The 144,179-nt window shown below is 41.9% G+C and overlaps 4 protein-coding genes across 8 annotated transcripts in view; 2 read left to right on the forward strand and 2 right to left on the reverse strand.

Annotated features, from left to right (window-relative positions):
• Positions 1-438: 438 nt before the first annotated feature.
• LOC124141662 lies at positions 439-33,342 on the forward strand. Of its 2 annotated transcripts, none has more exons than XM_046509706.2 (21): positions 439-631; positions 1,375-1,517; positions 3,048-3,157; positions 4,120-4,257; positions 6,016-6,117; positions 7,240-7,292; positions 8,654-8,712; positions 9,174-9,270; positions 9,520-9,608; positions 11,806-12,004; positions 17,860-17,987; positions 18,869-19,055; positions 20,336-20,451; positions 21,348-21,598; positions 21,978-22,813; positions 23,528-23,638; positions 26,761-26,878; positions 28,078-28,182; positions 29,245-29,445; positions 31,316-31,462; positions 32,801-33,342. In XM_046509706.2, the coding sequence occupies exons 1-21, from the start codon at positions 562-564 to the stop codon at positions 33,021-33,023; spliced, it is 3,483 nt and encodes a 1,160-aa protein (XP_046365662.2). In that variant the 5' UTR covers positions 439-561; the 3' UTR covers positions 33,024-33,342. The 2 variants fall into 2 exon arrangements, with proteins under 2 accessions (XP_046365662.2, XP_046365663.2); XM_046509707.2 differs by having other exon boundaries at positions 17,938-17,987.
• A 249-nt stretch (positions 33,343-33,591) lies between these two features.
• LOC124141661 (eukaryotic translation initiation factor 4E transporter-like) lies at positions 33,592-66,429 on the reverse strand. 3 transcript variants are annotated; one of them, XM_046509705.2, is made up of 23 exons: positions 66,238-66,429; positions 61,771-61,882; positions 55,422-55,495; positions 53,755-53,909; positions 52,831-52,984; positions 51,999-52,185; positions 51,667-51,694; positions 50,605-50,805; positions 50,186-50,331; positions 49,529-49,679; positions 47,864-48,085; positions 46,178-46,920; positions 45,539-45,643; positions 44,255-44,627; positions 43,875-43,981; positions 43,224-43,375; positions 42,069-42,144; positions 41,281-41,380; positions 40,516-40,679; positions 39,584-39,758; positions 38,666-39,073; positions 37,435-37,686; positions 33,592-37,104 (listed from the first exon to the last, which is right to left on the reverse strand). In XM_046509705.2, the coding sequence occupies exons 2-23, from the start codon at positions 61,879-61,881 to the stop codon at positions 36,872-36,874; spliced, it is 4,317 nt and encodes a 1,438-aa protein (XP_046365661.2). In that variant the 5' UTR covers position 61,882; positions 66,238-66,429; the 3' UTR covers positions 33,592-36,871. The 3 variants fall into 3 exon arrangements, with proteins under 3 accessions (XP_046365661.2, XP_048257022.1, XP_048257021.1); XM_048401065.1 differs by having other exon boundaries at positions 38,666-39,067; positions 45,524-45,643; XM_048401064.1 differs by having other exon boundaries at positions 45,524-45,643.
• A 147-nt stretch (positions 66,430-66,576) lies between these two features.
• Positions 66,577-90,218, forward strand: LOC124141663 (GTP-binding protein 128up). 2 transcript variants are annotated; one of them, XM_046509708.2, is made up of 10 exons: positions 66,577-66,793; positions 69,082-69,247; positions 69,363-69,493; positions 75,834-75,903; positions 78,436-78,605; positions 79,857-80,042; positions 80,924-81,036; positions 83,091-83,213; positions 86,577-86,672; positions 89,197-90,218. In XM_046509708.2, the coding sequence occupies exons 1-10, from the start codon at positions 66,752-66,754 to the stop codon at positions 89,201-89,203; spliced, it is 1,104 nt and encodes a 367-aa protein (XP_046365664.1). In that variant the 5' UTR covers positions 66,577-66,751; the 3' UTR covers positions 89,204-90,218. The 2 variants fall into 2 exon arrangements, with proteins under 2 accessions (XP_046365664.1, XP_046365665.1); XM_046509709.2 differs by lacking the exon at positions 89,197-90,218 and having other exon boundaries at positions 86,577-86,676.
• A 12,969-nt stretch (positions 90,219-103,187) lies between these two features.
• Positions 103,188-144,179, reverse strand: part of LOC124141660 (retinol dehydrogenase 12-like) — a 53,858-nt gene continuing 12,866 nt past the window's right edge. Inside the window, exons 2-4 of the mRNA XM_046509702.2 lie at positions 113,240-113,482; positions 107,602-107,910; positions 103,188-107,017 (exon numbers count right to left, since the gene is read on the reverse strand). Of these exons, the coding sequence (XP_046365658.2) occupies positions 106,515-107,017; positions 107,602-107,910; positions 113,240-113,482 (1,055 nt within the window). The 3' untranslated portion in view covers positions 103,188-106,514. The remainder of the gene's footprint in view (positions 107,018-107,601; positions 107,911-113,239; positions 113,483-144,179) is intronic.

The following is a 144,179-nucleotide window of genomic DNA, read 5'->3' on the forward strand; positions in this document are numbered from 1 at the left end:
TAACAAATACAAGTAACGAGTTCAAGCTCGATTCCCCCCATGGGTACTATGTGTGAAGCCTATTTGTGGTGTCCTCCGCCGTGATATTGCTGGAATATTGACCAAAGCGGCGTAATAGCATATTCACTTACTACAGACAGCTAGGCCATAGTTTCAAACGAGGTGTAAAAGAAATACTATAAATGATGAATGGACGAAGACTGACTGTAATAATATAGGATGAGTCCGGTAACTTGTAGCCGAACGATTTTTTTTCGATTGTCGTTTGTGTGATTCCACAAGGGTTTTTGTGTTGTTAGAACATATTTATTTCACGGAACGTTTCAACCACACACTAAACTCCTCTTTTTCGATATGGTGATCTAATTACAAAGGAATTGTGGTTGATAACTGTAAATTTACGACAACCATAAAATGAATACGCTCAACCAATCGCGTAGTGTTTTACATCGTCTCTTAGGAACACGTAAACAATGGCGGAAAGTTTAAGAATTTCTTCTGTGCGTTCGGATACATGAACTGATTTCGTGATCAGTATATGAAATATGCAAGAATTTCAATATGGAATCACTAACAAAATTGATTTATGTCATAGCCGCCATTTTATTTGCTGACATGTGCTCGTGTCAAGGTGTGTTTGCTGCTTCAGATTGAAACGTGCATTATTGTGTACGAGATTTACAAACATGCACCTGCACGTCTCCCAAATGTTTTTGTGCAATAGACTTTTTCTTATTACATGAAAGTAATATTAATCGTAAATGTTTATAAAGTCACATTCATAAGTGCATGTTCTGATAATTGATACTGACAGACATACACCGTACATTTATCTCAAAATCATGTCTAGACCTGCTTAATTCCAGATGCTAGATGTTTACAAAATCACACAAATGTTGTGGGGTTTTTTTTGGTAACAGTTAGATGTCAATTATAACTTGATACGTTATATGTTACAAAATAGACATATTAGGCCCAATCTATCTGTTTTATGTTTATACTCTTTTCATAATATGTTAAACCATCCCAACTAAAACCATTAAACCTTAGCAGTAAAAAATTGAAATTGTCAAAAATATTGTTACAGCACAAGCTTGTAACCAGTAATCACATGCCATTCAAACATAAACAGTTATTCCTAAGTCATGATATTCTAAGTAGCATGTATCCACAAGAGGATATTTAAGTACATGATATATATTTATGAGCATGTGCTGAACTCACTGTATGTGTAGAGAGTTGTTATAGGCATTTTGTAGGTAAAACCATGACAATTTTTTTGTAATACAACTGGTAGCGTAATATATTTGGAATTTGAAACTGAAAGATTGACCTCTCATCACTGTTGTTGAACCATTGATATTTTGTTTTCAGAAATTGGCACAGTTTATATAGGAGACCCTACAAATACAACAGCATATGCTTTCAATCTAAATAGAGGTCGACAAAATCTGTCAATCATCATCCAAATAACTGATCTGGCCGACCCTGCGACAGATGTAGCTCTGAGAGATACGGTAGGTTTTTCATCTCTTGATCAAATCTTGCATATGTGATTGTTTTTAACTATGTGAATATGAAGCAATTGGGGGCACAGAGGGCCCCGTCTTCTTAAAGTACCGCGGGGGGACAGGTGGCCTAGTCGTTTAAGGTGCTGCAATTCGCTGTGCAGAGTTGCATCCCTTGGGCATGCCAGAAACCTATGATTGTGGGTTCAAATCCCGGTGCCAGCACCATACCTGTCCTGGTGAGTTTCATCGAAGTGGTAAATGACTAAGACCTGCATCACTTCAGGCTTTCCTCCCACATTCAGCTGATACGCCAAGATATAACTGGAATACTGTTAGAACTATAATAAAAGCGGTGTTAAACCCAGCTCACTCACTCAGAATAAGTCTTCAGCAACCCATGCTTGTCGTAAGAGGCAACTATGCTTGTCGTAAGAGGCAACTAACGGGATCGGGCTGTTAGGCTCCCTGACTTGATGTTTGTCTTCGTATCCCAAACCGCCGTTATATAGCTGGAATATTGCTGAGTGCGGCGTTAAACAACAAAGAAACAAAAGCTATCATCTTGTTGCTGAATCTCAGATTTCTGAATTTGACAGCAGCATACCCGTGGTCCTGGGTTTCAGGAGTCAGGGATTTATCTAGGAAGGAACACTAAGTGCCCGTGAAGGCAAAGTGGAAAAAATCAATAGTTTGTACAAAATTTGGATATTTTAAGTTCTTATTTTCCTTTATTTTATTAATTTAACTTTGAATTTTAACATTGCATTCAATGCAATAAATTGAAACTAAGCATTAAAGCCTCTTCTTCATGAATGGTCCTGTTATCAGTGACATCAAGTCACATCTACAGAGACGTAACATTGGTTACAACTATGTCAGAATCAACTGGGAAATGTTTAATTCCAATTTGGGAAATTTGACTCACATTTGCCGCACACTTGGGTCCGAATATCGGCTGGTGAGCAGGACTAGATATATCCCTGAAAGTGATAAGTGCATACAACGTGCATGACTTTAAGCTTGTTCAGCTGGTATGTCTTGATAAAACTGAATACGGTTCAGAATGAAGTTAAACTGAACTCTTCAAGAGTAGAGAGTATGGGTGCGTTGCAAAGCGCCAATCGCATGCAAGCAATGTACAGCGATTCGCCTTGCAACAGTGCGCTAACTTTCAACCGCTTGCAAGCGAAACAATCGCTGGCTGAGATCACTTCGTTCTCAAACCAAAATGGCGGCAGACTTTAACAGCCGGACAAGAAATACTAGACTGGATCAACGAGGAAATGAACACAGGCAGCACCACATCATCCTCAGTCCGCACCACATCTTCAAAGTAGTCATAAACTTCATCAGCTCGTCATCGAGCCTCTTCTATTACGTTCTTCATTACGTCATGGCAACCAAGTGGTATTTGCGCCACCATTTTGGTAGAGTGTGCAAGCGCTTCGAACTGTTGCAGACCCTGGGATGAGCTATTAATTTGCTTTCTCTAAGCGATTCGTGGCTTGCAACGTGCCCCACATATTCTGATTGTAGGTTGACATCAGCTGTGAAGCAAGTGATAACAGGCAAGGCTATACGGCTGTTACCTTCGCCTCCCTCACCTTCTCACCAGGAGGCCCTTCTGCCAGTGCCATCTCCTTTGCGTAAGTATCATGTGACCACTGTTTGGTTTGTCACACTTAATTACTAATTTATTTTATTTCTTTGTCAAAATAAGGAAATAATTCATATGTTGTTCTAATTTAATGAAAAGTTACAGAAATTAAACAAATTCCTGTTGATCTTGGCTGCAGTGGTTCATTTATCTTAGCAACAAAAGCTGTCACAAAGGTTTTAGGGGGTCGTAACTCACTATGCAGAGTTACCTCCCTTACCTGTGCCAGAATCCACTTGTCATGGGTTTGAATCCCACATTTTAGACAAGTGTGATCCTTTGCCTGTCAGCCCCATACCTGTACTCAAAGGTTTTAGCAAGGTGGTACACGTCTGAAAGAGGCAATGTTGAGTGCTGACAATGTTCAATTTGCTCTACAGAGTTGTGTCTCTTGGGCATGCTAGAAATCTAGGATCCTGGCTTTGAATCCGAGTTCGCCCGATTATGTTTTTAATTTTTTCAGTACCATACCTGTGCTCGTGGGTTTTACCAAAGCGGTAAACATCTGAAAGTGATAAATGTATAAGACATGCACCACTTCAGGCTTTCCTCCCACGTTAAGGAATATGTCGTGATATTACTGGAATACTGTTCAAAGTGGCATTAAACCCAATGTTCTCACTCATGTGAAAAAACATTCAACCAGTTAAAAATCAACAATAGATGCATATTAAAAGGTTGTTTATAAATTCAACTGCAAAACCTATGTCTAACAATTCAAATATAAAACCTGTCAGTACCTCTCTTATGGTTACTGTGAAATAGCAATATACTTAAGAAAATATGGTACCTACAATACTACAGGCAAAAGTGGCAGTGGGTTTACAAGCATGAGAATGCCTACTGTCCCAAAACACTGTTTGTGCCGATTTTTTCTTACGTTTGTTTACTTCAGTATGTCATGGTTGTTCCTTGACAATGTTCAAATCATGTTTGAATCTGATCTTGCAGTTTGACACGAGCAGGGCGGAGTGTGGATATCCGATGTTATGGTACCTCGAGAGGCCTGGCCTGCCCCGCCAACACAACGACCGGCGCCACGCCCCCCCAGCCCCAGTTCTGTCCCTCCACCTCACGCAGCACCCCTGTGTAGGTACACACTGACAGGACAGAATCTCACCTCAGTGTCTATAGATACCAAATATATCAACACAAATGGATATAGAGTAACTCACCCGAGTGTCTTTTCATATCAAATATAAGGCTAAAAAAATAATAGTCTTGGTTCTCAGGCTCCGCCAGCATCATCATAAGTCTGCTGCACGTTTCACTTTTATTTCCATTTTCCTAAAAAATTAAAAATCCTAATACTTAAAAACAATGTGATCCAACATAGCATGCTATTACTGACTAGTTTGAACAAGCAACAAAAAAAAAGCACCGCCTGCACTATGTTTTCAAAAGTCATTGCTTGAGAACCAATTCTTTTATTTGTCTCAGCCTAACAACACAAGTTGATAAGAGTTTAAAACCCTGAGGCTCAAGTGATATAGATCTCCTGTGCCAGCCAGAGTGAGATGATAAATACAGACTGACACTTGAGAGGGCAGAAGCTCATAGCCCAGACATCTTGTGTGTTACTGCAGTCCGCAATACTCTAGCCATATCACTGTCTCAGTCGCTGGCAAACAAGTTGATGCCTACAAGCCAAATAAGTGTCTTTGTATTCTATAACTTTGTAGATATTAGTCTACATGTATAACTAGGATTTGCTGTTCTAACACCAGAGCTCCAGATAAGCTTTTGGTGTTGTGGGTATTTTACCCATGCATTTTAAAATTATTGGGTATCAGTAATTCTATCTGCATATTCAAAATTCTGTTACCCACTAGTTTTTACACATGTGGGTATTTAAGTTAAATATTTAAAAACACTATTCATCTAGTCCCTGCAAACTGGTGTCGTGTGGGTTCGAGAGCTTTATAGGACTCAAAAATACCACGATACTTCCACAAGAAAGTGTGATGGCAAATGATCATGATGTAACCGTCATCATGGAGTTTGGCAAGGTTGACGGAATGCCCGTTTATAATTTCAAAATAAGTTGCTGATTTGCTAATCGAATACGCAGGGTTACTTCACAATATTTTGATGATACGCACAAGTTTTATTTTTGTAGCGTATCTGTAATGTTCGTTGCGTATTTGATACGCTTGGATTATATTTTGCTGTGTATTTCTGCATTTCTGCTGCGTATTTCACGCAGATACGCAGCTTATCTGGAGATCTGTAACACGACAGAAATCTTTTGTTCTGGACTTATGGCTGCTGTCTAATGACTCCAGAGGGACTGGGCTAGTGGAAGAAAATGAAAAGAAAATCTTTTGGATGAGATTTCAACTGATAAATTGTCTGTTGTGAGATATGTGCAAAAATAGTGCATGATTGGAACATTTTTGTGATATATTTGAACTGCAATGGCTTGTGTTGGTGTTTTGACAATGGAAAAAGAACCAGGTTTTTCAGACAGAAACAAAGCTTTTGACCAAGTTATTCCTCTTCTTCGAAGAGAAATTTGCTAAGCTGATGAATGGGTTCATATTAAAACGTTTTGAATGTTCAAGCAGGGTGGTAATTACGACTGGCATGAGACGAGAAACATAAGATACAGACAGCTTGACATATCTAACAACTGCTAAACAATGGGGATTATTCCGGAGGACCCACTCTCAGCTTGGACCTGCGGTTCATGGTTTGTTATTTTGTCCTGGGCCCACTTGCACAAAGCGATCTTAGAGCTAAGACGATCGAAACTTCCATACTTTAACATGACTTACAATAGTCTTAGCGCTAAGATCGCTTTGTGCAAATGGGCCCAGAAGTTACATGTGTTTCTTTGTTTGACAGATCACTAAAAGTCCAACCGGCGCCAATTGTGAGCTTCTGCGACTCTCAGATTTCTGTCCCTAATGACAACGCATTGGTATCTAGCTTCGGTCTTGCCCTCAGGTACGAGCTTGTTAAGACAAGCAACATTCAGATACTATTTGAATTCAACAAACTTAATACTGCATGCATATAAACACGGGCAAATAATAATGAATTAGCTCGAACCAACAAGTAGTCCAAACATGACATATTTGAAATATTTGTGCAGTTGATTATGTTAAGGATAACGCACGGGTATCTGAACATTCAAATAATTGACGAGTCAGCATTATATGTAATGAATGTCCAGTTATGTGTGCGTTATCTGACATAAAATACAGCATCAAAGTAACAAGATACTGAGTAATCAGATTTTGAAAACATCCTGAACGTTAAGATAAATCAATAAATAAATGAAAAACATAAAAAACACTTATTTTGCATGGACAATCATAATACAGGAGAATCTTTAACTTTGTGCTTTGATATCCTTGTTGTATTTGAACTAGCCCATACATTAGTAATCCACATTGACTTTGTGTGATTTGGTGTTGTAGACAGTACAATCATTATGCTCCAGCTCTGAATTAATACGGGGCGGTCGGGTAGCCTAGTGGTTAAAGCGTTCGCTCGTCACGCCGAAGACCCAGGTTCGAATCCTGACATGGGTACAATGTGTGAAGCCCATTTCTTGTGTCCCCCGCCGTGATATTGCTGGAATATTGCTAAAAGCGGCGTAAAACCAAACTCACTCACTCACTCTGAATTAATGCAGGAGCTTAAAATTGCACTGCAGAAAAAAATGACAATCTGTTACAGAAGATCTACAGTTGAAACAAGGTGACAATGTGGTTGGAAATCAAGAAGCACTGTCACTATTTTTCCCATTATTAATTTGGAACCTAAATACTTATTGTAAGTCAAATCTGTATTGTCAGTTGAACAATATTTAATGGTATACCAGTATTGTTGGATAGGGTAGCCAGTACTTTTGCCAAAGGTACTGTCATTTGGATGACGGCGAGGAGACTTAAGTTTTTCTTCAAAATTTAATCGTTGGATAATTAAAAAAACAACAACAAAAAAACACTGGGTCAAGTTCAGCTTTTGAAGAAAGATTTGCTCTATGACAGAAGGATAGTCCAGTGAAACCATCCAGGCATCGGTCACATTGTCTGTATGTCTGATTCCCCCTGATTTCAGTGAGGTGGTGGTGAACGCCCCGGTGGACATCAGCTGTCGGATCACTGGGTATGGTAAGTAGATAACAACATTACCAAGTTGGGAATTGGTTCAAATAGCAGGACTGACCTTTGGTATAAAAAGATGTCAGGTGAGGTGAAATGGGGTTGTCTGCGCCTTTCAGTGTGTGTCTGACTGTGTCAGTGTCTGTCTGTCTCTGTCTATCTGTGTCAGTGTCTGTCTGCCTCCTTCTATCTGTGTCAGTCTGTGTCAGTGTCTGTCTGCCTCTGTCTATCTGTGTCAGTGTCTGTCTGCCTCTGTCTATCTGTGTCAGTGTCTGTCTGCCTCCTTCTATCTGTGTCAGTCTGTGTCTATCTGTGTCAGTGTCTGTCTGCCTGTGTCAGTGTCTGTCTATCTCTGTCAGTCTGTGTCTGTCTATCTCTGTCAGTCTGTGTTTATCTGTGTCTGTCTATCTGTGTCAGTGTCTGTCTGCCTGTGTCAGTGTCTGCCTATCTCTGTCAGTCTGTGTCTGTCTATCTCTGTCTGTCTGTGTCTATCTGTGTCACTCTGTGTCAGTGTCTGTCTGCCTCTGTCTGTCTGTGTCTATCTGTGTCGGTGTCTGTCTGCCTGTGTCAGTGTCTGTCTGCCTCTGTCTGTCTGTGTCTATCTGTGTCAGTGTCTGTCTATCTGTGTCTGCCTCTGTCTGTCTCTGTCTATCTGTGTCAGTGTCTGTCTATCTGTGTCAGTCTGTGTCTTGTGTCTGTTGCTTGTACTAGTCAGGACTAATTCCAGGTAGATAGTGCTAGCTCACTGAGATACCATGCTGCAGTTTAACATGGATACCCCACTCAGACACAGTACACTGACTCCGAGCTGCCCAGGCCTTGTTTTAGCCCCTTGCTGAGTGCTAGGCAGTGTAACAACAAGTACTTTAACATCGTTTGGTATGACGCAGGGCACTGAACAACCGACCTTCCACTCTCCATGCAGAAGCTGTATCCACTTCACCATGAAGACGGTCCATGCAGATGCTCTATCCCCCAGACCACGCAGGGCTATATGTTATCCATTAAAGGAAATATTAATGTCTTGTTCAAGCAAGTCTAGCTGTACAAACTCTGAGGACCAGGACCCACTTGCACAAAACAACCTTAGCGCTAAGATGATCTTAACTCCCATACTTTAAGACATCTTCCTGAGGCAAGAGAGTTAACTGACTATAAAAGTCCAGTTTCCACCCTTGTCGAACTAGGCCTCGGAAAAATGCATTCAAGTCAAGCACATCTTACCTGTGTTACTACTACTCTGTGTGTTACTACTTCTATATATTTCATTTTAAGTCGGTGATGTTTGAGATTTTTTCTTAGAAAGTATTGTATCCATCGGTCACCATTTTGTTGTGTCACTTGCTTCAATTCTTTTTCACTGATTGCAGGTGGCCTGAATATGACATTTACAGCATTTCTCGCCGTTGTTGGTGTCAGCACAGTAACTGTAAGTAGCTCTGTTTTGTTTATTCTCGGGGGCCCAGGTGGCCCAGTCGTCTAAGGCGCCGCGATTCGCTGTGCAGAGTTGTGTTCCTTCGGCACGCCAGAAACCCATGATTGTGGGTTTGAATCCTGGTTCGCCCCGATTATGTTTCTAGGTTTGTCAGCACCATACCCGTGCTCGTGGGTTTCACCGAAGTGGTAAACGTCTGAGACCAGCATCACTTGGGGCTTTCCTCCCACATTAAGCTGACACGCCGCGATATAACTAGAATACTGTTAAAAGCGGTGTTAAACCCAACTCACTCACTCATTGTATATTCTCACTGATATCAAACTACTTGTATTTGCCATTGTGTGTTGTATTCCAACAAACCGCGATAAACTGAAATACTGTTGAAAAAGGTGTAAAGGCCAACTCACTTGCCACAAGAAGCTGTTTGGATGGAGAGACATGTTTCTTTGTAGATTCAGTACCAGATCACATCACCAGGAACTTCTTCCAACGTCTCCTGCTCGGCCAACTCACGGGGAGACAACCAGTATCTCACTGCCACATCCCAAGGTGAGACGGAGCAGGGGCAGGGGTGGGGGGGGAGAGGGATGATTTGTCAGACAATTAAAATTGTATGTAAAATTGAAAACATCACTATAGGGCTGAGATACTGCCGATGTGACCTTGTTAAATTTTAACTCACTCACTTAAAATATTCAACGAGTGTTATTTTGATTTTCATGTAATTTATGGCAATATTTTGATAAGAAAAATTTGAAGTTCGTGTCCTGTGTTTACACTTTCCTGACCTGTTTGCAGATGACACTTCAACAGTGATGTTCGTTCAGAGTGTCGGGAGTGTCACACTCCTCCCAGTCATCACTCCGGCTTACTCCAATTCATTCAAGGTGACTGATATTGACTACTACTTGTATTTGCCTCTCATGTTTCTTGGCAACATAGGGCTTGTGGGTTAGAACAGGTCCCCAGTACCCGATGCTTCTCTCCCCGAGAGGTGTCTGGGCCAAAACATGTCCCAACTACCCCATACTTGTCTCCCTGAGAGGTGTTTTGGGCAGACAGGTCCCCAGTACCCCATACTTGTCTCCCGGAGAGGTTTCTGGGGCAGACAGGTCCCCTGTACCCCATACTTGTCTCCCTGAGAGGTGTTTGGGGCAGACAGGTCCCCTGTACCCCATACTTGTCTCCCAGAGATGTTTCTGGGGCAGATAGGTCCCCTGTACCCCATGCTTGTCTCCCTGAGAGGTGTTTGGGGCAGAGAGGTGTTTGGGGCAGACAGGTCCCCAGTACCCCATGCTTGTCTCCCTGAGAGGTGTTGGGGGCAGAGAGGTGTTTGGGGCAGACAGGTCCCCAGTACCCCATGCTTGTCTCCCTGAGAGGTGTTGGGGGCAGAGAGGTGTTTGGGGCAGACAGGTCCCCAGTACCCCATACTTGTCTCCCAGAGAGGTTTCTGGGGCAGACAGGTCCCCTGTACCCCATACTTGTCTCCCAGAGAGGTTTCTGGGGCAGACAGGTCCCCTGTACCCCATACTTGTCTCCCTGAGAGGTGTCTGGGCCAAAACAGGTCCCCGAGAGGTTCTGGGGCAGAAAAGGTCTCCAGTACCCCAGTACTTCTCTGGTATGTATTGTGTCTTTACCTGTAGGGTATGCTGACACCTGTAGGGTATCCTGACACCTGTATTGTCTTTACCTGTAGGGTATGCTGACACCTGTATTGTCTTTACCTGTAAGGTATGCTGACACTTGTATTGTCTTTACCTGTAGGGTATGCTGACACCTGTAGGGTATCCTGACACCTGTATTGTCTTTACCTGTAGGGTATGCTGACACCTGTATTGTCTTTACCTGTAGGGTATCCTGACACTTGTATTGTCTTTACCTGTAGGGTATGCTGACACCTGTATTGTCTTTACCTGTAGGGTATCCTGACACTTGTATTGTCTTTACCTGTAGGGTATGCTGACACCTGTATTGTCTTTACCTGTAGGGTATGCTGACACCTGTATTGTCTTTACCTGTAGGGTATGCTGACACCTGTAGAGTATGCTGACACTTGTATTGTCTTTACCTGTAGGGTATGCTGACACCTGTAGGGCATGCTGACACTTGTATGTCTTTACCTGTAGGGTATGCTGACACCTGTATTGTCTTTACCTGTAGGGTATGCTGACACCTGTAGAGTATGCTGACACTTGTATTGTCTTTACCTGTAGGGTATGCTGACACCTGTAGGGCATGCTGACACTTGTATTTCTTTACCTGTAGAGTATGCTGACACCTGTATTGTCTTTACCTGTAGGGTATGCTGACACCTGTATTGTCTTTACCTGTAGGGTATGCTGACACCTGTAGAGTATGCTGACACTTGTATTGTCTTTACCTGTAGGGTATGCTGACACCTGTAGGGCATGCTGACACTTGTATTTCTTTACCTGTAGGGTATGCTGACACTTGTATTGTCTTTACCTGTAGGGTATGCTGACACTTGTATTGTCTTTACCTGTAGGGTATCCTGACACCTGTATTGTCTTTACCTGTAGGGTATCCTGACACCTGTATTGTCTTTACCTGTAGGGTATGCTGACACTTGTATTGTCTTTACCAGTAGGGTATCCTGACACCTGTATTGTCTTTACCTGTAGGGTATGCTGACACTTGTATTGTCTTTACCTGTAGGTTATCCTGACACCTGTATTGTCTTTACCTGTAGGGTATGCTGACACCTGTATTGTCTTTACCTGTAGGGTATGCTGACACTTGTATTGTCTTTACCTGTAGGCTATGCTGACACCTGTATTGTCTTTACCTGTAGGGTATGCTGACACCTGTATTGTCTTTACCTGTAGGGTATGCTGACACCTGTATTGTCTTTACCTGTAGGGTATGCTGACACCTGTATTGTCTTTACCTGTAGGGTATGCTGACACTTGTATTGTCTTTACCTGTAGGGTATGCTGACACCTGTATTGTCTTTACCTGTAGGGTATGCTGACACTTGTATTGTCTTTACCTGTAGGGTATGCTGACACCTGTATTGTTTTTACCTGTAGGGTATGCTGACACCTGTATTGTCTTTACCTGTAGGGTATGCTGACACTAGATGCGGGTGTATCAGCTGACAATGGCATCAGTTTTGAGTGTCAGGCTGTTGTAGCAGACAGCATGGCTCAAGCCCTTCAGCTGATCCAAACACCATTGTGCAACTTTACAACAGCCAACGCCACGACAACGCCCGCAACTACAACATCAACAACGCCTACAGCGCCACCAACAAGTCCTCCAAGTCAGTGTCGTTTCCAGATCTGTAGAAAGAAGTAGTGTGCCTTAATGCTAACATGCATCTTTTGTCACATAGGTAATACGGACTGTCAACAAAAGAATTACAAAAAAAGCCGTGTCACCAGACCAGCAACAAGGGTAGAGGATGTGTTTTCGTGTCTGAGAACAGCCCTAGCTCTAATATGTTTGAAAAATACCGGTGTATTATGTTTTACAAAATCTTCATCTTATGGAAAAGTTTACGTAAGCAAAGATGTATGCCATATTATCCTGAGTATAGTGCGCGCTTTTTTCCAAAAAAATCACATCTGTATAGAAGGGGGTGTGTATTATACATGCCATAATGAGTTTTGATGTTTTTTTCCCCCCAACGCAAAGACATTACCGTGAGCACGTAACACCTGAAATACCATGTCAACAAATCCGTACTGAAGTACGCAAATTAATCATGTAATTACACTGTCTGGCTACAAAAAGTGTTCTTTGTATATCTGGACTTATGTTTGTGACTTATTTTATTAATTTTATTCAAAATTCCTTTTAATATTGTCTTAATTAATTCCGGCGAAATTGTGTGTGAAGGCATCGGAAGGGAACTCACCGCTAGTAACAGCAACCACGGCCAGATTACCGCTATTGACGCCTTGAAACCAACTTTAGTTGACAGAGAATGGATACATATATCATAAATGCCATACTTTGTCAAGTTAAAAGTCATATTTGTTATAGTTTGACGATTCTATGTCAACATGTAGTTCTCGCCATCACTTGCGCGGGAGCCTCGACGGAGACTGGACAAATTTTTCATGTGAAAAAAATAACCGGCAATCGCAATCAGCTGCACCGAGTGCTACGCTTAGGGTTATTATCATTTGAAATATATTTAATTAAATCTGCAAATAAAATAACATGGTATTGGAATATATTATTCCTGATAGTAATATAGTTTTAGATACAATTTTTCCCGATCCTTTTAGTTATATTATTGAGTAAGTGTTAACCGAATGACCGGTAGATTCCAAGAAAACGTGTGTACAGCTGATTGCTGTTTCCAGCTGAGTTTACGAGAAAATACACAAATTAATCTTAATCCCTGGATGTAAAACAATGCCTAGCAGAACACAAGATACAATTTAAACGGTAGATCAACATGTCTGGTGATTTTGTATCTCAAATTTCATATTTGTACTGATCAAGATTCTTATCACCTGTTCGTGTATCGGATTTCACTGAAGGGTTACAGTGGAATGGTTTTTGGCGCCTAATATTCGGAATTCTTTCCCCCAAAATACTGAATCCGCTACAGGTTACACACAACCAAATGTTTTCCCATAGACTTCTATAGTAACGTTATGATTTTTTTTTAAATAACTAAGCATTCAACAGCTATTACCTGTACGTGTGTGCACAGTTTGGCCTTAGAGCAGCAATAAAAAAAATATAAATGACTAGCTTAGCCAGCTCCTTTTCCGAGTACCGGAAGCTAAACACACCACCCCCAGTTTCGCACCAAATGTCACCTACTTGAAAATAGCTGTGGTCACATTCAGCATAAGTCATCATGTTGAAAAAGACAGTACGAAATATAGAAAAACATGGTCAGTTTTAATAACTGGATGGATGTACATTTGAAAGACATAAAAATCTTACAGAATATCCTCCAATCACAGCCTGCAGATATCCCTCGATCTGCAATGAAGGCTCCCTACAAAAACCGCACTGTCCAAACTGGTTCTGATTTGGTGTAGTAGAACCTAGAGGGAGTGCGCATTATAATTGGGTGCGCACTATACTCAAGAAAATACGGTATATTTGTCCTTGACATAAGTAACAATTCTAATAGAAATTATGAAATTCATAAAGAGCAACTGATTCCTGTGAACGAAAAAGAAAAACCATTACAGGAAACTATGTTCATCATGAACATGCTTATAACGAACTGACGGATATAACAAACTTATGGTCACTGTGGTTATAACAAACTACAATTAGTGGCCCCTTTGTGTTGGTTTACGGTATATAATGACAATAGCGACATCCAACAAAATGGTGGATGACTACAAAGTTCAGGTTCATTATAATTGTGGGTTCGAATCCAAGTTCGCCCTGATTATGTTTCTAGGTTTGTCAGCACCATACCTGTGCTCGTGGGTTTCACCGAAGTGGTAAACGTCTGAGACCTGCATCACTTCGTGCTTTCCTCTGACATCAAGCTGACATGCCGCGATATGACTGGAATACTGTTAAAAGTGGCGTTAAACTCAACTCACTCACTCAGGTACATTATGTATTGAGAGATGAAAGAACTCATGCAATATGTTGTGGTGTATCGCGATACATGGATTATTTTTGCAATACGTTGCTGTAGTTGGGCCAATACACATCCTTCATGTTTGGGGCAATAACTGATCCCTGTCAATACTGATCACTATAACTTTGACGTCTTATTGTTTTCCAATCTCACCCAACCGGACACACAAATTGGTAAGTTGTTTGATAGGCATTTCTTAGACGTTTACAGATGACAATGGTATAAGGATCACTTAGAGGATGGTAGACATTTGTTCACTATCAATTTATGAACTTTGCAAAACGTATGTAATAGCTATTGGCGATTTCATCTGGGTATTATATATTATAGCTGTGAATTACATATATTGTTACATGTAAAGATTGTGGAGTTTATGAAGAACAATAAACTTTGAACATTCAGTTGAAAACTTATTATCGGAAGTAGTAACATGCATAACATTTTTTTAATAATAACAACATTGGTGTATAATAATAACTTTATTGATAATTTATAACAATAATGGCTCTAGTCGTGGCAACTTCCAAACTTTCGGGAAGTTGTTATCTATCGGACCGTCATTCAGGCGATGTTTCTGACAGATCACGATCTGAAAAATACCATCATGAAAGTGTATCCCGTGGATAAGCCGCCCCCTTTCTACAGAATGTTTTTTCTGGTCCTCAAAATTCGGCTTATACGCGGTCATATACGGTATATGACGGCAGTCTGAAAACAATCGAGTCTGGACCAGACAGTCCAGTTATTGCATCATGAGCATCGATCTACACAATTGGGATATGATGACATGCAGCCAAGTCAGCGGGCCTGAGCACCCGATCCCATTAGTCGCCTTTTACAACAAGCATGGGTTGCTGAAGACCTATTGTAACCCGGATCTTCACGGGTTTGTGATAAGCCGACCCCTTTCTACAGAATCTTTTTCCTGGTCCTCAAAATTCGGCTTATACGCGGTCATATATGGTATACCTAAACACCATTAAACTAAAGAAGTTATCGGTAAATTGTGTCTACTTTGTCAAATGGGTAATATGATGGTAAGATGGAAGTCAGCCTCGTCGAGTGTAGTGTGGCATGCCGACTCTTAATGGTCGACCCGTGAAGATCCGGGGTAGAATAGGTCTTCAGCAACCCATGCTTGCCCTAACAGGTGACTGTGCTTGTCCTAAGAGGCGACTAACGGGAATCGGGTGGTCAGACTCGCTGGCTTGCTTGATGTATGTCATCGTATCACAATCACGTGGATTGATGCTCATGATGTCAATCATTTAATTGTCTGGTCCAGATTCGATTATGAACAGACTGCGTCAGATAGCTGGAATATTGCTGAGTGTAATGTTAAATAACAAACAAGCAAACAAACTTAATGGTCCATCTTGTAGAAATCTCAAAGTGTTTGGTTTAGAAACTATTGTTATCTTAAAGGTCTGTCTTATTAATGTTTCACCTCTTTCTCATAATTCAAATCATTTTAAGACATGAGATATGTTGAGACTCTCAGCAATAGAAACTAACATTTTTGGTCCACTAGTCCTTATAATGATAATATACAGCAAAACCCTTAAAAATAGCAAATGTCTACTAGTCCTTATGATACCTCAACTATTGGGCTGTTTGGCAAGGACTATAGGACTAGTGCCAATTTCTAATCCTACCTCTGTTTAGTATTTCGTTGTGTGTTGGTGTTGAGTTTAGTTTTCACCATTTCAGTTGAATATTTGCATTCATAAATAATACAGCATGTTGTACTCAATTTAAGTCACATTTAGATATCTACCTGTTGGATGTAGTGACAGACATTGTAGGGCTGATGGTAACTGTATTACTGAAGTATTGTGTTGTGTACCATCTGGGCTGAAACGATTCACTGATGAGCATTGCTGCATTAAACCAACCAAACAATTATACTTCATTCTGTCAATAATTCTTTTAATTATTTGCACAAACATTAAGTCAATTATCTTAAAATAACATTCAATATTAGAAATGGTGTTGCAAATAAATTTGCTTTTGTTACTTTGAAAATGTGCCAAATTTTACTCTGTCAAGTTTAGTTAGAGAACTATCTTATACAACTTTACCAGAAAGTGTATTTGACATATAATAAAAAACGATATCGCAAGACTTCAGTGTATCGGTTCAGGCCTGACTAGTGAGTGTTGTAGACGTCAAATAGTTAGTTCCCTGGTGCACACTCAGTCGATTCTGTTGAGTGGACGAGGTCCCAGGTACCCTTTGAATGTTGGAGTGAGTGACTGACATGGATATTGGGTGTTCACAATGTATTACGCAAGTTTATAGCTAAAATGGATAGAATTATCATTAAACCGCCCGCATGTTATCAGAAATGAGCGGGCCACTGTAACTTGATAATGCCTTCATATTACTTGACGACGGGCCATTATCACGCCCGTTGTTAGGTGATGTCATAGGATAGGGATAGGTGACGTCAGGTTCAACTGTGACGTCATCTGGTTTGTTCTATGACGTTTCCATATTTGTAAAGTGGGTCAGTGAAATTCATGTTGATATCAGTAATTGTTTCAAAACGGGTATTGTTGTTTATTTATATTTGATGAATTCTATCCATTTTAGCTCTTATAACAGTAACACTATTTATCAGGGCATTATCATTTGCAGAAGCCCTCAATCTTTTCAACTGCCTCCTTCGTCAGGCAGTTAATGGAAGACCTCAGGCTTCTGCAAATGATAATGCCCTGTAAAATAGTGTTACCCTTATAGTAACCTGGTAGACACCCCATCTAGCCCCTGTTTGAGTGGAGTATTTGGCCTCAATCAGACAATGACACAATAACTCCTGAGGCTCAAAGTTGAAATATTTAATTTGAAACGCAACCATTCTCACTTTTTAAAATATTCTTTTATGCACCCACAGAGATTTATATACATGGCGTACACTTTTACAGATTTTCTGGGACTTGCTTGATAGGGTGTGCTTGTACCCCAATGGCATAGAGAACTGCTCACAATATCAATCACTGGATTGTCTGATTCAGACTCCATTATTTACAGAAGTCCATCATATATTGGTATATTGATGAGTGCGGCACGGCGTTAGACAACAAACAAACTATAACACTGGTACTTGCTCATTATTTGTGGGGGGCACGGGTCGCCCACTCGTCTAAGGTGGCGCGATTTGCTGTGCAGAGTTGCGTCCCTTGGGCACGCCAGAGACCTATGTTTGTGGGTTCAAATCCCAGTTCGTTCCGATTATGTTTCTAGATTTGTCAGCACCATACCCGTGCTCGTGGGTTTCACTGAAGTGGTAAACATCCGAGACCTGCATCACTTCGGGCTTTCCTCCCACATTAATCTGACATGCCGTGATATAACTGGAATACTGTTAAAAGCGGCGGTAAACCCAACTCACTCACTTATTATTTGTGTTCGTCCAGCACTTGCTTGTTAATGTGTAATCACGAGAAGCATCTCTCAATGTTTAGACCTCCAGTGCTGTGATGAGTATCTTCATGTGTTAGAGATAGTTCTAGAGTTAGTCCTATCATCTAGTGATATATTTACAGCGACTGACAACTCCACCACCGACCCGAATGCAACTACAACCACACCATTTATACCAACTACTACACCCATCCCTGTAGACCTGTCATCGCCATGGAAACCGGATGAGGCTTCATTTACTTTCACAAGTGTAAGTAAATGTGGTTAACAAACAGTGTGCTACCAATGTCATTTTCATAGTGATGAAACCTAGAAATCATGTATTTTTAATGCCACTTTCATGGGTTTTCGCTGCAGTCTTTCCAGAAATTATGTTGGTAAAAAACCTTGAATTTTAATGAAATTGTTAAAATTATTTCATGGCACAATAATTAGGTACTTTTTAGTGAGGTTTAATGGAACTCCATGGCTGGTTACATAGTGTGACCTTGCCAATTATGTGTTGTCATGCTTCAACGGAGAGGTGGGGCGGTCGGGTAGCTCACTCACTCACTCACTCACTCACTCACTCAACGGAGAGGTGAATTGAAATGGGCTTTAACGTCGTGTTCCAAATTATTGCACTTATATAGTGACGTGTATGCACGCACATGGGTGCGTGCATGTGGCTGCTTGTACTAGTCCGGACTAATGCCGATTTTATCGTGCAAGCCCACTGAGATACCATGCCCCAGTTTAACATGAATACCCCACTCAGACACAGTATACTGACTCCGAGTTGACCATGCCTTGTTTTAACCCCTAACACTGAGCACCAGGCAGGGTAACAACAAGTACCATCTGTTAGCGTCTTTTGGTATGATGCGGCCAGGGATCAAACCTACAAATTCTCAGTCTCCAGACAGATGCTGTATCCACTAGACTATGGAAGCGGTTCTCATTCTTCAACGACTTCATGGCTGTCAAAGCTTAGGATAGTCAATAGATGTTTTTTGTAGGTGCAGATTATTTACAAACTGGATTATTTGTGGCATAAAGCTATATTCACTCACTTGCTTATGTACAGAGGAGATTTATCCTGGCAGACATTTTCAACATGTAGAAGTCTCATATTGTTCAATTCAATTCCAGAAAGACCAGATCTACAAGACAGTGATTGTCCAACGTGAGAGAGCGGTCATCGCCCCGGTCACCGAGCTTGTTGTGCTGACCTGCTGTGTGCGGGTCAGCACTCTCAAGTACACAGGGATGGCCGCGGCCATGCTGACCGCAAACGACCTCACCCCCGACTTCTGCTCCAACTGCACCGGGGGACCGAGTAAGCACAAACTCCATCATCATCGTCATCATCGTCATCATCCTTGTCTTTGTGGTGCAGTGATAGCTTGTTTGCACATTGCAATTTCTGCATATAAAATGCATCATGATCTAAGGAGTGCAGTTTGTTCCATATGCATCCTGGGATCTAATGTCCACGGGTTCGAATCCCAATATAAGTATGTGCTCTCATGTCCTGTAATAACATACTATTATTTCTTGGTCTTAATCTGTTCCCTAACATGGTAAGAATGAGGCATTTAGCCTGGTGTCCCGTGTTTCTGTTGCCCTAATGGCTGCCTTTGCTGAAGTCTTGTTCCAAAATGTTGCTATTTCAAGTCAAGTAATGTACACAAGTCACATATGAGGCATCTTCCCGAGGCAAGAGAGTCAACTGACTATAAAAGTCCTGTCTCCACCCTTGCCAAACTAGGCTGGTATTATGGAGTTACATTTTGGCTGGACTAACGAGTCTATGAATAGTCCGATCAAAATCGCGTAATGAACTAAACATCCGATTCTTAAACTGCTGTGCAGATTTCGGTTGATTTGCAAAGCATGTGTACCGTCAATGTTGTGTCAACTGATATTTTCCAAATCTTGTCATGTTTTTAATCAAGGTGCTCACGTGATTTGATGCACTTCACGATGTAAGACCCGTTTTAACACAATATAGATCTTGATTATTGATCAGATCGTCTTAACTGGGCGCCACCATTTTGTTTGAAGCAAATGCAACTGATATGAGAGGTGGAATCTGATTTGTCCATAGGAGAGGCATTAAAGGGACATAACTCGTAATAGCCACTGGTGGCGCTACGATCGAATTCCAGGCAGGAATTCCAGCCTAGTTCAGCAAGGGTGGAAACGGGACTTTTAAAGTCGGTTAACGTTGCCTAGGGAAGATGCAAATCGGACAAAGTTAAGCAAGGTTGGCTGCGGAGAGTTGGTGGATGACTGTGTTCGCCAGCTTGACAGCAGAGAGTATCTCTGGCTTCTGTCCTGTACACTGAACCACATTTTACATGTCTCTGTTCAGCCAGCAGTGAATGGGTACCCGGTAGGATGAGATGGTAATGTGACTTTGAACCTTCTAGTGCCTCGAAACCTCTTGTATACTCCCCAGGGAGCTGAGAATGAAATATGCAGACTGATCCAATGATCAGAGTAATTATTCTGTAGCTCCATGAGCATTCAATTGTCACATTACAAATGGAGTTTTATTATCAATGTTGATGGGTGGGAGAGTGATAGTAGATCAATAATGACTGGTGTTTCCAGCATCGGGTGACCTGGGCTCGGAGAGGGTGTTACAGAACCCCGGCTTCGTGGAGGTGGCGCCGTGTCCCTGTGACCTGTCCTACTCCGTCTGTGACATCAACTGCTGCTGCGATGCTGTAAGTCCGCTGTCCACCATCCTCTATTTTCTCCGTGGGGATTCCGGGTAAGGCCCCAGCAACCTTGTCACACGATGCAACTAAACAAATGGGGTGGTCAGGTTGACTCGGTGTCCGCGTACCCTGATGAAGTGGGTTGAGGCTCATAATATCAAATTTTTAAACTCATCCTATCTCACACTATGCATTTCTGCATTCTTCTTTTGTTCCTAGCTGGAAACATGAACAAAGTTTCCGGCTTTTAAAAAACAAATCACCCGAACACATCGCAGCATCACCAGGCCATTGTGTTAACTGACTTTACAGACTGAAATAAAGAAATTGAAGATAATATTTTTAATATTAAAGTTAAAGCGTTACTAACCATCACAATTATTAGTGTTTTTCCCATTAATTTGTTAACAGATTCAGACAAATTTTATTTATTTTTGTATTTGTTCCGTGTATGTTATTATAGAAGTAATTATATATGGCGCCTAAGATTGGTCTCCCAGAAGAATGTCTATTTTATTGGTCCATTAATTAGGGGTGAAAGTGAAACAAAACATTGGTGCACCGCTGCATTTTGGGTTTTCATGTGACGGTACAATACGTGATACGTTTTTTTCTGTATCGATATGGGATGATACACTTGCTGAAATATATTGCTCACTACTTGTTTAATGATTCCTAATGTTTTTGTTAATCAGATATCGCAAAATGTGTTGTAATTAATGTTTTAAGTTCACTACTTTCCTTTTGAGCCTGCTCTAAAATATTTATTGTCAAGAAGTTTCCATGCGATGTGACGTAAATATGCATGTCGCGCTTTGTATTGTGACCTATGTATCTTGATATGTATCGTATGACCCTGCTGTATTGTTTCCCCCTACCATTAATGTCGTTTTGCCCTACAGGACTGCACAGCTGACAAGAGAAAGACTTTCAGCTACTGTCTGCCTGGTCCGTACGGTGGCCAGGGCTCTACGACACCATTCCGCAGCTGTTACTCCAACCATACCTTCAAGGAGGACTGGTTCCCACTGCTGTGTGTGGAGTTTGAGACTAATGCCCTACTGGGGCTGTTCCATGGCAACACTGGCGCCGTGAAGACCGACACAGCCTTTAACAGCCGGCTGTCAGCGCAGGCCATCAGATACTCCTACAGGTACAGCGATAGAATCTGGCACTAGTCCTGTAGGGATTGGAGGGTATGCTACATTAATACATCAGATTTTACAACACTTTAAAAGAGGGGATCAACAGTGAAGACTATCGAAGCCAAGTACAAAGTATTTACAATATGGTTATCGACGTTGACAGGTGGTACGAAACCAATGATGACTAGTTTACATGTAGGATACTCTCATAACAAACATGTTTGGCTTGGGGAAATTAACTTTGTTGTTGTCTGAACCCCGGATAACTTAATGAGTCTCCATGAAATCGACACAACGAGGTTTGAGTGTATGTAGCTTGTTGCTTGATATTAAATTGGATCTGGCGGTTGGGCAGGGTCACTAACATCAACACCATCTTTGTGGCAGGGAGACAGAACGGCGCTTCAGCGACCCCAACTCTGGCCTGGTGGGATACAAGGAGGGAGCCAGCATCCGGACCCGCAGGGATGACGTCCCCTCCTCCCCTAGGGGGGTGTTGACTCTGCCGGCGAGGTCCATGGGTGGAGCGTGTCTCAACGTCGTGCCTGTCCGCTTCCAGCAGGACAGATCATCCAACTGCGTGCATGACAACGTCCGCAACATGTGCGGACCCGACTCCATGCTCAGTGCCAGGATATACGCTGAGATGACCTCCACGTCTCATCCCCCGTGTCCCGAGGCGTACCGGATTCTTGAGAACTACGGTGGATCTAGTACTAATATCCCAATAGCCAATACGTACGTCAATTATTACTGTGCCAGTACTGACGCGAGTTACGTGAAATCGTCAGTACGATACAGTGATGCGGTACAGCCAACAGTGTCATGGACCTTTCGACGAGAACTGGACACAGAAAACTGTACCTTGCCGTGCGGGGACCCTGCTTGTTTACAATACAACGTGGATCAGGAGATCGTGACGTCACTTCCTCCACGTTGTGCATGGGATGATGGGTACAGTCGACCACCAGTACCGTCGCTCGGAACAACAGGTGCTTGTGACAATGTTGTGGTGGATGTTCGCTACATTTTCACCTGGACGGGTCAGCGTATTGTTAATCTGAATGCCACGGTGATTTTGGCACCGATTACGTTAGGCGTCAACCCGCCTAGTTTGACGCAGAGTTTTGATGTGAAGTTTGAACATCAGATGTCCTTCCAGAGTAATAGCACCGACAACTACGAAAACCAAACAGAGGCCTTTGACCGATCTGGAAAACCAGGTGATATTTTAGACAAAATATTGTTGGCAGATACTGATATCGTATGCTAATAGTTTAAACTGAAACGATACACTGAATTCACGATTGCATGAATGGTCAATTTGTAGCAGCTGAAAACAAAAGTAGAAATTCTACTGTCACTTCTCCTATATTGAAAACACCAATACTAATGACTTAATTGTGGAATTCATTTGAAATCTATTAGTAGGCAGTACAAGTTTAAAGACCATGTAGTGTGCAAATTTATATAAATTTGTAATATGAAACACGGATGACAATACAATATTGTGTATGGTACTGTTCAGTTGGATGTTGCTGTGCATCGGTTTTGTCTCATGTTCCTTGTCATTGGGGCGGTTGGGTAGCCTAGTGGTTAAAGCATTCGCTCGTCACTCCGAAGACCCGGGTTTGATTCCCGACATGGGTACAATGTGTGAAGCCCATTTCTGGTGTCCCCCTATGGGATATTGCTGGAATATTGCTAAAAGTGGCATAAAACCTTACTCACTCCTTGTCATCACCTAGCTTTACACTTAACCCATCCCACTCACTCACTCACTCACTCACTCACTCACTCACTCACTCACTCACTCACTCACTCACTCACTCACTCACCCACCCACCCACCCACCCACCCACCCACTCACTCACTCACTCACCCACTCACCAACCCACCCACTCACTCACTCACCCCAGATATCAATGTGTTTCCAGGCTATGACTATGGTAAACCGTTGGCCAGTGGGTGTCCAGTCAACGATGCCTCTTCCACCTTCTTGTACGTCGACCGGAACACCAGCCGCCAGATGTCCGTGTTTCAGACAGGTTGGTATAAATGTAGGGAAGGTTGGAGGACAGCCAGCACATTGCTCTTGCAAGTGTGCACATGTTAATGTGTGCAAGTGCCAGGCAGGGTAACAACAAGTACCATTTGTAACATCTTTTGTTATGACACTCAGCCCACTAGACCACTGAGGCGGTTTGTGTGCTTCAGACTTGATTTATGAAAATTACTTGTTGCATGTCAATTCCCAAATTGAAACAATGTGTTTAACCCAGAAATCTGTACATAAAAAAACTTAGTGTGAAACCAGCAACCAACCAACAAGTGGTATACAATAAAAAATCAACAAATGTATTATATAAAAAATTCACTAAGTTTACACATCAATGCAAATATACTGTACAGCAATTATTATGGCAGTACACAATAGAGTGGTTGTACAAAACTAAGTGGCAATGTATAACATGATGGCAGTGGACAGTATGGAATACTCGAATACAGTGGTGATAGTGGGCTAGGCAGGGAATCAAGGATGATGTTCGATCCTCACATGAAAGCTGGTTCCAAAGCGATGAAACATGTGAGAGATACGTAAACAAGCTCTTGTCACACTATATATACAGCCTAACAAGTTACTGCAAATTTCCATACTGTGCCCTCACCACATAGAACATTACAGAAATTTCGGTAACATACTATCACCGTCCTCATATACAGGACCAGAAGTTTACACACTACACTAGCATCTAAATATATTAACTTCCTGACGACTGATCACTGTCCAAGCACAATGCAATGAGCGTCTACCGAATCTCAACAGAAACAATGTAACACAGTTATAATCATTGTTCAACAGTAAAATACACTGCCATGTAACATATCGACTGCAGAGTTAAACATTCATTCACTCCCTTCCTGTGACATTTGTGACATGATGAACATAGTGCAACCTCTGCAACTCTCAAATTGTTGAACTTCTCATGGTGCATGTAGTACCGCTATTCTTCTATAATTCTTTCATTTGAAGTTTACACGATATACGGCTTTTCCATTGGACGAGAGGTCGGTCACATGACCGCGAAATTGACGTTCATAAGTGTATGAACAACACAATTTGACGTTAATACGTTTTTTACGAAATCGTGTTCTTGAAATGACGTAAACACTGACGGACTACTTCCACATTCCTGGGGAAACCCCTGGGAATTCCCTAGCATGAAAACATACATAAGCGTTCTTTCTGATCATTAAGAACCTTTATTCTTGGTCTCAGCGTTTCAGTATACATTGAGAAATGTCAGAGAGCGTGATTGCATGATTGTTCACGAATATATCCTCACTGCGGCCTATCCTAATGAACAAAGGAAGAAATGCACATCTAAACTATCATAATATCGACTCAATCCGTGACTAGGCTGACATTGACCGTCTCCAGCAATGTATGAATTTACCTTAGTGTCTGTTTGACGCATCTTTATTATCCCCCGCCGCGCGAAAGCGCGAAGCGGGGGATATAGTATTCACGACCGTCCGTACGTCCGTCCGTCCGTCCGTCCGTACGTCCCACCTGTTTGTTGCCACGATATCTCAAGAACTAAACACTGGATTGTCTTCATATTTGGAACTATGGTGTATATACAGACTCCGCAGACACCAGTCAGTTTTGGTGACCTTGACCCCATTTTCAAGGTCACAGCAGGCATATCTGCTTTTGGAGTTGGAAAACAGTGTTGCCGCGATATCTCAAGAACTAAACACTGGATTGTCTTCATATTTGGAACTATGGTGTATATACAGACTCCGCAGACACCAGTCGGTTTTGGTGACCTTGACCCCATTTTCAAGGTCACAGCAGGCATATCTGCTTTTGGAGTTGGAAAACGGTGTTGCCGCGATATCTCAAGAACTAAACACTGGATTGTCTTCATATTTGGAACTATGGTGTATATACAGACTCCGCAGACACCAGTCGGTTTTGGTGACCTTGATCCCATTTTCAAGGTCACAGCAGACAAATCTGCTTTTAGAGTTGGAAAACGGTGTTGCCGCGATATCTCAAGAACTAAACACTGGATTGTCTTCATATTTGGAACTATGGTGTATATACAGACTCCGCAGACACCAGTCGGTTTTGGTGACCTTGATCCCATTTTCAAGGTCACAGCAGGCAAATCTGCTTTTGGAGTTGGAAAACGGTGTTGCCGCGATATCTCAAGAACTAAACACTGGATTGTCTTCATATTTGGAACTATGGTGTATATACAGACACCGCAGACACCAGTCGGTTTTGGTGACCTTGACCCCATTGTCAAGGTCACAGCAGGCAAATCTGCTTTTGGAGTTAGAAAACGGTGTTGCTGCGATATCTCAAGAACTAATCGCTGGATTGTCTTCATATTTGGAACTATAGTGTATATACAGACACCGCATACACCTGTCAGATTTGGTGACCTTGACCCCATTTTCAAGGTCACAGCAGGCAAATCTGTTTTTGGAGTTGGAAAACTGTGTTGCCACAATATCTCAAGAACTAATCGCTGGATTGTCTTCATATTTGGTACTATGGTGTACAGGCGGGGGATATTTCGTCACTCTGTGACAAATACTTGTTCACCTTTCAATGATCGGCCAGTTGATCAATGATGACTAAAACATGTACCCGCCACAAGTTCATTAACAACTTCGGAAATCACTCCCGTCACGTTTATCGTGTCGGCCATTTTGATGTCTTGTACTTGATGTAAATGTATTACGACGCACTGTCATTGTGACTGACTTACTGAGGTAGTTCTTTACAGACCTTTCTCATGTAATGAGGATATGATTTGAACGCATGTGCTGCGTAAGATGTTTCTGAAGAGCAAGTTGTGCATCCATACGCTCATGTCACCTCTCCTTTTGAGGAACTATTTTACTCCGTGATATAGCTGGTTGTTGTATGGCTGTCAGTGTAAACATGAAGTCACACGTACTAAATAAAATTGTGTTTAGATCTTGGCCTACATCCTTTGAGGTAAGAAATTGTGTTAAAAATTATAAGAATTGACTTTCACTTAGTGTGAGTTCATTGGAGTATGAAGGTTCATACTCCAATGAACTCACACAAAGTGAATGTCAATGAAGAGAGTGTATTTAGATCATCAGTATTCACTTTGACCTGCAGGTGCCGATGGTCTGTGCTACTCTGCGACCCGACGAACTCTGACCTTTGGTGAGGACATACTGGCCAGCTGCAACCTGAGGCTCAACATCGACCGCATCAACAACTGCACAGACCTCGAGTAAGACCCGTGAAGATTCCGGGGTAGAATAGGTCTTCAGCAACCCATACTTGCCGTAAAAGGCGACTATGCTTGTCGTAAAAGGCGACTTACAGGATCGGGTGGTCAGGCTCGCTGACTTGGTTGATACATGCCATCGACCCCAATTGTGTGGGTCGATGCTCATGATGTCAATCACTGGATTGTCTGGTCCAGATTCAATTTTTTTACAGACCGCAGTCATATAGCTGGAATATTGCTGAGAATGGCCTTAAACAACAAAGAAAGAAAGAAAGAAAGTAATACTAACTTCCATGTCATAACCCACTGAAAGTTCTTCTGCAATCTGACCAATATAGCTTCTAGTATTTATTTTGTTAGTTGGACAGATCTGTTAATAACAACAACCAAATGGTTCATGTTAGATACTGTGATGAATTTTATATTTTCAACAACTCATATGTATTGAAAGGTAACAAATGTTATATTTGGGATAACACTTTCTTTGTAAAGTACAAATCCTAGTACTTTTTTGGGGTTGAGTCCCATCCAGAATTCGAACCCACACTGCCGGGGAGGGTCCTTATCGCCAGCACACAAAGTTAGCGATCTAACCCACTCAGCCACCAAGGCTTCAACAAAATGGAGTCCGACAACTGGTAGTCTAGCCTCGATGGCTGAGTGGGTTAGATCGCTAACTTTGTGTGCTGGCAATTAGGTGCCTGTTACATTTGACCACTTTCTAAATGGCACTGTGTGTGTTCATGTATTGAAGGCCCGTGAAGATCCAGGGTAGAATAGGTCTTAAGCAAACCATGCTTGCCGCAAATGGTGACTACGCTTGTCGTAAGAGGCAACTAAGGGGATCAGGTGGTCAGGCTTGCTGACTTGGTTGATGCATGTCATCGATCCTAATTGTGTGGATCAATGCTCATGATATCAATCACTGGATTGTCTGGTCCAGACTTGATTATTTACATATAGCTGGAATATTGCTGACTGCGGCATTAAACAACAAACCAACCAACCAGCCAACCAACCAACCAATCATGTATTGAAAGGATTTTAAAGCTAAACCATTACCATTCCTGGAAAATAGATAAGTGCTGAATTAAACAACGAACAAATCATTGGTGGCTTTTCAAAACAGCGGCTGAACCTGATTGATGTCTAGCTGTAGTTTTATGTCTTTTGTTGTCATCACTGTGTTTGTGTTGTAGACAGTTGGTCCTGAATCATCTGAGTGTGTTGATGCCCTCCGACTGGATTGGTCGTCAAGGTTACAACGACCCCTTTGATTCAACAATGTGGGTGGCGGTTCTCAGGTGGGTCCACGTTTAGTCAGCGTCAGAATTAGCGCCACACTCTGCAGTATGCCGGCTATATAGCAGCGGCCTGTAAATAGTCGGGTCTGTACCAGATGATCCAGTGATCGATATTGTGAGCAACAATTTCCGTCAGGAAACAATGACAGGCGACCGAGACTGACTACCTGATCCTTTACAAACAGCACAGGTCTGGACTCCCCTTGGGCAGCGTCTGAGGAAGTTGGGGGAAGTACTAGCATACTTACTTCAGTTATGGGGAGGGAACAACAATATCAGTGAATTGTGTCCCTTAGTCATGCCAGGATCCGCTTCTGGTCAGTGTTCAAATCCCAAATTTGACATAAGTTATTATCTTTGCCCTGTCAGCACTGCACACTTGCTCTTCTGTGACCTGTGTCGCTTCATCATTTCCTCGTGATGCCGACACGCCGTTTGATTACTGAATGTTGTTGTAAGCAGCGTCAAACCAAACTCACTGATCACTCATTTCGGTTTTGGAGCACAGACCAACCTTTATTTCATATTTGGTAATGTGTGATGCATTTAAGGCTAAAAAAAAAATGGTCTTGGTTCTCAGGCACCGCCCGCATCATTATCAAGTTTGCCGCACGTTTCGTTTTTATTTCCATTTAAAAAATATAAATTAAAAATCCTGTATTTAAATATTTTACTCATCAAGGAATACATTTATGTAAGGAGGTCCTTTCCCAGGTTGATTGTACACAATTGTTTATAAAATACACAACTGTTTATTGGTTACATATTAGTTTGGCCAACAAAAAAGAAAAAGAAAAAGACACCGCCCGCCCCCACTATATTTTCAAAAAACATTGCCTGAGAACCAATTCTTTTATGTTATTAAGCCTTAGCTAAAATCGAATTGTTCTGTCAAAATTCTGATAAAGGATTATCATTTTTGAAACAAAACTACAAAATGTTTGAAGTATCCTAATATTTTAGCCATTGTTGGTTGATGTATAAACCTAAAAGTTGAAGCAGTGTTGCCTTACTGTTGTGATCTGAAGCCACATGATCAACTGTCTTGACCTCATCTCCTAGAGACATTCCCATCCTGAATGAGACTACCGCTGACAACAACACGACACCTGGCAACACCACCGAGGATGTGTACATGCCGATAGACAACGTGAGGGGGGTCTGCGCCAACATCACCAGCGGAGTGAATCTGGTGGTCATGTATGGGGAGACAGGACAGGTGAATGGCTACCCAATCAGGGAGGTGGTTGGAGCTCGAGTCAGGTAAAAGACTATCTTCTGTCATGTATGGGGAGACGGGACAGGTGAATGGCTACCCAATCAGGGAGGTGTTCGGAGCTGCAGTCATGTAACCATGTAAAACACTGTCTTCTGACACTGTCCTGAGTGCCTTTCTACAGAACAACCTTAGCGCTTAACTGTTAAGGTGTTGAAGTTACGATCGCCCTAGCGCTATGATTGCTTTGTACAAGAGCACCCTGGAAGGATAGTCATGGGAAGTGACCAGTGAGTTAAAGGGAGTGGCCAGTGAGTTAAGGGGAGTGACCAGTGAGTCAAGGGAGTGACCAGTGAGTTAAAGGGAGTGACCAGTGAGTCAAGGGGAGTGACCAGTGAGTTAAAGGGAGTGGCCAGTGAGTTAAGGGGAGTGACCATTGAGGAAAGGGGGTTGGGCAGTGAGTTAAGGGAAGTGGCCAGTGAGTTAAGGGGAGTGACCAGTGAGTCAAGGGAGTGACCTGTGAGTTAAAGGGAGTGACCAGTGAGTCAAGGGGAGTGACCAGTGAGTCAAGGGGAGTGACGAGTGAGTCAAGGGGAGTGGGCAGTGAGTTAAGGGAAGTGACCAGTGAGTCAAGGGGAGTGACCAGTGAGTTAAAGGGAGTGGCCAGTGAGTCAAGGGGAGTGGGCGGTGAGTCAAGTGGAGTGACCAGTGAGTTAAGGGAAGTGACCAGTGAGTAAAAAGGGAGTGACCAGTGAGTTAAAGGGAGTGGCCAGTGAGTCAAGGGGAGTGGGCGGTGAGTCAAGTGGAGTGACCAGTGAGTTAAGGGAAGTGACCAGTGAGTTAAGGGGAGTGACCATTGAGGAAAGGGGGTTGGGCAGTGAGTTAAGGGGAGTGACCAGTGAGTTAAGGGGAGTGGCCAGTGAGTTAAGGGGGGTGACCAGTGAGTTAAGGGGGGTGACCAGTGAGTTAAGGGGAGTGGGAAGTGAGTCAAGGGGAGTGGGCAGTGAGTTAAGGGGAGTGGGAAGTGAGTCAAGGGGAGTGACCAGTGAGTCAAGGAGAGTGGGAAGTGAGTCAAGGGGAGTGGGCAGTGAGTCAAGGGGAGTGACCAGTGAGTCAAGGGGAGTGAGTGACCAGTGAGTCAAGGGGAGTGACCAGTGAGTCAAGGGGAGTGAGTGACCAGTGAGTCAAACACTCAAAACACTCAAGACATTCCCATTGTGTAACAAGTCAAAGTGGACAACTTACTGCAGGAGGTTTTCAAATTCTTTTTGAAACATCCCCTCATTAAAACTTGATACATAATCTTCCACTCGTTGATGATCATAAGGACTGGAGGCAGTTTGAACCCATCTTCCCGAGGCAAGAGAGTTAGGTAACTGTAACAGTCCAGTTACCACCCTGGCCGAACTAGGTTGGAATTTCTGGGTTGGATCATAGTGCCACCAGTGGTTATTACAAGTTATGTCCCTTCTATGTCCCTCCTATTGACCAATCAGATTCCACCTCTCACATCACTTGATTTGCTTTGAACAAAATGGCGGCGCCCAGTGAAGATGATCTGATCAATCATCAAGACCTTTTTTTGTAATAAAATGGGTCCTTCCTCACTAAGTGCATCAATTCATGTGAGCAAATTGATTAAAATAACACAAAAAAGACTTTGAATATATAAGTTGACACTAATTTGACGGTACACATGCTTTGTAAATCCTGCAATCGACCGAAATCTGCACAGCAGTTTACGAATTGGATGTTAAACTTTGTTACGAGATTTTGATTGGACTATGTATAGACTTGTTAGCCAAAATATAACTCCATAATTCTGTCCTAGCTGGGGAAAGGTGGAAACTGGACTGTTATAGTCAGTAAACTCCCTTGCCTGGGAGATGTTTGAGCCTGAAGCTGTGCGTGTTGCAGCTACACCAAGACAGACTGGAGGATGCAGTGCAGTGGAGCGGACTCGGGTCGCTGTGGGGTCAGCAGTCAGTACGTGCAGACATTCACCCTGACCAGCTCCGTCACCTTCATCAAGGTCCCAGCCTCCGTGCCGGAACCTAGAATCAAGTAGGTGGTGTTCACGATGTAACCCATGAGTATCAGGATTGCTAGATGACTGTATTCTGATTGTTGAATGACATCCATAACAGAGGCAGTGTTAGAAGGGAGTGTTTGAGGTATGCTATTGTGGTTATGGAGTCTAGGGATGGGGTGCTTGAAGTATGCTGCTGTGGTTATGGAGTCTAGGGATGGGGGTGCTTGAGGTATGCCACTGTGGTTAGGGAATCTAGGGATGCCGGTGCTTGAAGTATGCCTCTGTGGTTATGGAATCTAGGGATGTACTCAGTCTAAAGTTACAACAATTCATGGTTACGAGTATCGCAAAGACGCCTTGACGTTCATGCTTTAGTTCAAACACTGAGAGGTTTTTTTAACCCTGAAAGAACTAATGTTATTTTAACACTGTGTATTTGACCTGAGCTTATTGTCAATGCTCAAACTTTTATTTTGTTAGTATTAAAATACAAGATATTTTTGGTCCTTTTTTCACATTTAGTCAGACTGATGTGGTAAGTCCCAAACTGCAGATGTTAAAAGAAAAGAAACACATTCAGTTTTGGATAATATGAACACTTGTTTATAAAAAACTCTCCAGAATTTGTCAAAAGTGAGCAAATGGGGTATATTGTCATCGTTTTTTATGACAACCCAATATGGAGAAGTCATCAAACTCCGAGTTACATCCGCTAGTCATGCTTGTTGGTTTCACGGAACTGGTAAATGTCTAGGCTGTGCGTCATTCAGGCTGTACTCCACAAGGCAGCATTGGACCCACTCCAAGAGGAGTGTTGGAGTGAGTGAGTTGGGTTTAACACCACTTTTAACATTATTCCAGTTATATCGCGGCGTGTCAGTTTGATGTGGGAGGCAAGCCCGAAGTGATGCAGGTCTTTACCACGTTTACCACTTTAGTGATACCCACGAACACGGGTATGGTGCTGACAGATCTAGAAACATAATCGGGGCGAACCGGGATTCAAACCCTCATTCATAGGTTTCTGGCGTGCCCATGGGATGCAACTCTGCACAGCGAATCATGCACAGACGACTGGGCCACCCGTGCCCCCAGTGGAGTGTTGGAGATTATATATTAATGTCATATAAAGACCAGGATCAGATAATTTTAATGTCAAATGAAATTCATTGGTTTTACAATAGCTGCAAACAACAAAATTGCTGAAACTTTACAGCAACAGAAATATTGTGACATCCAACTGAGTGACTGATTCTGCAGGCTTGCTTTGATAACATAAATTGGGATGTTGTTGCTTGGCGGCTATTGGTAACGATAAAGATTTATACTCTTTTTACAAAATGTCTTACTTCGACTCTTTTTGTTTGCAGATTCTACACTTCCAAAGATCCATCCTGCACTACCGACACATGTGCCCGATACTACGAAGACTTTGAACAGACTGTGTGTAAATATGACACATGTTGGTCTCAGCTGCTGTACCCGATCACCAAGAGCTATGGAGCTGACCCACCCATGTACACACTCGCCTTCTCACTAGTGGCCATCTTTTTCATCATTGGCTACTTTATGATTACCCGCCCTTGGTTCTAATTTCGGGGGAGATTTTTATCACACATACAATTTTTTACCACCTCTGTCCATGTCTTTGGGGTTCCTTATCTCCACTGTGCCAGTTCAAAGCATTCTATTTCAAACTACTTCTCTAAATCATGGAAATTATTTTTGATTGCATAGAGGATATAAAGTAACTGGAGTTAGTTTTCAAGAGATTGTTATCGAGTTCCGTCCCTATTGTAGAGAAAATGTAAATTTGCATATAGTATGTATTGTATATTGTTTTGTACATGTATGATTTCATTGTACAGTCATTGCAGCCATATCATCTTTGTAATAAATTATTTTATATTTATTATTGTTCAGTGTTCTATTAACACAGTTTTCTCAAGCAACTGATGAACCTGCCCAAATCTTGAACACACTGGTTTTGTGTGTACACTTGCCGACAACATACACATATAATGTAAGTATGGAGTCAAACACTTGCTTTTGGACAAGATGAACCAAAATCTTAATCATCATTTTCCTCATTCAAAATTCCCAATGAATACTAAAATACGGACCTGGTTTTCCGGGTAACTATGAGAAGACAGAAAAGGAGTTATTATTTCATCATTTTTATTTATCTTTTTGTTTTTTTTGTCGAAGCCAAACTCTTTACAGAGTAAGGCTCCTCCAAACATTACATTCTCAATTTTTTTTCTCAAGGACAGTAACAATATCATGTACAGTGAGAAAAGAAACGACGGAGCAAGCACGTAAATAAACTCTTCACATTGGAGTAACAGTTGCTCATTTTAATATCCACAGATCCTAATACATGTCAAAATGTCCATGTTAGCTCAACTAACACAACGTGTGTGGAAATTGCATGTTAAAGAGAATATTTAAGTGCTTGTTTTAAATTCCTCGCCATAGTGCTCAGGCAGAGACTGGTAGAGAAACTGTAATGGAATCATTACAAGACAACAGAAAGAAAAGAAAATATAATTCTAGATAACCTTCAAGAAATCTACAGGAAATTTACAAATCACGAGGTAGGTGGGAACATGTACACCTTCAAATTTAACCCTCTGTTAGTACCTTGTATCCAAGCTTGCAGAAAGTTATATTTGAAAGGGCCACATATTTTGAAAAAGATTACCAGCCAAGCATGAGCACTGTGGAATTATCTTTGGGAACACTCAGTTCAAGTGACGGCTAGAACATTGACAACAATGGCCACACGCCTACAGTTGCAGCATCAGCTACTGCAGGCACGCCAACTTCTACGTATATAGGTGTCCCACAAAACAGGTAATACTGATGAAGACTTTTGGAAAACAGAAACCTGTCTCTGGCAGATTAAATAGCAGGAATCACAAACCATCTGTACATTTGTCCCAATTTGATCAGCTGGATGGGCGTTATGGATTTTGAAAAAGGAGTTGATGATATGCATGGACAGCTTGAAAATATACTCACATACTATGAAGTATGTGACTTGCCAACAGTTCAACAGCAGCAATACATTTCACCTTAGAGATCAATTTTCATGAAAAGGTGTGGAGTTGACTGTTAAAATGATCCCCTTCAAGTGAAAGAAATGACTTAACTTAAAAAATAACATCAATTCAATATTCACCGGGAAAGAGAAGTGTACATGAACCAAATATCTCTTAACTTCCAACAGTGTCAAGAATACAATTTTAAAATATAGTATTCAGAATCTAAGGATGAAAAAAGAACATCTTAATAGTAACACAATTCAATAAATATTCTATGTTTTAAGAAAGATGTCATAGAAAACAGTCTCCAAGTAACATTACCAATGTCTATGAAAGAGTGTCAGGCAATTCTGTTTTCCAAAAGCTAGTTGTTAAAGAAAGTAACAGTAAACAGATGGAGCAGATGCTACCAGTAACTACAACTGGACAACTGTAGGCGCAAAATGCTGTGGTATGGCCAGGAAATGAAGTAATAGTTTATTCTAACCCACATGGCACAACAACCTACTATAGGCGGTGCAGTTGTGGAACATTAATTGTAACAATGTCATGACAAAGAAATAACATTGAATGCTGCATTTACGGAAAAAAAGGTACGAGGAGCAAAAATTGTTCACAACATACGATATGATTTGAAGACGAAGAACATTTTATGAGAAGAAATGATTGATATGCCAAGAACAAAAGGACTCATTTTATGTAGCATTCATTGTTAATTTGATCCGGTCATGTGATCTCCAAACGAGGCGTGTCCATCCTCGACACCTCAGCACTACCAAGTCAGGTGGACATGCCGTAAGTAATCTTTGGAATACAGTTGCTCCTATTCAAGAGGAACACTCCATCAGGACCTGTTCTAGCAGTTGGCGAGAAGGAAGTATATACACGGACACAATAGATAAGATCAAGTTCTATTCACAAAGGTGTGTGATCACTTAACACAAGACTGGTGCAGGTTGAAGATAAACATGTAAACTTCTACGGTATGCCCAAAACTGTTCTCACAATACTTAAGCACATAATATACACCTGTTTCTTTGGCCAAGTCAGCTCATTTTTGCCGATGCAGAATCTACTTGCAGAAGGTCCAAGCACTGGGAGCACTGACCTCTCCTCTCCAGCCAAATAAATTTCTCTGAAAATAGGTACAACTGCTCTCAAGGAGCTTCCAAACAAATCCACCCTTACCATCATTTATACAAAAATATATGTCCACTCTCTCGTTCTCTCTCCATATCACTCAGTATACAGCAATCAGTCAGTCACTCACCACGGTCCTGTCTAGACTTGCTAATGAATGTCACCCACACACTACAACCAGCCAGCACTATGCCTAGGTAAGAGAAGCGTGTATTCACATGGCAGTGTTACAGATATGTACAGACTCAACAGCACTAGGGCAGAATGAAGCAGATTGAATTCTCATGTTTGCACAATATACAAGAAAAGAAGCTGTGTTTGTGTAAAACAAAGAGTTGGAATGAACTAACGGGCTACAATGACACGTAACAATAGCACACTGATGTAAATGATCTGACGATAAATACTAAACAGAAAAGGAAGTGAATATGTCAAAAACATTCGCATGACTGAAATTACCACAAAACTATAGGGCACCAAGTTTCAATACAAACAAAATATACCACGTAACCAGGGCACATAGATCACACAAACACCTACATCAAACACAACATGGTCAAGGACACAAAAAGGTTAAGGACTCTGAACATGAACGCTGACATGGTCGGCGCTACACAAAACAGATTTACATATGTATATATATTTACACAGAGAAATTCATACACATTCACAATAGACAATAAAGATGTTAAACATTGAAACTGGGAAAAAACATTCCATATACCCTTTCAAACCGCAATCCAGGACAAATCTCTCCTGGCACAAACATGCACACATACATTGGGTAGCAAAATTCTAACACTGAAACTTAAATTAACATGGAACAAAGAGCAATGAGAAAAATGAGAGTAACCAGATGAACATTTCACATATGATGACAATGATGTGACCAAAGTAACTTGTGGCAAAACTCATACTTTATTATCCATATATAACTATACCTCACATTCACAAAAACCTGCCTCTTGTCCTCACAGGAAACAAAACACCATCAGCACACCAGCAGAAAACTTGAACTGAAGAAACCAACTGAAAGTACATCGTATCTATTTACATGTGATGCTCATCACTAAACATAATAATAAATAAGACCATTTTCAATAACCGAAGAGTCATAGCACATTTTTTTTTTACAAATGACAAACCAAACGACAAAACAATTTACAGGTGCTTCCTTGAACAGCCACAGCTGGCTTGGACCAAGCCACACCCACATGGAAGATAACAAAGCAACGTCAACACAGGACTGGTGAGCTAAGTTCCCTCCAGGTCATCCAACGTCAGGACTTTCTGTCCTTGTGTTGGGAGAGGGGGCATGGTCGGCATGTGATTCTTCAGGACGTCCGAGCTGAACCACTTGAGGATGTTGGGGTCGGGCGGTGTGGATGTTATGGTTATTTTGTTGTTGCCATTGAGAGCCGCTTGACTGTTGATGAACTGGGCAGGACTAGTACATGACAGGTTAGGAGATAGCGGGCCGTTCACACCTGCAACATTTAAGTGAGGGCATTCAGCAATGTTGCTCCCATATTTCAGGCAGATAACAGCGTGACATATTTCACTGTACAGCTTACATGACGTGAACAGTTTAGTTTCACGCAAAATCAAATCAATCAGTTTCACCATGTTCTGCCATACTAGCCTTAACACAAGCTAACATGCAAAGTGAGTGAGTGAATATTGTTTCAGACGAACGACAACCATTAGGAACACAAAAATCCATGTCATTACATGTAACTGAAATCAAAAGTAATCTGTAATGAAAGCCGAGACAGTAAGATCACCATAATGTTTGCTTAACCAGAGCTTGAACTCACTCAGTTTCTGCCCCCCTCCAGGTAGGATCTGTGGGGAAAGGGCTCTGCCGAGGACAGTGTTGATGGCAGGGTTGCCAGTCACCCCCAGGCCCATGTTGGTTCCAGCGGTGCTGCGTGGGTTCATCATCTGGGGCACCATGCCGGGGTAGCGCACGCCCTGGAGGCGGGGGTCCACCATCCGCTGCTGGGCCTGCTGGATTGCTGCGAGCTGATTCAGCTGGTTGATCTGGCTAAGTGGGCCTAGGTTCAGGCCTAGTGGAGACAGATAAAGTGGAATCAACTTCACGGGAAAACTTGTTGGAATGAAATCATTAAATAAGTACCAATGTTCTGAAGTTCACCTGACGTCATACCAAAAGATGTAAAACATGGTACTGGTCACCTTAAACAGTGATCAACATTAAGGAGATCAATTGCAGCACGGTATCTCAAGGGGCTAGCACCATAAAACATTAGTCTGGACTACAACAAGCGCAACCACATATACGTCCATGCACGCCGCTATAAGTGTGATAATTTTAAACACGATGTTATACCTCATCCTTTTCTGTGATTAAATGTGACATAACTTTTCTGACAGCCCTATTTGTCTACATTAATATGGTCAACATGCACATTGACTTTTTTCGTTGATGCCTATCCATCATGACCTAGAGTGGATTTAGTATCATATTGTGGCTTGTATAGTCTTTCATATGGAACACTAAAGTCGAACCAACGAGAATGACTATACTTGTTTATGTCCTTATGTAACCCCTGGTCTGGTGTATTTTGGAAACGAAGTTTGGCTACATATACCCCACTTTTGGTTTATTGCCATTGGATACCTTCAATTCAGTGAAGAAAAATATAACACTGTTCAGTATTTTTCAACATCCCCAATCATCAAAAGGCACCAGTTAACCACAGAACAGATGTGTTTAGCAAGTATCATCCAGAAATATTCCAACAGTTTTGGACTTCCCTCGTTTTCAATATAAGTCAAACTTGTCATCATGGAAAAAACAAAAAAACAAACCCAAACCCCAAATAATCATAGGCACAAGTTCACCACTAGACTGATCTGTATAGCCAACAAGAAATATACAACAGTTTAGGAGTTCTGCTCCGGAAACGGAAAACAGACGGACATACTGATCGCTATATCAACCGTTTTTCAAAACAGGTTGTTAATAAGTATAATAACTCATACTCCCACAGATGTTAGATGTGGTTTCCACCTGTCACATACCTCTAGCAGCAGCCGCTGTACTTTGCTGCATCATCTGCTGCATGAGCAGCGCATTGGCTGCCCCGGCTGCATGTACGTTGGGTGGGGCCACGTTTGACTGTACTGGCATACGTCCTGTGATGGGGATACCGAAGGGAGCATTTGAGCCGACACCAACTGGGCGCCCAGCTAGCGGGGTGTTCACAACCTGGCGTGCTGCTGCAGCTGCTGCTGCTGATTGCTGTTGCTGTATTCGCTGTTGCTGCTCCAGCACCTTGGCCATGTCCAGAGCAGCCAGGTTCGAGGATCCGACAATCGCCCTCTGGCCACCGTCAGCGGGTCGAACAGGCGTGGATGCAGCCCCGGGGCCTCCAGTGAGGGGGCGGAACTGACTGGGTGTACTGGCAGGTGTCTGGGGTAAAACTGTTCCTAGGCAAGCAAGATTACGTTGAAGGCACCATTACACAACACTGGATATAGTCAAGACTGTCATAACTAAAGATCACTTTATTTCAAATATTTGTTAATCACATCGGCTGTAGTCACTTACCCCAATAGTTAAATGTAAATGACTTAAACAATTATTTCATCCAATTCTACTCTGTTACAAAACAATATAATAAAAAAAAACCCACAGTTTTTTAAAAACATTTACATGTAAAAACATAACAAATATAGTTAAGGCATTTAGACACATTCTGATCTATTTCCTGACTAATGTAAGATGAATATCTCATTGAGGCCATGAGTGATTGAATGAGTAGGGTTTTACGCTGCTTACAGCAATTTTACAGCAATACACCGAGAAAGGTCTTCACACATTGTCCCCATATGGGGAGGCGAACCCAAGTTTTCTAACTACAGGTTTCCACAGCCAAGTGTGTAACCTTCAACACCTTCCAGTGTGGGACAACTCCGACATTCCAGGTTGAGTCTCACCTTTGACAATGGGCCTTCCTGGTACTGGTGTAGAGCTGGCCACAGTCTGCACTTGTATGGGAACACCGCCCTGCATCATGCCCTGGCCCACCACGGGGCGCGATGACTTGTCACCCTGACCCAGGATGGGGGTTGACTTGTTGCCAGACTGACCACTGATGCCAGCCAACTTCAGCTACAAAGAGCGTATCACCAGAATTCAACAATAATTGTACATAATGTAAACATAAACAAAAGCATGTTTGTTTGTTTTGTGTGTTGTTTTACACAACACTCTGCAATGTTCCAGCTATATGACTGTGGCCTGTAAATTATTTTGAGTCTGGACCAGACAATCCAGTGAACAAAGATCCACATCGCCGGGGTACAAGGACACTCAGTCTGACCACATGATCCATTTGGACGTCTTTTACTAGAGTGAGTGAGTAAGGATTAACGCCATTTTTAGCAATATTCCAGCAATATCATGGCAGGGGCACACCTGAAACGGGCTTTACACACTTTACCCATGTGGAGAATCAAATCTGGGTCATTGGTGTAGTATGCCTCTTAAAATCCAACATAGAGGATCAATTACAACTCAGAAAACCCAAGAAGTATAATAGAGGTGATTGAGGCAAAACAAAGAAGAAGAGCTGTAGAGGGTTAAAGAAGAACAAATATTATTGTCATTGGATGTAGTATGAAAATGGAGTCTTTCTTTCCTTAACATTTAAATACTACAGCAATTTTAAGTTAGGCACAAAGAATGGCTTCTTACACCGAGCCCTGGGGTGGAATCAAACCCAGTTTTATTGTGCTAACACCACCACTCCCTAGGCTACCCTCTCGCCATCTACATCACAACCACTAGCTTTGGCATCAACTAGAACTAGTTTCAATGTTATGACTTTTGACACTCTAGACATTGTCCTGAATGATGAGATGGTTACCTTTTCTTCCAGACTGGTGATGGGCTGGTTGGGTTCAGCGTTAAAGTCGATGCCTGGCAGAGAAGCAATATCCTCTGCATCTTGTCTTGCGCGCTTCTCAGAGTGGTATTTGTCAGATGAGTGCGAGTCATTAGCGCCATCTGGTGGATTCCCATCAAGGTCATCTGGCAATAGGTGAAATAGGGTTTAATGTCACGTTCAAGATTATTGCACTTACATAGCGATGTGCATGTGTGCGTGTGCTGTTTTTATAGTGCTAGCCCATCGACATATATTGCCTCAGTTTAACATGAATACCCCACTCAGACACAGCATACTGACTCCGAGCCGACCAGTCCTAGTTTGAGCCCTTAATGCTGAGTGCCAGGCAGGGTAACAACAAGTACCATCTTTTAACATCTTTTGGTATAACACAGACGGGGATCAAACCCTCGACTTTCAGCTTTCTGAGCAGATGCTCTACCATAAGGGCGGTTGAGCAAAGCTTGAAGCGATGCAGGTCTTAGACATTTATCAAATTGTTGGTGACAAATCCAGAAACATAGTAAGGGTGAATCTGGCATTCAAACCCATTATCATAGGTTTTGGCAGCTTAACCGATGCAACTGAGATCTTGTGCCACTCTCAAAGGAAGGATGTATGAATTAGAGGTAATCATTTCCTGAACATTTGATCAGATATGTTAATCAATAAGAGACAGTGTTTCTCAGATGTACCCGATGGTAGTAATATCAATATTCGTGGAAAGCAGATTATAATGGTCACCATGGTCAATGTCTTTTGTGTTCTTTTCCTTCTCACTGGCTCGGTCAGAGTGCATCTTCCTGATGACAGATGTCGGGGTGAATGCTGCAGACATGGTGGACTGGAAATACAGCAGAATACTTACACACTGTCTGGCAACACATGTCAGCCTAGGGGCTAACTTATGATTGCCAAATATGGCAGATGAAAAGATTATTTTTTGTTTGTTTGTTGTTTAACGCTGCTCTCAGCAATATTCCAGCTATATGACGGCAGTTTGAAAATTATCAAGTCTGGATCAGACAATCAAGTGATTGACATATTGAGCATCGATCTATGCAATTGGGACCGATGACATGCATCATCAAGTCAGCAAGCCTGACCACCCGATCCTGTTAGTCGGCTCTAACGACAAGCAGTCACCTTTTACGGCAAGCATGGGTTGCTGAAGATCTATTCTACCCTGGATCTTCACGGGTCCAGTTGAAAAGAAGAAATGCATGAGTACATGGTAAGACTTCAGACAAGAGAATACTTACTTAATTCTACAATAACGACAGTTTGTAACACTCTTCCTTATAGTTACAAGGGTCTCGGTCTCGGGTCTATCAGACATGACCATACTAGCAACATAAATTGTAAACTGAGCGTAACTTAGTGTAACTGTACTAAAAGGGAATGCTGCCTTTAATAAATTGTAGCATTAAATGCTGTTGTGACCAATATGATATTCAAGTATGACATGAACAAAATAGTGTAACAAACAAATTTGCATTTTCAGACAAACCAGTAAGAAAGTTTTCACTTACTTTGCCCTGGTTCGCAGCTGTAGGTGTAGTTGGCATGGGAGAAGGATTGGCTCTGTTCTGGTTGGGAGAACGGGCTCTGAAACATTGCAGTCAGGCAATACATAGTGTGTTCTCTACAGAAACATTGCAATACATGGTGTGTTCTCTGCTGAAACATTGCAATACATGGTGTGTTCTCTGCTGAAACATTGCAATACATGGTGTGTTCTCTGCTGAAACATTGCAATACATGGTGTGTTCTCTACTGAAACATTGCAATACATGGTGTGTTCTCTGCTGAAACATTGCAATACATGGTGTGTTCTCTGCTGAAACATTGCAATACGTGGTGTGTTCTCCACTGAAACATTGCAATACATAGTGTGTTCTCTGCTGAAACATTGCAATACATGGTGTGTTCTCTACTGAAACATCGCAATACATGGTGTGTTCTCTACTGAAACATTGCAGTCAGGCAATACATGATGATGTGGTCTACAGTTTGCTTGTTCATTAACACAGAACTCGACATTATTTCACTTGTATGACAGCGGCCTGAAAGTAACCAAATCTGGACCAGACAATCCCGCAATTGATATCATATCCTAATTCAACTATTCTTCAGCTCATACCAGATAAGTGGTCTATGTACAATAACTAGATTTTGAGACAAAAACTAGTCCCTCTTGAATTTTAGGAGTCTGTGACTAACAGACTAGATGCTGTATCTATCCCTGAAATTCTAAGTGACGGTCAATGCCGTTGGAGTATGACAACAAACTATCAACCTTGTCTCTCTGATCGGGTGATCCTTAACTTTTTTTAGATGCATAATTTGTGTGTATCTTGGAAAGAAAACTGTCCCTATCAAAAGTGTAGTAGTGTATAAGTGCTACTGGTCTGATACCAGCTGATCTATCCACAGATAAACATTTGGTAGAGACTGGACAAAGATAATATTTTCAAGTCCAAACACAAATCCATTCTTCTTATTTTGAACTTGAAACCATATTTTATTACACTGTGTAAAATATTAAACAAGTCTTCAGTTTCATTTCATTTGATGCTTGGATTTTGAAAACATGGAAATGAAAAATCTGAGAAATATATGCTTGTACATCTTTCTACTTAGCAAGTGACTGATTCCTTGCCCTGCTGTTGTTCAACTGCACGTACCTCTCCTGCTGTTTCTTAAGGAATCGCTCTTTCTGATCCTCCAACTGTTTCTTGATGAGAGCCGACTGCATGATGGCCTGGGTGTGAGCTATCAGCTCCTGGGGGCTTGGTACACGAGCAACACTCTGGGGGCGAATGTTGGCAGAGGCCGTCTACAACACATTACACCACATCAGATGACTAGGAACACTGCACTTGTGTTCTTTATAGTCACGGAAATGCTATTGGAGCAATTTCGGAGTAGTAAAAAATTCAAAATGACATACATCTATATCGGGTTCATCTTTCACTAATATGTTTTCTTCTAGTATATTGTGTTCAAGCATAATGTGCACCCCTCTCATGGGGATGCAGTATTTTGGAGGAAACAAAAGACAGAGAATTATGTGCAGTCAAAAAGTACATTGTACTGCTTCAGTTGAACGAACAGGAGAAAAATGAAATTTGCGATTAAACATGACTAGGTGTGATGATTAACCATTTCAATTGCATTGTACAGACTTAAAATTACCATGTGTATTTGTCTTTTAAACAAAGCCAAAAAATAGCAATCCGATGAACACACATTTTCTCTCAGATCTACCAGTGATAATATAACTTAAAAGAATTATGATGCAATGATCGGAGAACACAGCTGTAACCTTGACTTACAGTTAGAGTATTGGCTGTGAGAGGATGACTAGCGAGAGATCGGGCGAGTTGTGCGGGGTGGATTGGCGAAGGAGCACTCAGGTGCATTGGTGGCTGTTGACTAAACACTGCAACAGAAAAATCCCTTGAAAGTTTTTCTTGCCGAGTTTTCACTTGAAGCATGAACAACTGAGAACCAACAAACAGTGACTTTGTTACATTTTAAAGTTCAGTGACACAACTTTTGATGGTCCTCAACCCCCCAAAATACTTGAATCTATACTTTACTAAGAAAGAGTTATCCCAAATATAACATTTGTTACATTTGACAACTTTCTACATAGCATTGTTTATTCAAACTAAGAGCAGGTCTGCAGACAATAAGAACTGGAGCAACTTACTGATGGGTGACGGAATCTTTGCTCCTGAAATCTGCTGTGGTGTTTGCACCTGTTTGGGCAGCAGGTTGGGGGGTAGGGACTGTGGGGCAGGCGAGACTACACGTGGGGTGGAGGGGTTAGTCATGAGGGTGGGGATAGTCGGGGAGGGGGAAGGTGGCTTGGTGATGATGGTGGGATTCTGTTGAATGAAGTTAAGTATAGGGTCTTGAGTAATAGCCCGTGGTGTCTGGGGTTGAGGGGGAGGGATCATGGGTTGGGGGGGTTGCTGGGGTTGAGTGTGGGTGGGGGGTGGCTGGGGTGGGGGCTGACGTTGCATTTGCTGGAGAGTTTGTTGTTGGATGTGTAGCTGTTGCTCTTTGTTCCTCATCAAAGCCTGAAAGAAAGAGGCATCAAACATCAATAAATATGAAAACAACACGCATCCTGATCAAAGTTACTTTACCATTTATGATATCATTTTGAAGTAGCTGATATGACTTATTATTGATGGTGTTTAGTGTATGGTGGGAACGTGATACTCGCTTGGATACAAAGTTTGCAAAAAAGAAACAAATTGAACTCTTGAAACAACATGAACATTACAGAGCATAAGACACTCAAGAATGGAATGTTTTGTTTTCAAATAACACAATTTAAACTTGTAATTCTAAAATCAAACACAGTGAACTCCCATTAGCTTTTGCTTATTCCACAGAATTTCACATTTTAATACATACTTATATGACATAAATAACCATCACTGGATCCTGTTAATCCGTAACTCTCAGCCTTTCAGACAATTGCGGCTGGGCCACATGCACACATACATTACTCTGCAGCCAGATTCGTTTAACTGGATCTATGTTCACTGGAAACATCACTGGCTGGAGTTTCAACATCAGCTATCTTCGACTCGTGGTAATGGGGATACACTGTATCAACTAAAGGCCACACTTTTGTTTTTCCTAAGTTTTACAGATTTTATTAACCACTGTTAACATGAACAAAAGACAGATCACATTCATGTTAACCAAAATTTTAAATGTCAACAGTTAATCTAAGCAACTCACACAATTACATTTGCAAATTATACATAGACATTTATTTGGAATTAGTAAGTACTCTCCAAACCTTTTTCTAAATCATATTTTATTTTCACTTGACTTAACCAGTAAAATGAAGTTTATTAACATATTTTTTCAATTTGCCCTATCATCTTTGAGCCTGTCTGTAAAACAAAGGAATAACCAAAGTGTGGGCTGGAAGAAAACTGAATAAACCATTACTAACCGCTGCTCTCCTCACCTGCAGGAAGTCATTATTGTTATTATGCAGCTGGAGATTGTGAAGCTGTTGTTGAAGTGGGGACATTGAACGTCCGTCAGGGGTCATCATCATTTGACCACCCATCTGTCATACATAGCCACATGATAACAGTGAACAAAGGTAGCCATTACCAACCTAGCATGAGTGCTGATCTCACAAGAACATGATCATGAAAAGGATATCTACTTGCATTTAATTTAATGAAAGATGTTTAAACAAAGGACTGCACTTTTAAACAAACTGCACTTTTCTTCAATGAGAAACCAGCAAAATACAGAACTGCTCTATGAAATCTGTACCAAAATTTCAGTATTATTTTCAGTAGATTTTCATCATATGGGAACATTATGGACTGCTGACATGGTTAAAGTCACAGACTAAATGGGATCGAGGCTTCAGTCAGCAGCATCTCAGTCACATCACTGCACACTGAGCCTGGAGCATAAAAACAGTTCCCAGAAGAAAACAATGTGAACTCATTACGTCGAACAGGTCTACTCTCAAGACTTGGTCATTTTGACTGTCTAGTTCTCATTCTAAATGCCTTTCTTTGACAGGCACAAGACACTGTGAACCCATACTGCTCTGTAGTTCCCACAGAGGCTAACTCAGACAGACCTGAACATGTTTGGGTGGTTCCTGTGGCGGTGGTGGTGGCGCCTGTTGCTGCTGCTGTTGCTGCTGCAGTAGATGCTGTCCAACTGCGGCTGCAGCTCCTGCCTGCATCATACTCAGGAGTTTGTTGAAAGCTGTCAAATCCCCGTCATCACCAGTCTTTGTCTCCTGTGGTGACTGATGCTGGTGTTGATGCTGGTGATGGTGATGGTCATGCTGAGGGTGTTGTTGAGGGGTATGCTGAGGGGTGTGTTGAGGGTGATGTTGCTGTACGTGTTGTGGGTGTTGTTGTATGTGTTGTGGGTGTTGCTGTACATGTTGTGGGTGTTGCTGTACTTGTTGTGGATGATGCTGTGGGTGTTGCTGTACCTGTTGTGGATGTTGCTGTGGGTGTTGCTGTACATGTTGCGGAGGGTGCTGCTGTGGGTGCTGCTGAGGGTGTTGCGGGTGATGTTGCTGTAGATGCTGCTGTGGATGTTGCTGATGTTGGTGGGGTTGCGGCGGCTGCTGCTGCTGATGTTGATGCTGTTGGTGGTTCTGGTGTTGTATTGGGCTCATGTGATGTGTGGGACTGCCTTGATGGAAGTCTGCCTCAAGTTCTGCCAATGTCTTCACTTTCCGCGAAGCTCCACCCATAACAGCTGGACTGGCAGTTCCACTGGAGGAGTTGGAATCACGGCCTCGGAACAACATAGCCTTCAGCTGAGCTTCAGCATCCTGGGTGCTGAAGTTACCACTGTTCACAGCTGAAATAAATAGTAAAGTATCCTTTCATAGTGCAGAGTGAGCATCTAAGCAAGACTGAAACAATGTTAAAGCATTTGGGATGGATGGTCACTAATGTGCTGAAAACAGCGTTATCACTATCCCTCGCCATGGGGCACATTACAATCTTGTTTGTTCATATAGTAGTGAATATAAACTATAAATAAGAAAGTCTTTATAGGCCTTAAGGAGAGATAGGCACTTTGGCTGATTAAATGGGAAATAAATACACACCAAGTATGAATAAGTACCACTGAGATAAACTAACTTCAGCACATGTACCAAGTAAAAATAACATGGATCAAGGGCCATAACTCTGTAAAGAAATAATTTACAGCACCAATTTTCGAACTCAGTCTCGACATGTATCTCTTAGATAAGAATGCAAACTTTCATTCAACTAACTTCAGTGGTTTCTGGTCATTTTTTTAGTTTAACTTGCTTCCATGGAAATAGGGAAAAATTAAATTTCGAAAAGTTCCTTAACAGCAAAAGGTACCACTTCAGCCCTTGGTTAATACATGTTCCAGAATAATAAGTTGAAAGCCACGGAGCAAAGGACATAACTCGGCACCAATTTTAGAACTCATTTGAGATGATGACCAGTAACATCATGAACATCAGTATGTAAAATTTCATTGCTCTGACTTAGTTTTTAAGAAATTTTGAGAAAAGGATAGCAGGATGGACAAACTCCGTTCCTATATCCCTTGCCCCACTTCGTGGCGGGGGACAATAATGACCGTCCGCTAATGTCGGTCATACTTCGGGATGACCCACCCTCAAAAGAACATGTCCAGTTTTTCAGGACCCTTCCCAAATATGTGTACTAGATTTTACTACCCTCCCCTAGCAACTGCTATGGTGACCCTCCCCTGACCCCCAGGTCCGTTGTAGCAACAAGGTAGTCAATGCAGGACTTACGAGTGTTAGATTTGTCCATGTGTCCACTGTTCATGAAGAGGGCATTGAGAAGAGGGTTATTGGGACTGTTCTTCCTCTGATTCATTGCTTCCAAGTGTGCTTGTTTCTCTTCCATGGTCATGGCATACTGCTGGTAGAAGTTGCCTGGCTTCCCGTCATATATATGGGCCGGGGCTGGTGGGGGCGAGGGGATCACGGGGCTCCGCGATCCGTCAATAATGTCTGCAAATACACACACATCAGTCTCACTCTCCAAACTTAGATCTCTCATCACATGCAATGATTTATCACCATTCATTAGGTAATTAGGTAGAAATTCGAATATTTGAATATTTCTAAAAATAGATAATTTATGGCCTAGTCATGCTAATAATAATGGGTACATTTTTGTCAACAAGAGTAAGGAGTAATAAAGTAAGACCTAATAAGTATGTATCAATAAGAAACATTTGTTTTGGTGAAAGGAAAAAGTGTGAATTGAGCACTTTTGGGCCTACCGGAAATATCAAATATTTACATATATTCTTGGAATTGTTCATATGATTCACAACTAACCTTTTGTCACAAATGTTATATTTTGGATAACATATTAAGCCATGTACACTCTTGTACTTTTGGGGGTTTAGACCCATCCCGAATTCGAACCCACACTGCCAGAGTGAGGAACCTAATTGCCAGCACACAAAGTCAGCGATCTAACCCATTCAAACACTGAGGCCAAATATAACATTTGTTACATCTGACCACTTTCTAAATGGCACTGTGTGTTCATAACCTTTCATCATCCTTACACTTGAAAGATTGGGAACTAATGAGTAACAAGCGTATAGTCGACGAAGTCATCTATATCCCCCGCCATTTTAACACGTTATGGTCCCAAACCAGGTAACTGACCCAACATTTCTCTTAGGCCATGTCAAAATAGCTGCAATGGAAATTCTAAAATAAACATTTATAAAACTCAAATGGCACCAGTTCAGTATGTGTCTGGTAAACACGCAAAGTTTTGTAAGAAATTATTTAACGTTTTTTTAGTTACGCTCCGGAAACTAACAGCACCCTTATAGAACCTAAGTCCAACTTGTTGCCATGGAAACGTAAAAAATAAAAATTTATAAAACTCCTAAATAGCAAAAGGCACCAGTTCAGTATGTGTCTGGTAAACATGCAAAGTTTTGTAAGAAAGTATTTAATGGTTTTTGAGTTACGCTCTGGAAACTAACAGCACCCTTTGCATCAGCAAAATCAATTTTGACATTTTGTCTTACCTCTACATACGGTGTTGTCTTAATTTAGAAAAATGGACGTGTTGAATGAAAAAGTCTAATTCCTCAGAACACATCTGATAATTTTCGATACGATTTCTTAGACATTTGCCAACTTTTCAAATTATGCAGACTCGTGCAAAAAGAGTAAGTGAATGAGTATGGTTTTATGCAGCTTTTAGCAATATTCCAGCAATATCATAGCAGGGGACACCAGAAATGGGCTTTACACATTGTACTCATGTCGGGAATCGAACCCAGGTCATCGGCGTGATGAGTGAACACTTTAAGCACTAGGCTACCCCACCACCCTGTGCAACAAGAGTCCTTATGAAACCTTGACCTTTGTCTAATCAGCACATGCATATGAATTTCGGCAACAGCAATAATGCAGTCTTACCATTCAAATAATTGAACTCCTCATTGATTGATGACCTGCGACTATTGTCCTTGCTGTGGCCATGCACAAGTTGCTGTTGCTGTTGCTGTTGGAACCACTGTTGGAATCGACTGCCTTGGACATTTACATCTGGCTCAACAGTCTGCTCATCCTGGAAAAGGCAACATTAAGCATGTGATTAACAGATATTTCTAGTAACCTGCGAAAAATCTGCAAGTACCTCCTACAGTGTGCTACATATTCCTCCATTTATCTTCACTCATTCATCTTCGTATGTTGTGAGTTATCAAGTGAGTTGGGTTTAACACCTCTTAACAGTATTCCAGTTATAACACGGTGTGTCAGCTTAATGTGGGAGGAAAGCCCGAAGTGATGCAGGTCTCAGACGTTTACCACTTCGGTGAAACCCACAAGCACAGGTAGGGTGCTGACAAACCTAGAAACATAATCGGCGCGAACCGGGATTCGAACCCACAATCATAGGTTTCTGGCATGCCCAAAGGGATGATACTCTGCACAGCAAATCGCGACGCCTTAGAACACTGGACTACCCGTGCCCCCTCATATGTTGTGAAATCAAATGGCCATTTTGAATGGATCATATATATTATAACAAATCATGACAAAATATTAACAAAACATGTTTAAGAAACTTACCATAAGAAGACTGCTGTTAACTTTAAAGAAGTCATTGAAGTCAAAGAGTGCCGAGTTTGATGGCGAGGGCCGAGTTTCATGGTTCACTTCAGGTGAACTAGACTCATTTGTTTCTAGGCTTCCATTACGATCACCCACACTGATACCTGAAAGAAATACAAGAATTATGTGTAAAGCGTACATATGGTATGGTGTGTTGGCAGCAAACGTTTAAGACTTCTGTCAAAACTGCAACAAACATACAAATACATAGGTGGCATACTGTTACAGCCTATACAGCGATACCTCGTTAATCCGAAAGGTTACATTACTAGTAATTTAGTCCTGATTAAAACCATTCTGGATTAACCAATCATTCGTGGAGTAATGTTGGTTTGCAAATATCCTGTTCCTGTAAGCATGGTAAGAGCGAGGCATACCTGTTTTGTCATTAGATTCAGCAGGTGCTTCATCTCCACACTCTTCCTCCTCAATGATTAATCCTTCTCCATGCCCTGTGTCTTCCTCGGGTTCCTTCTCAAAACCTCGTAGTTCAATGGTGTCATGTTGACTGGTGGGGCCAGCTGAGAACCATTCTGGTTCCTCTTCCTCCACATATCGCCCGCGTCTATTTCCTCGGTCTGATAAGAAGGTTAGTCCTTAGCATTAGTTTCAATCAATGTCTTTACTAAAAGATGGGTCTATAATAAAGTTACAGATAGTTATTTCGGGGCACAGATAGATTAAACAAGAAAACGTGTAAGCAAAATTTCAGCCAGATCACATTGTGACCACCTGATCCTCATGTACTTCCGTATGGGGTACTGGGGACATATTCTGAACAAGAATCCCAAGATGTTTCTATAGATAGTCTGCACTATTTAGGTCTGCAATTTCCAGTCAGGTCAGCCAACCATATACACAAATATTCACCTTGAATTGATCTACCCTAAAGCTCTACTCAAACTCAGTAGTGGCCACTTCATCCTTATTTAATCTTGAACAACAAGCATGGCATACTGAGGGTCTATTCTGTCCCTCGGCCCAACAGGTAACTGAGTAACAGATCAGCATCAACATCAACATGATCTGAACGTGAGTGAGTGAGTCAGTATTGTTTAGGGGACACTCAAAATCAAACAATAGTTATCACTGTGTCTCATGCTAAGAATACAACCTCAATTACATCATAGCCATAAATTCTGGTTTTGGATGAGCAATTGCATTTCCTGTGAAGGGTAGGGTTATCCTCACAACTACTAGATATGTTGGCAGTGAAGAGGACGTCTGTTGAAAAATCTAAACATTTCATAGTGTGATTGACAGCCCAAACAGGAATTAACGTCTATGATGTAATACAAATAGTGGTATTAGGGGCTTTCCAGGTGGGGAATAGAACCCAGGTCTTCAACATGACAAGTGAATGCCATAACCTTTAGGCTTCCCCATTACAAAGATCAGTATTTGAAGAGGACCAACTCCAAAGAAAATAAACTACTTACTGTCTCGTGAAAATCTGTTGTAGTTGGACTGAAAAAAATAGCAGTGTCTGTTGCATGAATGTGTCTTCTCTCAAAAACAGGTTAACTCAACACAGGAGGTATCTCAACTCATATAACACCTAGCTGTTTCAGAAGCCAAGAGAATGAAGCCAAATTCAATATCTAAGTTAATTTACATTGAAATAGATATAATTACCAGCAGGAGGGATAATTCACAATAAACATAGCAGTTATTTCCCTTACACAGAAATGACAAGCTGGTTGCCAGCTATGAAACAAATTGTGTTACAACAGAGGGCAAGAATTCACTCAAGACAATTCTTAATATTTACTCGGTTATTGTCATAGGAGCTGCTATGATAGCGGTCACTCCTCTCAAAGGTTCTGTCTGTGGGATTGCCAGATCCTCGTCGGTCATCTCTGTCGTAACGGTCTCTGACACCACGGTACTCCCTCTCACGTCCTTGGTCGCGGTCAATAGTGATCCGCCCACTCCCAATTCTTCTTTCTCTTCTGTCCCTGGAACAAAATTATATTCTACACCTGCACTAAACTTTTTAGCTTTTCAATGGAGCCTAAGTACACAGACACAAACTGTTCATATTCTGAATACAATTGAGACTATTCAATTAACACAACAGTCCAAGAACTATAAAACTAACAGCAAACAGCAACTAATGGGTCAATGATAAGAAGAGATGGGTCAATGTTAAGAAGAGATGAGTCAACATGATTCAGTAATTGCCTTTCCATTCAACTCTAGTTTTCGAAGGAAGCCATTACAGGGGCATGTCCAGATGGAAAATATCAGAATAAACCCACAATCCCAGTCAGGATCATGATTAAAAGAGTGAATTTTCCAAAACAAAACATTGATTTTAGTTACACAATGTTGTTGTTTTTTTGGTTTTGTTGTTTGTGTCAGCCCACATTCCAGCTATGTAAATGCAGCTTGTGAATAACAGTCAGGACCAGACAACCAGTGAATGATATTATGTGCAATGTACCATACTGTTTAGGTACGATGACATACAATGAATCAAGTGACCCACGCCTGACCACCAGTCCAATCAGTCGCCTCTTATAACATACTCCTACCCGGGAATCCCATGGGGAAGTTACTCCCTGAATGACTAATTTCTGTGACACATAGTCCACACACACCTGTCTCGGTCTGCTCCGTCCTTGAAGTCTGCAGGACAGCTCACTTGTCTCCCTAGGGAGGATGTCTGGGTCACATGGCATCCTGTACCAAAACTCCTCCGCTGAGGACTCAACACAATTCCATCTCGTTCCTCCTTCAGCCTCTCTCGAGGATCTAAACAAACAATAAAACAAAACAGAATTAACACTGTAGCCTGACACCACAGTTTCTTATAGCACATCCTCATAACTGGACATTAAAATATCGGAAGCTGCCTGGAGTTATCTCCCATGCCTCCACAATTCCAAGACCACAATATGTACATGTATCCTTTAATAGAGAAATCTGGAATCCACAGATTCAAGTGGTTTCTCCAACATAAAACAAGTAATGGTCCCTATATAATTTCTTATTAATATTGTATGACCCATAATTGCATCATGAATGGCCAGTGAGTTCTTGGGTCAAGAATCAACTGCAACAACATGAGCAGGAGGTCATTATCTGATTATAATGGTTTAACTATGGGTTGTTTGAAGCTACATTTATGTCTGCTACAATACACATGTGTCTTGTCTTCCAACTTGCGTGATGGAAAGTTGTACTTTCAGAATGTAAGGTAACAAATAAATAATACATGTATTACAAGAGATTGAGCTTGTTACTATATTGAATATGAAGCTATGACATAACACAATATATTGCATCTAATCAATAAATCAAAATCACGAAGTATCCTGTACACCCTCAGTTCAACTTAAAAAACACACAAGTTATTTTCCATGGAGCCTGTTGGAAGAAACATCAATGGGGGCGACTAACAAAGTTTTAATGTAAGAAGTCTAACTGAAACAAATTGAGATTGGTCACACAGATTGACATTGTTGTTAATCCATGAACCTGAACCTGTTCAAAGTTTAAGCAATTTTGACGGACTGACTGACCTGAGGTTCTCCTTCTCATAAGCTGTTCCCTGTCCAGATCAATTTGCTTCTTCCTGTCCCTAGGGTCAATAGTCAGGGGTGAATTCTCCCTCGACCCCGTGGAGTAACCACCAAAGGAGCGAGACCACTTTTCAGGGTCCCACAAGCCATCAGCACTGAACATAACAAAGAGTGACATGTTTAGATATTTGCAAATACCAAAGCAGTATTATCTTGAGAAAGCTGATAACTTTAAATATTTTCAAAATGTAAAGGTTTACATTTTATGCTTAGAAAATATGACACTTTATTTGACACAACTTCATTAATAGGGTAGCAATAGGGCTGTTAACTCTTTCAACACCAGTCAACCAAAAGTGTTTACTGCTGGGACACCGAGTTCCCAGAGACTCTTGTGTAATAGATGAAGCCAACATTTATCAAAGAAAGTAACTGCTTGTAAAATATATTTGCTACTACATGTTATACACCATTTGAAAGGTCTGATCCTATGGTTTATAAATATGAAATTTATGTTTTTCACATTATTTAAAATAATGCATTTACAACTTAATTAAGTTCGTTGTAAATAAAAAATGTAAGCTAACATGTTTTTAACATCCAGATTAAGGACCAAGGAAGCGAAAACTTGAAGATTTTCGGCAAATATAAGATTTCATAAAATCCACTTACCTATTTCTGTTTTATTTTCATTGTTTACGTAATTGGAAAATCATTTTAAAAAAGAATTATAGATAGTTCTGTCATCACCCATTTCCCTATAACAGCAGCTGTCCGCTCAGTAACATGAAGAAATACCCCCATTTTCGAGGCTTCATATGAATAACACGTTCGTCGAAGAATGGCATATGACAATCGCTGGAAAGCTTATTCCTTCATCTACACGCTCTTAACATCGCCTGTTTTTCCCCCGTAGTTATAACAAGCGATTTCATTGGATTAAAATTGGTTTCTAATGACGCATTCTTGGCGAAATCTGCTACAAGTTTCGTGATTGGTCAATTTTGAGCACGTGACCTAAGGCAGCCAATCAAATTACAGCTGTGATACCAAGCTTGTGTTTGATAAGTTTCAGAAGTTGGCGAAAGATTTTTGTTAAATCGTGTTATTCTAAACGTTTTAAGCAGGAAATCACGATATATATTAAAAATATGGAACTTCGTGAATGTATCGTCCTAGGTTATGAGCTGTGACAAAGATTTTTCATGCATATATTTTTGCATTAAACATCATGTCCGAGCCGAGAATTCAAGGTGACGAAAGCCGAGATGTCATTTGACTTACATTACACGCGATCGCACGAAAAGATGGAAATAATAACTTAGATGTAAGTTTGATTACTTTTAGATATAGTTTTGTTGATTTTATTTATTACTTTGTATAATATATTTAAAGATTTGTTTAAAACGTCTTTATTTTGCTCTTTGACATGTTGGATGTGGACCTGTTGTTGAAATGTGTGTCCGAGAATTTTATTTTCAATAACATCGCGGGAAATAGTGAATAATTTTTTAATTTATGGATAAAAAATGATAAATTGAAATGGAATACGTATTTCAGACAATGTGAAATGTGATAGAGTGTTGAAAGAGTTAATCTGGGTAACAGTCCTCGCTAAGTACAAACTTTGTGTGAAAGGAGTGGCCTAGAAAACTCATGAAACTTACTTGTCAAACGTCTTCAATAAGCACTTAGGTCTCAGTCTGGCTCCGAAAGTTTCGGCCAGTTCCATCAACTTCTCCTGTAACAAAAGTCAACCACAAATTATTCACATACAAGGAAACAGCAGTGTCACTATCCTCTGCCATGGGGAAAATTAGAATTTTGTTTGTTTACATAGTAGTGAACATAAACTATTTAAAGAGTGTCCTGTACAGGCTTAAGAAGAAAAAATCACATGGTCCGCTTTATGTCATCAGAAAAATGAATGAATGTGAAATTAATACACACATAAAGTCCCTCCTCTGGAAAAAATAACTGTCTTGATAAGAATCTCTTATTTAAGCTAACATCAGTACATGCACCAAGTAAATTAACATGGATCAAGGGCCGTAACTCTGTAAAGAAATAATTTACGGAACCAATTTTTTAACTTAGTCTTGACAATTATCTCTTACTCTTAGATAAGCAGGCAAACTTACACTCAAGTAACTTATTAGTCTGAGAAACCGTGTCCCAATTGAACAGACTATGCAGCAAGTAATATAACATGGATCAAGGGCATATTCCAGCCATATGACGGCCAGTCTGTAAATAACTGAGTCTGGGCCCTGACAATCCTGTGTTTAACATGTTTAATACTACGAGCAATGACAAAAGAGATGTATGTCTAAGAGGCAGGGTGAAATGGGGTTTAAGATTTTGCACTTATATTGCAATGTGCATGCATGGCTGTTTCGTACTAGTCGACTAATGCCAATTACATTGTACTAGTCTACTGACCATTCCCTGAGATGCCCTGCTGCAGATTTAACATGAACAAGAAAACAACTTTATCACTATCCCCTACCATGGGGAACATTAGAATTTTGTTTGTTCATTTAAGAACTGACTTTTACTTTGTGTGAGTTCATTGGAGTATGAACCTTCTTAGAGTATGGGCCAAACTGTATGTATGTTGGAGCTTGTGACAACATTCATACAATATTCGGCCCTCACTCTATGAAGGTTCACGCTCCCATGAACTCACACAAAGTTAAAGTCAATTCTTATAATTTAACATATCACCATTTTTTCCTCAAATGATGTAAGCCTAGATCTGTACACAATTATATTTATATATAAAGGAACAACTTTTGTCATTTCTTTACAACAAATGTATTTAGATAATAACCTGATGAGAAAGGTCTGCTAAGAACTACCTCAGTAAGTCAGTCACAATGACAGCACGTCGTAATACATTTACATTTCTTAGATAAGCTAAGTTCAGTAATTTCTAAAAAAAACTTTGCAGATGCTATGCACCAAGTAACATAACATGGATCAAGGGCCGTAACTGTAAAGAAATAATTTCCAGGACCAATTTCCAAACTCAGTCTTGACAAGTATCAGTTAGATAAGCATGTAATCTTTCATGTAACTTCAGTAGTTTCTGAGAAAACTTGTCCCGATTTCACGCAGTATGCTCTAAGTTGAAAAGCAGGGAGCAAGAGCCATAACTCTGTAAAAAATGAATTTACGACACCAATTTTATAACTCATTTGAGATGATGACCAGTAACATCAGTGTGTCAAATGTCTTTTCTCTGATTTGAAAAGCTTTTGAGAAAATTTGTCCACTTTGATTTTTAATACACAATAAAAAAAAAAGCTGATTTCATTCACATATTTTCAGTCGCCAATTTCCTCTTTATATGTTGTAATGGCATCAACATGCTGCCTTCATAGGCCTCATTATTAAACATTAATCAGTGGATGCATTGCTATTTTCAGTTTAATTGTTAACCTGTTTACAGCGATAGCAACTAACATTTTACTCCACTAGACCTTATAATAACACATAGCAAAACCCTTAAAAATAGCAAATTTCTACTAGTCCTTGTGATACCTTAACTATTGGGCAATTTTGCAAGGACCATAGGACTAACGCCAATTTCTACTTCTGTTTAGCCTGCAACCTCGGGGTATCGCGGTACTTGTCATGTACGCTGAACGGAACAAAATGCACTCACTAACCTTTATGATTATTCGTGTTCTCTATATCAGATGTCATTTATTCTATCTAACAATGCGCCGAGTAAAAGCCGGGCCTCGCGCTCTGTTTGACAAGGGAGAGAACTCCATCGTATCGCGGTACAGAGAAAAGTTGTTTATGGAGGTCCGAATTGGACAAAAAGAGGACATAATTCTACCAACCACTTGGTATGATCATGCCAGCCATCAGTGATTTGTCCAGACATGTGCAAAGACAGCACAAGTAAAATTCTAAATGTGTTATCAGCAATAGGTATTCAATGAATATTTACCGAAAAGTAAGAGAAAAATATTTTTATAAGTCAACATCATAATATCAGAAATGATATTTTAAGATTGTTTAAAAAAACTTGGATGACAATAATTTGTCACAAAATGGAAAAATGTTAAAAGTCAACAATAAATATATAAAAAGCACTCCTAGTATGCCCAAAGTATGTATTTATGTTTTGGTTACTAGTGAAGAACGTATTTCTAAGTTTGGCATTATGGCCCTTATGATCTCCCAATAGATTCTGGGCACAGAGCGGGAATAAATGTGCGGTCTACGTGACTTCCGTTACCTCATTAGTCGCCATGAATATGCAGATGATCTAGTTCAGGTCGATAGAGAAAGTTTACTTGGGGAACTGCGGGTTATATCGTTGGGCATTGATAGATGGGGGTAAGGCAATATTACAACAGATGCCAGAAATATGTATCAACGGATTAATAACTCCTTACTTACAGCAGACGGAACATTCCGAGGAAATTGAAATTGTTTACGAAGTGAGCACTTCCTGGTTACTGATTTGCATTAATAGACAGCCGCTAAGAGGCGTGTCCCGCGTGAACTATCGGAAATCACAAATGCCGCGATACGATGAATGCCGCGGTACCATGGGGTCAGAGTATACCTTATAAGTGAAGTCTGACTGTGACCGGGAAGTGCAATAAGTGCTATCAATGACTAAACAATGTTGGTTCAACAAAACAAATGAAAGCTTTGAGTTTTTTTATTCATCGATTACATTTTTCACTGTGACCTATCAAGCTAGAAAATTGACCTGTGAGTTGTGTCTTCATCAGGTCAAATCACCAATGACATGCAGCATGGACATAAAAACATCATGAATTTGGTCTTATTATGATACTGGACAATGACTCGAAGACAGAAAACGACTGCCAGTTCCCTTCATCAATCAACTCTCTACTTGACTCGAGTCAACACAAATCAGGCATTTAACAAGGCATTGTTAGAGGTTGATATTCATCCCCAGGTCTTCAGCAGATATCAGCAAAATTTCCCAATTCAGGTTATTGTAGGAAAGACCATTTTTTCAGTTTGGCCAAAAGGGACTTGTCTTTAACTGAGAAATGGAAATTAATAGAGAGGCAAAGGCTTCAACACGCGGGTTTTCATTTCTGCATTAAACGCAATGTTCAAGAACCTATTGATTTTAGAAAACAAAAAGCTTAAAAATCCCAGATTTGGACAACTTTCCCCCCTAATAACTTGCCATGGAACCTTAGTTTCAAAATCTATATACATCTCTGTAAATGGTAAATGACACATGTCTTTGAAGTTGAAGAAATCGCCATAACACCTAAAAAGCATTTTTTGCCGAACACTAGAAGGCAATGAGACTGAGAGTAAGTGATAGAAGACTGCATTATTAGTTATATGATGGCAGTAATCCACAACAAGGAGCTGGCAACACGTCAGGCGGATTACCACTGAGAGTTGGCCTACCAGGTGGTCACCACTAGAAGTACCATCACAAACCTCCTGTCCTGTCATCCTACTGATGTGATCATTTGAATTCACAGAAAACCAAAGTATTGCATAATACGACTGTGCTATGCACATGCATCTACAAGCTCCCACCCTGGGTTGCAATCGCAACTGAAGAGATGGTTATTTCATCATGTTCGTGTTAAACCTGAGAGGTGCGGTATGGTAGTTCAGTGGTTCAAGCGTTCACTCTTCACAGCAAAGGCCCGGTTAGATTCCCCACATGGGTACAATGTGTAAAGCCCATCTCTTGTGTCCCCTGCCATGATATTGCTAAATGCAGCATAAAACCATATTCACCCACTAACTTTGTCGGGTTTAAAACAAGATATATTCATCATTCACTTCTACTAACATTAATCCGACACTTATTAATCCGACACTAATGATGGGAACCAATTAAATCAGTGCTATTTAGACCCGTTAATCCGACAGTCTCACACTCCAACTCTAACACACATAATTTGCAATATCTCGTTAATCCGACGGAGTGATCAGCGTACTCCATGGTCATCTGCCCGCGAGTACACCCTCCGTGTTTTTATGCGGGATGAGTCGGCTGGTAACTGCATATTACAACGGCTGCAGAGATAAACTTGCCTAACAATAAACAATTAATACTTTAAATAAAGAAAACAGGATCAATCACATGCTTAGATTACCTCAATCTCATTAAAATCAGATACAAGTTCTTGCTATCACCGAGGACATCCCATTACAGGTCACGTCAGAACAACCTTTCGCAAACTATGACCGACCAAGTAAATAACTAACACGAAGTCAACGTTACCCACTAAGAAAGCAGCTTTCTTGAGCTTTGCGGTACCAGTTTCAAACTAGCGACTTCCATTCCAGACTATGCTTTTTAAAGTATTTTGAATAAGTCATACAGTTGTTTTCTGTTAAGCCTTAGAGGTTGCATGATTAGAAAACATATTCCGCTAACAATGTAACATAACAATATGAATATATTTTTTTTTCATTTTTTTTTTAACATGTTTGTATCGTTATCTATAGTGTACTTGTCAGATTTTCGATCAGGAACGTTGATACTACTAAATTTTGTTTATCTGACATACTTGTTGATCCGACATACTACTTAATCCAACATACTCGTTAATCCAACATAATCATATGCAACCAACCATGTCAGATTAACGGGACTTGACTGTTTATCTGAATTTGCATCTGTGCATAAGTGAGAATGAGTGAATTCGAAGATGTGGTCCCTTCATTCTGTCACTTAGAAGGGTTTGAAACCCCCTTTTGAACAGTATTTAGTATGGCTTGTCAGCTAAAGCATGTGTAATGTGTCAGCAAAGCCACAAGAGACAGGTCAGAGGTGTCTACCCCTTCGGCAAGAAACATGGGCATAAGGATTATCCTGGAGATTTTTACTTCTGAGATAAAAATCTCCCCTGGTCCAAAGCAAGGAGATTCTGGGGAGTGCGATGTGATTTTGTGCCTTGAATTATGATGCAGTTAATGTTACAAGATTATACAGATTAATGCTCACACATCCAATTTTCGTACACCTAATTATTCAATTGCACATATTAAAAAATGTGTATATTATTGGATAATGAGCATTTTCTAATGAAACAAAACACTAATTACATTAATACTTATGTATTTCTGTTCATTGTCGTCTTTAGTAGAATTATTCACGTGTACAATTATAGATTGTTGAGCAGAAGTGTTTACCACAACCAGCTGTTTATTTCATTGGCATGCAAGACACAAATCTGCTGTTATCAGACGCTCTCAACAATATGTGTTTAGATCGTATATGAATATGTTCAATGCGATAAGACATGAAAGAGTGACTGTTGTGAATGGTGTAACAGCTTGCTGATATTTTATGAAACACTGTCCTTTCATCAATTTCGCTGTCTATTTCCATCTGTAGTGTGTACCATATCAAAGGAAATATTGTTGACTTTCTAGTTGATTAGTATTGACAGTCCATCATATGTTCAGAATATTATATTATTCCAGGTTCTGTCTTTTGTTTAATTAGCAACAATTAACATGATTAAGTCATTTCATTTTTCTGCAGAATGCGGTGTTTGCCATGTGCAGCATCCAGAAAATTTTAATTAGTTTGCATCTTGAAACTTTACCTGTGCTTGTTTTTCCCCAGTTGATTATTAGAGTAATTTAAGTGACAAAAAATATGTTTTAAAAACATTGATGTTGTAGGTCACTGTTTTAAAGGAAATGAGATTTTCGTGCTACCAAAGTGTTTATGTTATGAGTGTTCTGCCGATCAGGGATGAAGAATGTTGCGCACTGCAATGATGCAAAGCTCCATTCAGCAATGTAGGAAACAGTTATGCAAAGTGAGAGATCGCTTGCAATGTTGCGAGTATGCAACTCGCTGTGGTGATTGACAACTTTTGTCGAATGAATCAACTATCGTTTAAGTTTTTATTGACATTTTGGGCACGGTAGATAATTTAATTCAAGCAATACAAGCAGTTAGAAGTAGAAATCTGCACCATTATTTATTGCACTGAAATAATGTTAAAAATTGTGAATTCTGCTTACCCGTGCATACTGAAATTGAGGCAAGGGTCCAGGGGTATCAGCCCTGACTGGTGCCTGCTCAATTCCATCATCCTCATCACCACTGCTAGACCGAGGCTTGCCTTTATCCATACTGAAAAAACACAAACAATTTCAAACATCCTTAACTGAAACATTATCAATACATGTGTCAAATAGATGAATCACAAATGTATTTCTACTGATACGATAAATAATATGTCTATTTTAATTCAGCATCAATTTGCAAAAACATCTGCTTGATAACTACTTGAAACAAAATGATAAATCTGACTGCATAATACTAATAGAGCAAGATTAAATAAACAGTCATGTGAGTCACAACTCGTCAGCCAGGACACATTGAACATGCAGAAAGTAACACAAAAACTGTACCAGTTAAGTATCGCGATACAAACTATATAATGATATCCCTAATTATCAAGATATTTAATTGTTTGTGAGTTCAAAAAACCAGATTCACAATATAGTATTGAGGTTTTGAAGTTTGCCTCTATAAGATGACAAAATGAGACATGATAATATTATATCACTTGCATTTATAGCAAAATAGATAAATTGCAAGTGATTTCAGGTCAATTTATTGGCAAACCTAGCAATTGTTTTTGCATCTGCTTTCAGATAATCTATTTTGACAAATTCCAGCTTTTCAATGCCAGCGTTTCCAAGCTAAGGTAACATTTGAGATTTTTTTCTCTAAAGGCTTAAATCTTGAACACCAAATAACTTAATTTCAAACGGAATTAGAATGCAGTCTTCCAGCATATGAAAACGTCTTTAAAATGCTTGCCCAAATATTGGCATCATAGTACTAATAGTGGTGCACATTTGTCCCTAGTTATGGGAATCAACCTCTAAATTTGTGATAATATTTTTAGTACTAGTGAATGTTGAAGAGATTGCAGAAATTCACGATCATGTTTTACATATATGCATTTTCATGAGGTTGAGTTTGCTTTGCACTCTGTTTACGTCAGCTTTCATAAATTATAAGAGTTATTTAAAATCATAAAAATTGTTGATTTTACCGGTTTCATTTTTACATTTAGTTTGCAAGTGACCCTACCCACTTGTATTTGGTCTTCACAAGTACTTTCAGTTGATCAGGCAATCAAATATGTTACAATTTTACAGATTCATAAATTAATGAAACAGATTTTGATTTCTGTATATATACAGCCAGTACCAAATGCTTTCTGAAGTGGATATGTGAACTATCTTGATCATTATTCATGCACATACACAAAGTTATTAGATAATATCTAAATATGGACTGTGAAGTGCTTCTGAACTTGTGCAGTAACAACATAAATATAAATATATAGGACATCTCCCTGACCCACATGTGACCTCACGATCTTTACATCGACACCTTGAACCCTATGCTCTTAAAATCAGCAAAAGCATTAGCTAAGGTAATGTGTTGGACAAAGCTTGATGTCTGTTAATCGATCGCTAGCAGATGGCCTTAATCAGTAGTTATTTACAAAAACATATGTTCCTTTTTTGTGGTATGAACTATCAAGGAATGTATGTACTAAACCATGTACCTTAGTATTATTAATATCAAGATTATGTGATCAATACTTAAATTTCAGCATACAAACAACCAACAAAACGGTCTAATGATTAATCGATATGCACCAGTACAAATAAACCTTGCAAGATTCTACCAAATCTTCTCATAAGTAATGATTACAAAGTAACTCAAGAGCATTTAATTTTCTGTCATTGATTTGATTGGTCAAGATAATGGTTTGCAGGGAAATGAACTCGGATAAAGCAAAAAAGTGATGTGTTGATGTTGACAGACTTCCGACTGAGACATGAGATTATACCAATGTAAAACACCTAACAGCTCCACTCCAGGGTATTACATTATGCAAAAATTATATGTCCAGTACACACAAATGAAGAGAATTTGACACAGAAAAAATATACTACCTCCAAGGGGATGCACAATAATATTCCTTATCATACCTCCGTGTTGGAATGATTGGTCCATGTGATCTTGATAAAATACTGTTTCCCGCCTTGGAGGGAAATAAATTTCTCAGTGGGAAAATAAATCCTGTATACCCTGTCACAAGAGGCAGAATAAATCCTTTTACCCCACTTTGAAGCAAAAAGCCAAGCACTTTTTTCGAGACAATGAAAGTCACGTGACATCGCAAAAGCTAACCTCTGCTCAATCAAACTGCTGTTTTTTTTATCAATTTTGAATTTGTTTTAATTCTTTTACAATGTCATACTATAACATGTCGGTAAGATAAAGACATGTCGTCCTGTGGAAAAAAACTAAGGCGGGAAACATTAAACCCCAAGTACCCCGAGTGATCCTGCATCAAGAGCAGTTTTGGGCTTGTTGTTTCATCCACCTGTCCACATGATCATTGATTCATTTCAGGCTCTAAAGTAATAATGTAAACATACACTACACTACACTATTTCATTACCTTACAGGACCCTCATATTACCTGCAAGAACCCTCAAAAATTAATCATGGGGGTTCCTGAACCTCCACATTTTTAAGTCAAGGTAAAACTATGTTCACTCTCAGAATGGTATCAAATCTCTTATTTTCCAAAGCAATGTCACACCATCAACGGCAAACAACCAGTCCCCATGTATGTCAGCTGTGATTTTATTGAAAAAAATAAATTGTCCCCCCAAAAACCTGAAAAAAAGATTTGTGCTTCAGACTGTTAAAAAGAACCCGCCTGCCACAAAAATTACATTGTTGGAAGATGTTTTTCTTTTAAAAAAATTCTCGCTCATAGTTTCAAATAAAAACATATCTGGTTTCGTAGCTGTAAAGATGTCCAATCTCGATAGAAACTCCCAGTAACCCCACCCAGAGCAAGATGCACCATTTTTGAATGACAGTGATGAAATTAATGACATGTCATAATCAGTATCATAAAGAAACCGTTTTTTGTAATCACATAACAGAAATTCAAACAGTTTTCCTTTTTAAAATTGTTTTCCTCCATTTTTATTCTGAAGCATTTCTTTCATCCTGTCACTCTGCAGGGAATACTTGATAATTGCTGCATAAAAATAACATAGACCAGTAGACTGCATTATTAGCAGTGATTTGTGTATTCTTTTGTTCCATCATAAGCAAAAACAATTGAAACACTAAAACACTGTTTTATCATACTATTGATTTGTTATATTTGAATATTAACCTATTAACCACTAGATGTATGTACAGGGGTTCGATGTAACAGCAGTAAAAATGGCCAAGAGCCTGTTTTTACTAAACTGTTGAAAGCCTATATTCACATGTAGTTAGTAATTTATTGACAGGGACTAAGTTATTTGATATACCCAGTCAAAAACAACCTGATATTCAGTAAATATATTTCCATGTCATCAAAATTTCAGATCAGTGGTCATAGATAACTAGTACAATGAATGTAAAACAATTCTACATGTCTAGCGGTCACTTGAACAAAGTCAGGCTAATAGAGCATGCCATTTCCATGTGGTCGCAATAAAATTCATAAATATTGGCTACATAAACATTCTATGCATCACTGTGGGTCAAACCATAGAAATGTGATGAACACATGGATTGAGGCATCTGACAACTTGGAAAGTACTGAGATGTCTAATTAAAGGTACAGTGTTCATAGTTGATGCTTCTTAGTTTATGTTCTGCATTGTGATGGAAGGATTTGAATATGAAACTCACGAATGCTCATATCTGAGCCAACCATAAAAATAAAATAAATGTTACACATGCCATTATTCAAATGTCAACAAGACTAAGCAAGTCCACAAATATTGCAGAGCATATTACTGGTTAACGAAGAGCTAAACGATGAAAAGAAAACAATTATTGTGAACCTGGGAACTTCAAATGTTTAGAGCAACTCAGTTATGATGTAGTTGTGTTGTACTTTTGGGTTTTTTAAAACGTAAATACAATAGTGCTAAAATTAGAAATCATTTTATCAAAATCTTTCAAAATAGTCTTCTTTTAATGTGATTCTGTCATAGCCTTCTTTGTGATAAATGCACACAAGACACTGGCCTTGAAGCAAATGAGCAAACATGTAAAACAAGTCCAAGTGAAACAGACTCCACGACATTATTTAACATATTTGAGCTACTTGTTTGATAGAATATTATTCAAGGCTGGCCAAAAACGCTACTATGTGAAACTTCGCGTGTAGCTTACTGCTATATTGACGGAAACAACATGTCAAGAGTGACCAATTATGCTGCTGACTCAAGCACCATCAAAACGCTGTCTAATTTCAGACTAAGACACTAAAATTCCGTAACATGCCATGAAATCCTTAACATAATACATAATTTGAAATTATCAGGCACAAAACACATGAATGGGGCAGCAAATTTTGATAACTCGCTGCTACATTTGTTAATTCATGACATCAACCGCACAAAAACAAAAATATTTTAGACCGAGTTTCCTACCTCAAGTCTTGCTACTGATGTTTGGGATTACTGCTGGCCACAAGTTACTTTGACTAGATCAAATGAAGAAATGATTGCATGAAAAGTCGAAATACTATACAAACAAACACTTGGAAAGCTAAAGAATGATTAAATAGACATTTTAAAGACGATAGAACGAAAGCTCCCAGTTTTGAACAACATTCAGATGTTTCAACAAGCCCGGATTTAGCGCATGCGCAAACCGTTAAGATTAAGAAAAAAATCTATTTGCATAAGTGTAGACGCTTAATGATACGTTTGGCTCATTTGCGCAATGTAATCATACTTTCATTAATGTGCACAACGATACTTAGGGGCTCATGAACCCCACAATTCATAATTCGAAAATTTTTCAAATGACTTCTAACCTATCTCAACTTCCGGAACAAGTATTACAACGTCCGGGTCACGGTTCGCCATATTTATCACGTGGAGTGATATTTTCGCAAAATACGGCAGAAATAAATTGTGTTGATCGCTTTAAAAGGTTAAAATGAGTGCGATATTACAAAGAATCGCCGAAATCGAAGCCGAGGTAAAGTTGATTATTTGTGTTATACATGATTACATCAACAAGTCTCGTCAATCCCAACTGTCATTTTGTGTATTTCTTCTAAAAATTAAAATTGACAGCTAAAGGAGACCACTCATCTTCTTTCTATGCCCGAAACATCAGCCGTTTTGATTTTCTAACCCACGAGTACTCATACTATTTATAAAATTTCACTGATCTTAAAAGATCAATGATGTAACGTCTCATGACAAATAAATATGGCAACAGAAGTACAGATCTATCTGCAATAAGCCCTATAGGAACATAAGATGAGCATGGGATAGTTTGTTTTCATACAGATTTTTTCTTCCATTTTTTGTAAACACATTACATGAATAATAACTTATGAATATACCACCTACTAGCTGCTAAGTCGCTAAGTTATTTAGCCAATGTTGATGTCAAATAGACATCAACTTACTGTCCAATTCTGATCCTGATCGCACAACAGATGTGTAACAAAACTGCAACAGTTGTTTGCAGAGACAATAGAAGAAAGTTGCTCTCTGTAGATTGTCCATACTGCTGTTATTCTCCAGTTCTTCAGCAGTCTGGACTACACAAAATACAGCCGGAGTATGTTATGAAATGAAATGTTGACGCAGTGTGGTATCAAACTATAATGCCACTGCACCAAATGATAGATATTTTGCATAAACCACTTGTCCAAAATGAACGCCAGACTTTTTAGATGTGACCAATGGTGTCTACCTCTGTTGGTTATTCATTATAAAAAGCTGTGAGAGTTACTAAGTTGTTTTGTTGCTTACCTCTGATTTTATTCTACTATGAAACAATGACAACTTCATCAAACATTGATATACCACAGAGCTACCCCCAAAGCTATTCAAAACCCAATTACTTTCAATTAACTTGCGTACAGAAATGCATGCATTAAACGGAAAACTTAATTGTTTTGAAACAGTACACATAAATACCCAGTGAAGCTTTTCCAGCATGCGTACAACAGAGCTAATTTCCGAAACACAATTACGAGCTAATTTACTTTCCAAGTAAAGCCTATATTTAGAACTGTTATATACATCTAAAACATTATTTCATTTTTTAATCTCAAAATGTTTACTATTTTGGGAAAAACCCAATAGAGTGATGAATAGATGAGTGTAAAAATATTGGTTACCAAATAAAAAATGTAAAAACGCAATTAAAATAGAAACCCTTGAGTAAAAACTCAATTGCTCAAAAAGTTATCTGGAGCTCGGTAACATATGTGGCGATGTAACAATGTAAGGTTAAGAATTCATACTTTCCATCTAAAAAAACAGCTCTGTAAAGTACATGTTAAAAATGTTTATGACTGTAGGGCTATTGTGTTAAGGGCAACAAATTTTAAAGGCTGCAGTTCGCCAGTTCCCAGTGCAGAGTTGTGTCCCTTAGAGTACGATCATGGGTTCGAATCACAGATTCACTCTGATTGTTTCTGTGTTTGTCAGCTCCACTCCACTCCAGATATGGTATTCAGCAGAGTTAGACATGCACCAAAATATGTCTGTGGTCCAAATGACCTTCACATAGAAAGATCTACTGGCCCTGTTGGATCTCTACTAGACACAATGGTCCTGATCAAAAAGGGTTTTAAAGGCATTTCTTCATTGTGCAATTGGGAGAAACCAGCCCTGAAAGTAAACACTGTACAATACAGGGATGTTATGGATGCGCAGAGATTTAGCGCTGATTTCAAAACTCTTACAAACATAACTTAATTTGTTCATCCCCAAAATAACACTACACCACCAGACCTGCATTTATTTAATATAACTAGTCCTTTAGAAAATATGCTAGACTCGGACCAGCAGACCAGTGTCAGTGTCGAATACATTGATTCCTGGAATTGAAATTTTACCAATTTTTGTTTGAAATAAGGCATTTTATCATCCTGCGATTGTGGTAAGAATTCCTTGGCAGGGGTAGCAACAGCGAGACAGAGTATGGTTCCTTGTTAATGATGGCTGATGTCGGGGAGGATGTATTGGAAAGGCTAGAAGGTACTAAAAATGCTTATTTAAAGATTAAAATGATGACATGACAAAAGCATTTGGTGAAACAGTCATCCAGCTCATATTTACAATGTCTTCTGAACGTGTTGAAGTTGGAAAGATTTTAGCCAAAAGCTGTGCATGACAGAAAATTTGATAATTTTCATATCAGCATACTTCAACTTTAGGATTTGACCTTTATAGTGGACCGAGAAACATCATTGCATTTTTATTGTTTTGTACACATATTATGACTCTGTTTTGTGGTTTTAGATGGCTCGCACCCAGAAGAATAAGGCCACTTCTGGTCATCTCGGTCTTCTGAAGGCCCGGTTGGCGAAATTACGTCGAGAACTGATTGAACCGAAGGGAGGAGGGGGACCGACTGGAGAAGGATTCGATGTCGCCAAAACAGGAGATGCCAGAATTGGGTTTGTTGGTATGTCTGTAAAAAAATAATTCTGGAAACCTTGCTCTATGCTCTATGTTGAGCCTGACATATGATCCATAGCCTGGAACGCACTCACTCATGTATTTCTACATTGTGTTTTCAGGATTTCCATCTGTGGGCAAGTCAACGTTGCTTAGCAACCTGGCAGGTGTATACTCTGAGGTGGCAGCATATGAATTCACGACCCTCACAACTGTACCCGGGGTCATCCGCTACAAGGGTGCGAAAATTCAGGTGAGGCAGCACTGCACTATAGTCAATCCTGATGTACCTCACTCCTCGTGTCTCACACTATAGTCCATCCTGATGTATCTCACTCCTCGTGTTTCACACTATAGTCCATCCTGATGTATCTCACTCCTCGTGTCTCACACCATGCTTCTTACACTGTAGTCCATCCTGATGTATCTCACTCCTCGTGTCTCACACTATAGTCCATCCTGATGTATCTTACTCCCCGTGTCTCACACTGTAGTCCATCCTGATGTATCTCACTCCTCGTGTCTCACACCATGCTTCTTACACTGTAGTCCATCCTGATGTATCTCACTCCTCGTGTCTCACACTATAGTCCATCCTGATGTATCTCACTCCTCGTGTCTCATACTATAGTCCATCCTGATGTATCTCACTCCTCGTGTCTCACACTATAGTCCATCCTGATGTATCTCACTCCTCGTGTCTCACACTGTAGTCCATCCTGATGTATCTCACTCCTCGTGTCTCACACTGTAGTACATCCTGATGTATCTCACTCCTCGTGTCTCACACTATAGTCCATCCTGATGTATCTCACTCCCCGTGTCTCACACTATAGTCCATCCTGATGTATCTCACTCCTCGTGTCTCACACTATAGTCCATCCTGATGTATCTCACTCCTCGTGTCTCACACTGTAGTCCATCCTGATGTATCTTACTCCCCGTGTCTCACACTGTAGTCCATCCTGATGTATCTCACTCCTCGTGTCTCACACCATGCTTCTTACACTGTAGTCCATCCTGATGTATCTCACTCCTCGTGTCTCACACTGTAGTCCATCCTGATGTATCTCACTCCTCGTGTCTCACACCATGCTTCTTACACTGTAGTCCATCCTGATGTATCTCACTCCTCGTGTCTCACACTGTAGTCCATCCTGATGTATCTCACTCCTCGTGTCTCAGACTATAGTCCATCCTGATGTATCTCACTCCTCGTGTCTCACACTATAGTCCATCCTGATGTATCTCACTCCTCGTGTCTCACACTATAGTCCATCCTGATGTATCTCACTCCTCGTGTCTCACACTATAGTCCATCCTGATGTATCTCACTCCTCGTGTCTCACACTGTAGTCCATCCTGATGTACCTCACTCCTCGTGTCTCACACTGTAGTCCATCCTGATGTATCTCACTCCTCGTGTCTCACACCATGCTTCTTACACTGTAGTCCATCCTGATGTATCTCACTCCTCGTGTCTCACACTATAGTCCATCCTGATGTATCTCACTCCTCGTGTCTCACACTATAGTCCATCCTGATGTATCTCACTCCTCGTGTCTCACACTATAGTCCATCCTGATGTATCTCACTCCTCGTGTCTCACACTGTAGTCCATCCTGATGTATCTCACTCCTCGTGTCTCACACCATGCTTCTTACACTGTAGTCCATCCTGATGTATCTCACTCCTCGTGTCTCACACTATAGTCCATCCTGATGTATCTCACTCCTCGTGTCTCACACTGTAGTCCATCCTGATGTATCTCACTCCTCGTGTCTCACACCATGCTTCTTACACTGTAGTCCATCCTGATGTATCTCACTCCCCGTGTCTCACACTATAGTCCATCCTGATGTATCTCACTCCTCGTGTCTCACACTGTAGTCCATCCTGATGTATCTCACTCCTCGTGTCTCACACTGTAGTCCATCCTGATGTATCTCACTCCTCGTGTCTCACACCATGCTTCTTACACTGTAGTCCATCCTGATGTATCTCACTCCTGGTGTCTCACACTATAGTCCATCCTGATGTATCTCACTCCTCGTGTCTCACACCATGCTTCTTACACTGTAGTCCATCCTGATGTATCTCACTCCTCGTGTCTCACACTATAGTCCATCCTGATGTATCTCACTTCTCGTGTCTCACACTATAGTCCATCCTGATGTATCTCACTCCTCGTGTCTCACACTATAGTCCATCCTGATGTATCTCACTCCTCGTGTCTCACACCATGCTTCTTACACTGTAGTCCATCCTGATGTATCTCACTCCTCGTGTCTCACACTATAGTCCATCCTGATGTATCTTACTCCCCGTGTCTCACACTGTAGTCCATCCTGATGTATCTCACTCCTCGTGTCTCACACCATGCTTCTTACACTGTAGTCCATCCTGATGTATCTCACTCCTCGTGTCTCACACTATAGTCCATCCTGATGTATCTCACTCCTCGTGTCTCATACTATAGTCCATCCTGATGTATCTCACTCCTCGTGTCTCACACTATAGTCCATCCTGATGTATCTCACTCCTCGTGTCTCACACTGTAGTCCATCCTGATGTATCTCACTCCTCGTGTCTCACACTGTAGTCCATCCTGATGTATCTCACTCCTCGTGTCTCACACTATAGTCCATCCTGATGTATCTCACTCCCCGTGTCTCACACTATAGTCCATCCTGATGTATCTCACTCCTCGTGTCTCACACTATAGTCCATCCTGATGTATCTCACTCCCCGTGTCTCACACTGTAGTCCATCCTGATGTATCTCACTCCTCGTGTCTCACACCATGCTTCTTACACTGTAGTCCATCCTGATGTATCTCACTCCTCGTGTCTCACACTGTAGTCCATCCTGATGTATCTCACTCCTCGTGTCTCACACCATGCTTCTTACACTGTAGTCCATCCTGATGTATCTCACTCCTCGTGTCTCACACTGTAGTCCATCCTGATGTATCTCACTCCTCGTGTCTCAGACTATAGTCCATCCTGATGTATCTCACTCCTCGTGTCTCACACTATAGTCCATCCTGATGTATCTCACTCCTCGTGTCTCACACTATAGTCCATCCTGATGTATCTCACTCCTCGTGTCTCACACTATAGTCCATCCTGATGTATCTCACTCCTCGTGTCTCACACTGTAGTCCATCCTGATGTACCTCACTCCTCGTGTCTCACACTGTAGTCCATCCTGATGTATCTCACTCCTCGTGTCTCACACCATGCTTCTTACACTGTAGTCCATCCTGATGTATCTCACTCCTCGTGTCTCACACTATAGTCCATCCTGATGTATCTCACTCCTCGTGTCTCACACTATAGTCCATCCTGATGTATCTCACTCCTCGTGTCTCACACTGTAGTCCATCCTGATGTATCTCACTCCTCGTGTCTCACACCATGCTTCTTACACTGTAGTCCATCCTGATGTATCTCACTCCTCGTGTCTCACACTATAGTCCATCCTGATGTATCTCACTCCTCGTGTCTCACACTGTAGTCCATCCTGATGTATCTCACTCCTCGTGTCTCACACCATGCTTCTTACACTGTAGTCCATCCTGATGTATCTCACTCCCCGTGTCTCACACTATAGTCCATCCTGATGTATCTCACTCCTCGTGTCTCACACTGTAGTCCATCCTGATGTATCTCACTCCTCGTGTCTCACACTGTAGTCCATCCTGATGTATCTCACTCCTCGTGTCTCACACCATGCTTCTTACACTGTAGTCCATCCTGATGTATCTCACTCCTGGTGTCTCACACTATAGTCCATCCTGATGTATCTCACTCCTCGTGTCTCACACCATGCTTCTTACACTGTAGTCCATCCTGATGTATCTCACTCCTCGTGTCTCACACTATAGTCCATCCTGATGTATCTCACTTCTCGTGTCTCATACTATAGTCCATCCTGATGTATCTCACTTCTCGTGTCTCACACCATGCTTCTTACACTGTAGTCCATCCTGATGTATCTCACTCCTCGTGTCTCACACTGTAGTCCATCCTGATGTATCTCACTCCTCGTGTCTCACACCATGCTTCTTACACTGTAGTCCATCCTGATGTATCTCACTCCTCGTGTCTCACGCTATAGTCCATCCTGATGTATCTCACTTCTTGTGTCTCACACTATAGTCCATCCTGATGTATCTCACTCCTCGTGTCTCACACTGTAGTCCATCCTGATGTATCTCACTTCTCGTGTCTCACACCATGCTTCTTACACTGTAGTCCATCCTGATGTATCTCACTCCTCGTGTCTCACACTATAGTCCATCCTGATGTATCTCACTCCTCGTGTCTCACACTGTAGTCCATCCTGATGTATCTCACTCCCCGTGTCTCACACCATGCTTCTTACACTGTAGTCCAGCCTGATGTATCTCACTCCTCGTGTCTCACACTGTAGTCCATCCTGATGTATCTCACTCCTCGTGTCTCACACTGTAGTCCATCCTGATGTATCTCACTCCTCGTGTCTCACACCATGCTTCTTACACTGTAGTCCATCCTGATGTATCTCACTCCTCGTGTTTCACACTATAGTCCATCCTGATGTATCTCACTCCTCGTGTCTCACACTGTAGTCCATCCTGATGTATCTCACTCCTCGTGTCTCACACTATAGTCCATCCTGATGTATCTCACTCCTCGTGTCTCACACTATAGTCCATCCTGATGTATCTCACTCCTCGTGTCTCACACCATGCTTCTTACACTGTAGTCCATCCTGATGTATCTCACTCCTCGTGTCTCACACTATAGTCCATCCTGATGTATCTCACTCCTCGTGTCTCACACTGTAGTCCATCCTGATTTACCTCACTCCCCGTGTCTCACACTGTAGTCCATCCTGATGTATCTCACTCCTCGTGTCTCACACCATGCTTCTTACACTATAGTCCATCCTGATGTATCTCACTCCTCGTGTCTCACACTATAGTCCATCCTGATGTATCTCACTCCTCGTGTCTCACACCATGCTTCTTACACTGTAGTCCATCCTGATGTATCTCACTCCTCGTGTCTCACACTATAGTCCATCCTGATGTATCTCACTCCTCGTGTCTCACACCATGCTTCTTACACTGTAGTCCATCCTGATGTATCTCACTCCTCGTGTCTCACACTATAGTCCATCCTGATGTATCTCACTCCTCGTGTCTCACACTATAGTCCATCCTGATGTATCTCACTCCTCGTGTCTCACACTATAGTCCATCCTGATGTATCTCACTCCTCGTGTCTCACACTATAGTCCATCCTGATGTATCTCACTCCTCGTGTCTCACACTATAGTCCATCCTGATGTATCTCACTCCTCGTGTCTCACACCATGCTTCTTACACTGTAGTCCAGCCTGATGTATCTCACTCCTCGTGTCTCACACTGTAGTCCATCCTGATGTATCTCACTCCTCGTGTCTCACACTGTAGTCCATCCTGATGTATCTCACTCCTCGTGTCTCACACCATGCTTCTTACACTGTAGTCCATCCTGATGTATCTCACTCCTCGTGTCTCACACTATAGTCCATCCTGATGTATCTCACTCCTCGTGTCTCACACCATGCTTCTTACACTGTAGTCCATCCTGATGTATCTCACTCCTCGTGTCTCACACTGTAGTCCATCCTGATGTATCTCACTCCTCGTGTCTCACACCATGCTTCTTACACTGTAGTCCATCCTGATGTATCTCACTCCTCGTGTCTCACACTAAAGTCCATCCTGATGTATCTCACTCCTCGTGTCTCACACTGTAGTCCATCCTGATGTATCTCACTCCTCGTGTCTCACACTATAGTCCATCCTGATGTATCTCACTCCTCGTGTCTCACACTATAGTCCATCCTGATGTATCTCACTCCTCGTGTCTCACACTATAGTCCATCCTGATGTATCTCACTCCTCGTGTCTCACACCATGCTTCTTACACTATAGTCCAGCCTGATGTATCTCACTCCTCGTGTCTCACACTGTAGTCCATCCTGATGTATCTCACTCCTCGTGTCTCACACTGTAGTCCATCCTGATGTATCTCACTCCTCGTGTCTCACACCATGCTTCTTACACTGTAGTCCATCCTGATGTATCTCACTCCTCGTGTCTCACACTATAGTCCATCCTGATGTATCTCACTCCTCGTGTCTCACACCATGCTTCTTACACTGTAGTCCATCCTGATGTATCTCACTCCTCGTGTCTCACACTGTAGTCCATCCTGATGTATCTCACTCCCCGTGTCTCACACTATAGTCCATCCTGATGTATCTCACTCCTCGTGTCTCACACTGTAGTCCATCCTGATTTACCTCACTCCCCGTGTCTCACACTATAGTCCATCCTGATGTATCTCACTCCTCGTGTCTCACACTATAGTCCATCCTGATGTATCTCACTCCTCGTGTCTCACACTATAGTCCATCCTGATGTATCTCACTCCTCGTGTCTCACACTATAGTCCATCCTGATGTATCTCACTCCTCGTGTCTCACACTGTAGTCCATCCTGACGTATCTCACTCCTCGTGTCTCACACCATGCTTCTCCTTGTGTGTTTCCAGCTCTTGGATCTGCCCGGTATTATCGAAGGTGCCAAGGATGGCAAGGGTAGAGGAAAGCAAGTCATAGCAGGTGAGAAGTCCTGAATTTAGCATCTTCCCGAGGCAAGAGAGTCAACTGACTATAAAAGTCCAGTTTCCACCATTGTCGAACTAGGCTGGTATTATTGAGTTACAATTTGGCTGGACTAACGAAATCCAGTTCGTAAACTGTCGTGCAGATTTCGGTCGATTGCAGGATTTGCAAAGCTTGTGCACCGCCAACTCATTGTCAACAGATATTTCCAAAACCTTTCATGTTTTTAATCAAGGTGCTCACTTGATTTGATGCATTTCGCGATTTAAGACCCGTTTTATCACAATATAAATCTTGATTATCGAGCAAATCGTCCTGACTTGGTGCTGCCATTTTGTTTGAAGCAAATGCAAGTGATACGAGAGGTGAAATCTGAGGTGGTCTATAAGAGAGGCTTAGAAGGGACATAACTGGTCGTAGCCACTGGTAGCGCTATGATCAAGCCCAGGAATTCGAGCCTAGTTCGGCAAGGGTGGAAACTGGACTTTTACAGTTACCTAACTCTCTTGCCTCAGGAAGATGTGAATTTAGTAGCTTTGTGTTTCTCATTGATGTAAGCATGATTGGCGTTGTTCCAATTCTTCTATCATAATTCAGGGGGAGAATTTGACTCCAATCTGAATATAATATACGGTCCTTGAGGGTGGTTTTGGCAATTGGCATTTTAGATTAGGACCACCTATATTTCAAGACGTTTTGGGGTGGTAGGGTAGCCTTGTGGTCAAGGTATTTGCTGACCTTGCTGACTGTGTGGGACCTTGCTAACTGTGTGGGACCTTGCTGACTGTGTGGGACCTTGCTGACTGTGTGGGGCCTTTGTGACTGTGTGGGACTTTGCTGACTGTGTGGGACCTTGCTGACTGTGTGGGGCCTTACTGACTGTGTGGGACCTTGCTGACTGTGTGGGACCTTGCTGACTGTGTGGGACCTTGCTGACTGTATGGGGCCTTGCTGACTGTGTGGGGCCTTGCTGACTGTGTGGGACCTTGCTGACTGTGTGGGACCTTGCTGACCTTACTGACTGTGTGGGACCTTGCTGACTGTGTGGGACCTTGCTGACTGTGTGGGACCTTGCTGACTGTGTGGGGCCTTGCTGACTGTGTGGGACCTTGCTGACTGTGTGGGACCTTGCTGACCTTACTGACTGTGTGGGACCTTGCTGACTGTGTGGGACCTTGCTGACTGTGTGGGACCTTGCTGACCTTACTGACTGTGTGGGACCTTGCTGACTGTGTGGGACCTTGCTGACTGTGTGGGACCTTGCTGACTGTGTGGGACCTTGCTGACCTTGCTGACTGTGTGGGACCTTGCTGACCCTGCTGACTGTGTGGGGCCTTGCTGACTGTATGGGACCTTGCTGACTGTGTGTGACCTTGCTGACTGTGTGTGACCTTGCTGACTGTGTGGGGCCTTGCTGACTGTGTGGGACCTTGCTGACTGTGTGGGGCCTTGCTGACTGTGTGGGACCTTGCTGACTGTGTGGGGCCTTGCTGACTGTGTGTGACCTTGCTGACTGTGTGGGGCCTTGCTGACTGTGTGCGACCTTGCTGACTGTGTGGGGCCTTGCTGACTGTGTGGGACCTTGCTGACCTTGCTGACTGTGTGGGGCCTTTCTGACCTTGCTGACTGTGTGGGCCTTGCTGACTGTGTGGGGCCTTGCTGACTGTGTGGGGCCTTGCTGACTGTGTGAGGCCTTACTGACTGTGTGGGACCTTGCTGACTGTGTGGGACCTTGCTGACTGTGTGGGACCTTGCTGACCTTGCTGACTGTGTGGGGCCTTGCTGACTGTGTGGGACCTTACTGACTGTGTGCGACCTTGCTGACTGTGTGGGGCCTTGCTGACTGTGTATGACCTTGCTGACTGTGTGGGACCTTGCTGACCTTGCTGACTGTGTGGGGCCTTGCTGACTGTGTGGGACCTTGCTGACTGTGTGGGACATTGCTGACTGTGTGGGGCCTTACTGACTGTGTGGGACCTTGCTGACTGTGTGGGGCCTTGCTGACTGTGTATGACCTTGCTGACTGTGTGGGGCCTTGCTGACTGTGTCGGGCCTTGCTGACTGTGTGGGGCCTTGCTGACTGTGTGGGACCTTGCTGACTGTGTGGGGCCTTGCTGACTGTGTGGGGCCTTGCTGACTGTGTGGGGCCTTACTGACTGTGTGGGGCCTTGCTGACTGTGTGGGGCCCTACTGACTGTGTGGGGCCTTGCCGACTGTGTGGGGCCTTGCTGACTGTGTGGGGCCTTGCTGACTGTGTGGGGCCTTACTGACTGTGTGGGGCCTTACTGACTGTGTTGGACCTTGCTGATTTTGGGTAACCTGATGGCATTGATTATTACTCATGCTATCAACCACTGGTTTGCCTCCCCCAGACTCACAATAGACTGCAGCATATAACAGCGTGCATGTATTTGCTCACAATGTGCAACAGAACTTTTTTTATGAAAGTTGAATATCACATGGTTGTGGTATTAACTTAGATCGTTATCGTGTGAAGGCCACATCATGTAGCAAGATTGTGTTTTTCAGTTGCAAGGACATGTGGGCTCATATTTATTGTGCTGGATGTCTTGAAACCTCTGCAACACAAGAAGATAATCGAGAGAGAGCTGGAAGGCTTCGGAATCCGGTTAAATAAGTCGCCACCAAATATTGTCTTCAGGAAGAAGGAGAAAGGAGGACTCAATCTAACCAGCACGGTGAGTGCGCTGAGAGTAGTCATGGAGTAGACACGGAGTAGGCATAGAGTAGGCATAGTCTCTAGAGTAGACACAGAGTGGACATAGAGCTTGTCAGAGTAGACACAGAGTAGACAGAATAGACATAGACCATGGAATAGACACAATGTAGACATAGCCCATGGAGTAGACACAGAGTAGACATAGAATAGACATAGACCATATAACAGACACAGTGTACACATAGCCCATGGAGTAGACACAGAGTAGACATAGAATAGACATAGACCATATATAATAGACACAGTGTACACATAGCCCATGGAGTAGACACAGAGTAGACATGGAGTAGACATACTCACATAGACTATAGAAAAGACACGGAGTAGACATAGAGTAGACACAGAATAGACATGGAGGAGACGTAGACGCAATCTAACCAGCACAGTGAGTGCGCGGAGAGCAAACTAGAGTAGGCATAGAGTAGACATACCGGGTAGTCTCTAGAGTAGACACAGAGTGGACATAGAGCTTGTCAGAGTAGACATGGAGTAGACATAGACTATAGAAAAGACACAGAGTAGACATAGAGTTGACCCACAAATATTCCGGGTTTGAATAGGTCTTATCCAACCCATGCTTGCCGTAAAAGGCGACTATGCTTGTCGTAAGAGGGGATAAACGCCATTAGGTGGTCAGGCTCGCTGACTTGGTTGATGTATTTCATCGTATCCCAATTGTGTGCATTGATGCTCATGATGTCAATCATTGGATTGTCTGGTCCAGAGTCGATTATTTACAGACCGCTGTCATATAACTGGAATATTGCTGATCGCGGCGTTAAACAACAAAGACAGACATATGGTAGACACAGAGTAGACAGATTACGGTATAGACAGAGCAGACATAGAGCAGACACAGAGTAGACACGGAGTAGACATAGAGTAGGTATTTTAGCGCTGGTCTATGGTTCAGACCTAGACATGCATCAATGAGTAGACAGCTGTAGCTTGATTAGTAAGCAGGGTAAGCCAGGGGCAGGACTAGGCATTGAAGGACTAACATATTCATCTGAATTTACAATTTCGATATAGAATGTTTCAAAATATTTGTTATTTTACAAAATTTAAATGATACATAACCATATCTTCATGACAAAGATCCTAGAATATAGCAAGTGTGACAACCAACGTATTGGCAACAGATTAAGATATACTTGTGTAAGTGATGATAGTTTCATGTGTTTGTTATCTCCCCTTGTTCTGCCACCAGGTGGGGCAGTCAGAATTGGATGTAGATCTGGTGAAGACTATCCTGAGTGAGTACAAGATCCATAATGCTGACATAACTCTACGCTACGATGCCACCGCGGAGGACCTGATCGATGTCATTGAGGGAAACCGGGTGTATATACCTTGTATCTACCTGCTGAACAAGATTGACCAGATCTCTATAGAAGTGAGTCAGTCGGCTATCACTCTCTATCTCAGTCCAAGTTGTCTTAGTCATTGCTCGTGTCTTGAAGACTTTTGGTGCTCTTCAAGATGTCCTTTTAATGATGCACATAGCTTAGGGCCTCCACAAATAGTTAGTCAGGAGTTGCTCCCCTTGGACCAATCATCATAACTCCATAACCAAGGGTTATTTTAGACTGGGCTCTGTCTGCCTAATCAAGTGTTCGATTTGTCAGCGATTGACGACCCTAAACATAGCAGTCATTGGTCCTCAGTATGGAATATAAACAAATAGCGGACTATGTGAAGTTTGTTTGTGAAGTAAAAGTGCTCCAGACAAAATTAATATTAGCAAAGCAGTTCATTTTTTTAACTTTTGCGTAAAATAAAGTTTCGGTAATGACCTCACACATGCACAGCTATTACCAGATATGGTGCAGATTTGTACCACTTTTGTTGATTAAAAGCCTGAAGCTTGCGTCGTGTACAAACACTGGAACCAGTTTAGGGTTATTTAGCTGCTTAAAATATGTTAATAATCATATTTCTATGTAATACTATGGAATACTGTAGTTAGGATCTTTACTAGGAACTTGATATGACACTGTATGCCAGAACTACTTGAAGTCTGACGGACATTATGGGTGTCTGAGCCAGATAAAATGCGAAAATGATTGCACAATGTGTCTGTGCAGAAAGGTAAACTTTGCCCTGTCACTCGATGAGATTATTTCACAAGACAATACAAATATCCTGCCATGCTATAACTAAAATTCTGTTCAAAGTAAACCCTAGTCGATCACTCACATGTTGCTATGGCTGTAATGTTGTTGCCCCTGGAAACAGCCCCTCGTGTAGTTCATGTTGTTCCCCTTCTCTCTCCAGGAGCTGGACATCATCTATAAGGTCCCCCACTGTGTCCCCATCTCCGCACATCACAAGTGGAACTTTGACGACCTCCTGGAGCGAATGTGGAACTACCTGGAGCTTGTCAGAATGTGAGTGCAGAGTCTGAGGACATAGCTGGTAATGTCCTCCGAGGGCTAGCAGTATACACCCTGCTTGGACATCTCGGGGATATCATACCATGTATATCTACTTTATAGTCATGGTTAGTTTTTGACACATTGACAATTATGTCAAAGGTCAAGGTCATCCTTGAGGTCATAGCCTGAAGAAAACAGTAACTCATAAAGCATTTGCTGTATGTCAATGAGAAGTGGTACATGTCATTCTGAGTACTGTGATATGAAAAGGTGAGGTCAAGGTCACAATGAAGGTCATTCATACAGCATTTTGCCGTTTTCTAAAAAATGCCTTTTGCTTCAGATTTCCTTTTAAGATCTTATACATGCAGAAGTTACCTTGTTTGAATACTTTATTAATGCATCACAAATGATGACAATTTCTTTTTATATCAATGAGTAGCATATGCAATTTCATTTTTGAAAGCATGCAGTGCTTGGACATATCTCAGGGATATCATCGTGTCATTTATGTCACCTTTATAACCCATAGAAATCATTATGTCACATTGATATGTCATGTCAAGGGTCAAGGTCATACTCTAGGTCATAGCCTTAAAATTTGAAAAGGTTGTGAGTGACCTATGAAAGATTAAAGTCAAGGTCACAGTAAAGGTTATTCATAAAGTAAATTTGCCATTTTCACTAAAAGGCAGATATTTTTTTTTTTAAGTCTTATACATGTAGTGGCTATATCATTTGAATATTTATGTTGGACATTTGATGTATGGTCAGATGATTAACATCCATAATAATCCAATCTAATGGCTGTCTTGTGAGGGCTGAGGTATTCTGACCAATCAGCTTTCAGAAATGGAAGGTGAACTACATGAGGATAGGCGCCTGTTCCACAAAGCGTTCGTAGCGCTACACTGTCGTAAGTCAATGTTAAAGTATGAAAGTTACGATCACCTTAGCACTACGATCACTTTGTGGAGCAATGTTTGACCTGGCTGGTTGTGTGTCATCTACCTGGACGGTATAGATCGTTGTTCAATCACTGGCTTGCCTGCCCCAGATTCACTTATTTACAGGGAACTGAAAACAACATTCATCCACATGTATGGAGATTCCAGGCACTTGAAAAACTTTCAGTTGAAAAAGTGATTCACATAAGCTTAAGTGTCCGCCTCTGTGGTCTAATGAAGAGAACATCCCCGTACGCGCCATACCCAAAGACTATAAGGATGGTACATTTGTTGCAATGGCTAACACTCGGTATTAAGGGACTAAAACAAGAACAGGGCCCACTTGCACAAAGCGATCTTAGAGCTAAGATGATCGTAACTCCCACACTTTAACATAGGCTTACAATAGTCGTAGCGCTAAGATCGCTTTGTGCAAGTGGGCCCTGGTCTGCTCAGTCATTACTGTGTGTGTGTGTGTGTGTGGAGTATCCATGTTAAACTGAGACGTGGTGTCTGGAGGACCAGAACTATAATCCAGCTTTAGCCCTGACACACCCCACCTCTAACCCCACCTTTAGAGAATCACAGTATCCAGAATACAGATCCAACATTAGTTGCCATGCCAACCATGTTAGATGGATCATTTGGACTGTTGCTCAATCATTTAAGGCTAAAAGAAATAATAGTCTTGGTTCTCAGGCACCGCCAGCATCATCATAAGTCTGCTGCACGTTTCACTTTTATTTCCATTTTCAAATAAATTTAAAAATCCTAATACTTAAAAACAATGTGATCCAATGTAGTATGCTATTACTGACTAGTTTGAACAAGCAAAAAAAAAAAAAGCACCGCCTGCACTATGTTTTCAAAAGTCGTTGCCTGAGAACCAATTCTTTTATTTTTCTAAGCCTAATGTACAATGTTAGCCCTCTAATCAGACATGTTTCCCATGACTGAATAACATTATCATGTTACTAAATTTAGTTTTGGTTGGTTTACAAACTTCCATCTGCTCTGTTGCAGCCTCAAAAATTATATGTTTTTAATCTTTTATCTTTGAATTTAGAATCCAGTTGTCATTGCCGGGGTCTCACTACTTTTCCTGACTGATGTTTTCAGATACACAAAGCCGAAGGGCCAGCTCCCTGACTACAGCTCCCCGGTGGTGTTGAAGCAGGGGAGGAGCTCTGTAGAAGACTTCTGTAACAAGATCCATAGAAGCATTATGAAAGAATTTAAATAGTAAGTAATCGGCTTCTCTTTCTTTCCTTAACAAGGGCAAGGGTGGCCCAGTTGTCTAAGGCGTCGTGATTCGCTGTGCAGAGTTGTGTCCCTTGGGCACGCCAGAAACCTATGATTGTGGGTCCGAATCCCGACTCGCCCCGATTATGTTTCTAGCTTTGTCAGCACCATACCCGTGGTCGTGGGTTTCACCAAAGTGGTAAACATCTGAGACCTGCATCACTTCGGGCTTTCCTCCCACATTAAGCTGACACGTGATATAACTGGAATACTGTTAAAAGCGACGTTAAACCCAACTCACTCACCCACTCTTTCTTTCCTTAACCTTCTATGGTTGGGACTACCCGGTTTATTTGGTCGCCAATTTTAACTAGCATAGGTTTCTGGGGATCAATTCTAACCGGTCATTGCACCCTGATGGCGTGGATTGTTGCTCTTAATATCAATCACTGGATTGTCAGGTCCAGACTCAATTATTTATAGGCCGCTGTCAAGTAGCTTGAATATTGTTGAGTGCAGCAATACACAACAAACAAACAAAACAATTCATCAGCTTAACATTACGGTACTACATCAATATATGACATGTATCGTGTATCATTTCACAAACTGTTTTAATTAAGAACACATAAGATGGGCTTCGGGCTGGTTGTAGTTGACTTCGGCACTGTATGAGGACCACTTTCTGATAATAACTGGTGGTAAAAAGACTGTTGTCATTTACCTGATGTTCTAAGGTTTGGAAGCCCCTTGTTTCAAATACTTTTGAAGCAAACTTCAAGAACCCTGGGCCTTTTCTAAGATTTATAATTTTCATATTTTCAAATGTTCAGCTTGGAAACAATGCTTGAAGGCCTTTAGGAAGATATATGACTTAATCCGTTCTTGAAATTAAACCTTGTATTGTTTGCAACCCTGACTTGAAGGGAGACAACTCTTCCTTGTGTCATGGAGCACATGTTTGTACAAACAACAGGGTTCTCACAGACTTGAAAAGCTTTGATGTTTGGTGTCAACCTTGAAAAGCCTTGAATATCACCAACCTTTGTACAAAATGACATATACTTGTTAATAAAAGTATTAAAGCACACAAAAATATGAGCCAAGGATGTCTAAGTGAGATTTATTACAGTGATAGATTTGTTTGCCAAAGACAATGAAGAATTAATAGCCCAACAATGCATAACAAACTTAATTTAGTTTTTTGCTGGATGTGAAAATAAATCTTTTTGAAAATTTCTGATGGTCATACTACTTTAGATAGTATCATATAATAGCACAGCATGCTGGATTTAATGGGATATTGACAGACTGAGGCTAATAACTCAACTATCAAAGCCGTGAAAAGGACAGTTGACACCCTTGAAAAACCTTGAAAAGCCTTGAATTAAATTGTTCCTGTATGAGCTGTATGAGCCTTGAACAATTTCTGAATCACCAGGGCACCTGCAGGTATAGGAGAAGAACGAACAGATGAGAACTCTTCTCAACGATACACTCTTTGTTACAACAGGATATCACATACTTGACCGGGGACACCTGTGGCCCAGTCGTCTAAGGCGCCATGATTCGGTGTGCAGAGTTGCGTCCCTTGGGCACGCCAGAAACCTATGATTGTGGGTTCGAATGCCAATTCGCTCCGATTATGTTTCTAGGTTTGTCAGCACCATACCCGAGCTTGTGGGTTTCACCGAAGTCGGAAACCTGCATTACTTTGGGCTTTCCTCCCACATTAAGCTGACACGCCACGATATTACTGTAATACTGTGAACAGCAGCTTTAAACCCAACTCACTCACTTACAGACTTGACCTCTGTATTACTGCCTTGTCAATTTCACAGGGAACAAATTGCAAACTGAAATAAAACCATGCAGGATTAGATCCACAAGGGAGTGACATTATCATCTAGTTATCTAGGTCATTGTGCATTAGCTGAGTTTGGAAGACCAAAATCAAAACGACTTAAACTGGTGTCAGTATTAGAAATAATTTCATCATCCAAAACTGTCTTCAACGTGAGGCTCAGTAAAAGCACAAATGTCACCCAAGAGGAGAAAAGGGACTTTATGGATGCTAGGATACATGGGTGCTAGGATACATGGGTGCTAGGTGCTAGGATACATGGGTGCTAGGATACATGGGTGCTAGGTGCTAGGATACATGGGTGCTTGGATACATGGGTGCTAGGATACATGGGTGCTAGGATACATGGGTGCTAGGTGCTAGGATACATGGGTGCTAGGATACATGGGTGCTAGGTGCTAGGATACATGGGTGCTTGGATACATGGGTGCTAGGTGCTAGGATACATGGGTGCTAGGTGCTAGGATACATGGGTGCTTGGATACATGGGTGCTAGGTGCTAGGATACATTGGTGCTTGGATACATGGGTGCTAGGATACATGGGTGCTAGGATACATGGATGCTAGGATACATGGGTGCTAGGATACATGGGTGCTAGGTGCTAGGATACATGGGTGCTTGGATACATGGGTGCTAGGTGCTAGGATACAGGGGTGCTAGGATACATGGGTGCTTGGATACATGGGTGCTAGGTGCTAGGATACAGGGGTGCTAGGATACATGGGTGCTAGGATACATGGGTGCTAGGATACATGGATGCTAGGATACATGGGTGCTAGGATACATGGGTGTTCGGATACAGGGGTGCTAGGATACATGGATGCTAGGATATAGGGATGCTAGGATACATGGATGCTAGGATACATGGATGCTAGGATACATGGATGCTAGGATACAGGGGTGCTAGGATACAGGGGTGCTAGGATACAGGGGTGCTAGGATACATGGGTGCTAGGATACATGGATGCTAGGATACATGGGTGCTAGGATACAGGGGTGCTAGGATACAGGGGTGCTAGGATATATGGGTGCTGTGACGTCATAAAGACGTTTGGCATCATACTTCCGTAAAAATCACCGTGTGAGGGGACTGTACCAAAATATCATATTTTTCTCTGAAAAGTTTGTAAAATAATTAAAACATTTCAGTGTACATGTCTACTTTCAATTAATCAGACATTATATCTAAAAATATGGTCACAATACATAGAACTGTTATCAACTGGATCGTTAGACTAGAAGACAGTGAAGTGTATGTTAAAGTCTCATGTCTAGAACTAAAACTCTTCGGGTACTTAAGGATAACATATGAAGCACTCGTAAAATGCCCGTAGACTGTTTCAGCAATGTCTGAAAAAGTCATTAAGAGGCAATGGATTTCACTTGATTGCAGCACACATGTAAATTGCCTTTTTAACCCAGGTTTGGGCTTCTACACCTTTGCTAATAAACAGGGTTTGTGTATTCTGAGTGGTTTATGCCTTGTCCCTCCTTCCAGCGCCCTCGTGTGGGGATCCTCCGCCCGCCACCAGCCCCAGAAGGTGGGCAAGGAGCATGTGCTGAACGACGAAGACGTTGTCCAGGTGGTGAAGAAGTAAGTAGTTGAGGTGCTGTAATGTGCTGACGATGTTGACGAGGGAGTCTGACGTCCCTGGGTGGCTTCGTCACAGCTGTCTTCTCAATCAGGGAGAAACGATTCACAAAATGAAAGCCGGTTATGATGGGAAATGAGTCTGCGGGTAATTGTTGCAGAAACTAAGCATATTCCACGAGGAGTTGTCTGATGGGGAAAATAGTGACTGGGATCACAAACAAGGTGCCCTTGCCAGGTTAATTGGGACAAAAAAAATTGGTTCAAAATTGAGTTATTTTAACATCGCATTCAACATGTTCAATGCAGTAATGTTAAACATTAATTGTAACTATTTTAACATAAATATGGACGTTTTATGCTCCAATTTTGGAAATTTTACTGTCCGTTCTCTCCAGATTCTCATTCTCTGAGTAGGGCTAAGTAAACTGATCACCATGAGAAAAGTTCAGCGTGGATCTGTTAGGCTGGGTGTCCTCATGTATTTCATTCAAGACAGTTGTGGGATTTCAATTGCCTCTCGATCACCATGAGAAAAGTAGTTCAGCGTGGATCTGTTAGGCTGGGTCTTCCCATCATCTCAGCAGTCTGATAATATTTAGGAAATTTGCAGAACTGATCCCAGCCAATTCTTTGTGGACAGAAGAATGTGGAAATTTCTTTTGGGATCTTCTCAAACTTAGCAGGAGCTTTGAGATGAAAGTATTTGTACATAGCCCTCTGATGTCCTAGTCCCTACAGTGCCAGGGTAATTTGCAACGTTTACTTTTGAAAAAAATATTTCCTCATTCAATGTGTATTTATGTTGAGACAGAATGGCTGGCTAATTTGAACCACGATGAGTGCGCAAAAACCAGGTTTACGGCCTCCTGGCTCCTTGTGGAGAGTGTGTTTATGGTACTTGATAAGAATCTCCCCACATGATGGTGATCAGATGCTGCAAGTGTCAGTAATTGATAGCCTGTGTATATATCACTGGGGGTGGTTCAGCCGGCGCTGTGAAGAATTGCGTCACTCACCTCTGATGGGGAAGTCAGGGTGATGGTTGTTAGCTCATTCTGACACCAGGTGAGCTGGTGTTGTGGATCTTTGTCCATCGTCCGTCTGTGGGTTCGTTTGCACTGAAATTTAAAATCTTTCTTCTCCAAATCTGATGAATTCATCAATATCCTTTTCACATAACAAGTCCCAAGCTAAAACATAAAATTTCCAAAACTTCCCTGTCGCACTGCCTCAGTGCATGCTTCTGTGCATAGCTGAGTGAGTGATTTGGGTTTAACGCCGCTTTGAACAGTATTTCGACCCCACAATCATAGGTTCCAGGCGTGCCCAAGGAAAGCAAATCTGCTCTGATTTGCGGCGCCTTCGACGACTGGCTGGACCACCTGTGCCCCGTGCATAGATCAGGAATCAGTAGGGATGTAGTGTATTGAGTGATAGAACTGTCACATGAGGCGCTGTTGACCAATGCTGTGGGCAGAGCGTTGGATGGGTGACTGAAACATAGGTAACACGTCGTATCACCTTTACATCTTACAAGTGACTTTGTCTGTCCAGCAGGTGATGGGTACCCGGTAGATTGAGATGGTAAAATGGTTCCAAATCTAGCATCTAACATGAACTTGGGATGTACTGGGAATACTCCCCAGGGAGCTGAGAATAGAAATGTCACATATCCTTCCACTGAGGGTAGTTACTATGCCTATGCTTTATAGTATGTGTTGATATAAATGTACATATTATTTTGACCCGTGAAGTTTCTGGGGTAGAATAGGTCTTCAGCAACCCATGCTTGCCGTAAAAGGCGACTTACGGGATCGGGTGGTCAGACTTGCTGACTTGGTTGATGCATGTCATCGATCGCAGTTGCGTGGATCGATGCTCATGAGATCAATCACTGGATTGTCTGGTCCAGACTCGATTATTTACAGACCGCCGTCATATAGCTGGAATATTGCTCAGTGCGGCGTAAAACAACAAACCAACCAACCAACCAACATATTATTTCCTTCATTATCTGCTTTGGACATTAGTGTCAGGTGATCCAGAGTGTTGGGAAGTAAGTAGCGGAAATGTGACGCTGACTCTGTATTTGAGGCACCACAATAGTCACATGCACTTGGACTTGTCAGGGTATGAAGACTCCATGGGTTCGAATCCAAACTTCTCCCCATTATGATCCTTGGCTTAGCAGCATTATGTCATGGTACTGGGTTACCCTGGGTGATGGTATACATGTAAGACCTCACTATTGAGGGCTTTCCTCCCACACTGTGACTCAATGATGGTCCAAGTAGTGTTAAACTTATCTCACTCACTCACTCACTCACTCACTCACTCACTCACTCACTCACTCACTCACTCACTCACTCACTCACTCACTCACTCACTCACTCACTCAGAGCCTTACAGTTGTGGTGTCATTTTGTGGCAAATGACCAATCACCCCAAACTTGACCTTTAAACCCTTACAGGTAATATCAGTTTGTATCTACCTTCGTAATAGTAATTTATTTTTTATTTTCAGGGTATGATGAGAAACAGTGCTGTCAACAATACAACATAGTTTTTGGACTTCATCTCTTGGTCATGGAAATATATTCATCCTTGAGTGTGGAAAATGCAACGTTCACACACTTGTGTAAGCTAACTGAAATGACAATGTTTGATGAGGACAACAAATAGAAGCCAAGGGATATAAGGTTGAAAATCTCATTAATATCAGATTTTTGTACTCTGTTACAATACCTCTACGTGAATATCTGATAACTGTCGAAGGAGGTCGTGGGAACCCGGTGTGAACTTTGACACCTCATCTGAATGAAGAATGTGTGGGCTTTTCAGCCAATCAGATGTCAGCTTTCTAAAACAGTTTAGCCTCCTTCTTTTTGCACCTTGAATCTCAAATTACGATTTTTTCAAAAGAATATACCTTCGATAATACACTTTTTGGGTGTAGGTGCCACAACATAAGAAATGACGTTGTGTGCAAAATATCCACAGCATTATAATAGCCGAGCCTTGATTATTTTGATAACAGGCCAAATATATTCATTTTGATATGTTGCTCTAAACCTGTGCTTGCTCTTACCAAGAATTAAGAAGCCTTGACTCTGATTGGCTGATCAGAAATGTCAGCTGATGCGACCTACATGGAGGGGTCGTCAGATCTTCACACGGAGAGGTATGATATCAGAGTAAAATATCTCTTTTTAAGGAGATTGAGAAGTTGTTATATTTATGGAATTATCGGTCTACAAGTGTTTCACGATCATAAGAAGACTGTTGAGCTGTTTCTCGTGATTTCTTTCTGAAGTTTGGTGAAGATCTCACTGACAGAAGGTCAAGAATGCTGACATTGGTACCCCAACAAGACGTGTCCCAGTTGGGCATTATCTGGTGGAATGTTACTTTCTGGTTTCCATGATAATCTTTTCAACAATAATAACTGTGTCACTGCAAGGCAACATTTTGTTACCTAACTTAAACATCAATGATTTATTCAGTTGATAAGATGGAGTTCTTGTGTAAATAAACTGGCCAATGATACAACTTGTCCATTTTTGTTATTAATTGTGTTTTCTGAAAATTTGTTTGTAAGATTCAAGGATATATATATATACAGTTCACTTTTGATGGTGTTCTAATGATTTCACACCAGACGATTTACAAATTAACTCTGTCCATCTGCCACGTTTCCTGAGCAGAACTGACAGCCTCCCTGGGCTAGTGGTAAAGCGTCCGCCCGGAGAGTGAAATGTCCGGGGTTTGATGGCAGGCTTTATCATACCAAAAGACGTTAAAAGATGGCACTTGTTGTTACCCTGTCTGGCGCTCTGCATTTAGAGGCTAAAACAAGGACTGGTCAGCTCGGAGTCAGTATGCTGTGTCTGAGTGGGGTATTCATGTTGGACTGCAACACACACACACACACACAAACACAAAAACACACACACACACACACACATACACACACACACACACACACACACACACATCGCTGTATAAGTGCAATAATCTTGATCGCGATGTTAAACTCCATTTCACCTCACCTCACCTGAGCAGAACTCTCATGGTTGAAGGTATCTTCATGAACCACTGCACACAGGTGACACGTATGACCTAACGGTCGGCACCTGACATGGTTGATTTCAGTGACCTTGGTCTTGTTGTCTGTAAATACCTTCTCCTCAGAAGCCACAGGACAATAAACCTGAAACCTCACATGGTTGTTCCCACCAAATATGAATATGCTCCAGGTTTGTACATAATTTCAATATGGCCGCCACAACAGACATATTAAGAATCAACTTATGGCTATTACTCTGCAATTTTCACTCCAAATGTGTTGAAATTTGGTATGTGTCACTAGCAGCGGGGCTCAACACACATCTGATGTATTTCACAATATTTTAATTTTGACCTTAATTTGACCTTTGCACTTCGACCGTACCAATACATTCTCTCACAATGCAATTCCTTTCACTGTAAACAACACCTCCTGAGAAACCACAGGATCAGAGAAGCTGAAGCTTCATGTTCTGGTTCCCACCAGTGATGACACACCAATGTGTTCAAGAGGTTCAATCTGCACCCATATTGAAAAATATGATTTTGTGATATTTTAGATTTTGACCTTAGTCTTTGGACCATGCTCTTAAATTCTCTCCAAATGCACTGTAGGTTCTGTAAGTATCATCTCTGAAACCACAGGACCATTGACGCTGCTGTTCCCATCAATGATGACACTTGAAGGATCGCCAGCATCTGTATTGTAACTATTTATGACCATTAAATAATGTAATGTAATGCTCATATATTTTCTCAAAATGCTTTTTAGGCTCTGCAAACATCTCTGAAATTCACAGACTTAGGAAGCTGCATTTTGGCATGTATGTCGCTATATGAGTGCAATAATCTTGGACGCGACGTTAAACCCCATTTCACCTCACCTCGACTAAACGCGGGACAGCTACATTCGCACAAGAACAACGAGTCGGTACCCTTTTATATATTTGCAACCATTCAGCTTTTGTTAATGGCTGGACTTTCTTTCAGATAAAGAGGACAGCTTTGCTGTCAAACTATATTGACGCTATCCGTTATGGCTCCTATCTTGGTATCCCGGCAGAATTTTGTGATTCTTGACATTCTTTATCTGATTTGTTTTGTATTTTCAAATGTAAATATTCAAGGAGCTGTTAATCCTGTTTATCAAGAGTAATCAAGAACGATATCCTCTTTTCAAACAGAAGAGAAACCTATTCTTATTTTAGATATCTTCAGAATGTAGTTTGTTGTTTGAGTTGATAGCTAAATATACATCATGTCAAACAGTTTACTGGAGGAATTTATCTTCATTAGATATTTGTAAGTGTGCCAATTCCAGAATGTCCAGATTCACGGCTGATAGTTTAGAAACGAATATACTATTCATAAAAATAAAGAACACCTGATTCTTTCATATAACTACAGGGGCGGTGAGTTAGTCTAGTGGTTAAAGCGTTTGCTCGTCACGCCGAAGACCCGGGTTCTATTCCCCACATGGGTGCAGTGGGTGAAGCCCATTTGTGGTGCCCCCCGCCGTGATATTGCTGGAATATTGCTAAAAGCGACGTAAAAACTCACTTATATTACAATCGCCAATCTGTCATGCCATTTGATTTTTCATTTTTTACACCACTATCCCATGTGGCAAACTTAAGGGATAACTTCGTTCCTTGATACATGGGGCTTTTATTACAAAACGTGGTGACCATAGACATAGTTACATTTATATCTTCAGGTGTTACCTGTGAAGATCCGGGGTAGAATAGGTCTTCAGCAACCCATGCTTGCCGTGAGAGGCGACCAACGGGATCGGGTGGTCTGGCTCGCTGACTTGGTTGATGCATGTCATCGAGTCCAATTGCATGGATCGATGCTCATGATGTCAATCACTGGATTGTCTGGTCCAGACTCGATTATTTACAGACCGCCGTCATATAGCTGGAATATTGCTGAGTGCGGCGTTAAACAACAAACAAACAAATCTTCAGATGTTCAGGACAATTTGTGAAAAATGAAAGCAATTGTCATCAGAAGCTTTTTACCGAGAAAACACTATGCGAATGCTGGATTTCTCAGTGATGACATATGTAAAATCTGGGGGAAAGGAATTTAGACGAGAAGTAGGCATCCCCATGGGCATCAATTGTACTCCCCTTCTTGTGGACGTTTCTTTATGTATATGAATAGAAACTTCTGCTGGAATAGCCAAGTCAAAACAAGGAAATTTGGCCAAGAAGTTAAAATTAAGCTATAGGTATATCGATGACCTGACATGGTTCAAAAAGGGTCAAATAGCTATAAAAGACGACTTTGCTTGTCGTAAAAGGCGACTAACGGGATCGGGTGGTCAGGCTCGCTGACTTGGTTGATGCATGTCATCGTCTTCCAATTGCATGGATCGATGCTCATGATGTCAACCAAGACTCCATTATTTACAGGCTATTAAAAATACATGTCATCAACTGCAGACTGTTGAAAACTTGGGAGCTGGGTCACCATTCCAAGACAGCAGCCGATCTACGACAGCAGCGCCAAGATAACTCGCGATGAGGGACGTGATAGCAAAGCGCCAACTGTTGCCATTTGTTATTAACCTAAGGGTAGTTTAACGAAATTAACGAGAATTTGTCTAAATTTAGACATTGTTATCTGCCAATTGCAGCTAGGCCCCCAGGCCCCCTGCACAGGGAGTGCAGCCACGCTACATTAACATCGAGGCATGCATGAAACTCCGCTTCAGTCCCAGGAAGTACGGGGGGCACGGGTGGCCCAGTCGTCTAAGGCGCCGCGATTCGCTGTGCAGAGTTGCGTCCCCTGGGCAGAAATCTATGATCGTGGGTTCGAATCCCGGTTCGCCCCGATTATGTTTCTAGGTTTGTCAGCACCATACCCGTGCTCGTGGGTTTCACCGAAGTGGTAAACGTTTGAGACCTGCATCACTTCGGGCTTTCCTCCAACATTAAGCTGACACGCCGTGATATAACTGAAATACTGTTAAAAGCGGCGTTAAACCCGACTCAGTCACCCAGGAAGTACTGAGTAAGTGAGTAAATGGTGTTTAAAGCCATAGTCTGCAATATTTCAGCTGCGTGACAGCAGCTTGTATGTGATGAACCTTAGGAACTTTAGGCAAAAAAACTCTTGCAGGGGTGTATGTACTTGAAAAAGAGGCTTTTAAAGCAATGTGGATTATAAGCACCTCTGCAGCTTGTTTGTTTGTTTGTTGTATAACGACAGTTGACAAACAGGATTTCGATTTCCTTACGTGATTTTGATTGGACTATACATAGACTCGTTTGTACAGCTAAAATATAGTGAGTGAGTGAGTGAGTGAGTTGGGTTTAACGCCGCTTTAACAGTATTCCAGTTATATCACGGCGTGTCAGCTTAATATGGGAGGAAAGCCCGAAGTGATGCAGGTCTCAGACGTTTACCACTTCGGTGAAACCCACGAGCACGGGTATGGTGCTGACAAACCTAGAAACATAATCAGTAAAAACTCTCTCACTCCCCCATATGCCATAACACTCGATGTTTACTGTTTTGCGCCACGGAATATCACTTCTAACCATACAGATGGACCAGGCCATAAGCCCTGTATTCTCATACCTCTGCTCCATGTAAAAGTATAGGAGTACTGTTCGTATCAAAGAGTTAAACAAAAGGCTTCATGTGAAAGAGAACTGAACGTTTTTAAAGTAAACGGCCGGGCAAAAGAAAGTGTACACCCGATGGTGTTAAAACTGAAACAGACAAGAAATGGTTATTCCATGGCGGTGTATTTGATACGGGTATCATGGTTGTGTTTTGGACCTTACGTTTCGGCGACTGTTTTCGGCCTCGTAACGTTTCGTGAACGTTTGTAATGTTTTGGTCGAATCCAAATTTTCAGTGTAAACTTTCTTTTGCCGGACAGTTTATGTAGATACCCCTCAGGTCTTTTTTGCCTTGATTGCTGTGTTATTTCTGTGAATATTTCATGATAATCTGCCACCATGGCACCCAGTGTATCCATGGCACCAAGACGATGCTTCAGTTAGCCGCACAATTAACCCCCTCATCGTGGATTGGAATTCCAGATTCTAGTTAGGATTATTGGAGTGTCAGCACCTGACTTATTTTCGGGGGTTCACCAAAGTGGTTAAGATGAACCGCGACACCTTTGACATCTCCCCCACGTCCTGATGTAAGTGAAATTGTGTTCAAAAGGGTGTGAACAATAAGCAAGAGGAACTTGTCAGGGTATCCGGTGGCACACAGACGCCGCATTGTCTCCCTTGCACCCCGTGTCTCCATGGCACCCAGTCTCTCCATGGCACCCAGTGTATCCGTGGCACCCAGACACCGCTGTGGAGGTACCCAGTGTTTCCATGGCGTCCAGTGTATCCATGACACCCAGTCTCTCCATGGTACCCAGTGTATCCGTGGCACCCATACACCACTGTTGAGGTACCCAGTGTCTCCATGGCACCCAGTGTCTCCATGACACCCAGTCACTCCATGATACCGAGTCTCGCCATGGTACCCAGGCGCCGCTGTGTAGGAAACCAGTGTCGCCATGACACCCAGTCTCTCCATGGCACCCAGACGCCGCTGTGTAGGAAGGCAGTGTCTCCATGGCACCAAGTCTCTCCATGACACCCAGTCTCTCCATGGTACCCAGGCGCCGCTGTGTAGGAAACCAGTGTTTCCATGGCACCAAGTCTCTCCATGGTACCCAGACGCCGCTGTGTAGAAAACCAGTGTCTCCATGGCACCCAGTATCTCCATGACACCCAGTCTCTCCATGGAACCCAGACGCCGCTATGTAGGAAACCAGTGTCTCCATGATACCCAGTCTCTCCATGGCACCCAGACCCCGCTGTGTAGGAAACCAGTGTTTCCATGGCACCAAGTCTCTCCATGGTACCCAGGCGCCGCTGTGTAGGAAACCAGTGTCTCCATGGCACCAAGTCTCTCCATGGCACCCAGACCCCGCTGTGTAGGAAACCAGTGTTTCCATGGCACCAAGTCTCTCCATGGTACCCAGGCGCCGCTATGTAGGAAACCAGTGTCTCCATGACACCCAGTCTCTCCATGGTACCCAGGCGCCGCTATGTAGGAAACCAGTGTATCCATGACACCCAGTCTCTCCATGGTACCCAGGCGCCGCTATGTAGGAAACCAGTGTTTCCATGGCACCAAGTCTCTCCATGGTACCCAGACGCCGCTGTGTAGAAAACCAGTGTCTCCATGGCACCCAGTCTCTCCATGGAACCCAGACGCCGCTATGTAGGAAACCAGTGTCTCCATGATACCCAGTCTCTCCATGGCACCCAGACCCCGCTGTGTAGGAAACCAGTGTTTCCATGGCACCAAGTCTCTCCATGGTACCCAGGCGCCGCTGTGTAGGAAACCAGTGTCTCCATGGCACCAAGTCTCTCCATGGCACCCAGACCCCGCTGTGTAGGAAACCAGTGTTTCCATGGCACCAAGTCTCTCCATGGTACCCAGGCGCCGCTATGTAGGAAACCAGTGTCTCCATGACACCCAGTCTCTCCATGGTACCCAGGCGCCGCTATGTAGGAAACCAGTGTATCCATGACACCCAGTCTCTCCATGGTACCCAGGCGCCGCTATGTAGGAAACCAGTGTTTCCATGGCACCAAGTCTCTCCATGGTACCCAGACGCCGCTGTGTAGAAAACCAGTGTCTCCATGGCACCCAGTATCTCCATGACACCCAGTCTCTCCATGGAACCCAGACGCCGCTATGTAGGAAACCAGTGTCTCCATGATACCCAGTCTCTCCATGGCACCCAGACCCCGCTGTGTAGGAAACCAGTGTTTCCATGGCACCAAGTCTCTCCATGGTACCCAGGCGCCGCTGTGTAGGAAACCAGTGTCTCCATGGCACCAAGTCTCTCCATGGCACCCAGACCCCGCTGTGTAGGAAACCAGTGTTTCCATGGCACCAAGTCTCTCCATGGTACCCAGGCGCCGCTATGTAGGAAACCAGTGTCTCCATGACACCCAGTCTCTCCATGGTACCCAGGCGCCGCTATGTAGGAAACCAGTGTATCCATGACACCCAGTCTCTCCATGGTACCCAGGCGCCGCTATGTAGGAAACCAGTGTTTCCATGGCACCAAGTCTCTCCATGGTACCCAGGCGCCGCTATGTAGGAAACCAGTGTCTCCATGATACCCAGTCTCTCCATGGCACCCAGACCCCGCTGTGTAGGAAACCAGTGTTTCCATGGCACCAAGTCTCTCCATGGTACCCAGGCGCCGCTATGTAGGAAACCAGTGTCTCCATGATACCCAGTCTCTCCATGGCACCCAGACCCCGCTGTGTAGGAAACCAGTGTTTCCATGGCACCAAGTCTCTCCATGGTACCCAGGCGCCGCTATGTAGGAAACCAGTGTCTCCATGACACCCAGTCTCTCCATGGTACCCAGGCGCCGCTGTGTAGGAAACCAGTGTATCCATGACACCCAGTCTCTCCATGGTACCCAGTCTCTCCATGGTACCCAGACGCCGCTGTGTAGAAAACCAGTGTTTCCATGGCACCCAGTATCTCCATGACACCCAGTCTCTCCATGGAACCCAGACGCCGCTATGTAGGAAACCAGTGTTTCCGTGGCACCCAGACGCCGCTGAATGTGTAGGGCATGCAACACAAGAAATGGTTACAACTTCAAGACAGGTAGGAATGCGTAACCATATCGTCTTCAGTACCAACAGCAACAAGGTACAAGATGGCGAAATGTCAAGCGGTCATGAGTGTAGCATGTGGAAGCAGGGCGTAATCACGGGGCTGGCAGCGTCATGCCTATACACCTCCGAAACACAGAGCATATCAGACAGCCGCTTCAGGGTGACTTGTGGCGGAGACAAGATGCCTTACGTGAAGCGATCTGACCGATTCCTGCTTTAACTGAACCGTCTCGGTGTTTTATCGTACATTATATGTCGCGGTGGAGCTCCGAATTCATTAAGACCCCATGTAAGCATGCGAAACCTTTTTTTTCAAAATGTTTTGAACAATGTCTAAAGTTGTAACACCAATCACAGTTTATCACTGTCGAAGATTCACCGATGAACTTCATCTGACGATGAAGTGAGTGCGGTGCGATAACCTTTCGTTCGCTACGGTGCTGCCGTTATATTCATAGGACATACATATAAGCAGAGTAGGGCCATAATCTCCACAGGAACTCGTTATTGGTCGGTAAGTAAAAATATAATGCCCCCCTATATGTAAGTAGAGATCTATTTGTATACGGGGAAAAAAAATTATTCAGGGAACTCGTTATTGTTCTACTTACATAATGCGGGTATATATTTTTATTTACTGATCAAAAAAGAGTTTCTGCGATAATCCATCACTCCCTCACCCATTTGAAAGACTTTCCAGCTCAAGGGGGTGCCAATCTCCCTTGTGGTACGCCAAATACCGAACCATGTCCGGTGCCAAGAAATGCTTATCCGTTACGCGGGTGCCAATATTTCCATGTTGGCATGTATTTTCCGCCTTTTTTCCTTCCAAAGAGTGGCAAATCAATAAAATATGTATCTCTCAGCGTAAACATAGCAGTCCCAGTCTAGTTTACCTGTACCAGTCGTACCAGCCGTGTACACGGATACGACTCTAGAGTTCTTGAATTGCCAGACAAATTAAGTGCGTAGAGCGTGGGGATTGGCACCTTCGTTGAAGACAATGGACCCTTTGACAACATGGACTGTTTGCTATATGTATCAATACCAGGGTGCACCGACGAGCTGAATGGGCTCGTACACCAAGAGTGAGTGCGTTTTATTTTACGCCGCTTTTAGCAATATTCCAGCATTATCATGGGCTTCACTCATTCTACTCATGTAGGGAATCGAACCCGGGCCTTCGGCATGACGAGCGAACACTTTAACCACTAGGCTACCTCCCCGCCCCTTATACACCATAACATGGGAGGACTGACGATTGATCTGAATTGTTTGTTGTACGCCAGCAATATTCCAGTTAGTTTAGGGACGGTCGGGTAGCCTAGTGGTTAAAGCGCTCGCTCGTCGCGCCGAAGACCCGGGTTCGAATCCCGACATGGGTACAATGCGTGAAGACCAATTCTGGTGTCTCCCGCCGTGATATTGCTGGAATATTGCTACAAAGCGGCGTAAACCATACTCAGTCAGTCAGTCCAGTTATATTAAGACGGTTTGTAAAAAAAATCATCGAGCCTTTGCCGGCCAAACCAGTGGTCGATAGCACGAGCAAGGACCCATGCCGTCTGAGCATGACATGCAACAATAGATGGCCGGGCACCCGATCCTCATTTACGATCCAATGGCGACACGAGATACTGGGGATCTAGTCTGACCCAAAGGCTCTAGCGCGTCTATATATATGCTGAATATTTTGTGACAAGGTGATAAACTATCACATTGCCTTGTGACTAACGGGATCGGGTGGTCAGGCTCGCTAACTTGGTAGCTACATGTCATCGTATCCCAGTTGCGTGGATCGATGCTCATGATGTCATGATGTCAATCACTGGATTGCCTGGTCCGGACTCGATTATTTACAGACCACCGTCATATAGCTGGAATATTGCTCAGTGCGGCGTTATACAACACACAACAAACAAAACAACAAACATGGCCTTATGTGAAATAAACGTAAGGGGCGAATTATGTATCCTTACCAAATTTCTTTTGGCGAAATGTATATCATCCAAAATGTATGTTACCTTGTTTGTCCAACAAAAAAAGGGACAAAACCCATTTCCAAAACTAAAAAAACTCTCTGCTGAAACTGAATCTGTTGTACGAGTGAAACTTTATCATTAGCATGTTGTTATGAAAGACTATTAAAAATAACGATGATACCAGGTGTTCGCGACAAGATGAGCGTACCCTGCCCCAACGGTGGCAACCGTCACAAACACATGCTAAGGCAAGTCAATTGTTCACCTGAAAGAACACACGTTAACATAGGGAATTGCATCGGACATCATGTTTGTCACTGAACGTCAATATCGGAAATGTCTTCCACATGCCCACCACACAAGCATGGAATTGGGCGAGACTAGCATCCTTCCAGCTACAGACTGCACGACACCATCCGAGTGTATAGGTTAACCCAGGTTCGCCACACAAGCATGGAACTGGGTGAGACTAGCATCCTTCCAGCTACAGACTGTACGACACCATCCGACTGTGTAGGTTAACCCAGGTTCGCCACACAAGCATGGTATTGGGCGAGACTAGCATCCTTCTAGCTACAGACTGCACGAAACCATCCGACTGTATAGGTTAACCCAGGTTCGCCACACAAGCATGGAATTGGGCGAGACAAGCATCCTTCTAGCTACAGACTGCACGACACCACCAGACTGTATAGGTTAACCCAGGTTCGCCACAGATGCACTTCTAAGCAAGCATGACATTTTCCCCATGGAAGCCTGTGTCAGCTGATAGCGCAGGTCCCGCACTGGTAAACAGGGTGCCGTTGTACAAAGGGATCTTAGCGCTAAGGTGATCGCAATTCGCAGACTTTAACATAGACTTACTATCATCTTAGCGCTAAGGTGATCGCAACTCCCATACTTTAACATAGACTTACGATCATCTTAGCGCTAAGGTGATCGCAACTCCTATCCTTTATCATAGACTCACTATCATCTTAGCGCTAAGGTGATCGCAAATCCTATACTTTAACATAGACTTACGATCATCGTAGCGCTAAGGCGATCGCAACTCCAAAACTTTAACATAGATTTACGACCATAGTAGCTCTAAGCTGATCGCAACTCCAATACATTAGCATAGACTTACGACCAAAGTAGCGCTAAGTTGATCGCAATTGCAATACTTTATCATAGACTAACGATTGTCGTAGCGCTAAGGTTGTTTTGTACAACGGCACCCAGGCTAGCCTCTGAACATTCACAGGCTCCACTCACTGCCAACGCTTACAAGGCGTGGGTAGCCTTGCCCCAAGGCTCTACTGAAAGATACGTCCATGGATGTGTAGTAATTCTATCCTAATAGGCATGTCTCGATACGTGGACAGGACTTCAGTCTCTTATAGGGACAACTCGTTCTTATTTTTTACATAATCTAGAAATTATGATTTAAACAAGCTTCAGAGACTTGTGCAAGTCTAGGCCGTGGGGTGGCCTGGTGATTATTGTCTCACATGGGCGAAACTACCTTTGTAGCAGAAAAGCAATTGCTTACACCTAAAATAAAAGCACAATTTTAGTTATGAGTAAACCTCAATTCACCATCTATGCAGCTTAAACTCTACACGGTCGAACGTGATATTTATTGTCTAACTTGAAAATCGGAATCTTTTCTACACACTTTAGGATTTTAGTGGTAGATGGTTTGTGACGTAAGCAAATCGCGTTCACGCAGTTATTTTCATTATAATGATAGGTCGGTTCGCGTTAAAATCATCCTCTCGAGGCAAGAGAATTAACTGGCTTTAAAAGTCCAGTTTCCACCCTTGCCGAATAAGGCTGGAATTCCTGGACTCGATCGTAGCGCCACCAGTGGCTATTACGATTTATGTCCCTTCTAAGCCTCTCCTATAGACCAATCAGATCTCGTATCACATGCATTTGCTTCAAACAAGACTTCTACCTAGTCAAGACGATCTGATCGATAATCAAGGTCTATATTGTGATAAAACGGGTCTTACATCGCGAAATGCATCAAATCACGTGAGCAACTTGATTAAAAACATGAAAAGATTTGGAAAATATCTGCTGACGCCGAGTCGGCGGTGCACATCCTTTGCAAATCCTGCAATCGACCGAAATCTGCACGACACTTTACGAACCGGATTTCGATTTCGTTGCGCGATTTTGATTGGACTTTGCATAGACTCGATCGTGAGTCCAGCCAAAATGTAACTCCATATTAACAGCCTAGTTCGGCAAGGATGGATTTTTATAGTCAGTTGACTCTCTTGCCTCGGGAAATGCAGGAAATTGCGATTAAGAGCGTCTTAGTTTTATGTTTTGGTGTAAGCATGCCTCCAGACAAAACAAGCGGGCCCTCGTAATATTGGTTTCGCTGACACATAAAATTAGCTTAGTTGCGCCCATGTCTCATCACACTGAAGTTCGATTTCCCAAACATGTTTACAGCATTTGAGTGAGTAAGTGAGAATGGTTTTATGCCGCTTTTAGCAATATTCCAGCAATGTCACGGCGGGGGACACCAGAAATGGACTTCACACATTGTACCCATTTCGGGAATCGAACCCGAATCTTCGGCGTGACGTTCTAACGCTTCAACCACTAGGCTACCCGACCGCCCCTTTACAGCATTTGAAGACCATTAATGGCGTAATACTATACTCATTCACTCAATAAAACTCCAATTGCAGCAGGCTGAAAGTTATTTAAAGTCATTATTTTTCTGTGGGTGAGTGAGGTTCCACTGTTTCCCGCCAGTTTTAAACACGTCATCAACCAGGTCACTGCTGAGCGTACTCATCTACCTCTTCATACCGCAGTTGTATTCACCCGATCTCCAAACAGTCATACCTTCATACAGTGAGTGAGTGAGGGAGTGAGTGAGTGAGTTTGCTTCACCACCGCTTTGAACTGTATTTTCGTGTTATAACGGCGTGTCTGCTTAATATGGGCGGGACGTGACCCAGATCATGAACGCTCACCACATGGGTTTTGTGTTTACAAACCATACAAGGGCACATTCAGCGCGAATGTTGGATTCAAACCCACGATCCCCGGAACCTGACCCAACAAGGGACGTGACTCCGCAAAACAAATTGTACGGTCTAAGACGCCTTAGGCACCGTGGTCCCGGTCGCCTGAGGCGCCGTTATTCGCTGTGCAGAGTTGCGTCCCTTGGGCAAGACAGAAACCTATGGTCGTGGGTTCGAATCTCGATTCGCCCGGATTATGTCTCTAGGTTTGTCATCACCACACTCGTTCTCATGGCTTTCACCAAGTGGTAAACGTCGGAGTTCGGTATAGGAGGGCTCTTTCCCACATAAGGCTGACACGCCGTGATATGACTGGAAAAATGTTCAAGCATCTTCCCCAAGCTCCTCACAGCGATAGCCCGTTCGCGGAGCTCTCTATACTATCGCGATGTTACCGAGAGTGTAACGAAGGTGTCACGCGCTGGGAAGGAGCTTGCATCTTCCCGAGGCAAGGGAGTTAACTCACGATGAAAGTCCACTTTTACAGTCAGTTAACTCCCTTGCCCCGGGAAGATGTGTTCAAGCGGCGCTAAACTCTCTCACACACCTACATCCAAGTTTTGATTGATTCCTGTATAACAATATGCACTTGCCTCCTACGTAGAACTGTGTTGCATTGAATATTTTCCATCTGTATTTCAAGAATGCCCAAATTGCATTCCCACAATTCCATGGGGTTTCTCTGTCGTCTGCCAAATGAAATCTAAGGAACACGCTGACCTAAACCTAATGGACAATCCAATGACACACAAGAATAATTAGCATTTTATTACAAGGCAAAATATCAATTCAGTAAATCATTCGAAAATATCTATACATAGTTTTCTTCACAAACGTCTACACAAAATATCTGCTACGTCACACAGAAAATGCATGCATACATTTGATTATTGACCATCGTTATTCTCACTGGCAGGTTTAGGCACGGACTGGAAATATACGTCCTGAAATAATTCAGCTCAAGATGGCTGGAATTCAGAAGCATTTGCATAGATTACTTAGACAATGGCATATATCTTATGTTAGTTTGTTGTATGGACTTGTACAATGAAGCCTCGTAAATGCGGACGGTACCGTTCACAGTTAAATCGTCCAGATTAACGAATATCCGGATTAACGAATCATTGGTTATTAGTTATGTAAATTTACTACGAATACACCTTCCCAATAATAATTGTTCAGAAGGCGGGGTTTCAGGATTAACGGGGTCCGGACTAACGAGGTTTCACGGTACATCATCATCATCATCATCACCACCGATTATTTCTTATTGGTGATAACAGGGCTGCACTTTGGCCTAGTGACCCAAGAATGGTTTAGACTATGAGGATTAAGTTCCGAGGATTATAGATTGGGTATTATAGGTAAAAGTCTATTACACTAGGCACCTGTGCTTATGGAGGGAGTAAGTATTGCATATGCACCTGTCCCGCCTCCCATGCCGTCCAGTAAGTACCTTGCTTCTATCGTTATGCATGAAAACATACATACGTAAATGGAACTTAATCTCAGAATACTACTTTGCTTGGAACTAGTTTCAAGATGCAGCTCTGATATGAACTCGATGCTAAAATACGACACGCTTTATCGGCAAGACACAGGTCATATGTGCTGACTTAGCAAAAGTAGGCAACTGTCAATTATTGCCATTATACTCAACTATTGTTGTGATTCAGCGGCAGAGGGTTCGGAAACTGCAACCTCTCATCTCGATATTTTGATAAAAAACGATTCTTCTCTAAACTAAAACCCATGTTCGCCACGACAATCGTACATTGAAGGCATATGAAACCCTTTATATTTCCAGATGATAAACCTTTATATTCCCCAGATGATATCCTTTATATTCCCAGACGATATCCTTTATATTCCCTGATGATATCCTTTATATTCCCCAGACGATATCCTTTATATTCCCCAGACGATATCCTTTATATTCCCCAGATGATATCCTTTTTACTCCGAGATGATATCCTTTGTATTCCCCAGATGATATCCTTTATATTCACCAGACGATATCCTTTATATTCACCAGATGATATCCTGAATAATCCAAGATGAACAGACTGCGGTGAGGCAAGTGGTACATTGATAAGAGCACCGACTCCAGATGTTGCATGACGGGATACATGAACCTCCCCTCAGAGACGAAGCATCTGACATATCTGTGATCAAATCACAGACGAAAAACACAGATCAACCAAATATCAAAGAACACTATCTGGAACAAGAATGATCCGATACGGTCATTTAGAGGACATGGCAAGGTCACAGCCCATCCTCGCATCAGCCACAACGACAGAAGCATATCAGATGACTTACAGACGAGGGTTGGATGAAGTTCCGCTAAATGCCTCATCACATAAGTAGTAGTCAGTCATTAGTTGACGTCATAAGATGACGTCCTATATCAAATTAGCGCAACAGTCCACGAATTTGTCAACACTTAGCATTTTCATTTCCTTAATTCCAAGAATAGATCCAGTTGATGTCGTTCATAGCTAACTGCCGGGAAGTTCACACCTTTGATCATGTTTACGTGGTAACGTCACATAGACGTCTACGAGTGTGAAGTTTTTATTTAACTTGACATATCGCGATGGCGTTTCCATGGTAACCTCACGAAGAATCCTGTCTTGTAATGAAATATCCATGACAACATGACCTGTACTCCTACAGTTGTGACGCTTCCATTTAACCTGACCCGCTACTGTACTGCGATGGCATTTCAATGAGAACTTCACGCAGAATCTTGTCTTGTAGTGAAATATCCATGGTAATGTCACATATACCCATGCCCGCTATCACAAGGTCGCACTAATCCTACTGAATGTTTGTATGGTTCGATCGATGTCACCGAATTCTGCCAGGGGTAACTACTGCTTACTTCCGCCGAACCCCCATATCATGGTGTGATATAAGACGTTGTCGTCACGTGATTTACATATACTGACGTCATGTTAATGACGTATATTAAAGCAGTTGCCACAGATGCTAACCTGTAGATGGACTAATGGCACAGACTTGATGACGTCGTTAAACAGCTGTGTTGTGGCAGACATACTGTCCATTCTCGATTGTACAGTGCATCATGTTCCTATTCTATTCTGATGGATACCCTGGACCCATTCGCCATCAAACCTTTGTTCCGGAAGTGACGTCATCATCTCTATCTCGCTTATAACTACCACAGCGACGGATGTCTCTCGCTCATTAGTGTAATATGACTGGCCGGCTTATTGTAATGATTTTTCTGTCGAATACGGTTTAAAACGAAGCTATGATGGCGTTACTCTCCGTCATGTGTCTATCTTTACAGAGATGTTAAGATATTAGAGACATGTACCCACTGAGACTGTGATTTATGTTGACTGTTGACCCATTGAAGCTTTTATTGACTGTTTGTAATCCCAATTGTCAGCCCAAAATACTCCTATATTAAAGGCGGACGCACTGTTGATGTCGAGTATTTCCAAATGTCACCACACACCGCTCATGTCTTAAAGGCGGGCTCACCGAAGCTTTCAAGTATTGCCATGTGTCATCACAAAATACTCTTATCTTAAAGGCGGACTCACTGTTGCTGTGAAGTATTTCCAACTACCTTAAAGGCGAAATCACCGATGCTTTCAAGAATTGCCATCTGTCATCACAAAATACTCTTATCTTAAAGGCGGACTCACTGCTGCTGTCAAGTACACCCAGCCGTCACCACACACACCTTCCTATCTACCACACAAGCAGCAACCTGGAACTCAATAAATACTGGATATGTATCGGAGCACTGCTGTGCTGTGCATGCCAGCTGGAATTGTCCGAGTTGAGACTCGGGGCCATGTTGAAAATGTCGAACGCGATCACAAAACAGGTCACCTTGATCTTGACTGGCAGTGAGGGAGGAACAGATAGTTCCCCTTCCTAGATAAATACATCGCAATACTTCCACTTTGGATATGTATCCATACAATTCACAAAGGAGTGTCGTTCGTTATTCCAATCGACACGATTCAGTTCGAGTCCATTTTCAAGATGTCTGCCCACACGTCCACGAATATTGAAGTAGTAAACAGGATGGGTTTTTTAAGAAGGAGCAGGGGCTTGAACGGGGGCAGGTTGGGGTTTTGCGGGGGGTTCAGGGGCAGGTTTCTTGGCAACTTGGGGAGGTTCCTGTTTAGCAGCAGCTGCAGCTGCAGCTTTGGCCTGATCCAGAACCGGAAGTTTGGATTCTTTCGCTTGAGCAGCTGCGGCGGCTCCCTCGCGCTTCTTGAGATCCTCGACCTTTGGTTTCTCCGGAATAACAACTTCCTCTTCTTCTACATCCTCTGGCGGGAGACCGCACAGCTGAAGACTGACATTCCATAACTTGGTTCCCCTGGTTTTGTCTCTTGCAATTTCTTTAATTTTCTGTGCCTTGCAGTTGACGAAGAGTTTACCCGAGTGCTCTCTTAGCTTATCGGCCACGGCACAATAGACAATGGTCTGACATCCCTCCTCCGGCGTCTTGAAGAGGATCCTCGCCATGGCTCGCAGCAGGTTGCCGTTCATCCCGGGCCAGCTGCGGAGCAGGTCGGTGCAGCATGGGCCTGGAAACCGAAATATTATAGATACACTACTACTCAAAACTAACTTCCTCTCAACCATACATGAGCAAAAGTTACAGATACACTACTATTCAAACGCATCTTCCACTTTATCATAAATGAGCAAAAATTATAGATACACTACTATTCAAAACTAACTTCCACTCAACAATACATGAGCAAAATTTACAGATACACTACTATTCAAACGTAACTTCCCCTCAACCACAAAGGAGAAAAATAACATTGAGACAATACTATAAAAAAAACTACAGCCCACCCACCAAAGTTTTTTATTAAATATTTCTTGGTCACATTAATTATTATTACCAAATTGGTTATGCTTATTTTATAATGGCTGACCACTGTTTGTCATAATAATGTATAAATATTATATGCAGTGGACATTCCGAAAGTTCGGAAATATTATCATCTGTCATCTACCTAAAAGTATTTGTGGCTACTCGTGTCATTCCGTAAGAAGCCGAGAGGGGATTTACAGAAATTGGAGCGGCACTAGATGTGACGATTAAATTGGGTATCCGGAATATACACGAGTGATCACGAATGTAACACATCCAACTAACCCGGATGAACAGCGTAAGTGCAGACGACATCTGAGAAGAAATGGCGATGACACTCCATGCTGAACACCGTCTGGGCCAGCTTGCTCCGGGAGTAGGCCTTGTAGATGTCGTAGCTTTTCGTCATGGCGAGATCCTCGAAGTCCAGTTTGCCCTTGAGGTAGGCGTCGGACACGACGTTGATGACGCGGCTGGGCGCGCACTTCTTCAGCTTCTCCTTCAGCAGCAAGGTCAGATAGAAGTGTCCAAGATGGTTGACGCCGAAACAACGTTCAATGCCGTCATTGGTGGTGGCTTTAGGACCCATGTAGCCTGTAATGAAGACGTTACGACATCGGTGACATGAGTTAAGACCTATCAATTGACATGTGATTTTATTACTTGCCCGTGAAGAGATCACCCGTTTAATAAACATACACATTGTGTAATACCAAAGCGCGTGTTAATGTACTGCGGGAACAAGTTTCACGAACAAATATTGAAAACTCTCAACATCCCTGGGCTTATTCAACGACATTGCGTTTAGAGATGATTGATCACTGAAAGGAGCTTATGCACACTCGATGGCACCAGCTACCCGGTTGCTAGGCTGACGTCACATGGCATTGTTTCGCCGCTGGATCTTGCAACAAAATTCCACAAATTACGTCATAGGGTATTGTGACGTGATTGTAAACTTTGTGATGCAGGATCCCGTTCCACAAGGCGATCGTAGCGCCACGACACTTGTACGTCTAGGTTTATTGGAGTTATTGATAACCTTGGCCCTACGATAACTTTCTGGAAAGGAACCATGAACTCTTAAGGTGGGCCGTGCATGGTATTAAATTAATACGTGTAACTTTTGACGTGTTGAAGAATTGTTTTGTTAAACTCAATTGGATTATGCTGTGGATCGCGTAGAGGTCTGTCACATGCGACATTGAAATTCTAAAAACAATTTTTAAACGGCAAGTAAAAAATAAAATACTAAACTCTCCCCCGTGTACGACCAATTTAATGCAACTCGTGAATAGTTCTGTTATCTGACGAGCGAAAGCGTTTCATTAAATTGGTATAACGGGAGCTCCTTTAGCATTCCATATGTACTTTATGATGTGAACATTTCATACTGCATCAACTCACCTGTTGATTGACTGATTGTTTGTTTGTTTTTTGTTTAACGCCGCACTCAGCAATGTTCAAGCTATATGACGGCGGTCTGTAAATAATCGAGTCAGGACCAGACAATCCAGTGATTGATATCATGAGCATCGATCCCCTGTTGAAAGTAGGCCACTGGGTACTTCAATATTTCTTTATATCATGAGTAAAAAAAAGGCGTTAGCAAGCCCGAAAACTTGGCAATTAGTGACGGTTCAAGATAAGAGACCGGGAATCAATTGGCGGTGATTTTGTAAACTGTCAGTTGATCGCAATACATTTGTGCATATTTGAGTAATGGGATGGTCCAACTTTTAAGGGGGTGGTGGGTTACCCTAGAGGTTAAAGCGTTAGCTCGTCCCGCCAATGCCCTGGGTACAATGTGTGGAACCTATTTGTGGTCTCCCCCGCTGTGATATTGCTGGAATAGTGAAAACCTCACTCACTCACTCACTCACTCACTCCATTAAAGCGCATACAGCAGGGAAAGCTTATTTACATCAGGTACACCGACTTCGGTGTACACTATTTCGAGCATCAAATGCCAAGAGACAGATTAATTAATAATCTAGAGTGAGTGAGTATATGCTAACACCATATAGCAACATTCCAGCATATAACACCAGAAAAGGGCTTCACACATTGTACCCATGTGGGGAATCGAACCAGGGGCTTATGCGTGACAAGCGAAAGCTTTAACCACTAGGCTACCCGACCGCCCCCTAATAATCTGGAATTGTCTTCGAGACTTACACTTATTTCTTTGAAGGAGAAGCCGATGTTTTTTTTACAAAACCATTTTCATAAGGAGGAGAATATATGGGGGTTTCAAAGACCTAAAACCATTTTCATTCAGCATGTCAAACAAGTTAAATTTATTTATTCCCATTATACTGTGGAACGTTTTTTATGCGCCGTTATTGAAGTTCTAAATTATGCCGACATCAGCGTTTCCCACCCTCATAGGTTCTGTAAAGTGAAGAGTAAAGATGACCCGAGGTCAGCTGCAGCGGATATGCAGTGACGGCACAATGCTCAATGACGTCATGGACCGTCACCTTGCAACCATGTGCATCCCTGTGATATATTTGTTATCATCAGAAATGATTCCAACAGCACACTCAAGGAAAGGTCATGGTAACCTCCTCAGGCTTGAAGGGGGTATTGAGAAGACGAGCGTTGTCAGAATGCTCACACATTCTTTCAACTGTTTTCTGGTCTTGGCAACCGGTGAATGTCAACTTTGACATTTCGGCAGGGATACAGCTGTGAAAAAGTTCCACCAGAACGCCCGCTCCGCGATTCGCCATCATTCGCCAGTTTACTGTCTTATGCTCGGGATGTCCGGAGTGACACGAACAGTATCGAAGGTTTATATTGCAGTTTCTCGTAAATACTCGCTTCTTTCCGTAATCTACAATCATTTTGTCAGAATTGGACGGGTTTCTCACGAATGCCACGAGTTAGTCCGAAATTAGCCGGAACTGTTGTTTTCGCAGGTACGGAAAGGGACGAATGCGATGAATGGGCATTGGGATATGGTGGCCCAGAAGTCAAAGTTCGACAACTCATTGTACAGAGTTGTGCCCCTTTACTGTTAGGAGCAGCTGGTGATGGGTTCGAATCCCAGATTTGCTCAGTTTTTATTTCAGTATTGTCAACTTCATACCATACCAGAGTTTTCTCCAAACTAGCAAACGTCTACCACATTTAACTGGCACTTACTTAACATTATTATTGCCTCACTCACTCACTCACTCACTCACTCACTCACTCCTCTTCAGTGTTCGCCAGGACCGTGTCCTGTGCGTACATTCGTACATCAGTTTCCGACATTTATGATACGAGGTACTTCAAGAGGTTTCAGTGTTTGCAGGTCTCTGTGATACTGTGGAAGGTCAGCGCCTCGAGCATGTGTCACAGAATCACAGACATGACAGCACCACTCATGTGAGTTTTATTGTGTCACGTGCTCGGGACCGTGAAATGGAAGTATTTCATTGGTCAGTTTTTCTTGTAGGAAACAGGACTTGGCTGGAGGGGAGTGACGTTGATGGATATATGTGACAGTCAGAGAGGCGGGGACAACTTCCTTGAAGTCGACGTCTTCATGTAATCCTGGGTGTCCAGGTTTTTGTGAATTACGATTTTGCACGGAGAGGACGTGTACGAACTGTCAAACAAAATCCTTGTATCCAACTTGGTTGACAACTGATAGAAAATTGTAAAGGATCTGAGGAGTACTGAGTCAGGGAGGGAAGGAGGGGCGAGCGAGTTTACCGCAATATCACATCACGTTCTTGTGGTCTGCAGACAGTGAAAGACAGCATGGCCTTTGGTAAGGTACTACACAACCAGCTGTCAATGTGTTCAGTCACCTAAGCAAATTTTCAGAAATTCTGCCTTCGAACAGTCAGATCCTGGCGCAACTAAGGTATATAACTCTGTAAAGCCAATTGCGGAGCCATGAATAAATAACTTTGCTTTCCGTGAAAGCAATTAATTGCTTCAGCTGTGGTATTTTTTACTTTGGTGTAAAACAATTAACTGCAGCAGCTGTGATATTTCGGACTTTGGTGTAAAAGTTAGCTGCGAAAGCTGTGATATATCTGACTTGGGTGTAAATCATTTAACTGCAACAGCTGTGATGTTTCGGATTCTTGGTGTAAACCATTTAACTGCAACAGCTATGGCATATCTGACTTGGCCGTAAAATATTTAACTGCAACAACTGTGATATATCTGACTTGGCCGTCAAACATTTAACTGCAACAGCTGTGATGTTTCGGATTCTTGGTGTAAAACATTTAACTGCAACAGCTGTGATATATCTGACTTGGCCGTAAAACATTTAACTGCAACAGCTGTGATATATCTGACTTGGCCGCAAAACATTTAACTGCAACAGCTGTGATATATCTGACTTGGCCGTCAAACATTTAACTGCAACAGCTGTGATGTTTCGGATTCTTGGTGTAAAACATTTAACTGCAACAGCTGTGATATATCTGACTTGGCCGTAAAACATTTAACTGCAACAGCTGTGATATATCTGACTCGGCCGTAAAACATTTAACTGCAACAGCTGTGATATATCTGACTTGGGTGTAAAACATTTAACTGCAACAGCTGTGATGTTTCGGATTCTTGGTGTAAAACATTTAACTGCAACAGCTGTGATATATCTGATTGGGTATAAAACATTTACCTACAACAGCTTTTTAATATCTGACTTGGACGTAAAACATTTAACTGCAACAGCTGTGATATAACTGACTTGGCCGTAAAACATTAAACTGCAACAGCTGTGATATATCTGACTCGGCCGTAAAACATTTAACTGCAACAGCTGTGATATATCTGACTTGGGTGTAAAACATTTAACTACAACAGCTTTTTTATATCTGACTTGGACGTAAAACATTTAACTGCAACAGCTGTGATATAACTGACTTGGCCGTAAAACATTTAACGGCAACAGCTTTTATATATCTGACTTGGACTTAAAACATTTAACTGCAGTAGCTGTGATATATCTGATTTGGATGTAAAATATTTAACTGCAATAGTTGTGATATATTTGACTTGGCCGTAAAACATTAAATTGCAACAGCTGTGATATATCTGACTTGTAAGCCTTAATGTACTTACCGAAAACATCTTCTGTCTGTTACAAAACGTGAGTGAGTGAGTTGGGTTTAACGCCGCTTTGAACAATATTCCAGTGATGCAGGTCTAAGACGTTTACCAGTGTTGTGAAAACCGCGGGCACAAAAAGGTTGGTACGTAGCGCACAAACGCGAGTTGAAACACTAATTATTGCTTTTCATGTTTTCGCCACGTGGGACCCAGAAATTAATTTTTTTTATTGGAAACGTAGACATGAGAGTCCTTGCTCCATTCGCCATCTATGTTCCCCGAAGATGAGAAAACGAAAAGATCAAGAGTCAAATTTGGGTGGCTGATTATTTCCACAAATAGAATTAGAAAAAAGACGTATCACAAGATATGGATTATTGTTACGTAAAGGATACTTTTGCAATAGGACAAGACCCCCCTATCCTGAAAGCTGCGGATGACGCCATGTAATTGTGAGAGCTTCGAACATTTAAAAATAAGTTATCCATATAAAACGGCTTGTCATCTGAATGAGGAAGGAAGCCAAGAGTCGTAGACGTTTACCACTATGATAAAATTAACAAGAAAGAACAATAATCTGGGCACATCTGGGAACCGAGCCGATGTTCAGCGGATCCTGAAGCGACTAAGGGACGCAAGTATAGATAGCAAATTATGCCGGTTAGGAAAACTAGTTCATTGAGTGTGAACTTTGAACAAAGACTCAAGAAAACGAAAGCAGGTAGCAATGTTGGAAGAAAAGATTGCCCAGTCGAACCATTGCCACGAGTTATTTTTATGCCAGCGTCAAAATTGCAAGTCTTTGTCCCAGTGCCAATGCATCTTACAATACGTTTATATCCATAACTCCATATCGTACCTGCGTTGTTGATGAGGACGTGGAGGGCGCTCTCCTTGTCGTTGAATCTGTACACAAAGTCATGGATGGACCGGAAGTTACCGAGGTCCAAAACCTCGGCGAAGACGTTCTGATTGCCTGTCTTCTTCTTGATGCTCCTCGCCACCGCCTCGCCCTTGTTCTTGTCGCGGATACACAGAATGACGCGCGCCTTCCGCTTGGCCAGTTCTATTGCCGTGGCCTTGCCTAACCCTGTGTTGGCGCCTGTAAAGAGGAAGAGACACGGTTAGGACAAAATACAGACCTTCTACCTGTTTGAATATTAGAGTGTTACCAGGTTCACCCAGGTATCGATCAGACTTAAGGGGAATCCTGGGTAGCTTTGTGGTTCTAAGGCTCGCTCGTAAGTTTGTTGTTTGTTTGTTGTTTAACGCCGCACTCAACAATATTGCAGCTATATGACGGCGGTCTGTAAATAATCGAGTCTGGACCAGACAATCCAGTGACATCATGAACATGGATCCACGCGATTGGGATACGATGACATGCATCAACCAAGTCAGCGAGCTTGAACTCCCGATCCGATTTCTTACGGCAAGAATAGTCGACTTTTACCACAAGCCTGGGCTGCTGAAGACCGTTACTACTACTGTCATATGTGATTTCTGTTTGCATTAATTATTTCATTGAAATACATGAACTATGTGAGAAAGGTTTAAATATTCTTGATGTCAAAATACACTCCTTTAAAAGCGAAGTATTCTCTGTTTTGTAACAGTTGTGAGCTGATCAACTCTAGACTTGCACAGGTCTCTAAGGCAATAATTATTAATTTAAATCTTAAGTTCCAGATTATGTAAATAATAAGTACAAGTTGTCCCTGTAAGAGACTGGAGTCCTGGCCACATATCTAGACTTGCCTATTAGGCATCTTCTCAAGGCAAGGGAGTTAACTGACTAAAAAAGTCCAGTTTCCACCCTTGCCGAACTAGGCTGGTATAATGGAGTTACATTTGGGCTGGACTAACGAGTCTATGCATAGTCCAATCAAAATCGTGCATCGAAATCGAAATCCTTTTCGTAAACTGTCCTGCAGATTTCTGTCAATTGCAGGATTTGCAAAGCATGTGCACCGCCAACTCGTTGTCAACAGATATTTTCCAAATCTTTTCATGTTTTGAATCAAGTCGCTTACGCATTGCGCGATGTAAGACCCGTTTTATCACAACATAGACCTTGATTATCGATCAGATCGTCTTGACTGGGCGCCACTGTTATCTGATTGGTCTAAAGGAGAAGCTCAGAAGGGACATAACCCGTAATAGCCACTGGTGGCGCTACGACAGAGCCCAGGAATTCCCGCCTAGATCGGCAAGGGTGGGAACTGGACTTTCAAAGTCAGTTAACTCTCTTGCCTCGGGAAGATGCCTATTAGGAGGATAGAATTACTACACATCCATTGAGTTTTCTTTCAGTACAGCCTTGGAGCAAGGCTAGATGGACTCCTGTAAGGAGAGAAAGTACTCGACATATGAAGAAGAGTATTTGGAGTCATGTGATATTAGGATATTATTTTTATTCTTTATTCTTTATATGTATATCTATGTTGAGGGTTGTTTGATAGTAAGAACGCAGACAGTATCAGTATTTGAATCAGAACGGCGTGTATGATACAAGTTCAAGGAACATTTCCGCTCACAGATGACTCAACGCAAGTCTACCTGGTTTGTCATGCATTGTGAAAAAACTGGTTTCACTGTTGATTCGCGCATTAGGCTTATCCCCGAAAAATATGGCCAAACAATAACAAATTGCTCTATCGATGTTATTTTTGGCGGCAGTAATTTTACTTCACAAACAATCTTCAATTCGTTCGCTATTTGTTTTCATTCAATACCGGCGACCAATAAATGCTATGTTGAGTGTTGTCCAATCGCAACCTTCGAGAAATCGGCCTCCACCCGTCTACTTGTTTAGGTAGACAGGAGCCCAGTCATGCTTTGTGACCCTCCACATTGGAAAAATATATTACCCGGAACATCCTGTTAAACACATTTTCTTTTAAAGATGGATTGGTAGGAGTAAATAAATAAATTATTGTTTCATTACGTTACGACATTTTTTGGCAGTAATTATTGCAGTTCGTCGGTTGTTTGTTGTCACAGCGGCCTGCAGCCATACATCACAGAATGATTGAAGCTGCAGCACTCTTTCTACAGCTCACTGTGTTAATACACCATCCACACACGGGGCTTCACGAGGCTCATGAGATGTCTTGAAATAGCGATCTCTGGCAGGGGTTGTGGGAGGTCATATATATCATTTCAGGTAAAAAAGGAAAGAGTTGTAAGCGTTATCTGTAGACACATGAACTGAACACCTTTCATTCAACCTGCAACCCCACCCCACCCCTCCCCTCCCCCCTCCCCTCACCGAGTACGTGTGTGCTGACAGGCAGGGGCCTCCTCCACACTGTTAGTTACTGTGCACCACACAGGAAGCGGTGAATCACGGTGGGCTTCCTTGTCAGAATTGATCTCCAGGGCAGATGGTGTTCACTGATCGTACAACCTGCCGGTGTTCACTGATCGTACAACCTGGCATGTAGGTGTTCACTGATCGTACACTTTGTCATGTGGGTGTTCCCTGATCGTACAACCCGCCGGTGTTCACTGATCGTACAACCTCCCGGTGTTCACTGATCGTACAACCCGCCGGTGTTCACTGATCGTACAACCTGGTGGTGTTCACTGATCGTACAACCTGGTGGTGTTCTCTGATCGTACAACCTGGTGGTGTTCACTGATCGTACAACCTGGCATGTAGGTGTTCCCTGATCGTACAACCTGCCGGTGTTCACTGATCGTACAACCTGGTGGTGTTCACTGATCGTACAACCCGCCGGTGTTCCCTGATCATACAACCTGGTGGTGTTCACTGATCGTACAACCTGGTGGTGTTCACTGATCGTACAACCTGGTGGTGTTCACTGATCGTACAACCTGGCATGTAGGTGTTCACTGATCGTACAACCTGCCGGTGTTCACTGATCGTACAACCTGGCGGTGTTCACTGATCGTACAACCTGGTGTTGTTCCCTGATCGTACAACCTGCCGGTGTTCACTGATCGTACAACCTGCCGGTGTTCACTGATCGTACAACCTGGTGGTGTTCACTGATCGTACAACCTGCCGTGTTCACTGATCGTACAACCTGGCATGTAGGTGTTCACTGATCGTACAACCTGGTGGTGTTCACTGATTGTACAACCTGGTGGTGTTCACTGATCGTACAACCTGGCATGTAGGTGTTCACTGATCGTACAACCTGCCGGTGTTCACTGATCGTACAACCTGGTGGTGTTCACTGATCGTACAACCTGGCATGTGGGTGTTCACTGATCGTACAACCTGGTGGTGTTCACTGATCGTACAACCTGGCATGTAGGTGTTCACTGATCGTACAGCCTGGTGGTGTTAACTGATCGCAAAACGTGGCATGTAGGTGTTCACTGATCATATAACATGTCATGTAGGTGTTCACTGATCATATAACATGTCATGTAGGTGTTCACTGATCATATAACATGTCATGTAGGTGTTCACTGATCATATAACATGTCATGTAGGTGTTCACTGATCATATAACATGTCATGTAGGTGTTCACTGATCATATAACATGTCATGTAGGTGTTCACTGATCATATAACATGTCATGTAGGTGTTCACTGATCATATAACATGTCATGTAGGTGTTCACTGATCATATAACATGTCATGTAGGTGTTCACTGATCATATAACATGTCATGTAGGTGTTCACTGATCATATAACATGTCATGTAGGTGTTCACTGATCATATAACATGTCATGTAGGTGTTCACTGATCATATAACATGTCATGTAGGTGTTCACTGATCATATAACATGTCATGTAGGTGTTCACTGATCATATAACATGTCATGTAGGTGTTCACTGATCATATAACATGTCATGTAGGTGTTCACTGATCATATAACATGTCATGTAGGTGTTCACTGATCATATAACATGTCATGTAGGTGTTCACTGATCATATAACATGTCATGTAGGTGTTCACTGATCATATAACATGTCATGTAGGTGTTCACTGATCATATAACATGTCATGTAGGTGTTCACTGATCATATAACATGTCATGTAGGTGTTCACTGATCATATAACATGTCATGTAGGTGTTCACTGATCATATAACATGTCATGTAGGTGTTCACTGATCATATAACATGTCATGTAGGTGTTCACTGATCATATAACATGTCATGTAGGTGTTCACTGATCATATAACATGTCATGTAGGTGTTCACTGATCATATAACATGTCATGTAGGTGTTCACTGATCATATAACATGTCATGTAGGTGTTCACTGATCATATAACATGTCATGTAGGTGTTCACTGATCATATAACATGTCATGTAGGTGCCCACTGATCATATAACATGTCATGTAGGTGTTCACTGATCATATAACATGTCATGTAGGTGCCCACTGATCATATAACATGTCATGTAGGTGTTCACTGATCATATAACATGTCATGTAGGTGTTCACTGATCATATAACATGTCATGTAGGTGTTCACTGATCATATAACATGTCATGTAGGTGTTCACTGATCATATAACATGTCATGTAGGTGTTCACTGATCATATAACATGTCATGTAGGTGTTCACTGATCATATAACATGTCATGTAGGTGTTCACTGATCATATAACATGTCATGTAGGTGTTCACTGATCATATAACATGTCATGTAGGTGTTCACTGATCATATAACATGTCATGTAGGTGTTCACTGATCATATAACATGTCATGTAGGTGTTCACTGATCATATAACATGTCATGTAGGTGTTCACTGATCATATAACATGTCATGTAGGTGTTCACTGATCATATAACATGTCATGTAGGTGTTCACTGATCATATAACATGTCATGTAGGTGTTCACTGATCATATAACATGTCATGTAGGTGTTCACTGATCATATAACATGTCATGTAGGTGTTCACTGATCATATAACATGTCATGTAGGTGTTCACTGATCATATAACATGCCATGTAGGTGTTCACTGATCATATAACATGTCATGTAGGTGTTCACTGATCATATAACATGTCATGTAGGTGTTCACTGATCATATAACATGTCATGTAGGTGTTCACTGATCATATAACATGTCATGTAGGTGTTCACTGATCATATAACATGTCATGTAGGTGTTCACTGATCATATAACATGTCATGTAGGTGTTCACTGATCATATAACATGTCATGTAGGTGTTCACTGATCATATAACATGTCATGTAGGTGTTCACTGATCATATAACATGTCATGTAGGTGTTCACTGATCATATAACATGTCATGTAGGTGTTCACTGATCATATAACATGCCATGTAGGTGTTCACTGATCATATAACATGTCATGTAGGTGTTCACTGATCATATAACATGTCATGTAGGTGTTCACTGATCATATAACATGTCATGTAGGTGTTCACTGATCATATAACATGTCATGTAGGTGTTCACTGATCATATAACATGTCATGTAGGTGTTCACTGATCATATAACATGTCATGTAGGTGTTCACTGATCATATAACATGTCATGTAGGTGTTCACTGATCATATAACATGTCATGTAGGTGTTCACTGATCATATAACATGTCATGTAGGTGTTCACTGATCATATAACATGTCATGTAGGTGTTCACTGATCATATAACATGTCATGTAGGTGTTCACTGATCATATAACATGTCATGTAGGTGTTCACTGATCATATAACATGTCATGTAGGTGTTCACTGATCATATAACATGTCATGTAGGTGTTCACTGATCATATAACATGTCATGTAGGTGTTCACTGATCATATAACATGTCATGTAGGTGTTCACTGATCATATAACATGTCATGTAGGTGTTCACTGATCATATAACATGTCATGTAGGTGTTCACTGATCATATAACATGTCATGTAGGTGTTCACTGATCATATAACATGTCATGTAGGTGTTCACTGATCATATAACATGTCATGTAGGTGTTCACTGATCATATAACATGTCATGTAGGTGTTCACTGATCATATAACATGCCATGTAGGTGTTCACTGATCATATAACATGTCATGTAGGTGTTCACTGATCATATAACATGTCATGTAGGTGTTCACTGATCATATAACATGTCATGTAGGTGTTCACTGATCATATAACATGTCATGTAGGTGTTCACTGATCATATAACATGTCATGTAGGTGTTCACTGATCATATAACATGTCATGTAGGTGTTCACTGATCATATAACATGTCATGTAGGTGTTCACTGATCATATAACATGCCATGTAGGTGTTCACTGATCATATAACATGTCATGTAGGTGTTCACTGATCATATAACATGTCATGTAGGTGTTCACTGATCATATAACATGTCATGTAGGTGTTCACTGATCATATAACATGTCATGTAGGTGTTCACTGATCATATAACATGTCATGTAGGTGTTCACTGATCATATAACATGTCATGTAGGTGTTCACTGATCATATAACATGTCATGTAGGTGTTCACTGATCATATAACATGTCATGTAGGTGTTCACTGATCATATAACATGTCATGTAGGTGTTCACTGATCATATAACATGTCATGTAGGTGTTCACTGATCATATAACATGTCATGTAGGTGTTCACTGATCATATAACATGTCATGTAGGTGTTCACTGATCATATAACATGTCATGTAGGTGCCCACTGATCGCAAAACGTGGCGTGTACATGTTCACTAGTCGTACAACGTGGCACGTAGGTGTTCACTAATCGTACAACGTGGCACGTAGGTGTTCACTAATCGTACAGCGTGGCATGTAGGTGTAAGTTGGAATAAGAAATCAATTTAATACTCGATCCTCTGCCATGAGAGAACTACAAGTAATCAGGTTACTAAAGATAACATACACATTGACAATATACATCACAGAGCCAAATAAAACTGTTGAAATGCAAGATTAAAACACTAGCAGGTTAAGATGGTTGCTAAAAGAGTCCTGGAATAATTTGAACTGGTGCCCTGTAGCATCCGCGGGATACATTTGAGCGCTAAGACAACACAGCCTTGTTTGAGACAAGCCGCTCGGCAGACACATCGGCAGACACATTAAATGTCAGGCAGAGTTGGAAGTTTGTCAAAACCTACACCGTGTTTTTGCACAGTACAAGAGCTCTGCATGACGTGTCGTCGCGCATATGAAATACTGATTTCAGAATGACTTCGTGTTGCGAAAGTAGTTGATGGAAGGAATATACATGCTTCTATGACGCACCATTAACAGAGACATAAAGTAAATTGTACGTGAAATATATTCACCACCAGATGTCGCTTAACAAATGTGACCTTGACACGTGGCAAATCTTGCTGCTCGGCATTTGCAAGATCTATTTTATGGTCTCTGGCAAAACCAATGCTGACTAGTAGAAAAAATAATACTATGGTGAAATATTACCATGGTGCTGGTGCACTGCAATTTGTTAATGACGAAATAAAACGTCTTGATAGTTATTGTTAAAAGGCTTGACTTGAAATGTCCACAATAACATGTATCGTTTTTGTCATCAGTCCGATCCTTGTTGTTTGCGTTATTATGAATTCAGGGGTTATGGGGGGACCTGGGGCTAGGGGGGACCTGGGGCTATGGGGGACCTAGGGCTATGGGGAGGCCTAGAGCTAGTGGTTAAAGCGTTCGCTCGCCACGCCGTAGACCGGGGTTTCCCTATCTTCCCAAGGAAAGAGAGTTGATTTACCATAAAAGTCCAGTTTCCGGAAACTGGACTTTTATAGTCAATTTCTAGTCAGTTAACTCCCTTGCCTCGGGAAGATGGGGTGTCCACAAAGGCTACAATGTGTGAAGCCCATTTTTGGTGACCCCACAGTGATATTGCTGGAATGTTGCTAAAAGCGACGCAAAACCAAACTCACTATGTTCTGAAATTATATTGTATTATGAAATCTCTTACGTACTGTTATGATCTGTTCCGTCTATGAGTTGCTTGTATAATATAATATACTGTAATATACCATAATATACTATGATATAATATCCATAAATTGTGTCCACTGTGTCATAATATAACTAAACGTTAAGGACGTCTATGGCATATTTAACTGAGATGTTGAGTAGAGTTGTCAGTTCCCAGCTCCTCTGAGGATATCCGGTTACTTCTAATAATAAAGTTAACGACCACCCGATTCTTTCATTTTACTATAGTTAATCTCTCATGGCATATAGTTATTCTGTCATGTAATGATAGATTAACTACAGTAACATGACAAAATCGGATGGTCCTTATCTAATTGTATTAGTAGTTTGTTTGTTTTGTGTGTTTGTTTGTTGTTTAGCGCCGCACTCAGCAATTGTGTATTTCCGTGAGTGAGTGAGTGAGTGCGTGAGATAAAAATGAAAATCACGTCGACAGTATTTGAGCAATACTGTGACTTATTTTTATGACCCTTTCCACATCATGTGTTTTGGAGGCCCAACCCTGGTCTGTTTACTATTTGTAGAGTGAGTGAGTGAGTAAGGTTTTATGCCGCCTCAGCAATATTCACGTAAAATCACGGCACGTTTAGGGTTAGCCATATGTGTCTGTTACTTGTCGTAAATATGATGGAACTGAACCCGGGTTTTTGATGAGCGAACACTTTTGCCATTGGACTAACCCATCGCCCCTATCCATTGGACTAACCCATCGCCCCTACCTACTGGACTAACCCATCGTATGGCAAGCTGTTTACACATTTATTACGGAATTACTGATATCTTCAAGTCTTTTAAGACATCTTGAATTGAATTGAAAATATCTTGAATGGACGTGATGATATCTTAAATACAGATAATTGTAGATTGTAATAAATGTGAAAACGGCTTGCCATACCATCGCCCCTACCAACTGGACTAATCTAACCATCGTCCCTACCATTTATAGAAATTGTCAAACAAGGTTAAAATTGTGCATAGTGATACACTTCAGTTAATCCCTTCCGCATACCGTTCATAATTACGGGGTGATGGCAGTCAGGTGGTTAAAACGTTCAGTCGTCACCCCGGTAGGGGTTCGATTCCCTACATGGGCAGAAATATTGCTTACAAGGTCTATTCTAGGTGTCCTCGCCTGCATATTACTTGATGATCGCTAAAATCGGGGTTAACGTGAATCTCCATTTACGAAGTACAGCAGCTCCTCACACTGTTTGTCGGATTGTATATTCCAAGCAATAAGGTTAACTGTTGTATCGACAGGTTTATACAGTACGACTATTCGCTGGCTCCATCCTCAGAGCCGTGTATGTCTAAACTTAACACAAGGAATCTCCTCAGACAGCAATTCCACCGAGGAACTGACATTTCTGACTTGGCATCGGGCTAGCCGCTGAATCTGTTCGAGTTCAGCCATGTGCTGGTGGGATAATAGCGGTATACAGTGTATAGGTATCGCAGTCGTCGGACTGCGCGGTGTGGAGCTTTATCATCACGCGCTCACGATAGGGTGTCGGTTGGATAATGTACAGAGAGAGCATTTTATTCTTGGAGTATTTTTTTTGTAAAACTCTTCCATGTTTTAGCTGCTAGACAAAAGGAGATTATCCTTGAACATTTATACTGTTTAAAAGAAGCTAAGGACCATCCGATTTTTTTATATTACTATAGTTAATATGTCACGGCATGAGATTAACTATAGTAATATGAAATTATCGGGTGATCCTTAACTTCTTTTGAGTAGCATATAACATTGAATAGCGCTTAGTCTGTGTATAGACTAACGGTAGTCTATGATTTAAAAATAATATATCAAATAAATATTGAAAAATTGAGGTTTATATATTGTGTTCAGAAGGTTAATCGACATTTCTTTCGAACCCGGATGTGTTAGGTTTGACATATTGGGAAAATTTCATAGTTTCTTTTTAGTAAAAAGTAAATAGTATGGAGATATACACACTAAATGAAAATTTAATTTGTATGAGCACAAAACGATGTTTACCATGACTGCTGGGAACTGTATGTAAACTGTATTCGGAAAGACAATAACAAATGAATACTAATAATTACAGCTATTTTTAAAGGACTGCAGAAACTTGGCCCATCTTAACCAAATAACCTTGACCTTTTAGAGGCGGAAAGTGATAGGTGGGCAGCAACATGCAAGCTCTGAACCGCCTGTGTACTTCTCGTTTATCTGTTTTATTGCCGGGGAGACGCTGCCAGGAGTTAACAACGTAGGCCATCTCCAAAAATACACGCCAAGGTATCGCTGCAGCCGGGGGGTTTAATCACACAGCTATAAACGACAGAATTCCAAACCCAATAGGGCGGTGATCATCTTGCTCCAGAATACCTGGGCTGCATGTTGTTTGACGAGGGTTCTTTAACAACGTTGATAAATGTTTTATAATTATACACTCGAAGCAGCAATTGCAGCTCGTAACAGCACCAGTAGTTGCAGCAGTATAAAGGCCTAGTTTACGTATCATTATCAATGCTTTCTGGAAGATATAACAATCACATGTATGTACTAGCTCATGTCCATATCCTAATTATTAATGCGAGCAGCGGGCATTTTAAACGACAGGGTACCGAATATGATAATCAACGGTTTAAGTCGGACATGTGATGCTGCCAGTCTAAACGCCACTCTACATTTACTACATTCCTACAGCTACTTGAAAAGACATTAGATTCCTACAGTTGCTTGTAAAGACAGTACATTCCTACATCTGCTTGTAAAGACACTACATTCCTACAACTGCTTGTGAAGACGCTACATTCCTACAACTGTTGTGAAGACGCTACATTCCTACAACTGCTTGTAAAGACGCTACATTCCTACAACTGCTTGTAAAGACGCTACATTCCTACAGTTGCTTGTATATACACTACATTCCTACAACTGCTTGTAAAGACAAGCCTGTCATACAACAGCTTGTAAAGACACCACACTCCTACAACTGCTTGTAAAGACACACCATTCCTACAAGTGCTTTTAAAGTCACTACATTCCTACAACTGCTTGTAAAGACACTACATTCCTACAACTGCTTGTTAAGACACTCAATCCTACAACAGCTTGAAAAGACACTACATTCCCACAACTGCTTGTAAAGACGCTACATTCCTACAACTGTTTGTAAAGACGCTACATTCCTACAACTGCTTGTCAAGACAAGCCACTCCTACAACTGCTTGTAAAGACGCCACATTCCTACAACTGCTTGTAAAGACACTACATTCCCACAACTGCTTGTAAAGACGCCACAATCCTACAACTGCTTGTAAAGACACTCAATCCTACAACAGCTTGTAAAGACACTACATTCCCACAACTGCTTGTAAAGACGCCACAATCCTACAACTGCTTGTAAAGACACTCAATCCTACAACAGCTTGAAAAGACACTACATTCCCACAACTGCTTGTAAAGACGCCACATTCCTACAACTGCTTGTAAAGACGCTACATTCCTTCAACTGCTTGTAAAGACACTCAATCCTACAACAGCTTGTAAAGACACTACATTCCTACAACTGCTTGTAAAGACGCTACATTCCTACAACTGCTTGTAAAGACGCTACATTCCTACAACTGCTTTTGAAGACACCACACTCCTACAACAGTTTGTAAAGACGCTACATTCCTACAACTGCTTGTAAAAACGCTACATTCCTACAACAGCTTGTAAAGACACTACATCCCTACAACAGCTTGTAAAGACACCACACTCCTACAACTGCTGGTAAGACACACCATTCCTGCATGTGTCTGTAAAGGCACTACATTCCTACAACTGCTTGTAAAGACAGTACATTCCTACAAATGCTTTTAAAGACACTACATTCCTACAACTGCTTGTAAATACACTACATTCCTACAGCAGCTAGTAAAGACACTACATTCCTACAACTGCTTGCACATCCAACTACTTTCCTTAAGCAACTTGTCAATACACTACATTCCTACAGCGTCTTGTAAATACATGTATGCTGCATTCCACAGTCATTGTCTACACCTGTTAGAGCTTAGCAATACCTACCGCCTCGACCAATACTCACTCTACCGCGTAATCAGCTGTTTAGTCAACACGGGTTTCCTGTTTATTTCTGCAGAGAGCCGACTCTAAACACCGCTCTCATAACGCTAGACGAGAAACGCCACAAAACCTTCACCTACGACAGATTGATCAATCTGACTGTTATGATAAGACACAAAGTAACACATAACTGTACCATATGATACATCAGTTAGCCCCTTCTCTCATCATGGTGTTTATTGTAAACAGGATCCCCTGTACTCGGGTAATATCAGGCTGTACGTGTGTACTTTTATAACGACATAGGTGGCAGCCGCCGTGGTCTAGTGGATACAGCGTCTGCCCGGAGAGCGGGTGGTTGGGTGATCGATCCCCTGGCTTCTTCCCGAGGCAAGGGAGATAACTGACTATAAAAGTCCAGTTTCCACCCTTGCCGAACTAGGCTGGAATTATGGAGTTATATTTTGGCTGGACTAACGAGTTGCGCAACGAAATCGACATTGGGTTCGTGTAGATTTCGATTGCAGGATTTGTAAAGCATGTGTACCGTTTTCCAAATCCTTTCACGTTTTTAATCAAAGTGCTCACGTGATTTGATGCACTTCGCAAAGTAAGACCCGTTATGTTTACAATATAGATCTTGATTATCAATCAGATCGCCTTGGCTGGGCGCCGCCATTTTGTTTGAAGCAAATGCAAGTGATATGTGATGTGGAATCAGAATGGTCAGTATGAGGGAAATAGAAGGGACATAACTTGTAATAGCTACTGGTGGCGCAACGATCGAGCCCAGAAATTCCAGCCGAGTTCGGTAAAGAGTGGAAACTGAACTTTTAAAGTCAGTTAACTCCCTTGTCTCAGGAAGATGTCCCAGTGGCCGTGTCTTATACAAGACAACACTGTGCATGTTAATGTACATAGTGTGTTAATAAAATGTTCATGAATTATAAAATTGTTTTGGTTTATACATTTCATAAAGTGTGCTTGCTAAATAAAGACTTGTACATTTTCTGACATTAAAATAAAGTTTGTTTAAACCAGTTAGATTTGTAAATGCAGGGTTTACTAACATACTGTATTTAAACAGTGCGTGTCTTAAATTGTTACATGATATTAACATGTAATTCATCTTCAATAATTCTGTTATTAAACTGTTTATAACATTGTGGACAAATTCTATCTGAAAGATTGGTCTGCGGTTGTTAAAACGCCCAGTTTCTATGGCACGTGGTAAGATCCACATCTAAATAAAGCTACGGTGGTCCCTATATTTTACATTTAAAACAACATTCAGCAATTCGTCTTAATTTGCCTGTAAGTTCTTAGCATATCGCCATTTATATTATTTCGGTCACCCCACAATTCTCTGCTCCACCTTTCATTATCAGATTAAGAGAGAATATCTGATATTTTCAACTTGTGTATTTCTTGTTTGGGACGAGGTTAAAATGTCATGAAGGTTATTAATAAAGGCAATTTTTACAATTCTATTTCTCCACGAATTTGTATACCTTTGGACATATTAATAGTTACTTGCTCCCGTAACTGGTATCAGTAACACCACTAAATAGAGTCTAAAAACGTGTCTATGTTTTGTGACAACTAGAGATATAAAACTTATTTCCCCCTATCGAAGCTACATTAGATAAGCGCTTAGTGACGCCAAAGAAATATTTGCAAGCTTTGAAAAAGATTTATTTCTTTATAAGTATTTTTACCCCCAATCTCCGATCCCGAAAACATAGCTGGATCAACAAGGTTCTCGTAAAGTTTTTTTTAAACGCAGACTACGACATGCCTCCAGCAGGTCGTGACTCGCAGATTTACACAAGTCTCTAACAGTCTTCTTGTCTGGGTTCTCAATTAAACACAGTCCAAGGATCTATACAATTCAGTATAATCAACTGTAAAACCGTTATACTTAAAGTCAAACTGCGAGCTGTGTTGGGAAGGGTTTCTAAAATTGTCAACATTCGTTTTCTTCTGTCAACTGCCATCTATTACACCAGTCACCAAGTAAGGTTAGCATAGACTGTGGTGAGGCTTCATCTGGTGCAAGTAAAGCAACTTCGTCAGCATACATTAATTGAGTGAGTGGGTGAGATTTTACGCCGCTTTTAACTATATTCCAGTAATATCACGGCGGGGGACACCAGAAATGGTCTTAACACATTGTACCCATGTCGGCAATCGAACCCGGGTCTTCGGCGTGACGACACACGCTTTAACCACTAGGCTACCCGACCGCCCCCAGCATACATTAAAATAGAAATAATAAAATCAACTTATACACCACACTTCGGATCATTAATAGCTTCAGGCAGATCATTGATGTATACGGGGGCACGGGTGGCCCAGTCGTCTAAGGCGCCGCGATTCGCTGTGCAGAGTTGCGTCCCTTGGGCTCGCCAGAAACCTATGATTGTGGGTTCGAATCCCGGTTCGCCCCGATTATGTTTCTAGGTATGTCAGCACCATACCCGTGCTCGTGGGTTTCACCGAAGTGGTGAACGTCTGAGATCTGCATCACTTCGGGCTTTCCTCCCACATTAAGCTGACACGCCGTGATATGACTAGAATACTGTTAAAAGCGGCGTTAAACCCAACTCACTCACTCACTCACTCATTGATGTATACAGAACACAGTGTAGGTGATAGTGTACACCCCTGCTTTACCCCATGGTGCACATTAAAATGCCCTGTGAGAGAGTTGTTAAATCAAACTGTACATGAATACGTGACACTCTTTATGGCTAGCAACTTCATATATTTCCTTTTTTTATTTTTCTTCTTCTTCTTCTTCTTCTTCTTCTATAATTGGGGAGAATCTCAACTTTTGATGAGGTGAATAATTAAAATAGTTTCTTCACCACACTGGCAAAACAGCTGTCTGTTGCGCAAAACGACATTCACTCAGTGGGTCTCTGTTTGGGGCCGGATGCGCCCACATGGTATTCCCGGGTGAGACAATATCCTACGAAACACAGCAAACCTTCCATGTTCGTTGTCTCAAGCACGGCTAGCAAGACCTCCATAAGTCATCAGTGTTTTTGCCTTTTTTGTCTTACGTATTAAAAAAGAAAAGAAATATTTAAAACACACACGATATACAAAATACCTCAAATAAGTTTAGAGAATGTCCATATCAAAATGCTTCCGAGACATGTAAACACACTTATCTACTTGGCGCATGAACCGACAGCTACGGCCTGTAAAAATAAACGCCTATTCATGATTACCGGCTGGTTCCCATCCTGTGGTAGGCGCTGTGCTGAGAGGTCTACACAGCGCCAGCCGGGATGCCGGCGTTAAACCGCCGTTATGTGTGCCTACGATTCCGGGACTTTTAGATGGGGATATCTATCTCTTCAAACACTAAACGCTGTGTGAAGTCACTATTACGGACGGTAATACCATCTTCATACCGTCGTCATCATCAACATCTCCGCCAGCATTATCTATCAATACCTCACCATTGTCATCATATTTCTTCAATACTGTCATCATCATCATCATCATCATCATCATCATCATCATCCTTCACAACAATCATTGTCATCATCATCATCATCATCCTTCACAACAATCATTGTCATCATCATCATCATCATCCTTCACAACAATCATTGTCATCATCATCATCATCATCCTTCACAACAATCATTGTCATCATCATCATCATCATCCTTCACAACAATCATTGTCACCATCATCATCATCATCATCATCATCATCATCATCAGCATCATCATCATTCAACATCATCATCATCATTCAACATCAGCATCAGCATCAGCATCATCATCATTCATCATCATCATTCACAACAATCATTGTCATCATCATCATCATCATCATCCTTCACAACAATCATTGTCACCATCATCATCATCATCATCTTCAACATCATCATCATCATTCAACATCATCAGCAGCATCAGCATCAGCATCATTCATCATCATCATCACCATCATCATCACCATCATCATTCAACATCTTCATCATCATCATCCCCATTCAACAGCATCATCATCATTCAACATCATCATCATCATCATTCAACAGCATCATCATCATTCAACATCATCATCATCATTCAACATCATCATCAGCATCAGCATCATCATCATTCATCATCATCACCACCATCATCATTCAACATCTTCATCAGCATCATCATTCATCATCATCACCATCATCATTCAACATCTTCATCATCATCATCATCACCATTCAACAGCATCATCATCATCATCATCATCATCATTCAACATCATCATCATCATCATCTTACTTCAATACCATCATCGTCATCCACATTATCATCATCTCTCAATACCGAAATCTTTAACATCGCCGTCATCATCACCAGCCAACAATAATGTTATCGTTGTCCTCATCAACGCCATCATCACCATCTATCAAATTAATCGTATACTCCCTCCTCACCTAAATTTCAAGAACGAGAGGGCCATACATTCATCACACACCATTCTATAGTCTAGCATTGTTGCTGTACACGTCAGTACCGTTGTGCAGGTCACTGCCACCCTTCATTGCGATGTAATGAAAGTCGTCAAATGTTTAATTAAGATTTTCCAAAGCCTATTCTCCACACGCTAATACAATAACGTTAAAGTATTAACGTCAGAACGTTTAATGACACGCTGAAGAAGAGAACCAAATGTTAGTATTTGAGTCATTGGCAGCTTGTATCTGCAAGCAACGGTTCTGATTTGTCTCCGTAGAAATAAACTTGAGAGCTCAGCCAGGTATAAGAATACAGTGCAAGTACACGATCAAAGACAACTGGAGGAAACGATACACTGTTTAACCTACGCAGAATCAAGCGAACCAGAATACACATCTCGGGCACCTGTCAAAATAGTCGCAATGTCAGAGAACAACTCTGCCTGTTGCATTGAAGCCTCTTACACTGATGTTGTCAAACACCGCAGAAATAATTGGCACATTTAGTTACAACACAATCCGCCAACACCTTCACAAGAGCAGGTAAAGTTATAAGCCATATCGACTTGGTTAATGGAAAACCGGCGTATAAAGGTTCTTCTTGTGACCTTGGACCAAGGTCAAGGTTTATTGTTCACCTGTTTCACACAAAGAAAGGATATTGTGGTCACAGCTCTGTTGAAATTATTCACGACTATTTAGCTTGACCTGATTTGGTGGTCAAGGTGGCGATATGTTCTTATCATGAACGTAGGTATTACTTATATCAAGCTGTCAGCGGTTAACCCTTGGAGAATGGTGAAGCCGTAACTTGAACGCCAGACGTGTAAAAGGTTAAATGAAGTGTTAAACAAGCATTGGGGGGTCAAGCGGTTACCGGGGGACGCGGGGTCACGCAAAGTATACGGAATACGTTTGTATGTATGTGTGAGAAAAACAAGAGGTGACTTTGGCATCAGTAACCCCAAGATTTAAAGAGATTTGAAAAGAACTCTGTTCGGAAAATGGAAAGGTCCCCTTGAATCCATACAGGAACACCATTGACAGTCAATGCCGATTAAGGGGCGGTCGGGTAGCCTAGTGGTTAAATTGTTCGCTCGTCACGCCGAAAACCCGGGTTCGATTCCCGACATGGGTACAATGTGTGAAGCCCATTTCTGGTGTCCCCCGCCGTGATATTGCTGGAATATTGCTAAAAGCGGCGTGAAACCAAACTTACCCACTCAATGCCGATTACAAACTATTATAACATACAGTTATGGTATTAAATTTTTCTGTTCTATGGTGAATTTGTATCGTAAATACTGTGGCCGTAGGCCCAATTACAAAATGACAGCATGTTTTCGTTACTTCACATATGCATATATAAGGTAAAAGTAGAGACCATTTATGGATAAGAACTTCTTTATTTACTGTAAAGGCGACATTTCGGTATAGATCCGTATACAATGTCAAGCAAGGTGGAATAATAAGATGGTACAGAATATATATAGGTGGGGATTAACAGTGACAACAACTGCATACATGAGAGATTAACATGAGTAGATTAATTTGTTTGTATTGTTTGTTGTTTAACGCCGCACTCAGCAATAGTCCAGCTACATGACGGTGAGTAGGTTAAGTAATGACAACAGGAAGATAATACTCTATATAAGGTGTAAATATTTTAAGACTTGAATTCACATGTAAAGGACCTGAAAAATCTCATTTCATAATAGCGTATTGTTATAATTCCACACATAAGTATAACTTCAAATCATGAATAAGAATTATGAGAAGTTATTCCGAAGAGGTAATTAGTATAGCAGGGCCTAAGTTTACTATTTGACGTATTTGGGCCTCAGCGGCTGATGACTTGAGAACCGACTTTATGTGACCTGTCAGACTGACCGCTTTGGCCGTTGATCATGCTGTCAACTACGAGTTTTCAAGGCCCAAACTACACGTCGCCGTGATAGTAAGTGAGTGAAAGATTAATGTCTCACGCTGCTTCTAGCAATATTCCAGCAATATCACGACGGGGTACACCAGAAATAGGGTTCACACATTGTACCCATGTCGGGATTCGAACCCGGGTATTCGGCGTGACGAGCGCTTTAACCACTAGGCTATCCGACCGACCCCTACCGTGATAGAGCCATAACAGACACCAAAAGAGGAAAAGATGGTCACAATGAGTCTCTTGCATTGAAAGGGGCGGTCGGGTAGCCTGGTGGTTAAAGCGTTCGCTCGTCACGCCGAAGACCCGGGTTCGATTCCCGACATGGGTACAATATGTGAAGCCCATTTCTGGTGTCCCCCGCCGTGATATTGCTGGAATATTGCTAATAGCGGCGTAAAATCAAACTCACTCACTCACTCTTGCTTTGAACTTTGAACTTGTAAAGGGCCCGCTAAAACGAGTTGAGGACAGAGGACATTATATCCTTATTAACGAGGTTTATATGATTTTAATCTGATATGCTACTCAATTGAAGTTAAAGAACACCTGATTCTTTCATGTCATTATAGTTAATCTGTCATGGCAGAGGATATTCCAGTGGTATAATAGGAGTCGATTGTGAGGAGATTGAGCAATTAGGAGGGGAACCTGCTGTTTTGAAATTTGAGGTATGTTATGGTTGATTTAGAGGTATCAAATCATGCCTCAGCCATTTCATCCTGTGTATGTTGTGTGATTGTTTTGTTCTTCACACTTTGTTGGTGAGTGTCTACATCACTACATGCAGGGCAGGGACCAGTGATACACGAGTCTGATAATGAGATGTGTTCAGCAGTAACTCACAACACATGCTTTTCCAACACCAAACATGTCTGCAGCGAACAATAATAGACTATGTGTGATGATTCATGCGTGTTTGGGCACAGCAACCTCCGCCCACGACCATAGATGATCCACATCGTTCGCAAGGTTCATGTGGCCTTGTGTACGACTCGAGACGTGAGTATATTGGAGAACTGACGTCAATAATGTTGACTTGGCGGGTTTACGTAAAGTCACGCCGGTTTTTACGTTAATACCCGCATAATACGCTACATTATATATTGAAGTCAATTCTTATGAATAAATAAATTAACAATATTAACTGCTCATTTAATCAGTAACATGAACAACTGTAGACAACGATTCGGTCGTGGGTATGGCTTAATTTGTTCAGGTTTATGGAAACATAAACTCAAAATAATTGCTTGTTGGCCAGTTAAATGTCACTTCCTGTTTATTTATTGGAATACTGCCACGAGGGTAGAAAGATCGATTGAAAAAACTTTCCTATATTTGCACGTGTACATTTTAGCGAATATCGATGCTGATTGGTCAGTTGAAGCGATATAACGTATCACTGCTTCATTGTTGAGAACAATACGCTATGACTTTGTCAGTTTTCATCACGTCACAAATTGATGACATGACGTCATCTGAAAAAAACCCCAACAGATGTGAGTTTCTCTGTGGGGTCGACATTTCATGCGTTTTTCTTTTTTCAAAATAACCTCATAAATGCAGTGTCTCTCCAGGATGACACTCTTATTGGGGATAGAGGTTGAGACGTTCCTACTGACTGACATATATACAGCCAACAGGTTTAGTTGTAGTTCTTCTTTTAAACTTTATGCAGCAGTATTCAAGCAATATCGAAGCCGTGAAGATCCGGGGTAGAATAGGTCTTCAGTAACCCATGCTTGCCGTAAAAGGCGACTGTTCTTGTCGTAAGAGGCGACTAACGGGATCGGGTGGTCAGGCTCGCTGACTTGGTGGATGCAAACCAAGTAATATTGTCGACAAACAACAAGTAGGTATTATTAGCGCAACGTCACACACAGTCAAAACCAAAACATTATTCTATTTTTCACACCACCTTTTTGAGGACAAAGAGCATATCCCTCGAACAAATTTGTGTGCGTATGTGTAAAAACGACAATTATTTTTCTGGAAAAAAATCTTTTCAAAAACAGTCCTAGGGTATATGTAAAAACACCGCAGTCAGTACAGCTATGATGGTGGGTCAGACAAACCAATGCTTGATACAATGAACGCTACCAGCGGTCGGGGCACGATGCCACACAGTCAGTCACGTCCCATATTGTGACCGCCCGATCCCCTTTTTAAATCAGCTCTTATGGGGAACTATATTCCCGCCCTTTCTCACACAACCCAGGTGCATAAGACTATTGTTATAGCACCACTTACACTTGTACAAAGTACACATTATTCACTTATAAGGGGCGGTCGGGTAGCCTAGTGGTTAAAGCGTTCGCTCGTCACGCCGAAGACCCGGGTTCGATTCCCCACATGTGTACAATGTGTGAAGCCCATCTCTGGTGTCCCCCGCCGTGATATTGCTAAAAGCGGCGTAAAACCATATTCACTCACCCACTATTCACTTATAAACACCCACGTAACACTATTTTTTTCCTGTTTATATAGCATACGACGTATGAGTTGATAATGTTATTGGGGGCACGGGTGGTCCAGTCGTCTAAGGCGCCGCGATTTGCTGTGCAGAATTGCGTCCCTTGGGCACACCAGAGGTGAGGTGAGGTGAAATGGGGTTTAACGTCGCGTCCAAGATTATTGCACTTATATAGCGACGTGCATGCACGTGTATGTGTGTGTGTGTGGCTGCTTGTACTAGTCCGGACTGATGCCGATTTATAGTGCTAGCACACTGAGATACCATGCCGCAGTTTAACATGAATACCCCACTCAGACACAGTATACTGACTCCGAGCCGACCAGTCCTTGTTTTAGCCCCTTAATGCCGGGTGCCAGACAGGGTAACAACAAGTACCATCTTTTAACGTCTTTTGGTATGACGCGGCTGGGGATCGAACCCCGGACCTTCCGCTCTCCGGGCGGACGCTGGGCACACCAGAAACCTATGATTGTGGGTTCGAAACCCGGTTCGCCCCGATTATGTTTCTAGGTATGTCAGCACCATACCCGTGCTCGTGGGTTTCACCGAAGTGGCAAAACGTCCGAGAACTGCATCACTTCGCGCTTTCCTCCCACATTAAGCTGACACGTCGTGATATAACTGGAATAATGTTAAAAGCGGCGTTAAACCCAACTCAGTCACTAATAATGTTATTTCATTCAGACGTTACATATTTTCGATAATTGGATATGATAAATACTAAGTAAATACTTCAGATTTAAGTCAGATCCTGAATTCATTATGCCCTCTTCAAGGTCACGCCGTCAGTGAAATGCACGGAATTCTCCATGTAAACATCAAAGAAGAACCGCCGGTGCTTTCTGTGTTGTCTCGGTTTTCACGTGTGATATACGGCACGCGCCACGGGATAAACAGGTGCAAAAGTAATCGCAATCTCAGTCGGGGCATGTATGAGCTTCACGATTTTCAGGCGTGGAAACAAACGTATACTTTCAAGGTTGAGTAGATCCAGACCTTTAACTCAACATTGCCTACATGTTCTTTACGTAATACTCAAGGGACAGAAAACAGAGGCATTGTTCTACATTTCAAGTGCAATGGAATAATTATTTCATTTTTTTTAAATGGCGGATATTACTTTTCAAAAAAAAATTGCAATTATAAAACCCAAAAGCTAAAAAGTTTGCAACTGATTCGCTTTAGATGATACTTTTCGAATTGAAACAAAATTATTATTTTTATTTAATCTTAGACAATTAGACTGAAAATATTCGTCTGTGATTGAAACATAAAATCCCATAACAAACGGTTTGAAAGAAGGAATACTAGGGCGGACCGTAATTAAAAAGAATGCATGCTGCCTTAGCTGATTTCGCGGAACAGGTGAAGTATTAGAGCCAATTAAAAGCTGAAATCTTCAGCAGGTGTCAACTCTCAAGGAAATGACTCTAACATTTTACTTAAGTAACCTAATTTCGTGAATATCTAGCATCGTACTTGAGCTGTACTGAAAAATAACATACACAAGAATACACATTACAAAAACTCCCACATGTTTGCTAGAATTAGAAGTAACTTTATTCCAATTAACCGGGGTAATGTCGACTGTTTTTGCTGCGAATTCCCCACATCCGCAGTTTGAGGAGGGAGGGATGAAGCTGCGAGCCATCACGTAGATTGCGATCGCTAAGGATTACACATATGTCCGCGTTTAACACATATTGTGAAGAAATAAGAAAACATGCCTATTTAACAACTTGCACATTGGCGAAAATCAGGCGCGAACAGCCAAGGAACCACACCGATTAAAGCACCCCCAAGGCTGTGACTGAGTGAATGTTGTTTTACATTACGGAATCTGCAATTAATCGAGTCCGGGCCAGGCATAGCATGGTTGGACCCGTGAAGATTCCGGGGTAGAATAGGTCTTCAGCAACCCATGCTTGCCGTAAAAGGCGACTATGCTTGTCGTAAAAGGCGACTAACGGGATCGGGTGGTCAGGCTCGCTGACTTGGTTGATGCATGTCATCAATCCCAATTGCGTGGATCGATGCTCATGATATCAATCACTGGGTCGTCTGGTCCAGACTCGATTATTTACAGACCGCCGTCATATAGCTGGAATATTGCTGAGTGCGGCGTTAAACAACAAACCAACCAACCAACCAACCATAGCATGGTTGACTGCACCTGCAGCGATCACGTCGTCTAGGTACGATGCCGCACAGACAGTCACACGTTGTAACTATCCGATTCTGATTTTAGAGTGAGTGAGCGTTGTTTTACGTTGCTTTTAGCAATATTCCAGCGATATCGCGGCGGGTGACACCAGAAATGAGCTTCACACACTGTACCCATGTTGGGAATCGAACCCGAGTCGAACGCTTTAACCACAAGGCTACCCCACCGCAACTTCCATTATAGAAGTATCTTATACAGCCCTGGGTTCTGGCAGTCTGCCCTGGAATCCACGCATTGGCCACAAACTCACAACAGTGACTGAAAGTGGTTTTACGCCGATTTATGAAATGCCCCAGCAAGATCGCGACAGGGCACACGGAAAATGGGCTTCACACAATGAACTCGTGTTGAGATTCGAACACGGGTCGTCGACGTTATGAGTTTACACTTTAACCTCTTAGCTACCCAACCGCCCCCGAAGTCACTACCGAAACATCCTACGGGCACATGCGTGTGATAAGATTCCCGGGGTTCGATCCCCGGCCGCGTCATACCAAAAAGGCGGTTAAAAGATGGTACTTATTGTTATATTGTTACCCTGCCTGGCGCTCGGCATTAAGGGGCTAAAACAAGGACTGGTCGGCTCGGAGTCAATATACTGTGCTTGAGTGGGTTATTCATGTTAAACTGCTGCATGGTATCTCATTGGACTAGCACTACAAAATCGGCATTAGTCCTGACTAATACAAACAGCCACACACACGTGCATGCATATTGCTACATAAGTGCAATAATCTTGAACGCGACGCTAAACCCCATTTCACCTCATCTCTATCAGATTTGTTTTAATAATACGGGATCACACTAATTTGACAACCGACCGCGAAGGCAGAACATGGACGATGTTAGTTGGATACAACACTAGGTGAGGTGAGGTGAAATTGGATTTAACGTCGCGTCCAAGATTATTGCACTTATATAGCGACGTGCATGCACATGTATGTGTGTGTGGCTGCTTGTACTAGTCCGGACTGATGCCGATTTATAGTGCTAGTTCACTGAGATACCATGCCGCAGTTTAACATGAATACCCCACTCAGACACAGTATACTGACTCCGAGCCGACCAGTCCTTGTTTTAGCCCCTTAATGCCGGGTGCCAGACAGGGTAACAACAAGTACCATCTTTTAACGTCTTTTGGTATGACGCGGCCGGGGATCGAACCCCGGACCTTCCGCTCTCCAGGCGGACGCTCTACCACTAGACCACGGAGGCGGCCGGATACAACCCTAACCCCATAGATCCGCTTCCGAGTCCACACACTGGTATCATGTGTGAAGCCGATTTCTGTGTCCCACACGTTTTGCAAAATGCGGTGAAAAACGGACTCACTCACAGGCGGAACCAGAGGGAAGGTCTAAAAAAGCTTGATGAACCTCGAATTATGACGAAGGATTGTTTGTGAAAAAACATACTCCGAAAGAAACAGCTGTTTTCTTTGCACCTTGAGGTATAAAAACACATATGTGGATGAATGCAAGCTTGTTTTATATATTAGGATGCCAAAGAACCCGTCATGGCAAAAACAAGACATTTAAAACACTCTGAGTCGGACGAGAATCTGTGTAGAAGACGAGCGTTCGAAGTGCTGCATGCTTATTGGATTCAGGCTGACGGTTCTGTGGTTTAACGACGTATAGACTTGCACAAGTCTCTAACTATTAGTTTGATATATAATTTCTAGATTATATGAATATAAGAACAAGTTGTCCCTATAAAGGACTGGCGCCCATGTACTATCCGCTTATCTAGACTCGCCTAGTATAAGGATAGAAGTACTATACACGCATGGACCTATCATTCAATACAGACTTGGAGCAAGGCTAAACGACGTGGTCACGTTCACGATTTATAAAGGCAGCCTTCGAGAGGCCATTTGTTATTGGTTTTGGTGTAGTTATTGTGACAAATATTCAGGACACTAAACTGGTTGTTAAATGACTTGTTTCATTTGCATATGTTTAATCAAGATGTTATACTGATGACTTCAACAAGAGAATTATATGGTAACGTGATGAGTCACGCGTTACTTTAGGTCTGCCAGCGGTTTGGTATGAATCGATGACATATTTCAGCTAACACGCCGTGATATTACCGAAATAGTGTTAAAAGCGTAATTAAACACAACTTAATCACTGAACTCACAAGTTTGTTTCTTTGTTTGTTTGTTGTTTAACGCCGCACTCAGCAATATTCCAGCCATATGACAGCGGTCAGTAAATAATCGAATCTGGATCAGACATTCCGGTGATTGATATCATGAGCATCTATCTACGCAATTGGTAAACGATGACATGCATCAACCAAGTCACCCGATCCAGTTAGTCGCCTCTCACCGCAGGCATGGATTGCTGAAGACCTATTCTATCCCGGATCTTCACGGGCCTAACTCACAAGTATAAATATGGACTTTCTATATTGTTATCGAAAATACTTTAATCTAACTCTGCATAAACCAACGACGAAGAAGGTTGGAATTAACTGATAATTATCATTCTTTACACTTTACTTCTTTACGTCTATGGGACGGTCGGGTAGCCAAGTCATTCAAGCGTTCGCTCTTCACGCCGAAGACCCGGGTTCGAATCCAGGCATGGGTACAATATGTGAAGCCCATTTCTGGTGTCCCCCGCCGTGATATTGCTGGAATATTGCTAATAGCGGCGTAAAAAAACATATTCACACACTACACTTGTCTATAAAAATAACTGCAGATCCATTTGTGGATGTGTTAAACACAGAGACCCAGCGAAGTGACGTTGAGCAGGTTAACGTCACAAGGGAGTAGAGGAGAAGATATAAATGGATCTTATCTGATGCACCGTGGTTCTAAATTCACACACAAATCTCCAGTTCTTACATACTCTCGCAGACGTTGTCTAACGCCGTGAAACAAAAACCAGCTTCTACTCTGTGAAGAGTTTTACAGAACCTCGTCATTTGGCAATGCAACAAGCAGGGCTGAACAAAACGGAATCGAGGCTGAACAAAAGTCACCTGATCATGACTGACAGCTGCACGTGCAAACTCACAGGTGACGTAATCAATGGCATCATTGTCTGTCAGTGGGCAAACGTGAAAATAGATTTATTTTTAGAGGTTTCAATTTCATAGTGTATTCCGAGCACCCTTATATGTAAATTGTATTTATACGTATGACAGGAAATGACTATTTGTTTAAATAATAAGTTCTATATTATATATATAATAAGTACACTGTGTCCCTATAAAAGACGCTTATCTGGTGTGAGTGAGTGAGTGTGGTTTTACACAGCTTTTAGCAATATTCCAGCAATATCACGGCGAGGAACGCCAGAAATGGGCTTCACACATTAGACCCATGTGGGGAATCGAACCCGGGTCTTTGGCGTGACGAGCAAACGCTTTAACCACAAGGCTACCCCACTTCCCCCGCTTATCTAGACTTGGCCATTATAAGGATATAATTACTCTACATCTACGGACAAATCATTCGGTACAGCCTTGGAGCAAGGATAGACAATCATCATTTGAGCCGTATTGTGGGCGGAAAGTGGTATCGACATTTACGACATATGTTTAAAACCTTAATTGTGTCTTTTATTAGTACTTGGTTGATCTGGACCGGCCGCGCTCGTCAGTCGAGACATCGGCTTTTGTTTTAAGACTGTGTCCCGTCTCAAGTTGACAACACTGCGCTCATAGCCGCCTTTGCAACATCTGTGTTTATTTGTCAATCTTGACTTCATTTAATTTCCTATAAGTCATCGGGTACTCCACCTTCTGTTTCAAAAGAAGTTCAAAACCCTCTTTACGCCTGGACGGTGAACCGGGGCCCCTTGGTTCGCTACATCCCGCGAACCTGTTATGTCGTGTAACGGAAGCAGACGATATATGTCGTCTGCAACTCGAAACACATGTGAATCGCAGATGATTAAAAACATGGCTGCGTTTTGTCGACCTTGAACACGAGCGATGGATCAAACACAAGATTGTAAAGTCACATGTGTTGTAACTCCAGATGTGGTAAAAAATAACACACCAGAAACGACTCAGCAGTGGAACGTGAGTGGGGTGAGTGAGTGAGTGAGTGGATGAGTAAGTGGATGAGTGGGCGAGTGTGAGTGAGAGTGAGTGAGTTGGCATATAAGACGTTCTTAGCAATAAGTATTCAAGCAATATCACGGCGGTCTGCATATGATCGAGTCTGGATCAGTCTTTGAAATCATATGCCGCGCTCCACGCCGTCGGGGCAGGATAACACGCCGTCGGGGCAGGATAACACGCCGTCGGGGCGGGATAACACGCCATCAGCCCCTGGAACAGTACCCCTCATTAACGCTACACAACCGCTGCTTGGATTCTGAGTCAGAATGGGTCCCCAGTAACTCATGCTTGTCGTAAGAGGAGACTAAGATTTAGATCGGATGGCTGCTGATTGTGTATCTACGCGGATCGGTGTTCATGACTTCCGTCAATGGTAGTTGGACTGACTGTTGCTCACTCACTCTGCACAGATATACATATCTAAGGCCACGTATTTGACACTGAAGCCGAATAATTTTCGAAAGATCTAATTAGCTCAAACAAAAGCTTAAGTTCCTTCACGGTTCACGCGGGGATGATTTCAAATAGAGCGTTTGTCAAATACTGAGAGAGTGGTATTAAATCGAAGTTTAAGATGAGATTGGACAGAATTACGGCTTGAATTTTATGGTTTTTAGTAATATTTTTTTCTATTAATGAATAATATACAGAGTGAATATATTTAAAGATATTGCTCCATTAAACAAATTCATCTTCCGGGTATTCCCAGGTAGAATGGGTCCCCGGTGCCCCATGTCTATCGTTAACGCCGGGTGGTAAGGATCGGGTGGAGGATGGTGTGTCACCGACGGCGTAGAAAGGTGCTCATGCGCACAACCCCCGGTTTGCGAGACCCAGGCTCGATTATTGACATGTCATCATGATACAGCTGGAATAGTGCTAAAACAACATTCACTTGTCTACATAGCTTAAAGCCAAAACACATTATCTTAACTGTATTCCCCCTCAGCGCCAAGTCTCGTGGCGTCAGCTCTCCGCGCGATGAATGGCTCGTACCCAAAAATAACTCCTCTCTTATTTCAACGGAGAAGAAAACAAACAATTATTTGAAGTTGTCAATATTTTCACAAGAGATAAGTGTTTTCAACTGAAATTGTATAACATCGTCACCACGTGTGTGTGACGTGCATTGAAACTTGAGGACAGGCGTGTTTTGGTGATTAAAGATGACAAAATAAATTGTGTATTTTGAAAATATACATAACACTTTCATTTTTTCTAGTTTTTGCCATGCCGGATGCCGTTAATGGATATTCATCGCTCAAATTGTCGTAACAAACATGTAAAGAGGTGGTTTTGTTGAAAACAAGCAATTATTATACAGACGCTGATGTATGGACGTGTCTGCTGGTAGGGGAATAACCGTCGTGGATAGTCTCTTTACAATTTTCAATTTAATTATAACAATGATTGCTGGTGACTATGGCAACGGTGGGGACAACATCAGTTACAGTTAATTAGCATCATCAATACATATACACGCACCCATCCTCGGTTGTACAAGGTATTATATTTTCAGCTTTTATCCAGCAGCGTTTCGGGTCTGATGGGAATGATACGACGCCAAAAAAGCGCCCTATCAAACTACGAGATAAATGCCGCAGGAAAAACGAGCGACGGAGGTGGTGAAAATAGACTGGAGTAGAACATATTTATGTGAATGTGGTCCGCAGTCTGATTAACTGGTTGCAAGACGTCGATAATGGGGAAAAAAACTATTTTCAGAGTTTATAGAATCCGATATGCATGACGACCCAAACAGAATTGATCTATTACTATCTGATTTTTTAGATACTCGTATGTGTGATGAATGTACGTATCTTCCATTTACGGAAGAATTGTTATCTGATGAGATCACAGAACATGAAGTGAGTGAAGCATTAAAAAGTCTTAAAAATGGTACAGCTTCAGGCGTTGATGGAGGATTTTCTAATACCGTATTTGTTGCTTTTATTCAATAAAATCCCTGATACGGGTATTTTCCCCGTTGCATGGAATATTGGAATGAAAAGGTCTTTATACAAATCAGGCTCTGTTACAGAGGTGTATCTGTTTTGAATGTCATGGGAAAACTATTTGCATTTATTGTTGAAAAACGACTTAGAATTTGGCTTGAAGTAAATGATATGTTATCTGAAGCTAAAGCAGGGTTTCGCTCTGAGTATTCTACAGTTGACAATATCTTTGTTCTACAGTCACTTTGCTCCAAATATTTATGTAAACCTAAAGGTTGTTTTTATTGCGCCTTTGTTTATTTCTGCAAAGCTTTTGATTACGTGGATAAAAAAAATGCTGTACCTATTAATCACTAAAGGATGTCGTGGAAAACTGTCAATGGTGCTTAAGAATATGTATTCCTCAGTCAAAGCATGTATTAAAACTGACTCGGGTATAACTCCTTGTTTTACTTCTGCAAGTGGTGTTCGTCAAGGTTGCATCTCAAGCCCAGTCTTATTAAAAAAATATATTAAAGAACGAACTTGTTTCTGAAATTTACAAAGAATGTCATCATGGTGTGTTTGTGACACTAGACATTATAGACATTAAGTCATTGCTGTTCGCGGATGATGTAGCTCTTGTCCTACTATGTGGCATGGGGCGGTCGGGTAGCCTAGTGGTTAAAGCGTTCGCTCGTCACGCCGAAGACCCGGGTTCGATTCCCGACATGGGTACAATGTGTGAAGCCCATTTCTGGTGTCCCCCGTCGTGATATTGCTGGAATATTGCTAAAAACGGCGTAAAACCATACTCACTGACTACTATGTGGCAGGCTTGCTTAATGTATTGCGGGCCTTTTGTATTAAGTGGGGTTTAGAAGTAAACCTTGAGAAAACCAATGTTATTGTTTTTAGAAATCGAAGAATTGTATCGAGGCATGAAAATTTGATACATGGTGATAAACATTTAAAAAGTTGCAAGTCATTATAAGTTTTTAGGACTATTAATGTCCTCAAGACTAAATTGGTACACGGTTTGTAAGACCTTAGCGCTTCAGGCATCTAAGGCAATGTTTCCTGTTTATAAATTATTAAAGGAAAACAAATATATCTAATTTTCCACAGCAAATTCGATATTTATATTCTACCCATTTTGTTATACGGCTCGGAAATATGGGTCATAAAATATGTTGAATCCATTGAGAAAGTGTTTTATGTATCTGTTAAAACTGTACTGTACTAAACTGTGCGTAATAAACTGCCTGAAAAGACTTGGGCAGATTGGCAGTCATGTTTGAGTCAAGTCATTCAAACACCAATATGTCTGCCAGCTGACATAGCAGGCGGTATTTCAATATAACCGTTGATAGTTCCACTGTCTCCCATTATTATTAGAATTATGGAGTCATAGTTAGGCTGGACTAACGAGTCTATGCATTGTCCAATCAAAATCGCAATACGAAATCGACATCCGGTTCGTCAACTGCGATTGCAGGACTTACAAAGATTGTGTACCGCCAACATGGCGTCAATAGATATTTTGTATGTCGTTTTATGTTTGATCAAGTGCACACGTGACTTGAGGCACTCTCCAAAGTAAGACCCGTATTATCACAATACAGATTTTGATTATCGGTCAGATCGTCTAGACTAAGCGCCGCCATTTTGTTT

The sequence above is a fragment of the Haliotis rufescens genome, unplaced genomic scaffold (genome assembly GCF_023055435.1).
Source record: "Haliotis rufescens isolate VD_foot unplaced genomic scaffold, xgHalRufe1.0.p SCAF_21, whole genome shotgun sequence".
Lineage (NCBI taxonomy): Eukaryota > Metazoa > Mollusca > Gastropoda > Lepetellida > Haliotidae > Haliotis > Haliotis rufescens.

Excerpts from the sequence above, each read along its gene's own strand:
- LOC124141663 (XM_046509708.2), top strand. The coding sequence starts at position 66,752 with ATGAGTGCGATATTACAAAGAATCGCCGAAATCGAAGCCGAG. Across the intron at positions 66,794-69,081 it reads TCGCCGAAATCGAAGCCGAG|ATGGCTCGCACCCAGAAGAA; the intron begins GTAAAGTTGATT and ends TTGTGGTTTTAG. Across the intron at positions 80,043-80,923 it reads TTGACCAGATCTCTATAGAA|GAGCTGGACATCATCTATAA; the intron begins GTGAGTCAGTCG and ends TTCTCTCTCCAG.
- LOC124141661 (XM_048401064.1), bottom strand. The coding sequence starts at position 61,881 with ATGGATAAAGGCAAGCCTCGGTCTAGCAGTGGTGATGAGGATGATGGA. Across the intron at positions 52,985-53,754 it reads TATGAGAAGGAGAACCTCAG|ATCCTCGAGAGAGGCTGAAG; the intron begins GTCAGTCAGTCC and ends TTGTTTGTTTAG. Across the intron at positions 39,074-39,583 it reads AGGAAGGCCCATTGTCAAAG|GAACAGTTTTACCCCAGACA; the intron begins GTGAGACTCAAC and ends TTGCTTGCCTAG.
- LOC124141662 (XM_046509706.2), top strand. The coding sequence starts at position 562 with ATGGAATCACTAACAAAATTGATTTATGTCATAGCCGCCATTTTATTT. Across the intron at positions 4,258-6,015 it reads ACCTCACGCAGCACCCCTGT|ATCACTAAAAGTCCAACCGG; the intron begins GTAGGTACACAC and ends TTTGTTTGACAG. Across the intron at positions 23,639-26,760 it reads GATGTCCGTGTTTCAGACAG|GTGCCGATGGTCTGTGCTAC; the intron begins GTTGGTATAAAT and ends TTTGACCTGCAG.